Raw genomic sequence first — 144,179 nt, 5'->3', positions numbered from 1 at the left:
ATGGTTATCGTCCTTTAGTTGTTTTGATAATATCATTTATGTTGGTCAAGGAACTCATGCTTAATGTTACCACATATCCCTTTATTCTTTTAAATTTTTCCAGTTTTATCTTGATAATTTATTCAACCAATCGTGTACACACATGTATTGATGCAAATTTAACACCTACTCTTCAATATCATTTCGAAAAACAGGTCTTCTAAAAAGGTACTGTCAGCTTTGTATCGTTCACATCTATATGGGTAAGTTAATTGTATTCATTAAAGGAATATGTGGTTCCTTAATTCATTGCTTGGATAATGCATAGTGTTATTAACTCGAATCATGATAACTGATTTTCAAATAAAAAACTGATAATTTATTCGTTGTGTTGCAATTTTTAGGAGTCGTAATAGGAGATACAGAGGGGGAACCCGAAACTTGTTGAAATATATAATCAAGAATTTAGATAAGTTTTCTTTCATTAATATTTGTCTTTGATAAGTATTTGTAGTTTTAAATATAATAAAAGACCGTTCAACGTCCAAATTAGTAGATGAAGCAGATTTAAAGTTGGTATAATCTTCAGGAGTCTTGTTAGACCGACGCATCTCATCATCGCCACCACTGACATTACGTCCAACCTTTTGTACAAATGTAAGATAAGGATTTCGAAATTTGGCACAAAAGTATTTCTCATATGTAGCATGATTCAAAAGAGATTATTCAACATTTAATTTTGCACAAAATTTATTCACGCACCAATTGGTTGTTGTCGAATCTGGCTCCCTCACATATTCGATCATGTAATCATGACTCAGATTTCATCATATACATATTTTTAGAGAACTTAACGAAGGAGGAGTTTCATGTTTTGTTGTAAGTTGTAGATATAAATTTTTTTTGTATCATCGATCATTATTCTTATACCATAATATGCACTTCTATGATTTATAATTTACTTGTAGATATGTATCTCGTCAACTCAAAGTATTGAGTGTGAATACAAATGTAATCTAAAACAAATGATCGTACATTTCTATCAACAAATTATTCTTATCAACTCCTCATAAAACCCAGAAATTGTATTAAACGTAACCAAAATGGTCTCTATCAATAACACAATGATTAATTAATATATTTTGTATTAAAGACTATCCTTTATAAGTTTGCCCGGACGTCATACTTTCTCTTTCTATCTCGAAATCGGAGACAGCGACAGAGGAAAGTTGAAATCAAATTATCGCAACCTTCTAATAATAAGGAAATAACTTTGGTACGTTAAGCGAAGGAACGCGAAGTGAAGATAAGATTATTTGGACGGATCAAGAGAAGGATCTCGACTTTTTCGGTTTATTTGGATAATAATTAGCACTTCGAAGAATTATCAAATTAAATAGAAATTATCATTGTGTGAAAGAAGTTGTGAATTTGGATCTTATAGAGTATTCGAAGGAGTGTAAGGGGTGAGTTCTCTCGGAGGCCATCCGTTGACTGAGGAATGAGGCCGGAGGAGATCATATCTAACTATGTAAGACATTACGACTTTTTCTTATATCTACCATGAATCAGGACAGTAGAATTAATTTCAGGAATACTTTGCATGGGAGTCGTAGTTTGCAAATTCGTAGTAGCGTGTTTCTTCTTGTACATCAATAAACTCGGATAAGAGTTAATTCAAAGCCTAATTGAAGTATTTTTACCCTTGTTTATAGTCTATAATCATGATCCTTATTCAATGTTATTGATTTGATACCAAATAATAAGACTTAATATTATATCACATTAATTATCATTTGATTTTGTGAGGATTTTATCGATCATAGTTGTAGAAATAAGTATATAGGTAGGATTATACAATCATAGGAGCTTTTGCTGTATATTTCTATACCTAACAACTATTCAATGACAGCAAATAAGCAATAACTATAATATAAACACGTCTATTATTAATTAAGTAATTTAAATTAAGGTACTTTTTTAAAAGATAAGAACAAATCAAATTTTATTATATTGACGCTTAGTTTACAGTACATAATTATGTCCCCTGTTCAAACTAAATTATTTGTTTGTTATATTATGTCGTGTTATAATTTTATCGATCACAATTGTTTGAAAAAGTTTTTACTTTTTACCGGGAACAACTCATTTCTGAGGATTGGGCAGCCTATTGTAACCATGGGAAAGAGTTAGATATGGCACACTCTACTGTTGTGCATAACTATAACTTTGTGTGAATCCATTATCTGAAGCTCATATTCAGACGACTGAGTCTTTTTGGAGTCATTTCAAGGATATAGCCAGACGGTTAGGAGTAATGAATACCTATACATAATTTTTAGACAAATCTCAAGGAGTTTATGTGGAGGAAGCGTCTCAAGGATAATAGTTTGACGGCATATGAGTCAATATCCGATATCAGGTTCTTTCATATTTTTCATTTATCTTTTTAAAATTATCGACTAAAATAACCCGAAAAAGTCAAGATCCTTCTCTTCAACCGTCAAAACTTATTCACTTTGTGTTCCTTCGCTTGACGTACCCAAGATTAATAGAAATACAAGGTTGGTCCATCATGTAATCGGGCTTGCTATAATTTTCAATCTGATGTATTTTACCGACTGTAGGGCAAGACAGGCAGATTTTGACAAAACACACAACTTCTTATAGTCTATGACGTCACTATTGCTATAATTTTCAATTAAATCTATCGTACAAGCTGTTTGAAGTCAAACATCAGTCGTACCGAAGTAATTTCCTTATTATGAAAGGTTGCAATAATTTAATTTCAACATTCCTCTGTCCCTGTCTCCAATTTCGAGATTGAAAGAGAAAGTATGGCGTACGACAAACTTATACAGGATACCCCTATATTGTGGAAAATTTGAATACATAGTCTATAATTGACTCAAATATGTCTAAAACATTATGATGTATGAATAATGTATATATCAAGTAAAAAATAAGCTGGGATTGTCTCCTTATTTCTTATTAAAATTTTCTCCATTATATAATTATTATAGTTTTGACAGCAAATAATATAACTGAACGTTTTGAGTCTAATTTGGTAGGAAATACGCTTTGTTTTATAGAATGTACGATTTGATATATATATAAAATGTAAATAGAATAAAAATTATTTTTGTATATTAGGTAATGTTCCTGAAATTATTTCTTATTGTAAATATTTGTTGCAAATATGGAAGACAGGTCCACTGGTGCTGTATCGTTCCCAATATTTGCTTACAAATTCTGGGACAAATATACAGAGTGTTCAAAAAAAGTATTGGTATTACTAAAAATTAAGATTGCATACTTTTAAGTGGAATATTGAAGCCATAAGAATCGGGGTTATGTTCTAGTTGGCGGCGGTCAGAGAAACATCAATATCATGAACATGCTCTCAGTCAGCAGCCAAACAGTGTTTTAAATATGCCAGTATCCCGGTATCACTATAGTACCGGTTTGTCAAACAACACTTATACCTAAAAAAGAAAATTTGTCTGTTTGAATCCTCATTTTTGACAATTAGCACGTTATTTAAAAAAAAAGAGAAAAAGTTGGGCATGTATAAAATATAAAAAATAATGTAAGTGACTTTAGATGAGGCTTAGCAACGAGCGTGTGTAGTTCTAAAATTCAGACAGGAAGCGTTTTATATACTAAAGTACTCCCTGTCTCATCACGTCAAATTATAAAAAAGAGAGTATATTTATGTAGGGTTATAAATGTTGCGTACGAGTTTTTTTGTTGCTGCCATCCTGAACAATGTCCTTTTTTTCTGAAGCTGTAATTACTATTCTTTCACCATTAAGGAGAGAATATCTATGTCACTGGTTCTTAATCTTGTTGAAGGTACTGAACCCCAACAGTTTCACATGTTGTTTTTTTTTACCAAACCCTTCTTTATTGGTAATGTGGAGCGGGTCAAATCAAATCATGTGTGTTTTGACCTTCGCCGAACCCCTGCAACTGACTCATCGAACCCAAGTTAAGAACAACTAATCTAAGTATTAAGTTACCATGTGATAGTTTTCTCATGAAAAACGAAGAGTAATTTATTGACGAGTTATCCTCTTAATATAAGCAAATCTATATTATTGAAGCAAAGTGTGTATGCCAGCTTACACCTAATAGCTTCGAGCAATGACGGATACTGCCACTAGTATTTTTTAACAAAGGTCCAAAAAAGTGACTATCCAGGGAGCGGTTTTGATATTTGTTTATTATTGCACTCAGCATTGTAGATTATATAGTTAGCTTTTGGTTTGTGCATATCCCATAAATACCCCTTTGTCTTAAAGTATTTAATTTGCTTTAAAATATTGAAAACTGCTATTTTTTTTGAAAATATATTTCTAATTTTATTCTACTCATATTTTATAATCAAGTAAAAAACAATTTCAAAAAAATTTACTACTTTTTTAGACAAACTTTTTTTATTATTTATAAATCAGCATATATTAGGAAAATAAAAGAAGGGGTAGTACATACATCAAATAAAAAATATGCCTCTAAATAAAGTTGAACAATGGGCGTGTGTAGCTAAAGAGGAGCCAGTGAGCGCTCTTGGCTAAAATACTTTCTTGGCTCATAACATTTTGTTTAAAAAATATTTATCAGGCTCTTATAAGTATTCTTTCATTCTTCAGGACAGAATATTCAAATGTTGAGTAGCTACGTGTGAGTGTGCTTATAAATAACGGAGAATAACGATGAGGATTTGTTTGGAAATTATATTCTATATCATTAAGTCAATGTTGCCTGTTTAGCGGCCCATAATTACTCCGGGCAATGCTCTGTAATATCACTAGGTATATATAAGTACAGATAGTACACGGCATTGCCCAGAGTAATTATGGACCAAGAAACAGACGAACCTTGCCTCAATAATATGGAAGATAACTTCAAAACAAATCCTCAGTGTTACTTTACGTTTTTCATGAGCACACCCATGAATATTCATAATTAATACTAAAACCTTTTTCAACCAAATACAATTCTTTACCTAAGCATTAAGGCTAATTCGAACAACATCTAATTCAAATTAATGTATGGATAGATGAATTTTGTAGTAATGCAATGGTGATATTTAGACATTAATTCAAGGTTATACAACTAAGTAACAAAGCTATCAACATTTTTCGGTGCAATGACACAATCAAGTAATTACAAATAGATAAAGAGTTATGCAGAATTGGCAACAAGGTTGAGTAATACCTACAAAAATACAAATGTTTATAACTCTCAAAGAAATAGTTTATTCTATATTATCTATCAATCTTTGTGTTATATTATTAATATCATTAAGAAAATAATTATATGACTTTTATGGAACTAGGTAATTTCATTCCCAGTAAATTCAATCCCTTTCAAATTCATCAGCAGACATTTCATTCCCACTTTGAAGAGGGATAGTTAGTGGCGTCATTGGGATTATGTTTCTACAATAGTTAGTAGTTTTTGTGTAGGGTTGTAGAGGGAGGGCTGGCCAGAGGGCTGTCAGCACCGGAGACGAAAAAGAGAGGAGGAGTAATGACGTGATTTACTTTTATTTCCCAAGGTAAAATAATATCCAAGGATTGGGATTCCATCCCTACTCACCATTAAAGATTTATCATGACGTCATTTCTAATCCCTAAAAACAATAACTTATTCAGGTCTGACTCTCCTCCATCACTAATCATCATTCATCTCGAGTGCCAACTGATCACTATCCAGCCCTCCCTCAACAGCACTACCCAAAAACTACTGACTATAGTAGTAACATAAACGGTATGACGTCACTAACTATCCCCCTTTAAAGTGGGAATTAAATGTTTGGGGATGAATTTTACAAGGAATAAATTTACTGAGAATTAAATTACTAGGAATGAAAAGACAGGAAATAAAATTACCAGTCACGGCCTGTTATGTACGTTTCTATATGTAACGTCATTTTTAATTGTTTTACTAAGCAAATGAACAGGAATATTCGGCAAGAAGACTCTCATTAACATTTTTCACTTGAGCAATTTTGTACATAATTCCTATAGTGTGTTTTCACTGACACCATAAGTTGCATCATAACTGTAGAAGAAGCCATCTTTGGAGCTCAAAGTTGATATTCTTAAAACATAAAAGGGACAAATTTTATTATAAATCTTGATGAAAGTCCATCAAATGGCTTAAAGAGTAAAAAAAAGACTTAAAACCTGCGTTAAATACAATTTCATGTTTTTGTTAAACAGTTATATCGGGGAACGGGTTCAGTCGACATGGAAGTATTTTGGAAAAATCTAAACCTTAGTTGGCTAAAAAGATACAGGAAAAGCGAAGACGTTTGAGCAAAAAGAATCAAATACGCATTCGAAAGATTAACTGGAATTGAATTCTCGGACAGAATATTTTCTGGACCAAACGAAGTTTTTAAAATAATAAAGACCTTGGGTAATTATTGCTATAGAATTGTAGTGTATTAAGGAAGTTCAGTCGTTGGTACTATCATTGTCTTAGGTCCTGATGAACCACTCAACTTTAGCCCACGCCTTTGAACTATCGATCAGTACTATAAATATCATGCCTTAACTTCAACAGGCGAGCTGAAAAGATTTTCAGGAAATATTGCATACTGGATTCTTCACGCAGGGGTCACTTCCATGACTCATGCTGCTATCTTACCTACAACAAGGCCTGACAATCCCCTTTTTTATATGAATTGGTTCAGTGGAAAGGAAAAAAAAAATCATGACCGAGGCAGAAATAAAGTCACAACCAAGCATGTTGGTGGCAAAACGTTGTAATAAACTTATTGTAGAAGTAGAAGCAATCTATCCCAGAATAATACACTCAAACCCCTTTACAACATGGTCACAAAGTGGTTTCAGCGATATCTGAGCCAGACTGGCTCATTGCTCTTAAATTGAGAGGAGAGAATGATTTTAAAGTCAAGGCAATAGTTGCAAAGACACTCACAATTATTTATTATCGTAGAACAAAAATGACTCCTCTTCCTGCAGGTCTAAAAAACAATCGCAAAATATATTGAAACAATGGACATTTAAATCGGATAAATTTTATATTTTAGTTAATAAAAAGGGATTGTTACCCTATCCTTTGAATAACTTTGGAATCTTTCATGCTTTTTTAAAAAACTCTGGTTTGTATTGATTTGTTTTTATAATTGAAATTTTTGATATTTAGTGGAAATTTTGTACATGTGAAAGGATAATAATGATAAAAATTTTTTAAAAAAAAAAAAAGATAACATCAAAAAGCAAAACAAAAAACCCCAGTAATATTTGAAATTAATCAAAGTAATCTGCACTGTAAATACCTATGATATGTCTAAATTTGTACATTTTTTTCTTAAAATCATTATTACATCATTGTTTTTATGCTTTTGGCTTAAAGCATTTTTCCCTACGTCATAAATTGCATAATAATCTAAGCACACGCATTATTGGGGGCTCAAAGTTGATATTTTTACTACGTAAGATGATCAAATTTCAAATAAATCTTCATAAAACTCAACATATATCTTGAAGAATACAAAAAAGAATTAATATTTTCATTGAATACTACTCGTTGCAAATTAATATATTATTAATATAAGTATTATGTACTGAACATATCAAAACACGTATATCATTTGCACAATTATTTTTATTAGGGACGATAAAACAAAAATAATTAGAGAAAATATATCATTATTCCCATTGTAATTACTAATTTTTATCCACAATATGGAAATGAGATGGGGTAACTATACAACAATATAATTTTAGGAGATATTAAGGTCATATATATAATAATACTAGGCATTATATTACTTTATTTTTTTAAAGAGAGTAATGTTTAAGTCCTTTTATTTGTTAGCCCATTTTGATAAATGTGTTTGATACCATTTTATATTTTGAATTATTCAATTGAAAATATAACTAGATTTTTTAATTCATGAGAAATTTGATGCTAAAATAATTAAGTATGTATTCTATTTAAAATATTTATGTTAGGAAGAAGTCAATGAACGAACGACCCTGATTTTTGTGTTATATTTATAATTTTTATATACTTATAATAAACAAAGTCAAAGGCATGTAACATTTACCTAATTTAAAGGTGTGTGTGTGTGTAATACTTTTTGCTCATGGATGCAAAAAAATATTTTTTTTAAGTATTGTTGACATTTAATGTAATAAAATACAATGAACTCTTAGTATTCGCAGTTGATACAGACAAGGACCTGCTGTGAGTGATTGGACCACCCACTACAAGTTGTTTGAACCCCGTAAATCCTTTATTTATGATGTGTTTGTATACTATCTTCACAACAACCTACGAAGGACCATTGTTAGGGCTAATAGACAAGTTCTTTAGGGTTTCGCTATCTTTTTTCTTGATATATCGTACAGTGCTCTCATTTATTCAAAGAATTATGGGTTCTTTTGAAGTGTTATGATTAGAAATAGGCCTTTGTATAGTATAGTATAGTACAATGAGAAGGCGGGAGTGAGACTTGGTAAATTAAGACACTAGTTAACATCAGCTGCCTGTTATATGATTTTGGAATAATTAATGCAGGGAAAATATTTTAAAATTATATTTAAACGTAAATTTAAATTATGTGGGGAAAAAAACATGCATAAATACTCATTTTTTGAGGTTGTGTATCACTTAATATCTGTTGTGAAGTTTTATTTTTAACTATTTTCATTTTTTAAATAACTCTTTATTTTGAACACTGACTACAATGGATGCTGAATGCAAAAAGCTGGCCAAGATAAACATAGGTAATTATGAAGAAAAATTTCAAGAACATCATGGAAGGCCTCTAGGTCAGCTGGAAGACCATCTAGAGAGCAAAAAAAGCGTTCATTGAGAATGGCACTATTGCCAGACAGGCAGGTCAGGGGAAAAAAGAAGTATGAGTATCGAGTATATTATCCAGGCTGTGTCTAACAAGATATGGTGGAAATCTTGCGGCTCCATTAGGAAGATGGCCAAGGAGTACAATATTGGAATGAAGAAATTCTGGAAGATTTTCAGAGAGGACCTGGGACTCAAACTTTATCAGTTACAGTAACAACAGCTCATGTCTGATAGCACAAAAAAGAAAATACTAGATAGAATGCAGATACTGGTACGCAGGTAACCCAGGTGTCATTGTTATCTACAATGACGAGAAACTTTTTATGTCAGCAGGAAGTTTAACATCCAAAATGACAGGATACTCTCCAAGAGTGCCTTTGATAACAAACCAGCGACAGGGTGATTAATAGGATCCAGAAGTCAAGTTCAATTAGGATGTTGGCTGCTGTCGCTTCAAATGGTTCAAAATCTGGTTTTTTCTTATTCCTGATTCCGGTCAAGATCAACAGAAAAGTTAATATTTATTTTTCTAATGCTCAATTTAAGTCTTGCATCGAATCTGAGTTCCATAGAGCTCAAATCTGCTTCCAGCAGAATGGATCGTCAACTCATACCTCCAATGTGATTCAAGCCTAATAAATTTTTTACCACTTCTGGTAAAAAGAAATGTGACCTTCTTCTTTTCTTAACTCAATCTCCATGACTTTGCAGTGTAGGGTATGGGGAAAATGGAAGTCAATCCCTCTCCCAAGCTTAACAAGTACTATAAGTGGAAATCCTTTGGCAAGGTATAGATCAATTTTCCGGATGATAAGGAGAGAGCCAGATGTGAATAGTACCAGCGTTTGAAAGCTGTCATTCGTGCAAAGGTATGCCATATTGAATGAACATTTTATGGATAAATATTTATATCCTTGGACATCTGTTATGTAAATTTTATTTAAGTATCAAATAAATTTCAATGTGATACTAAATCATGGTTACCTTGTGCATCACTACTTTGTTGTACCTTTTTTAAATACATCAAAAGTAGGCAGGAATTCATCATTCAGAATAAGATGATAACATCACAACGAACTATTAAGGAATAAAAAAAAAGATAACACAAACCGTTTTTTCCTTTGCTAATCTGAAAAATGTTATTTTATCCAAATTTTGCCCATTCCTAATTATAATCTTAGATTATTTGATAGAAGTAGGATGAAAGAAAAATAATACCTCTTAACAGGTAATAATATTTTTTGGATTTGGACTATGCGGTTGCTAAAAAATATTGAGGCGCTGTTATCAAAAATGCTTCAACCTGTTTTTAAGCAATACAAATTAGTAAATTTCTCAACAAAATTATTTCAAAATAAAAATGAAATAGAAAATCAACATGGTAACCCTGACAATTTTAAAAAGGATTTGGATTAGAATGGCTGTTATGACGTTTCAATGCAGCATTGACAAGAAGTTATACGGAGCAAGGAAATAAAGAAGGACATAAGCAGGCATCACTTGATATGTCGATTCTCAATTCTACTTTGAGCCCAACAAAGTCTTACAATTAAAACTCAGCAACAAATCCTTTAGATTTAAACTCCGTCTTTTATGAGCACAAACGTTTTTCCTTTGCTAATCCTAAAACTGTTATTTTTATAAACATTTTGCTCATTTTCAAAAACTCTATGATAGTTTGTATGTTGTATGTAGTCGTGGTTCGTTTTTGTTTTTTGAATTGGTAATCAGAGTTATATGACCACATTGTGATTTCTTCGATGAATATGAAATATAATATGTTTGTTTTATATTACAGTGGCGGAGGGTTACTCAGTTGGAATTGCCGACGCTCATGGACAATGAACTCGGACGAAGTTATTTTCTTGAATTCAATGTGTGTCTGTTCGCACCCAGGTGATCCCAGAGAAAGAAATATACTTCATATATATGGATTTCACCAAAAGATTTCTAGGTTAGATGGAGTAAATGTAATACTATAATGTTTACTTATAATTAATGAGTGCAACTCCATCTAACCAAGTAAAGGAACATTAAAAAAAGAAAGGTTAGCCCGGCGTTGCTCGATCCAGGAAGTGAGTGGGGAATCTTAATGTTTAGACACCTTCGATGAAAGCGAGTAATATACGTATTATTACTTTTTTTTTTGTATTAACATACAAACATATGTATGAAAAAATTTGTTTAGATGAGAAGCCCATTTTTTATTTTTGTCAAAAAATTACTGAATCAAAATTACTGAAGAAAATTGCATATAAAAACTAATTGACAATAATTTTGCAAAAAGTAATTAACAGCATTTAGTGGCCTTGTAAAGAACAAACCTTCTTGCAAAAATAAAAATAAAGTTATGGAGAATAATGTCGTGGAAAAAATAACTGTCGATAACTGGTTCATTTTTGCTAATATTGCAAAAATTATCTATTAATATGTTCCGAAAATTGAAATTATTACATTTTAAATGTTAGAGTCTAAAATTTTATGTACAAAATGCATCGTTTTGTAAAATTTCTTCTTAAAAACAAAAAAAAACAATTGAAAATTATTCAGGCAATTTGATATTTTTTAGTTAAACATCAATTTTTATGTGTTATAGTTATATGCCAAAGAATTTGGAGGCAAATTTTTAGAAACTTTATATTATCTACAAATCCAATATTCCATTGAAAATTCATATTTGCGCCTGAAAAAAATAAATAATAATAATAATAATTTTTGTGTTATTTGTTTTGTTACTGACTCTTTCGATTTTAATTTTTAGCCTAACCAAGTTTCCAAAAAGGAACCCATTCAAATTTTTAGCCTCCTAGGTCCTACAGTGTGAGCACTCATTAAGGACAAACACACAAACTCTATTTTATAAATATACTGGTTATAATGAAAATATGAAAAAAAGACATGTGCAAAGCTCTTAATAAATTCCACATATATCGTATTTGGCTTAATAAACCATCCACATTTCTAGGAAATATTCCAAAGACCGACCGTTCCTCAGGAAATATGGGAACAGTCCAACGACAAAATAAATAAAGACCAATACAAAATTCAGGGTGGTCCACACGGAGTTGCTGTTGAGGCTGTAGATTCCCGCCCCCCGAGATTATGTTTTTTTTTCTTTTTACTTGAAAATGTATTATTAAAAAGAAAAATTCCAAAAATTTGATTTATTTTTTCAATTTTTTTTTCCAAAAATTTTAATTTTCTGTAAATAACTATAGATTTTGAAAATTTTATCCAAATATGTAATTCCTGAATTTTTTTTCAAAAAAAATAAATTTGTTTTAAACAGCTGTTGATTTTTTTTTTCAAAAAATGTAATATTTGAAATTTAATATCTGAAAAAATGGCTAAAAATGTAATTTTCTGTAAATAGCAATGGATTTTTGAACTTTTTTTTCAAAAAATTTATATTTAAAATTTTTTTCAAAAAAATTAATTTTTTCTAAACAACTTTAGATTTTATAATTTTTTTCTTCCAAATAATTAAATATTTGAAATTTTTTTGTGATCAGCTTTGGATTTTACAAGTTATTTCTTGCAAACAATTTAATATATGAAATTGTTTTTCAATTATTCAATTTTTTTTTAAACTAAGCCCCCCTTCCCCCTCACGATAAAATCCTGCAGGGGCCCCTGACATTATTAATTACCCTATTATGTCCGACGGTTCCAACGTATATGAACATTACATTGAAAAAGAAACATGAGATAAATATCAACCAATGATATCATGACGATCTTTCATGTTATGTCAATATTTACAATTCAATTTTGCTATTACGTTCTTTTCAAAAGTGTATAAGTTGTATAAGGTTTGAGCAATACCAAAAATGTATGTAAGTAAATGCATATCTATTTTTGTATTATTTAAAGTGGTAGGATTCTATATTTTAGCATGGAATTTTTTGAATCACTGGTTTTCTATAATGATTTGTCGTGTTAATTCTACACACGTTTAGGTGAATACATTTCTAAGAACTTTGCAACTTATAATAACTCTATCTTTCAAAATAATTAAGTTATGTTATTCAGACTATTTCTTGTTTTGGGGGAATATACCTAGAAACAAAGTAAATCAAAGACGCATTTTTTAATGAAAAAGTACACCCTATTTTGTGACTTAATAAGTACAGGTGGCACGAAAATAAATTTAAATATATTCAAAGAATGGTTTCAAAGCCTTTAGTATTTATTTTACTTTTAAGCTGAAAATGGGTAAATTAACAGTTCATTAACTACTATGTGAGGTATTTTATAAATTTCCCAATGGCAGCCAAAGGGAGAGCAAGATGAGGCGATCTCCTCCATACACGAGATCTCTCCTGCAAATAAGTCAATGCAATTGTGGTGGGTGCTGTTGAACTTGGAGTCCGAAGTCCAGAACTTTGGATTTAAGAAAGGCTTGGTTATTCTTCACTATGTGGCGGGGAGCTCCTGCTGCCACTAATAATACCCCTGAAGGTAATTGGCCTTCAACTAGAACAAAACGTTGCAACTAATACCTTGTAATAAGCCTCCATGTTTGAAAAAGATGGGGGATATCCTCTTCCCGTCACTGCAGATGACCCCAAAGACCATGATGAAGACAGAATTTTGTGTTAATCTTCATTTCCTTTTTAAAAGATCTAGACAATAACCAGGGATACCCAATAATAGATGCAATCTCTTCTGGGTCTTTTTATGCTTTATAGATTGTGTATTTCCTAATAGAGTGGTTTTGAAACAACTGACACCATTACTTAGTCATGCCGGGTACTTTTTGGGACCACTCTCGTAGCTAATTTAAAGAAAAGTCATAACAACTAAGATTCTCTTCAACAAAACATTCTTCAAGTTATCAGAGTTACCCTCTTGATTTTCTTCTTTTTTTTACTAGCCCAAAATACTAACGATTTTCATCACTAGGTATATACATGCACACTATACACTGTTTTGTAGAATATTTTAAATAGTATATACTTTTATAAATATAAATATGTACATATAATTTATTAGTATCAAAATGTTAATTAAGACATTGATACATGTTTTTGTATGACATGTAGTACATGGCTGAATTTAGAAACAAATGTATGTAGGCATATACAAGAAATAAAATTAAACATTTTTTAAAATAAATTAGGCGTAATGACAAGATTTAATGTGTTTTTTTTTTTTTTTTTTTCATATTACAATCTAACTTTTATACTTAAGATGATCTAATAATGTACTATATTTAGCATGACTAAATCATTCTCTATAGGTACTGTCTTCTTTTTTTTATCGTAAAAATAAATAAAGGTTTGTAAATTGTGTTCATTAAAGGAGCACGTCTATTGCTCATATAATGCATATGTTACGGACAATGAAGAAAATGTGCAAAATGCCCGTTAGAGTGGGCAATGTCAAAAATGCCTTGGCAATCTTGTAAAACAATTCGTTGCAAGATATTTGATCAATAAGGATTTGATTATGATACACTTTTATTATAAGCAATTTGATAATCGTGTGCATTTTTATTGAAATTTATCTTATATTCGGACAATCAAACTATTGTATGATTGACCAATTTTATGAGAGACCTCCTGAAATTTTGCGAACTATACCTCTGCCTTCAGGTTGTGCAGATAGACAGCTGGTCCCTAAGAGAAATAAAACCCATTGCTGTGGCTATCCTGAGTATCAAGACCCCTTCTAATATCTTATGATATACCCCAGCCTACGAGTTGTGCATATAAATTACTGGTCCAATAGTTGGATCAAAGCCTATCTCCGCCCCTTCCCTGATCATCAAGGACCACTTCTAATATCCTATAATACACACCGGTAAATTGATGGTGCAAGTGAGCAGCTGTTCAAAAAGGTGGGTCATTGCCCACCAACATTTCCCGGGCATTTCTTGTGCATTGCCCGTAACACATATACATAGAGTGAGGAACCAAAGATTACAGTAGTATTACTAAAATTACGAAAAACGTGATTTTTAAGGAATCAAGAAAAGAAAACTCCAAAATAATTTGATATATTTTTAAATCCTATATCTAGTTATATTTGTTATTAAATAAGTACACCTTCAAAAATGATATCAGCCTTGATACGCCGGAAAACAGATTGGCAGCTCTTAATGATGAAGGGCGTGTCCATGGCGTACCACACTGTCATTATGGCACATCCGAGTGAATCCAAATTTGAATTAGAGGTGGGGGAGAAATTTTTCTCGAAGAGACCCCAAACTGCAAAGTTCAGGGGATTGATGTCAGCTATGGAGTAGGGCCGCATGGAGGTAAGTCAAAAGTCAGGCATATTGTTGCTGCAGAAGTATCTTGTCTGTATGGGCCTGTAATGGACTTCGTGATGTTGTAAGCTGTCCCAATTGATTTACTCACAGTTTATTTTGGCTTTTCGGTACTGCCACCGGCGCAGAGGAGATTGCGTTTCCTTTTTTGTTGCTGCTCCGACATTTTGACACTTAAAGACATGGAATTTAAATAAAACTTGTTTATTTTTGTTTCGATTGTCTTTTACTTGCGTAATGAAACATTGTAATAAAAAGTAACAAGGGGGGGGGGAATCTTAATTTAATTCTACTGGAAGTTTTGGGTCCCACTTTGTATATACGGGGTCAACCGTTATTATTTGTTCATCATAATTATGGTCATTTTGAGAATGAAGAGTAATTTTTTTACAATGTTTCTAGGAGTAATGTTATAGAACACATAATTAGCTGTCGATTTCTAAGAAAAACATTTTCATAGTTGCCACCATGAGCACAGAGTATAAGAAGAAGATAGCGATAGCAGTGTTCATACGTTCAGAATTGGATTAAGGTCTGAAGACTGGCTAGCCACTTCATGACCTTAATTTACTTTCTTGAGCACTCCTTAGTTGCTTTGATCGTTTGTTTTGGGTAATTGTCTTACTGAAAGACTCATTACACAAGTCATTTTCAGTGCACTGTTCTAAGGGAATACGATGTTGTTCATGATTTCCAGGAACACAGACCGGTCCATCCGAGGTGATGAAATTGTTCTTTCACCTCAAAAATCAGTGATGCATACAGTATGTCCAGTTTATATGTAAAAATTCAAAAAACCGATAACAGATGTGGTAATCCTGACAATTGGAAGAATGTTTGAAAGAAGAGCAGCTTATCTGTCATGACGTTTTATTAGATCAGCTGTAAACACTTAAAGAGAAAGGAATTTAATACGAACCCTACTCTGTAACGGCAAAGACATATAGGCTGGAATTACTTCTATGGCTATCCACAATTCTAGTCCCAGTCCAACAATGACTTACACTTATAACTCTCAAACAAACTCTGATTGTTACTTTCCTTGCGGTCATGATAATTTGTACCAGTGATTACTTTATACTTAGATGTTCTGTCTTCAAGAATTAAATAATAATAATAACAGCTATTAAAAGTATAAAACTTGTTCTGATTACAAACTAGAAAAAGCAGTTATTCCATTCTAGGACATATTTTATACACCTTTCCCCCAAACATAATGTTTACACTCTCATGCTTGAATGTGGAGAGGTTGTTCTTGCGGTTATACTCAGAATTTTCTTACTCTATACACTACTTTTTGGTTGTTTATATAATGCAACTCATTCTTAAAATAACTTAACACTAAAATTATAACCCGTTCATTTCTTTTTTGTGAGCAAATGTACAAAAGCGGCAAGGGATCAAACACTGATTTTATCCACTGTATGTAGGTTTTATCAAACATTTAAAAACAAAATTGTAAATGTAACTAAATGAAATATCATGGGTAGCAATGAATGAACTTTTTACTTTAAAAACGCAACAGAATGATTACCCACATACAATATTAAAAACGAATTTCTAAGTTTCATTAATTTAGATCATAAATGTACTTTACTGTACCTATCAACACAAATTCCCGCAGATAAAGATGCAAACTTAAATGGGATAATAATAGTTGTATGTTTTAATTATTATTGTTTTTATATCAGGGATGACAGAAACAAATGATTTATGTGATCGCCCACATTCTCAAACCATTTTTTTTTTAGATATTATTTATGGCCTGTCTAAGAAACTCAATATAAGGAAAGTAGAGTTATATTCTCAATCAGGGGTGCTAAGATTTTTATCTTTTTTATTTGGGAGGGCGGGGGGGGAGAGAGGGAAATTAAATATTATTTACAAACTTTTTGACTGATATCCAAATATATTCTGACTGAAATCCCATTTTTTCTGATTGACATCTCATTTTTCCGACTCTAACATGAAATAACTTTTTCCAAATATTAAAAATATATGCCCTTTCAAAATAAAAAAATGGGTAATATTAAAATGCTCATTTTTAAGAGGGAAACTTCAATACAAATTTGGTTTATGATTTTTTTAAGACTTTTTCTTTCTGCATTTATAGCAAAAATTCAATACCCGAATCTAGCAAATTGATTTCCTGAATATGCTTAATTTAGAAGGAGCAATGGTCATCCGCCTTCTTTCCATCTTCTACGTCGATATCTTTGCTAATTATCATATTAAAGAGATTACTTACTAGAACTGAATTAAATGATTATAATATAAATTATAACTTAATTAATAGAAGGATTGTTGACCAGATTTAGAAATAGGAATTTCAGTTTCATATTTAACGTTCTTTATAAGTAGAGATGAAATTTTTGGAGAGGGCGAGGAGAAAGCGGGAGTGGGACTTAAGGCATAACCCTCGTTAACATCAGCTACATGTGATATGGCTTTAAGGAGAGATAATGAATTACTCTTATAAAGAAGAGAGCCTTCACATTTTAAATAGTATTAGTATATGGAAAATATTATAATAGAGGTATTTGAATACATAAATATTTATAGTTTGCACGAAAGAAAGACAAGAATTCTTCTTTTCGAACCGCTAAACTTTTTTTTTAATCTCTACAAAAATATGTTCTCTATCAGTACTAGTAGACACCGCCAGCTATGACCTTCAGGCAGATCCCTTCTGTTGTGAATGTACACTGGACCTGTTCAATTTTTTTTTTTTTCAAACCTTTTAATATTTGACTTTTTCCGTTGTCCAAGGTCTATAGAAACTAAATATACACTTTATTTGGATTTGGGACCACGGCTATGCCACATGGGCCTCGGAAATCTATTGTTGGTGGCTCTAAAAAAGCAAAATAACGTAATTGCTTGTATTCTTTTGACTATAGCTTCGCAATGGCTTGTCGTATAGCACTGATATGGGTATCAAATCTAAGCCAATAAACTGTGCTTCAACTTATATTAATATGTAATTAACCCTTTATTTCTGCTCATGAGTAAATTTTACCCCAGATATAAAAAAATACTTATTTTTATATTTTTTCCCCTGTCTATTTAGGTATTCTCTGATTAAATAATTATAGTATTATAATAACATTATTATTTTATAATATAACTTCTCTGTAAAACTATAGTCAAAAGTATACAAACAATTTTTTTTGTCTGTTTTTAGAGTCAACAAAAATAAATTTTCAAGACCCATGTGGCAGGCATAGCTGCGGTCCAAAATCCGAATTACTGGTATATTTAGTTTCTATATAACTTAGAAAACGGGGAAAAGTCAGATATTAAAAGATTTGATGAAAAAGTTATAATTTGAATAGGTCTAATGTATAAAGGATCTTCTTCTTTCCTTCCTTCCCCCCTTCCTGTTCTTATTGTTATTAGTTTCTAGTATGTACTGGTATTAAGTACTGTGTATTACATTAATAGCATAAATAGCCCGTCATCCTTTATTTATTTAGAGTAGTGTATCATGTATCTGGATATAATATACATGTGTTCTTTGTAAAATCTACCTTTGTCTTATTCCTCCATGTTATTTATCTTTCTCTCCGTCGTCGTGGATTCCTACTATTAAATAGTTTGTGTGCAACACGCCTCGTCAAGACATAACACTTTGCATTATAAAGCTACTTCTTGGGCGTTTCGTCCAAAATATGCGATAACTTATCCCCGAGAAAGGGCTTTACAAAGGTACTGGGCATATATGTTAACACTGATAGATAGCGTACATTACAATACTTAACAATAACGTAACAACAAACTATAACTATTTTGTTTGTACATATGTATTTCAATAAATTATGCTATATTTTTAGATTATTAATAAGAGGGGGAAGTGGCCCTTTGAGCACATGTCGACAAACACGGAGGTCCTTTCCTTTCTCTATACAAATCAACATATAAGATGTTCGAAAATCGTTCACATTAGATACTGACAGTGTTGTTTTTTTACTTCACTTGGTAATCTGCAAACACGATATCGTAGGGTTTTGTGATCTCTTCTGAAGTTGTCATTTATTTGGACATCAGTACTATTAGATATCTAAAATTTTACATGACTAATACTGACTATTTTACAAATAAGTGGGGAAAAAATTATTCAAAATGGTCTCCTTTTGCTTAAATTAAAGCCCTGAGCCTGAAAGCATCGTAAAAGACACTAACTATCTCCATTGGAATGATATTCCATTCTCAAATTGGATAGCCTTTCAGTGAATCCAAAATTGGTTAAGGTTTCTTCCAGGCCCTGTTTCAAATCCAGACTGGTTGTAGGCCAAAAGTCACGATTCCAAAAGCTCAGGAGACGAGTCTTGCAACACTTCTGCGTCCGTATGAAAAGGAGCTTCATCTTGTTGAATGGTCCAAGTCTGGCTTTTGCGTCCAATATATTCTTCGGGTGTGTCAGATATCTTGTTAAAGACAAAAATCGATTTTTTTTAGAGTTCCATTTAGTCTAAACAGAAAACAAATTCTCATAGATAATGTTGGGAGCCGTATCTAACTTCCACAGACTAAAAAGTTTCTTACTTCGATTGACTTTTTTTTTTTTTTTTTTTTTTTTTTTTTTTTTTGGGGGGTCACTGAGAGGACGTGTCACTTCAGAAGACGATAAGAGAATATATTCAGGTCCATCTTCACAAGTTTTTTATTGTTGTGTGGCCCATGCCTAGCTCTACGGCCATTTTACGAAGGTTCTTCTATGAATTTGGTTGAATCCTTTCTCGTATCTTTTTGATGTTCTTTGAAGTCCATGCTGTTCGTGGTCGACCATTTCGAGGACAATCACTATTTTTCTCTTTGTATTTGTCTACAATGCCTATTAAACAGATTCTGTTCATCTTCATGAGCTTTAACGGTTTAAAAATCTCTGGGTTGCTCTTTTACATGTAGTGAAGATTGATGAAAGCATCCCGTTTGCCTTCCATTCCATTCAAATGAAGGATCATAAAAAATAATTTTTGCATACATTGTTTACAATTGTTCATTTATTTATTTTACGTAAATTCGTACAATGATATCTCAAAACCTTTATGATTTGTATAAGTTTAAATATTTGTTACTGTATTTAGGGTCCCCCCTGTATTCAGAAAGTTCAAAAAGTCAATTATAATTTTCTCTTTTTCTTAATTTTTGTTTAAGATTGTTTTGATGCTGACGTTCCATAGGTATGGCTTTTTCAAAACTAATAAAAATTTAGAAATAGTAACCACAAATCTAAGTAAGAAATGGGTCAAATGATATATATCTCTATTGTTAGCAATACAAAATTTACCAAGACTTTTCACATCTAAAATTATATAACCTTTGAATTTACATACAAGGTATAGAACATATATTTTTCAAATATGAAGTTTAATTTATGTCTTTCAAATATTTGTATTATGTAGGCTTATAGAACACTACCAAATGTTTCCATCCATTTTATGGCATAAATAACGTTGTACACAAATACAAAGAAAAAAGTTATAGAACTCCAATATTATTTATGTGCAATTACTATTTAGTATGAAGAATATGTTACTCCTCTTAAAGTCATTTCAATTAATAAATTGAACTAAGATTATAAATATATTTGGCCTGTGAAGATCAAAGCAAGTTCGAAGGAATTTTCTCAAAATTTAATTACGAACTATATTGTTATTCTTCTAAATGTAATCGTGCATTTTTATCCACAAATTACTCTTATTAAACATTTGGGTGCGTTGCTAATCGTGACAATAAAATATGAGAAATAGATTGTTTTTATTTAAAACAGGGTCATATAGAGGGCAATATAAGTCTCTTTAATCAAATAAAGGTTCAAAATTATTGATAAAGTTTTGTGTGGGGTTGTGCATTACGATTGAGTCGTATCCCTCCCTCTCATTCCCCTTAGTATTTTAAGCCGTTTTATATGTAGATTATATAACTATAGAGTGTATTGTCTAATATTGTCGCCATTAAATATCCTGGCAGGTAGTATGACTATTTTAATAATTAGTTACATATGCATTGAAGGCTCCCCCACGCCTTTATGTCTCTTTTTCGCTCTGATTTGGTTTCCAATTATGTTGTATGACTCCATCTTGTCACATCTCAACATCTGGCGACGATGATGAGATCAGACCCATATAACTTCTCTGGTATGATTTTTATCAGTGCAGTTTTTATGGATGGAGTTCGTCTAGCTACCCCAAAAGGGAGAAATGTATTAATTAATGAACAAGAAATGGTTGTTGACCTTCGTGAAGGATGAAGCGTTTGGTGAGGTTGGTTCCCTGCCTTGGAATCGCTACCTATTTTTGGATCCAGCCATGTCTTCTACCTCCGACTGGTGGGAAAAGAAAAACATCTCCCATTGCTGATCTACTTGCTCTTGATCCACTAATAATTAAAAATATTCTGGGAACGCAAGGCGTTGCTCCAGTTCGCAATAGTATTTTTAGGTTCCATGTATGGATGAGAAGATTCTGGTAGAGTGAGGCGTGGTTCCTCATGTCCCAACAGGGCGATCCTCTAGATCGATAGGTTTCTTTTTTGTATATTCTTGTTTATATTTTTATTATTGTTTTTTAATCATCAATTTGGTGTGGCTTGGAGATTGAGAGGATGGTGTTGTATATTACGATTCCGTTATTCTCTCCCCCTCAATCTTTTTAGTAGTTTACTCCGTTTTATATGTGTATTATATATAGAGTGTATTCCGTAATATTATCACCTATAAATCTTAGTGTTGGGTTTCAGTCTAAAAATCCTAGACCGGTCTCAGACGGTTATATTTTTGTTGCACTAAATTAGTTCGGTTCAACTAAAAAAAGCTTGGTCTGGACAGGTCTCATATAAAAATTCGGTCTAAATTGGCCTAAAGGAAAAAAGTTTATCCTAGTTCGGTTCCAAAAAAATCAGTCTAGCACCAATTTTACAAATATATTCTTTTTTTTTTTTTTCAACATTCTTTATTAGGTTTATATATTATATAGAACAAACCGGAGCAATTGCGTAAAAAGTACATAAATAAACATTATAGTTCATACTTAATGCTCCAGTGTAGAATTTCAACTAATATTCTAAAAATCAATCTTAAAAAAAAAAAAGAGTAAACATCCAAATAAATAATTATGATAAATATTTCCTAAAATTTCTTAGCACCCTTTTTAAAATACTTTGATGATTCCGTGAAGTTGTTGGAAGGTACCAGATTTCTTCCCCTGCAAAATTCATGAATCACATCCTGATTTGGGAATTTTCATTCTGAGAGACATAGCGGGCTGAAGCTGCCAAGACGATAACTCTTAACTCATCCTCCCGAATAGGCTGATAGTTAGTTATTCGGCTGACGATTACGGCTTTATAATTAAGAATTTCAAAGTCCAGAGCCCTTGTTAGCTCAGAAGTTCAAATTGTTTATAACATGACATCATATGTTTTGTCAAGTATACAATGACGTTATACGAAGTTTAAACAGAGATAGCTCCGAGTAATTTTTGATCCCACTGTCTCTTATTTGTATAGAGTTCTTGTTCTAGAACTTATCGTGTACTTTTGAGATTTTTTTGAAAAACATGAATAACAGTTTATTTAGGAAAAAAATTGGCTTCTCATAAATCGGTCCATAAATTGAAACCGAAAAAAATTGGTCCATAAAGCGAGACCGAATCAAAATCAGTCTACAAAGTGAGACCGTGTTAGTGAGTTACTATCAATTAATATATAAAATATAAATGTATAGTATCATATGCATTGAAGTCCCCCCCCCATGCCTTCCCTTCTCTCTCTGGGTCTGATTTGATGCTGTTTCACTCAGCCTCGTCACGTCACAACAAAAGTTCTTGAGTGTTTAACTCTTTCCACAAATTGGAAAAATAAGCCTAGAATTCACTCAAATAATTCTATGACATATAGGGTTGTATGAAAACATGAAGTAAAATAATAAATTGGGATTTTCTCATTATTTATTTTTATGTACGCAATTAGACACTTGAGTGAATATGAAATTAAGTGGATAATAAATATATTTATGTTTATTTAAACTTGAAAAGGGCAGAAAGTGTAGTAATTTTTTGCATTCTTTTAATTATATATGTACGTAGGTACTTAATTTTCCAAAATGGAGATCATTAACTTCAAATAGCAGGAAAATACAATTATAGGAATTAAGTAAACATTTTCTTAATAATTGCGAGCTTGAATTAGAAATGGGTAGAATAATTTTCTTGACGTTATTGGATGACAGTAAGTCAGACACGGCAAAAATTGACGCAACATATATCTATTGTGTTAATATTTTTACAGATGATCAAAGTCAGTTGTTTTCCCACAAATTTTATCTAAATGCAACTCTTCAAATGTTGAAACTGATCCTCCATCCAGGAGTAGTTGAAATAGTTAAAAAATTGTGTTTCAGTAAGAATTTAAGAATAATAGACTAAATACTTCCAAAAATAAAGTACAACTCTACTTCATTAAACCCATTAAAAACACAGCTCACAACTTACTAGAGCATCAAAGCAATACAACAATTCATTTGTCATATCTTGGCCTTTATTTGGAATTCATATATTTTCAAATTTTTATTAAACAAAAAAGAGGGAAACTGAAACAAAAGAAATATGCAAATTCAATAATAAAGAGATACTTCATCCCCCTATGTAGTAATGACAACCATATGAAAAAATACTATTTTAAAACACTCGTGTACAGCTTTACATTATTTAAAACAATGTCTTTCTCTTTCGTTGACCTTAGGGCGTACAAAATATGCTGTGCTTTTGTAAGGACAGCATTAACTTTTTTGTCTATTCTTCTTATAAAAAAAAAAGGTTAAAAAGTTATTATTCTGGAGCTTGCACCTAAAAGAGTCATCTGAAACCGAAAGAATGTATCTCTATGTTATATTTAAAACAAAACATTCCCGCCAAAAATGATTAAACAGCAAAAAGGGCATTCTCCACGTTTTTTTATTAAATAAAACTTACTTCCAACTTCTGGGGTACCGGATAATTTATGATGAGTAAACCATTTTTCTGCAGAAGTTAGTAGGTTCCTACTAAAGGCTCCGATAACTTCGTGTATGTTTGTTTTGATTTTTTTAGTTTCAGATATTCAATAAAAGACTTTAGTGTAGGGGATTGAGTATACTTTCTCAACAATGATACTGAAATCGTAGCTAATCTCAATCTGAATTGCACAATTCGCCTTTGGACTTAAATTTCATTGTGAAATTTAAAATAATAGTGTCGTAAAGCTATTCTGTTTACAAAAGATGGTTATGTAGAAGCATCAGCAACAATGTACATACCATGGGTTCTAACTTCTATAGGATGTAAACATTCCTTCATCGGCATTTCCCATTCTAAAGATAGATCATAACCTTCGATAATTTCTTTCGAGTCTTTGCAGAATCCCTTCTAGTCTTGAAGAGTAAGGCGAGAGTGTTTTTAAAATTTCGGACACTCCAATTCAGGGGTTACTTTTAAAATGTAATCCCGCTTTCATAAGAAACTTCTTGATATGAATGCTCCATAAATGATCATTATTCCAAAGTTGACCAATCCAATACCTCCATTGAGCTAAAAAATCAATAACATATAGGTCACCAAATTTCAATAAGACAATAATCTAATCCAACAACAAAGCCAGGATATGATCTCAAATGAAGTTCATGAAGGTGCCTGATGATCCATTTCACTGTCGATCATGTGAATTCCGATTGGGACTTTTCTTTTTCGAAAATGATCCATGATGCAGTTGCTTGTTCCTTTCTCTATGAGAAATCATTTGTAGTTTTACTGTTTAATAATATACAATGGACAGCAGTCATACGGACCTCGGTTCTTCCCTAACTAACAGGCATGCTTGATGTGAAGTGCAAATAAGTTTATTACTCAATTACCATTTGACTATCAGAATACCGTCCCCAAAAATATAATGCTAATATATGTTCGTATATTTTGTTTAAACAGATCGTTGAGGCTATTTTATTATTTTGAAAAGCAAAACTGTAAATTATTTTGAACGAAGCTTGGAGCTTCCAGCATTTTACTTGCAAAAATAAAGTATTACATTGCATCATATTTTTTATAATAATATACAAACCAACAATTCCCTAAGACAATTTGATTTATCCAACATTTTGACAACTATACTACATAATTTTCCACCAATATGCAAAAGAAACAATTTTTTTAGATAATTTCATTTAAATCATAATGACTGATTGCATTTTAACTGCATGAAGTAATCATGTAAAAATTATATTTTAGATTAAATTATAAATAGTAACAATATTATATTTGATTACTATGTAATTTTACGATGAAATATTTGAATACATTTGAAAAATTGAAAACAATTTCATCTTCATTATTGTGAAATTGAAGGATCTTAGTTTATAGTAATAATAATAATTACTATATAGACCGTTTTGGGTATTTTTTAAAATTTATTAAAGTGACTCGTTAACAAAAAATCAGCTTGATAAATGTGGCTCAATGAAGGAGCTATTTTATACGTATGTATAAATTTTTATAAAACTTTTTTTTTAAAGTGTTAAAAAAATATATCGCAACATATTTAACAAGGATAAGAGTTATTAGGTGTCAACAAACAAACACACTATACTTTAATAGTATGCAGCGTAAACTTTGAGCGGGTATTTGTTCTACTACAGCAGATTCTAAAACCTAGTTTACATTAAAATTTTGTACAATAATATTTTTTATTTTTATAAATTTTAAAATACGAAAGTCTTCATTTTTCTCATTCATTGTTTGAGGTCTTTCGTAAGATAGGGCGGAGCATCTATTGATGATATGGTCTGCACTTTGCAGTTCTTCGATACAGACATAGCACGTTGAGCTTATGTCTTTCCACTAACTTAGATGGGCTAGAAAAGAGTCTTGTCCAATGTAAGCTTGTACATTGAGTCTCAATTGTTCTCTTCTGAACTTGGTATACTTTTACTTCGGCTTATTAAGCATAGTATGTGTATGTTAAATACTTCGATCTTTTTTATGTCGGTCAAACCAATATTGATAGAAGAAGTCATGAATTACCTGCTTTATGTAGCTTGGAGGCGTCCTAATAGTTAACTGGTTTTGGCTCTCAGTATCCCTCTTCGCAAGATGGTCTGCAAATTCATTTCCTGTAATGTCAGAATGTCCTTTGCACCATTCTAAATGTATATTTCTCTAACTCATTCCTTTGATGATGGTTTCTTTATATTTTAAAAACTTATTTACTAGTACTAAGTGGATTAAAGATTGCAGCAATTGTGAAGTTAATTATATTTAAGCTTAGTGTAGAAGGTGGCCACATTTTCTTCCTCTAAAAGTGAACATATTTGAAAAATTTAATTCCAATTTAGCTTTTTAAATTACAATTTATAAAAATCCGTTAATGTTTTATATTTCTAATGTAGATACAAAAAAAAATCACTTCCTTTTCATAATTTAAAATTTTTTCTTAAATGATTGGAATACAAATTTTTCACGAACGTACTAGAAAGCTAAATTTGCTATAATTTGGCGACATATAAAATTTTCAATTGGTGCGGTTTGTCCAAATCATGAACTTGGAACCAGGTCAATTCTGGATAACCTAACATTTTAAAGACCTTTGCAAAATAGCATATTATTAATTATGTAACAGACTAATTATACTCAACTATGTCAATAAAACATCTTGTTAATTAAATTGTCCATCTTTTTATATAAATGATTGTGTCTCTAAAACTCTGTGTCTTTTTAAATGTTCGGCTTATGAGTAATGGGGACGCCACTTATCTGATATGATTTTCAAAACTGTTTGAAAAAACTTTTAATGTGTGCGATCATTATGATTCAAAAGTAAAACTCTTTTAATTTATAGTACTGGTTTTATTGTCATTTGGATAAAAATTACTGCACCCTGTATATCTAGTCCATAAAGATGCTGCACTAAGAGATAAGCATATATTGGTAGAAATATATACAGTAGGATTTTATAAACTGATTTTTAGGATATATATCTATATATACTTTTGCAAAAATGCGAACATAAATTTTGATAATAGGTTAGATACTCATCATAGTTAATGCTATAAACTACTCTAAGCCATAATGGGCATTGAATGAATAAATATAAATATATTTCTAACACGTGATATGACTTAAATATGCTTTTGTTGTAAATACTGGTTAAGATCTTCACAGATCTTACGTAATATACTCATAAATGATCAGATATATTTTTGGTGGCTTTTGAGTTACATCATTTAATTTCTCAGAATAATAATGATATAGTATTATAATGATTAAGATCTGTTCTTTAAATTCCGTAGGGTTATAATGGGGTAGAGTAGACTAAAAGATATATATTATCAGTAAGGTATGTGCAATAAACCGGTTTGATTTTCTATTTTTTTCGAATTTCAATTACGGAAGGGCAGAAGCTCATTTTGATATAAAAGACAAATCACCATTGAAGGGGCCTTTCAAGAGTTCTTTCCAGGCAAGGAATAATCCCATTTTGAAACCCAGTGTTGTTCACAATTTCATCACAACCGATTGCCTGTAAGCCTTTGATATTGACATCTTCATTTTCTAGAGAACAAAGACTGAAAGAACAAATATTTGATGCAGATCCAGATACAGGAGGTAATATATCCTAGATGATCTGATTCAGGTTTTTTTACAATCATTATGTATTCCTTTGTCATATGTTTCAATATTTTGGTATTGTACACAAAAAAAAACAATCGGATTCAGATCTGATGAGTTTGGATACCAAAGTTCCGGTGAGATAAAATAGTTAAAATTGTCTTGGAGCCATTTTAGACTATTTTTTGGCGGGAGCCGAGTCCTGGAGTCACATGCAACAACAATGTCGATTCAGGGCTTCGTCTCGATCTCTAGCACGTTCTGTTTGTCGGTTCCAGTCGGTTCTAAGGAGGGCTCTGCGCATTTTCCAAATATTCGTTATTCCCTTTTTTCCAACTGGTACAGGTTTGAAACGGCTATCGAACAAAAAGTGCCTAAGTTTTACCCAGAGAGTGGCACCTAAGTGGGGGTATTTATAGCTTACACAACCTGTATTTGGTTTGGAGGTACAACATAAATAAAATAATAAGTGTATTCCTTATTCATTTATTTTAATTACGCTCCTTATACAAATTTGAATTCGAATTTACATATAGTAAAGTATAGGCTTTAGTAATGTGTATCTGGCGTTGTATGTGTGCAATCACTTTAAAATTGGCGGTGTTGGAAAGATAAGATTTTATATATTAAAAACTTTCCAGATAGTTTTGTGATTGTTAGACTCCGTATGGTTTGAGCGCGCGTCAAAGATAGACACCAGTAAAGACAAAATGTGCCATATTCTACAGTTTTTGTTCAAACAAGGCGAAAACACAAGCCAGGTGAACGATTTTGTGAATAGTACTCCTGTTTTTGATACTGCATAAGCCAATCAAACCTAGTTTTGGTTTTGTTGACTCCTTTCCGATAATTTTGATGCCAAAGAAGGCCAATTGTCGAAAAGGTGGATAAAGTAATAGAAATCCCAAAGTCCCATCGTAATGTAAGCACTGTTTTAATTATCGCGGAGATAAACAATTGTGAAAGAAAAATACAAATATAAAAAAAATAAAAAATGAATTAATTTATTTATACTTCACTTTATATATTGTATTATTTTGGCACTCTCGATCTTTTTGTAACAAACGAATATAAGTTAACAACGTTCATGTTGGTATATTTGGTAAAAATATGACTTTTTCTAGTTGCAATCTGAACAATGTTTTTTTTTCCCAAAGCCCATTATTGTTCTTTTATTCTTGAAGGGAGAATATCCAGGTCCAAAGGCATCATTAGTGCATGAAAGACAAAAAATAACACTAGGGATTTGTGGCCAAGTTTTGAGTGTATGTTTTGTTGAATTGGGAGTATAATTGAGGATTGACATTTTGTAACTCCTTCCTATATCCTTACCAGATCCGGAGTGAGATGTGTTTTTATTTTCTTTATTAGCTCGCAGCTAATCTAACGTAATGAAAAGTCATGACAGCTAAGCTGCTCTCCTTCCGAAAATTCTTCAAATTGTCAGAGTGACCACGTTAGTTGTTGGTATTATTTTACATACCTTCAGCCATTTTTTTATTTTTTTTTACTGCTTTATTCATGGCCTATTGGTCATGAATGAAGCATTCATTGACATTCATAAACAATACAATCAAATCCAAATAATACTTTTATTTTAACGAAAATATTGCATTATTACAAACTCTATTGTAAAAAAGTATATAGATATTTATATAAATAATTCATAATCATATTTTTAAAACTCTTGCAGAACCCCCAATAATTAATTATCTCATCACCCAATTACATACATTTATAAAATAAGACATTAAGACATATTGTTAATGTAATTTGCATCTTTTTGTCTAAAATAATTAGAATAAACAGACCTCGATCTTTAGAACTTGTCCCATTCGACTCCTTCAGTAACGGTTACAATAAAACAATATTTAATTATGTAGAAATAACTATATACATATATTAATTTTTTTTTTTGGTGGGGGAGCTTTGATTTTGAAACTTTTTTAAAAATCCAAAATTAAAATTTTTGTACAAAAATTTTAATTTTAATTTTTTGAATAAAAATTTGCATTATTATTTTATTTTTTAAATCCAGAGTTATTCACAAAAAAATTTCAAAAATCACCAGGTATTCCCGAAAAATAAAATAATTTAAATTATAATTTCTTATAATAATTTTTTTGAAACAAAAATTCAAAAATCTATAGGTTTTCCAAAAAAAAAATTCAAAAATTAAATATCCTAGTAAAAATTCCTTTATTTAGGGAGGTCAACATACCCTCCAGTCCAGCCCCTGGAGACGCCTCTGTACAATGAATAAAATTATTTATGTTTAAAAAGATTTGGAGGAAAATAAATTAGCTTATAAACTCATCACATAGTTGATAATATTGTAGAGAAAAACGCGTGCGAGGAGAGGGGGGAGAAAGACATATAGTGTCATTGTTTAAAATACTGATGTGATTCTCACTGATCATCACATCAGTATTTTTCAGTTGCCTGCTTTATTATGATTTTTGAGGGCATAACGAAAGTATTTATTAGCAAAATGTTTAATAAAGATATACTACGTATAATTGAATTAGACGGTTTTTATCCGTTACAGTAGGTTTGAAAACGTCACACTCCATGAAATTGTAATTCATTATGAACCATATTCTCAGAATAATAACTAATAAAACGACAAAGTAAGAGTATTTCAAAATATATTTTTCCAAGAAGTAAAAAATAAACCATCATACATTTAAAAATATACAAAATTAGACAATTAGAATCAAATAACTAATAATAACAATAAATTATAAATACAGAATATTGAAATAATAGATTGATTCAAATAATATTTTTTTGTTCTAACATCGGAATTCAGTTCAATATGTCATAACTTTAGGTTGCAAAACACAAGCCAGACATGGAGTTTAATCAAAAATATAATCACCCTTTTTTCCTCATGTGCAAGTTGCATGTACAATTGTGCACAGGATAGATATATCTCTACCGATGAGATCTTAATAATTATTAATAATAAAGTAAATGTCAAAATCATAAAATAATGTTAGATTTAAATCCATCTCTTCTTCCAATCTTAGTACGAACAGCTTTTAGAATCCCACTTTCATTTATTTCGTGTTTATCTGAAAAAAGAAAAGTTAAATTTTAAACCTTAATTACTTATCTTAGATATTAAAATAAGACTCCTTTATAACTGATAAGACAATTCAGGTAACCATTCTTGACTTAATATAGTTTTCTAACATGACATCGAATTAGAATGAAGGATACACACAATTGCTAATTATAATGCTACATCCAATGCAACTACCCCGTTGTTGTGACCATTGAAGCAGTTGTTTTTACCTTTTATGAGTTTTCTGAACACCATTTTCTTTGAGCTTATGAACCATAGCTAATCCTTGAGTGACAAAAAAGTAATATTTATTGACTATGTAATATTGGAAAACCTAATGATCATACCAAAGTCTTTAACTGAAGAAACTTATGTCAGACAAACTAGTTGCGAATCATCTAAAGCTACTATTCCCGTTGTTGTGACCATTTAAGCACTTGTTTTTGCCATTTAATGAGTTGTGTATCATAATTCTTGATAATTTTAACTAAAATAGAATAATATTTTATGATTAGATTTTTTAAAAATGAATACTTACTCTTAGATAGTACAAAATTCAGAGTTCCATTTCGTAATTTGGTGTGGATGACTCTAAACAGGCTGAAAATTATCTTAACTTCACAATTTACAATGGAGGTATTTCTATAAATGACATCATTACCAACATCCTCCATTAATTAATGATGGTTCCTCGGAAAGGGAAGAGCTTACCCGTGTATTTCTCCATATTTTTTTTGAACGTAGGATGATGAGCAATGGATAAGGTTATATTATATGCAATAAACATCTTTGTGAGATCAAAGTTAAAGTTTGACTTGATGTATTCATCGTTAACTTGATGTTATAGATGAATATCCATACTCTTGTTATGAGATGAGGATAATGATTGGCGTGTAATTCTAGACAGGGGACTAAAGGCACATTTATATCGATAAATCCGACAAGCCATTTGTTTCTCATCCGGTAAGTATTTTCCAAATTCCTGGGCCTCCATTTTCAGAAATCCAGACAGAAGGCGACGAAATTTAAGGCATTTTACTCCGTTCTCTATCAACTATCAGCATCTAATATTGTAGTAATATTGAATAATAAAGGCGGGAATGATAAAGTTCTTGATAGAAGATGTATATTATTTAATCAATGATGCCATAAGTATTTCTTCTCTTCTCCTCGCACGCTTTTGTATTCTTACCAAAATTATCACCCTTACAGTCATCAGTCATTCCAAAAGTTATATTGTTTTCTTCCCTCAAACTCTTATTATTCTAAATCATTTTTGAGGACAGAGCACATATGAATTAATATCAGTGGTCAATAGTTATGTTAGAGTGAACACATGACAACGGAGAGTAACACATATAATTTCTTGGAGAGTTATCTTATATTTTATTATAGCAAAACGTATATTTTACCCGACGCTTCATTACTCTGGTTAATGCGAGATAATACCACTAGTATTAATTCAGGGGTGTCTGCAAGGGTGAGATAGAAGGGTTCTAAACATCCCCTCCCCCACCCCCCTATCCAAATTTCCAAAAAAAAATTATTTATTTTTCCCCAAAAATTTATAGAATTTTGAAATTTTTTTTCAAAAAATTAATTTTTTTCCAAACAGCTGTAGATTTTTGAAATTATTTTCCCATAAAACTAATTTTTTGTTAATAAGAGTGAAATTTTTTTTCGAAAATTTTTATATTTGAAATTATTTCGCGAACAGCTATAGATGTTTAGAAATTGTTTCAAAAAGCAAAATGATGTTTGAAATTTAATTTTTGATTTTTTTTTTGAAAAAGTTTAATTTTTTGGATTTTTTTCAAAAATAATATAAAAACAAAGCCCTCTACAAAAAAATATATACATCTAGAATAAAAACTTAGGGAAAATGGCGCCCTACAGCCTACGTTGTGCAGAAACGCCATTAATGATTAATACAGATTTATTGAATGGCGGTCCTAGGTATAAAAAAGGTTGGAGTCTCCGTATTTAAAGAAAAATATAATAATATACAATTTTATTTTATTTTAATATTTCAAATATATTTTATAGCACGTGAATCAAGAAGTTTTTGATGCGATTCTAAGAAGAGACGCGGCATTAACATATTATATAATATGTATAAATAAAACAATGCTGTAATTTTTACACAGATATGTACGAGCATCTACTGTGATATCTATTTTTAGACTTATCTTCAAATGAATAGATCACAAAATACCTAAGTGGATGAATAAACAATTATTAATCACAATATGAGACAATTAATAGTACATACAGAGTGCAGTAGTATCACTAAATTACAAAGATCACTTTGTGACATGTTTAAATACTATATTTAGCCATATTTTTTATTTAATATGTCTTCTTTCACAAGCAATAACAGCCTGGACACCCCGGCAAACCGATTGGCAACTCTTGACCTGAATGAGTGCAGGTCGGAGCAAACCCAAATTTGGATGAGAATACCTATCATATTCTACTCCAAGACACCCCAAACTGCAAAGTTCAGTGTTTGGAGATAAGGGCTAGAGTAAGGCCACCTGAATGCACGTTGAAGTAAACCATATTGTTGCTACAGAAGTTATGGTTCTTCTTGGTTGTATATGAGCTTTTAGCATCATTCCCATCCTTAATAGACTTATTAATGATGTATGCAGTGGGGATGGAGATGGATTTTTTACACTTTGAGACACGGAATAAAAACAAAACTAGTTTATTTTTGTTTCAGCTGCCGTTTGGTTCTATTATGAAACCTTCTAATTAGAAATAACGGGGATAAAATCGTATATAAATGCTACTACAACTTTTGGACGCCCACTCTGTAGCAGTCATCACTCGTATGATTGATAATATTTATTGATTCGTGCAATAAAACGATTAACTATGGTTTTATCGACCCTTATTTTTAATGTGGGAATAAAAACGGACCTGTCACACATACTATCCCTATTGTCAGCCTTTGATAAACATTTTAAAATTTAAAGATTTGTCTACAAGACATTAGTTTTGTTTTTAGGAAAATTGCCTTTGGAAATTTCGATCGAGAACATTTCCCTGGAAGAGAATTGCTCGACATTTATTGAAAATTTATGGTTGGATAATACTTCAATGAATGAAAATTGATTTGTTGAATGCAAAAGGATTTAATATTTAAGTTTTCTCCCCAACCCTTTCATTCTTAATTATTGTTTTATTTTTTTGCATAATTTTGTTTGATCAAGAAAATATTTTTTCTTCCATTATTTTGTATCAAATCTTACCTCTAATTGACTTTTTTGCACATTTGAAACTTAAGAATATATATCAGTTCCATTGTATATTGATTGAAAAAGGCATCCAAAATGATTTAATGTAGAGACTTGACGTACTGGAGAATTCTGTACATTTTCCCCAATCAACAGACAATCAGCCAAGCTAGAGATCTCTGAATAATATTGCGATTATACAATGATAATAATTATAATAACTAGATTATTTTAAGGCTCTTGATCTGGCAACAGACCCATTCTCATTTTTCACGTCATGAAAGATAGAATTAGTAGTGTTGAGACTCGATCCGAGACCGTTTGTTTACGCTTACTTATTAAATGTTTTTTTCTAGACAGATTTGGTATATACCGCAATCTCAGACCGGATACCCAATTCCTGATATATAAGTCGCACAAATATGATTTATGTAAAACAATTAACTTCATATAACGTTGTTGTAGGTTAGTGTTCACAATTTTGAGACGCACATGACATCCTCAACAATTCATTTATAGAATCGATCTAGACCAAATTTTAATTGAGACCAATATAGATCGATTTATTCTTTGAAACTGGCTTGCACCAAACTTATCTAGAGGACCGAATTAGTTCGATTCACTAAAAAGCATAACGGTCTCAGACCAGGATAACATTTTCAGACCGTAGCCTAACACTAATATTGAGTATTGAGACTGGGTGAAAGCCCGACTTTTTGTTTCGTTTGGTCATATACGTTTTATTCTAAACCAATGTCTACTGATATTTTAATTCAGACTGCGATCTCAGACAGCAGACCGAAATTTAATCATTTTCAAATCTTAGAGTGGGTTCCTTTGGTATCAATATATGGTGTTGTTAGTGGGTTTTACTTCTAAACCGAGTTGGATCGATATTACGGTCTAACCGTAGACCGAAATTTATACATTTTCAAATCTTTGACAGATTTTTTCCCGATTCCTATTTATGAGAGGTAAAAATATGATATATGCAACAAATTTAACTCTACATAATTTTTGCAATATTTGCAAAAATGAACTAGTTATCGAGTGTTATTTTTTTATAACATTATTCTTCATAACTTTTTTGTTTTTACAAGTACGAAAAGAATATTGGTCGGTTTGTGTTTCTTTTACAATTCCAATAAATGCTATTAATTATTTTCTTGTAGAATTAATCCAAAGAAGTTTTTTTGCAATTTTCTTCGCGAATATTGATTTGCAAATTTTTAAATAAAATAAAATATGGACTTCTCATCTAGACAATTTTATAGATGCATATATGTTGGTATGTTATTTGAAGTTTATAACACATTATTTTTTTTATATTCATAATATTACTACTATCGTTAGAAGAGCCAATAATAAGAGTTGGGTTTTTTTTTGTTTTTTTTTGGGGGGGGGAGTTGCCATGATGAGATCTAGTAAATTAGGTATTGATTGGATAGGATTGATATAGCGTGAAAAATCCAAGAGAATTAAGAATTTTCAGGATATTTTTTGACAACAACGAAACATTCAAATTATAATTATTATTATATAAAGTTTATAGAAGTATTTTCTAAATAATTATTTTAAACTTTCTCAATTAATTTGACCATTTTCCAAGTCATTCCCATCTCCCTCCTTAGCCCAAACAACACCGGGTTAGCTAGTATTACATATAATAAGCATTTTATTGTTATGTTTCATATTTGCATCAAAAATCATTTAAATATTAATTTACCATTAAGATATTTTATTTCAATACGAAAGATTACTAAAAGAATTGAATTACTTCATTCCTTGATGCAAGCTGAGAAATACTCCCTTTGCTTCACATTAATGAAAGTATAAATAATATTTTAATGAGGTCCTAGCAATTAAAGTCTTTGTAATGTATATTAAAATTAAAAATAATATGAGTATCTTTTGCACATTTCAAGGCAATGGAAAATATGCAATCTAAAACGTAGAAAAGTTTAATGTTAAAAGTATCATAAGTTTAATCACGCCTTATTTAGTAAATTATGCATAATAAAATTTGCAGAATTTCAAAATGTTGAAAGAGTTACGTCCATAAATAGGTACATTAAATTTTCTATTGGATGTGATAAAATATGATTTGTCTCCTTCATTTTCATTTGTAATCATTTATATTAATAAAGTAAAGTTTGTCGTTAGAACAAACTAACTTTGTTTTAAAAACAAGTCCGGTCTGGATCGGTATCAAATATAAAATAAAACAATATCGGTTTTAAATAAAAAAGTAGTCTGGACCATTCTGATTCAATATTCTGTGTAGATCGATACAATCAATAAATTGTGAGAATCCAACAACGATAACGTCATCTGAAGTTGTATAAAGTTTGGCAACGACCGTGTGACCTAAAGCTAAGCACGTCATATTTGTTTGGTAACTACGGGTGAGCGGAATCATAATAAAAGGAGAAGAACTCTAAAGATTTGTTGGGAAGTTATCTTTTATACTAATTTAGCAAAGTTTGTATATTCTTCCACGCCTAATAATGCCGAGCAATGCCGGATACTACCCCTAGTTTAAAATAACTACCTTATTATTAATGTAAAACTAACTGTTTTATTTAAATAATATCAACATAATTGATTGTTGGGAAAAACTATTTTAAATTTTGTATTTTGCATATATATACATTAATCATTTGGGTCAAATTTAATCTTTCAATGTTACTAAGGAGAAACTTCATAAAAAATCCTTTTCAATATTTAAGTTTAATAGATTGCGTCCTGTCTTTAATGAAAAAATGAAAGACTAAAAAAATAATTATGCAACTCGGTAACATTTTACCTAATTTCACTGTTATAGACAATTTGACAAAGAAGACATGATATTGAATCATTTTTTTTCTTACATAATTATTGAATATATTTTTATTCAATGTATTAAATTGATATTTAGAAGTTCATTTAATAATATTGCCCATAAATATCTGATCACGCAATTTAACGTGTTTCATGATGTAATCGCCTTGAAAATTCTTTTTTTAGAATGACATAACTTTTTTTTTTGTAAATATAGCCTTTTATTTTGTTATGCTAATCAGGAGCATTATGGGTATGTTAAAAAAGAAGAAACCGAAAATCTACCTCGTAACCCAGACAATTTGAAGAATGTTTTGGAGGAGAGCAGCTTAGCTGTTATGATATTTCATTAGATTAGCTACAAGCAGCTGTCACGAGGGGGAGATGGAAATAAAAAAGGACATTGGCAAGAATTAATCTGATGTCGATTTCTGAGATCCACAAGGACTTACAATTACTCTCATTCTTATATGAGCACACATGAATATTCAATCAGGTTTTGGATATGATTGAATGTTTTAGGAAAGGATGTTCACTCCTCAAGAATTAAATAATAATGATAAAATTTTAGGAAAATAAAGTTCATTCTTCCGATTGCCAACTTAAAAAAATGACTGTTAAAAGCAGATTCATCTGTGAACCTATATACAGTGTGTACTGACGAATCGTGAATGAAACCTTTGGCAAGGTTTCATTGACTTACCTAATAATTTAACGATTTAGTAGAGCAATAATAACAAATAATTTTTGTATAACAAATTTCTTCATCAGACAAAGGACAACTGAGATGGAGGCCAACAAAATCGTGTGTCAACACTTCTTAATGTGGGCATGAGTTATAATGAGATATCCCACATCAATTCCTTCTCCAAAGGTAACATTATCAAGAGTATAAAGCTGTATAACGACAAAAGCCTTGAGAGGAAGGGAGTGATGGGAAAATCCTGAAAAGGATGGAAGACTAAGCAGCTCTCCTCCAAAAAATTCTTCAAATTGTTAGGGTTATCTTTTTTTTTATCGTTTTTTTAATCTGCACAAAATGTTCCCAAATAGCATCACTGATCATAACCCCAAATTAGGAAGGGTCACATTGGCGATATTAGCTGATACTCTTTCAGATGATAAGGTATCACAAATATTATTGGCTGTAATGGAAGTTTCTATATAAAGAGATATTCTCTAGAACTGTATCTCTTAATCCAAAGTGTTAATTTTTGCTAGCACCTAACTTAAAGATATTCAAACCAGCTACGAAGGTAAAATTGCAAATTCCTCCAGACGTCGAATTTTATACTGTCACTCTAGTAATGTTACTTTTTTATATAAGTGAATGATAGTTTAGCCTCTACAAATACATATTAGTACCAATTTTAATACAAAAAAAAACAACCATTTCCACTATCTCCAGAATGGGGGCCAAAACTTGGAGTAGCATGAATAAATTATGATAAACATGATTCTTATGGACAACTCAAAACCAATTTGTGATATATTTAAATACTATATATACTTAGCTATATTTTGCATTTAATATGTCCTCCATGATAAACAATAACACGACACGCCGGCGAACAAATTGGTAGTACCTGGGGATGCAGTTTGTATCCAAGGCGTACCACACTGTCATGATAGAAGCTCGAAACGAATCCAAATTTTGAGGAGAGGTGCGCCAGACATCCCAAACTACAAAGTCCAGGGGGTTGAGGTTAGAATATCCTTCTTGGCTGTATGGAGATGTCATTGACTTGTTGTTGTTGTAGAAAGTCCGGGTGGAGATGCCAACGGTCTCTGTAACCTTCTTGGCACTGCCAATGTACGTTGCACAGGTGGTGCATTTTTTCCTGTTGCTCCTTTATTTTTAACCCTTACATATATGGAATAAATCAAAGCTTGTAATATTTTTGTTTCAACTGTCGTTTGGTTGTGTAATGAAGCCTCGTAATTAAGAGTAACGATAATAAAATAATTATATGCTACTCTTTGTCTTGGGTCCCCACTCTGTAACTGAGAATAATGTTTGATACAAGATTTGATTATCAACCCTGTATTTGAGACAATCAAAAGGGATTTCATTTGATTGTCTCTAAGAACTAATAGTTTTTGTCTAATTTCAAAGTCTTTTTATTATTTTTTTGTCTTTTTAAAAGAAAAAACAACAGTTAAGACTTTTAGGAGTCCTTAAGTATTGATATTTTTTATTTTGTAAATTAATTATTATAATGCCTCTCCAAGAAAGTTACAAAAAAGGGAGATATTTCGTGATTTTTATAAAACCATTTATCCGTTCTATTTGATTAAAAATAATTACCTATATGTAACATAAAACAATAAAGTTTGTAATATTTGTTATAATGAGTAGAATTAACATTAAGTGGCACGCCAATTTTGTTTTAGTATTGACTTTACTTGAATTATTTCAACATATAACTTATTAGCAAAGTATTTTAATATGAAATTCCAGGACGACAAAGAGTTAATAACAAAAATATATCTTGGAAAGTTATGAAACAATTGGTCAAATAAATAAAAAATTTAATTAACATTGAAATTGTTTATGTATGTTGTTTATATGTAAATGAATTAAAATCTAACAAATTTATATAAATCCATTTTTTATTACAAATAATGTAAAGTCTTAATTGTTATAAAATGGAGTTTTTTAAAGTCATTTTACAATCATGATTTCTAGAAAATAATAAATAGAACTTAGACTTCCCTAGTCAGGGAACACTGAAGTGAATATGGAACGATATATTTGACTAAAGTGCTAAATAGTTTTCTCATACTAATAAAGTAAATTAAATAAATTGAAAATTTAACAACTTATATTATCCAAATTTTAATTGAATATAATTTTGAGAAAGTTAAAGCATTAAAAAGTTATAATTTCAATAACACAGAATATGGATTATAAATTTGTAATTCAACCGAGTTCTGATTTTCAATTTTTACAAAAAGTTAACCTTCTTTCTTTATGTGTTTAGTAACAATTATCTCAAAAAGCCTGAAATACAATGAATTTATTGATGAATTAACTGTTAGTGTTTATTACCACTAAACCCACTAAAGATAAAATTGAGCTAATTCACATTTCAATCAAACGTTTGTCAAAAATAATTGTAGTAGATGCTTTTCTTGAAACACGTTCCTTTTTTATTAATTTCAAAAAGTTGGCTGTTCGCTTCAGAAACCAAAATTTTAACTTAATATTGAAGAATTTTGATGCAATTAGATTGACAAAAGTGCTGAGTAGGTGGTTATTGCTACATGACGATTTTTTATGTGACCTCCTCCAGCTTCAATAACCTTTGTGATCCTTGACTTGAATTATGCTGCAGCCTTGATTACATAATAAGCTGGGAGCATACTGCAGTTGTTAGTCATGCCAGACTTTAAGGAGTTAACTCTGCTTTAGGAGGGTTTGTTAACCCGTTCATGTGGATCCTCAATATAGTAATCAAGAATGTTCAAATCTGGAAATATTGCTAGGCCAGATGTCAGTCTTCACGAAGAACGGGACCTCCTAAGGTAGGAATGACTGAGTTACCTTGGAGATGTGTCACGGGGTAGGATCCTTCCAAAATACAACATTGTTCAACCCAAACTTACCCTCTATCCACCGTGATGAGACGTCCTTCAGAATCTGTAGGTATTCAGCTGTTTTGATCTTAAGTCCAGCCTCGATGAAATGTAGTGGCATGATATAACCAATGCTGGCCAGAGCTTTAAAAAAATGACTCTGTACTTCAAAACTGGTATGATTTCAGTCAGATCATAGATGATGCACCTTGCATTTTGTCGATTAATTTTTGCGTACGCCACAAACTTTTTTCTCATGACGTGTACAATGACTTAAGAAACATCCTTGTGCTTCAAATAGTTCAAAAGCTTTGGACAGCAATCAGCTCTTATGGCATTGCCCTCTGTAAATAAAGTCTTACTTGAAAAAGACAATTCATTCAATCACAGTAAAACAATTTTGACCGTAAAATTCAATGTGTGAGGTAAGATATAGCAATTTGAAAAATTTCCTATTTATCGGAAAAGCCCAGTATTGTACATAATATATGTGTATTATTGTAAAAATTGGGTTAAATGAAAGAAATAAATTCAACATTCTGTCATTGAAATGATAATTGTTGACTAATTAAACTTTTTGTCAAAAAATTTTAATTTGAATTAAAAATGTGTAAGCTATAAACGGTTAAAGTTTCCGTTTACTGTATTTACTTTCTAAGAATTACAAAATTATTTTGCATTCCTGTCAAGCATAAAAATGAGAGCGATCCATATTTAATTGTGTGTTCCCTGTCTTATTCAAGTGGTTTATGTCAGAAACTTTCTTAAATTAGCAATGTATTTAAATCGGTTTAACCAAGACAGTTGTCAAAACTGTGGCCTTTGCTCCCTCCATAATTGGAAATTAATGAACAACTCCCTAAATGATAATATTATTTAATAAAAATAACACGTGTGTATGCTTCTCACATAGAGAGTCCTGTCAAAATTATTCTATTTCTTAAACAACAAGCTACAGACTGTCACACCACCATCTGGAGAATATATATTCTTTTAGTTTGCTCATGCCTAAAGTTGATAGCCCTTTAAAGAAAAACACGTGCAAGGATAAGTAAAATTTTTAACAAAGATATACTACGTATAATTGACTTAAACGTTTTTTATCCGCTACAGTAGATTTGAAAACGTCACACTCCATGAAATTGTAATTAATTATGAACCATATTCTCAGAATAATAACTAATGAAACGACAAAGTATAGTATTTCGAAATATATTTGAAGTTCCAAGTTTAAAAAAGAAGGCTCAAATTAAATATAATCTACATACTAAAAAATAAACCAGCATACACTTATGTTAAATATACAAAATTAAACAATTGGAATCATATAACTAATAATAACAATAAATTATAAATACCGAATGTTAAAATAATGGATTGATCCAAATAATATTTTCTTGTTCTGACATCGGAATTTACTTAAATATATCATAACTTAAGGTTGCAAAACACAAGCCTGACGTGGAGTTTAATCAAAATGATCATCACCCCTTTTTCCACTTGTGGAAGTTGCTTTATACAATTGTGCATAGGATATATATATATCTACGGATGAGATCTAAATAATTATTAATAATAAATTAAATGTCAAAATCATAAAATTAGAAAATAAATATACTAATAGAAAAATGTTAGAGTTAAATCCATCTCTTCTTCCTATTTTATTACGAACAGCTTTTAGAATCCTACTTTCATTTATTTCGTGTTTATCTAAAAAGAGTAAAGTTAATCCATGCAGTCAAATTTTAAACCTTAATTACTTATGGTAGAAATAAAAATAAGACTCCTTTATAACTGATAAGACAATTCAGTCAACCATTCTTGACTTAATGTAGTTTTCTAACATGACATTGTAAAGAGTTAGAGCGAAAGCTAATTATGTACAAATATCCAGCGATATTACTCCTTATTAAGAGCATCAAAAAGGTCCCCCCCGTTATTTATGCTTGTATAACAACATACTATTATCATAAAGGATACACACAATTGCTAACTATAATGCTACATCCAATGCAACTACCCCCGTTGTTGTGACCATTGAAGCAGTTGTTTTTACCTTCTAAACACCATTTCTTGGAGTTTATGAACCATAGCTAATCCTTAAGTGATAAAAAAGAAATATTTATTTATTATGTAATATTTGAAAACCTAATGATCATAAACAAGTCTTTAAGTGAGGAAACTAGTATCAGACAAACTAGTTGCGAACCATCCAAAGCTACTACCCCAGTTGTTGTGACCATTTAAGTAGTTGTTTTTGCCATTTAATGAGTTGTATATCCTAATTCTTGATATTTTTAGCTAAAATAGAATCATATTTTATGATCTGACTTTATAAAAAAATGATTACTTTTATTGTTAGATGGTATACAGTTAATATATATCCAATATATATTAATTAGTAAATATTTTAAACTTTTTACTGATAACTTTGATCGTAATCTGGTGTTGATGACTGTAAACATGCTGAAAATTCTCTCAACTTCACAATTTACAATGGGGGTATTGCTATAAATTGAATCTTCAACATATGCTAGGTCTCGCAATTCATTAAAGTTTTAATTGATGTATTCATCATTAACTTGATTTGTTAGATGAATATCCATGCTCTTGATATGAGATGAGGATAATGAGTGGCGTTTAATTCTAGACGGCGGACTAAAGGCACATTTATGTCGACAAATCTTACAAGCCATCTGTTTCTCGTCCGGTAAGTATTTCCAAATTCCTAACATTATTGATAGAGGAAGATGTTTATGATTTTAATCAATGATACCATAAGTATATCTTCCCTTCTTCTCGCACACTTTTGTATCCTTACCAAAATTATCAACCTTATGCATGCCCTATTAGCTTATTCTTCGTCTCGTTTGTTGGATTGGCAATGAGGCAATATGATTGAGATATTTATACTCCAAAGTGACAAGGTATCACGTTTTCCACCAACCTTATTATTAAAATAATCTTGGGACATTCATAATACAAATTTTGATATATTTTTTCCCAGAATGAACCTTCTTGGTCCCTTGGGTTCCAATCTGATTTATTTGTAAAAAGTTAGGAAGTTGATAGTCGACAATGTGTAGGGTAAAATTGTGGATTTTTTGATAATGAACAAATAGGGGAAACTTTTGCAAGAATGAGAAGGAGGATTTATCACAGACTTCTTCATTGACATATCTTCCAATTTTTGGAAATGATTTCCTTTGGATGCTACCATAGCCTCCAACCTGCACCTAAAGGCTCTACAGCACTTCTTGTGGAAGGTTTCGCACATGGCTGCCCGCTGTTGCTCGACGGGGGCCTTAAAGTCATCCAAATTTCGGTGAGGGTAGTATAGGCTTCCCAACTAAGCACTAAATGGCATAGTCGATTGGGGAACAGTCTGGTGGTGAAGGGTTGCCAAACCGATCAATTATGCTTTAACGAAGCCAACAACTTCTGGCCTCTCTTTATCCGGTTGGTCTTGGTTGCTGTTGAAGGCAGTTACCGATGTCATTGAGCATAAGAAGCTTTCCCCAAATCCTTTACATACCTCCCCACAGCCCAATAACTGACATCGAGAGTCTTGGCATGCTGCATCATCGACTTAGCCGGTGTTTCGGTTATTGCAGTGTCCATGTTCTCCATGATCCCGATTTTTCGTTGTGTACTGCTGCCAAAGGGCATTTCAAGGCTCTGAACTGAAGCCACAATGCTTTTAATCTTATAAACAAGACTCTGGGATCACCATACGACATTTATGATCTCCTCGACACCCACTTGGACGTGGATCAAATCAGACAAGCTTGATCTTTTCTCTTCCATGCTAACAACTGTTTATTTTTGTAAGTTTTTTATTATTTATCAACCTACGCTCATTGAGTACAAGAGAACAACTTCTCCCGAGCGTGTTGCTACCTCGTTCCATAACCTTTTTCCAATCTCACTTTTTGCCTATCTTTTTCGTCCTCGGGGAGCTTTATCTCGCTCTATATCTTTCCAACTTCTATCTCTGACATCTTGTTTTATAATAGAACACTTGTTGTCCTCCTCAATACGGTATTTCACTAATATTTCTTAAATTAGGACTAGTTACACGGTTATTATAAAAGTGACCTTACTTATGTATATAGTTGTATTAAATTTGTGAAAAATTTTAATGTAGTCACTTCTCCGACTTCAAAGTACAGTATTAATTCTTTATATTTTGTGTATTTCGGACTGTTAGTACTAGAACTGATTAAAAGAAGAAGAAATACAGTTGAGGGATTTCAAAAAGAACTGAACTTTATAAGTTTTAGGACTCGTATGGAAAACTAAACTTGACTGGACAGAGACGGAACTTAAGTCCTAAATAAGGACCAACACAACACTTACTATTTATATATAGGTTGTTCAAAAGTCAAAGCATGAGGGAAAATAGGTAAACCCGGCCAATAATTGTAGTGACGTCAATCCAGAGGTTGACTTCGATTTATAGACCCAGAGTTAGTCCCATATTAAGTATTCCCTTAATTAATAGACTTCAAGCTCAATTTCATATTCGGCCTGAGTATGAAGTATATCTCATTGTAGAAAGAGAAATAATTAGGTATTATATTTGTTCAATCGTGTTAAGGTAAAATTTTACATTCTTTAATATGTAGGTTTGTTAAAAATTTTTTATTATTTTAGATTTTAGCATTCTAAACATTATAGGAACCCTACTTGGCTATCGAGTTTTCTGCTTCTATTCTCATAATCAGTGTTCGGAACATTGATTAATTGAATTATAATTAGCTCTTTTTAGGCCTTCAACACTTTTCAACAATTATTGAATAATAATAATTCCATAGTTGTGAAGAATTTACACTCAATTTACTAATTGTGAACTGATTTTGAGGCTTTTTTTATGCATGAAAGGTTGAGGGATGTAAGAATATAAAAACGTGATCTAGAGTTCCGTGCTATATGACGGAATATGTACATCTTATTTTCAAAGTTGCCTTACGCGGCTTGTTCAATGAGTTCGATAGTATAAAAACTCATTGGCTTGCTTTTTGATATAAACAAAGATGTTTTGTATTTTCCTTTCATCTGTTTCCTTAATTTTCATAAGCTGACTCTAGCATGATCTAAAGTTGCTGAGTTTACATATTATGAACACAAAAAAAGTATAATATAGGATTTGGACTTTTTTTAATAATTATTATTAATTTAAAGTGTATAATTAACACATGAGCTAAAAGTTCCTGGGCTTATCAAGAAAACACGTTGTTGTTTTTTCATTCAATTTTTTAATTATTTTATTCACTTTATTGAAATGACTCCCTATAACTATTTTCAACCGATTGCTAAGCTTAAACAGTATTTTTTCCCATGTAGAATTAGTGTAAAATTAAAAAAAATTTTTGTTATGCATTGCTTAGGTAATAGCAGGGAAAAAAGTTATTGGTATAGAAAGAGAGAAAAAAAGGAAGAATAATTAGAAAGAGAAAGTGGTGATGGTAGATTTTGGTAAACGTACCCCTTTCTTTTTATCAAGGTTAAAAGAAATACAAGGTTAGACCATCATATAATCGGGCTTACTAGAATTTTCCATTTGATGTATCTCACCCACTCCTGTGCGAGACACACAGATTTTGACAAAACACGCAACCAATCATAGTCTACGGCGTGACTATTGCTAGAATTTTCAATTTGATGTATCGTAGTGACTGTTGGGCAAGTAAAACAGATTTTTACAAAACACGCAACCACTCATACACTATGACGTCAATATTAAAAAGTGTGGTGGAAGTCAAACATCAGTGGTACGCGCGTTATGGTATAACCTTGCTTTTTATCATATAATGCACATTATAACATTAATTAATCACATTTTTCAGGATATTCTGATGATTATTTTATTCTAATATAAAAAATAAGCATTTTCCATTATAACATATGTATGTACTATTTAACAAAATTTTTGACAGTAAAAAAAAAATATTTGCAAGACATTTTTTTATAAAAGCATTTATACATAACACTCATAAACACATATAAAAAATTCATGGTCAAACATTTGCCTTGGTATAAAATTTTGTATTGTATCTGACAATAGGAGCATAGTTCTTCAGTTGTTTTGCTGCTTCAGCAGCCCATTGGTTTAATTTTGAAGTACATTTGAGCTTATAGTAGGATCCTTCATTGTTATCCTCAAATCGAATTGTACTTTTAGATGCAATTTTGTCAGCACACCATAGACTCATACTTAATGTTGTACCAACGTCCAATTCATCACAGTCGATGCAAAAGCGCATGAAAACACAGTTAACATCATCTAAAGAAGGATGACGTCGAATATATGCTGAAGGAACTTTGAAAGATTTGGAAGTCTGAAATAAAGACAGAATTTAATTTAAAATCAAATAATAATACAAATAATTTTTCAAATCAATCATATTTTTGGTCAAAGGGACAAGTCGGAAAGGTTTGATAAATCCATGTACATAATTAAAAATCCTTGTCACATCCTTCAAGGTGATTTTAAAAGCTAAAATGACGGATCATTATTTGTGGAGTGGAGAAAATAAGTATTTTATCCCTTGGCGAATTTGTAAGTTTGTCCAATGATAAAGAAATGAACGGTCGATAATTTTAATGGTAGGTTTATTTTAACGGAGAAGTAAATTATACCCAAGTTAGAAGCCAAAATTGTGCTAACTAACAAATTTTGCTATTGCCTATATGTCATCCTAAAGTATAATTTAAAAAAAAAGAGTAACTCAGACTGTTGAAATGAATGTCTCAGATCTATTTTATTCTCAAAATAGGAACACCCCATTATCTAAAATCTTCAAGCTTAATTCTGTAAAGTAAATATTTTTGTTATGACAATTTGGCTATCACCCCAAGATATGGCCATAAAAAGTGGTTGGAGAGGGAAAAATGCTGAGTATAACCTTAAGAACACCATCTTCATCGTCTAGCATTATGTCTTAAGGTTATTTCTCTGCAAAGGAGAAAGGACAAATTCACCGTATTGAAAGGAGGATAGACTCCTCTCAAAAATCTATCGCAACAATCTCCTTCCCTCGGGCAGGCACAGAAAATATCCATAGTTATTTTCAAAAAATTATTTTTTTTTTGAAAAACTTTACAAAATCCATAGCTGTTCACAACAAAATTTTGTGATTAAATATTAAATTTTTTCAAAAAATCCCACATGTTCACAAAAAAAAAAAAAATAGTAAAAAAATTCAAAAAAAAAAATTGGGAATATTAATTTTCTTTCAGAAAACTGCTAAAATCCATAGCTAGAGACAAATAATTCAATTTTTTGATAAAATAAATTCAAAAATCCAAAGTTGTTTACAAAACAAAATAATTTTTTTTAATAAAAATTTCAAAAACTAAATTTTTTGGAGAAGAATTTCATTAATCCATAGCTATTAACAGAAAATTAACTTTTTTGAAAAAAAATTTAAAAAATAAATTAAATTTCAAATATTTTGATAAGAAAACTCAAATATTAAATTTTCTAGTAAAAAGTAAAAACTCCTTAATCTGGGGGTGGTACATCTCCTCCAGCCTGATGTCCCTGCTCAATACTCAATCTTATATAAAATTTATATCAGTGGCAAACTTACAAAATCGACAAGTGATCAAATAGATGAAAAATTAAAACATAATTGCAACTCGTATAAATAAACAAATAGACACAATAATATTTATATAAATAAATCCATCATATTGATAAAGATTATCTTCAGAACACATTCCAAAGTTTGCTAATATTTAATCAGAGTTGATATGTGGCCCTTCAACAGACAAACAACCTAGAATGATTTTCCTCAAAAATTGCGTGTGGAATATATTTGTACTCTTAGACGAATCACCGTCAATTTCTATCAACAAATCAGTCTTATTAACCCTGTGCGTGTGTTGCAAATTACACTCAAAGTTATCAAAATTGATTATCACAACAAAAGAATGAGAAATTGATAGATATTTGAAAGGGGCCATATCAAATAAGTGTTCTTAGCTATTGATAAAATTCTTGGGTATATTAACTCATACAACAAATTTGAACACAAAGCCTATAATTGACTCAAGTATGTCTATCAAATATTGGGCTGCATGTATAACATATATGAAGTAAAAAAAAAGGGATTTTCTGCTGATTTTAGAGTGTTTTTATGTTGACACACCACATATATGTGAAGTACCATGATATAATTAATTGGTGGTAAAAGTTGAAAGAAAATCAATACATTCAAATATTTTATAAATGTTACAGATATGACTAAATCCGATTTTTTTTTAAATAACATAAAAACATGTAAAAATAAAGATTGTACATTTTTTTCGGAAGTTATTTTTTTATGATCAAATTATGTATGTATGTAGTTTAAAAAAGGTTACCATTTTGGTTTTCCAGTCATCGAGAGAGTAAGCTACACCAACAATAACTTGTTGTCCATTTTTTCGCTGATCCTCGGTCTCCAAGGCTCTTAGCCTTGAAAGATTAACTCGAATAATACCAATAACAGATATTCCATCTTCATCCGTGCAACCATTTTGTTGAATATCCAAAGCCTCAAGAACCAGCACCTTTTTTCTTACATATGATGGAAAATCGGGTTTTTTATTAGGGAACACAAAGGTAGGAATGAGTTGCTTTCTACATTGATCCGGCTCCTTAATTTGATCCTCGTCAGACTCATCAAAGTTTTCAGATTCATCATCCTTTTCATTTTCCTGTTGTTAGGTAGGATATTTAGTGGATATATAACTAAGTACGCGTGTACGCATGTTGGTGATACATGAACAATACGCTCAAATCTTTACCTTACTACTTTTGATGGAAAACACCTTGACACTCTCTGTTTCACAAAAACTGACTGACTTTCTACGCTCAGAATGGTGAATGAAATTATTCAAGTAGGAGTTTGAGCTCGAAGGAGTACTTTTAAGAATACCACCTGGATGTTGTGTTGGAGACGTTCCAGCACTAAAATCCGCACTCATATGTCTTAACTGTTTTCTTCTTTTGAGGCGAACTTGAGCCATAAGAGAGTTCAACTGTTTTGCACCCGTGTTCTCAGCAATTCTCTCACGGAGGGCTTCCCACACGTTTTTGTCCTCTGGTGATTCATCAAATTTGTTAGAATTGTTTGCATCTTTGATGTGAGGCAGAAGGACAGACGGAAGAGGATTCTTTGAATCATCCGATGTGAGCGTTATACTAGGGAGTATTACAGGTGTAGAATGTCTTCTTGACTCCCTATGTCTCTTCATTGCCTTATGATTCAACACTGAAACTGAATGTAAATGGAAGGAAAAAAATCAATATATGTTTTAACACTTTTTTGAAAAACTGGATTTTCTACGATGATGTTATTTTCGTTTGTTTATAATAATTTTCACCGTCTTTTACAGTTTCAAATTATATCTACTCTCATATTGACTAAAATTTCAATCATATACATGGTATCTATGTAAATAAATGATAAAATAGTATAATTTAAAATACGCTATTTGTACAGTCTTGCTAAGAGTAAAAGGGCGTTTAATGAAGTTCAAGTATACGAGATAATAATCAAGTCAAATTTATTTTATGCGCAGTTAATAGTCTTCAATCCGCGGGGGCAACTTAGTTATAGCCAAAATAACAAATTTCTTAGCATAGATACATAAGCATAAAATACAATATGTGCATTAAGAGCTGTTGAAGGATACAAATGAAATGCATTTGTATGAATTTCTACTTTAGTTAATTCAACATAACCCATTTATCACCCAAATTTACAGGGAAGGAACCATGGATGTGTACATGAGCTCTACGCTCATGAACACATCCGTCGTCAAGTTTAAAAGTGTTTTTCTTATTTTTTTTAAAGATTTATGAATAGTTTTAAAGATTAAAATCAATACTTTATTATAGTTCATCTTATAACGATGGACTTTGGATAAATTAAGTTGTTGTTTTTTTCATGTAAGCAATATGTAATATTACACCAAATAATAATTTGCTTCCTTCAAACAAGCCTCATATTAATGATGAGTCATCCATGGTAACTCTAACCCGGTCCTCCTATACAAAAAGCCAGCACCCGAGTTGCAAAAACGTGTTTATGTAGTGTTTTTCAGTCCTTATTTATTAGGTTCAGTTCAATCTAGTGTTAGGACCTGTCTTCATGACCGTCAGTCCTTCGGACTGTCAGAACTACAACTGATTATTTTTAAAAAAATGTAATGACGTCATCAAGGACTGAACTTTATACGTTTTTAGGAGTGATATGTAGGACTGAACTGGATCGGACCGACACTAAACTGAAAGGGACTGTAGACTTTCGTCCCGAAAAAGGACTAAATACTAATTATGACAATAGCATGTAACAACTATGCAACTTTGTTCATTAATAAGTATCCTACTCAAAATATAAATTAATGATTTAGTTTCCCTGATTAGTTTCAAGACCATTGGTTTAAGGTGAAAAAAAAAAAAAAAACTTTACCTAATGGCAAGGATAAATCAGGGACGTCCAAAGGGCTGGTGGGAGCTCAAGAAATTTGTATCCTTTTTTTATTTTAAGCCCCCAAAAAAAAAAAATCATGTTGATGCCCCCGTAAGTTAATAGGGCTCTTTTCTTTTATTTCTTTTCAAAATTTGTTTTTCTTTTAAAATATTTTCACTATTTAAGGGGTTTTTCTTTTTTTAGAAGAACAAAAAATATTTTTAGAGGCAATATTAATGAAATAATATAGAATATAATATTTCTTTCTATTTTGAAAATGACATTTTCTTAAAAAAAGGATTTATTGCATGGACTTTTCTTTTCACAGGATTCTTGAGGCTCTAATTTACAATTACATCCCATTTCGCAAAAATTACGAACCACTTCTTGCTCTTCCTGATCCACACTCATTACTTTTTCCATTTATATGGTCTTCATAAAATTTAGAAATTAATATTGTTAGTGTATTAATAAATTATTTTTTTACAAAAGCCTATCCAGTGTGAACCCATGGTCAAAGTAGGACCTAGGACAAGTGCTCCACTAAAACTGATTCTGTTTGAATGCTTTGCCCTTGTTATCATGACTATAGAAAATAACATTGTGGCAATTCTTACTTATTCGCTCTAATCCAGTCTTAGGACCGGTCAAATCAGTCATTGAGACTGGTCCTTCGGATTTTCAGTACTAGAATTGATTTAAAAAGAAGAAATAAAGTTGAGTAACGATGTCATCAAGGACTGAACTTTATAATCTTTAAGACTGTTGTGTATGACCGAACTGAACAGGACCGACACTGAACTGGATCGTACTGAAGTCTTCAGTCCTAAATAAGCAGCTACACAACACTTCTAGGGACTACTACAAAGCAATTAGTAGATTAACATTTTCTGTTTCTAAAACAAATCCATTAATAGTACCTCTGGAATAAATACACTTTGCATAATTAGTAAAGTAGTTAGGCAAATATAATTTGCTAAGTTATAAGACAAAGGTAGCCATTAATAAACTTATCACTATTTATGTCATCAAGCATAGAAAATCAGGTAAAGCCATTTATTCTAGAAAACGATTAATAGATCATCATCATTGGACATTAATATTATTGAGGTCAACTGAGTATAAAAAATCTAAGTTCAAAGTGACAAAACATATCGATTCTTTGAATTGTGATAAAGTATAATTTATGAATGATGTCTCTTTACACATACAAATTAATAATTGATGTTCTACACGTTAAAATTGATAAAAACTTTTTCTATTATGCTTTAAAAAAATATTTTTTTTAGTGTCCATAATTTGATAGAGTGCCTCATTCGAATACTACAATCAAAAATACGTACAGAATATACTGAATTACTTAAACGATTCCTTTTTGTTTTAAATATGTAGGCCGTCAAAATAAAAGCAATTGAGAATCATCATTCTCAAAATTGAGACTGGATTGCATTTCTATTCCTCGACAAATTATCATCCATTTCTTTCAACAAATAATTCTTATTAACCCTTTTGATGTGCCACAAATTGCACTTCAAATAGGAAAAATATATCGTCACAGAATGATAAATTAATATATTTTATTCGAAAGAGGCTATATCGGGGCTAATATAGATCTTTTATATTAAATAAAGGTTCTAAACTAAAACAAAAGTTCCTGAATATATTGACCCATCCCACAAATTTGAATACAAAGCCTATAGTTGACTCAAATATGTCTATGAAATACTAGGCTGTATATATTTATGAAGTAAAAAAATTTAAATTAGTATTTTCTTTTTTTTTTTCTTGATTTTTCTTGAAGATATTTTTATGTTAACGCTTCACAAATAATGATTTGTAAATATGAAGATAAAATATTTAAACATTTCGAAACTTGTAAAAAAAATTGTCGAATTTACATATAAATTACATATGTAAAGTTACTCAATACCCAATGAATGTTTTTTCATCTGGAGGGAAATTGTCATAGATTCAATTTACAAATAGGATATCTAATGACAGAAGTTTGACATGATTGCATACGAGAAATCATCACACAAACATTATTTACATTAAGTTTTTTCTAATAAATAAACATTGCTGGAATATGCTTTTATAATAGTACTCAAATCACTTAGTCATTGACATTACTTCTAAAGAAGGTGATTTCATAAAGTAAAGCAATCAAATGATAATATATGTACAAGGGTTATCATAAACTTGTGACGTATATTATAAGTTACAGTAGAATTCCAATCAGGGATGGACCCAAGTACATTTAAATGTACTTAAATCAAATACAAGTACTTCATTGACATTTTAAGTACAAGTACATATATAAAGCTTATTTTCTTAGGTATTTAAGTAATTTACAAGTATTAAAAATTAGTGTTGTGTCATTCCGTATTTATTCGGTCCAGTCTAATCTTGGAATCGGTGATATTAGTTGTAAGAAGCGGTCCTTCTGATTGTTAGTTGTAAAACTGATTTAAAAAGTAATAAATAAAGTTGAGTGGCATCATCAAGGATCAAACTTTGTAAGTGTCAGGACTAAGCTGGACCGGAACAAGACTGGATTGGACAGGAATCCAGTCTTCAGTTCTAAATAAATAAATAAAAATACTTATAAATTTGAAAGTACTCAGATAAAAGTGTAAGTTTAAGGGGCTTCAAAATGTAGGACATTTAATAAAAATGAAAGACTATTATTTAATAAGCCTAATATAAGGCCAAAAATTGTTTGACAAAGCATATATATATGTAACTTAATCAAATACATAATAACAACATATTTTTTGTGTATTCTTTTATAAAGTTAAAATCTTAAATTTGAATCAGCACTAACTTTATTTTGTATAACTACTAGCGATACATCAAGCACAGGTTTTTGTAGTTAAACCTTTTTTGTATTTCAGCTCCAATTCTCTTAGCCTATTTTCTTAATGGATAACTTTCCATTTTGAAATTGACTGGAGAAAGGGCTCAAAAACTTTCGGGGAGGCTTGAGGCCCTCTAAAAAGGAATTAATGAGGCCCCTGAATTAAAGTATACTCATTTTCAAATTCACTATTTCCATTTTGAATTAGAAATGGTATAGATAATCAGGGACGTCCGATGGGAGGGGTCTGAAGGAGCTGAAGATCCCTCCCCAATCGAGATTTTTTTTTTTTTAAATAGCCCCCACCCCAAAAAAAATCAATTTAAGGATTTTTTTCTTCTAAAAAACAGTTATTAGATAAAAAAAATTATTTATTTAAAAAAAAAAGGTTATCGGGATTTTTTTTTTTTTGGGGGGGATTTCTTTTCTAAAAGCCCCCCCCCCCCTCAAAATAAAAATATATATGTATATATATACGCCCCTTATAATATATTCAGCTCTGTCAGACCCCCTATATCAACATTTAATGACTTACGAGTATTACAATTGAGGAAAATATTTATTGTTTTTAAATCGGTTTTAAATGAAATAAGTGAAATATTTTCATAATTTTATATCGAAAGTACTTAAGTATTCATACGTATCAGTACTCGCGTTATATTATAAGTATATGTATAAGTACTAAATTATAGGACTTAAGGACACTAAAGCACAAGTACCGATCTACTCGTCCCCCCCATCCCTGATTCCAATATTTAACAAAAACTAGAAATGTTATCCAGTCCCTTATTTTATACAAAAGTATGGATTTATTATCATTAATCAGAACTTTATGTGAAATTGATAGGTTATTACTCATCAAAACTATTCTACATTGAGATAAATTTGTCAAAATAGGACTAACAAATTAAAATAAAAGGAGATTGTGTAAAATTATATAACACCACAAAACGTCAATCAAATGCCTTTACATGCCTATTGATTGTATAATATATAATATGCCTTCATATATATTGTGTAACTTGTACAAGCAAAAATGAGATCAATGATTTTAAATGAAGCATTTACAGTCCTTGGGATGAGGATAATTCAATATTCCATGGATGATTGATTGATATAATTGGTGTAATATTTGTCTATTTTAATAAAAATTAAAAGAGTACTCGTATTAGTATTCTATTGCACATTATGAAGTTTTAATGCCTACAGTTATATTACTCATTAGTACATAACAACCATGTAATTTTAATACATCCAACTGAAATGTATGATTGGTAATAAGAATGACCAATTTTGTAATTAAAAGATGAACAAATGCTAACTTGTACAATTTGCTTATACAAGTTGCAACTTGAACACAACATTGTTAGATAACAAGCGAAGAAACATTTGCTGACTACATATGGCGACTAATTGAGCGTTCAATATGAAACGAAATTGATTTATAACTTGGCTATTGGCCAGGCCTATTTTTTTCTTAAGTATTTAAGTACAGTTTTTTCAAAAAATTTCAAAAAAAAAAAACATATTGTACATATTTTTGTTATTATTTTGCTTAAGTATCAACTAAATAGATCATTTCAATCCTTAGGTACCCAAGCCTTATCCATGAGTCCTTCATTAAGTTTAAAAAAATTTCCCATGAATAATACTTCTCTGAACTATTGTAACTAATTTTTATAACAAAGATTATAGAGATAAGTTAAGTTTAAATGATAAGTACAAAATTTAATCGATAGGATTTACAAAAAAAAAATTATAATATTAATCATCATATATTTGAATAACGTAATTGGATGATTGAGATAAGATGAAAGACTTAGAATTACGTGTGATTATGAGATTTTCTGAGATGATTAACTAAAATTTAAAAACATCACCTCTACACTTTATGTAATAGTGAATTATAAAAATGTACCATTTATTTTAAAAATTAAAGTAATTAAAGGAGAGTAATTCAATATATATTGTACTCATGGCAAATCTAGGATCTAATCAGTTTTATTAGGTTGGGCGGAATTTTTTTTTCATATTTATCGCCCCTTTTTTAAGGATATCTAATTCATTATTGGTCACATCGGATCATACGATAAGGTGTTGTAAAGGTATGAGAGTATAACACAAACGCTTTTGGACAGTATTGCGCTTGGGCGGTTCAGTTGTGAATTATAGTGCGTTGAGTAAGGAGGTCTTACAGAAAGAAATTCGTCAAATTTTCATTTTTACTACCTGGAAGAAAAAAACGCGTCGAAAGCGACCAAGAAAACTTGCGATGTATACGGGGTAGATACTCTTTCGGTCCCTGTTGCACTACAGTGGTTCGAGCAATTTTCCTCCACTCAATTCTGCCGTCTACTGTGAACTATTCGACCGTTTGAAGCTAACGATCGAACAAAAGCGGGCAGCATTGGTGAGTAGGAGATAAAACATAACTAAGACAACCCAAGACCGCATACATGTTTGATGACGCGCCAGAAGCTCGGATGGGAAGTTCTTATGCAACCCCCTATAATCTGAACCTGGTACTAAGTGACCAACACATGTTCCTGTCTATAGTCAACGCGCTTGTGGATACAAATTTGACCTCAATCGAGGCCTGTGAGAATTGGTTATCGGATTTTTTTTGTTCCCATTAGGAACAAGGTCTTCTACAAGAATGGCAGTATGAAGTTATCGAACAGAACGGACATACATGGATTAAATCGGATGATTATAATACTTTTTATAAAGCATTGATATAAAGGGGAAAATACGCAATTACTTTTACCCAATAGTAATAATAATATGTGATATTCAATGTAACGTATAGTTTAAAATATATAGTTCTAATAACTTATCCCTCATTTTTGGAAATACAACTAATAAATTACAAATGAAGAAGGATTAGCTACGATGCTATTCATTAGGAGTGTTCCATATCAGAAGTGAAGATACATCTCCTTACGTACCTATTTTTTTATTTTGTAAGCATAAAACATAATTAAATAATAATCCATTTACTAATTGGCTCATTAAGTAATATCATAAAAGCTTCCTATTCAAATATACATACATAGTGCTGTGTCAGTCCTTATTTAAGACTGAAGACTACTGTCCTTTCCAGTTCAGTCCTAAAAACGTATAAAGTTCAGTCCTTGATTACGTGATTCTATTTTATTTCTTCTTTTTTTTTTAATAAGTTGTAGTACTGGCAGTCTGAATGACCGACAGTCTGAAAAACTGTTTCTGAGGACTGACACAATACTATGTAACATACATATTTAAACGATTAAACTATGTTTTTGAAAAGAGCAATGAATTTTCAAGGAAAGAAATTTAAAAAATATTGCATCAGAAATCATATTAAGGCTAAACAAAAAATATTGCGCATAACTCCTTGTGAAATCATAAAAGGAATAAAATAATTGTAATATCAAACAGACAAAATAATGGTACAAGTGCATAATTGACGCGTGCCCATGACTTATAATTTGATATATGAATGAGTGCAATTTTGTATTATTATTAGGTAATATTGATTAATTATTTTATTTGAACTCAGATCTCCAGGACATACCTCTCCAAAACTTTTTCATTTTCTTACTCATAGGTTTTTTCTTTTTTTTCCTCCAAATATTCATATCCTTTATCTCAAGTATAAACGGGGATGTTGTTCATATTGTATTTGAAACAATCCGAGGGGAAGATATTTATTACACAGGGAAGTCCTTCTACCAGCTTCGTTATTGAAGGAAAAATACCGAATGAACTTAAAGTACGCATAACTATGAAAAAAAATATCTATCATAAAAGAAAGCCTGCAAAAAACACCAAAGCTTTTCCCTTCCTATTTGTACACGCCTTAAAAAGAGCTCCAGAGAATAGTAATATTAATTTTTCTCATATTTATAACAAATTTTAAGTAACCTAAGATATGACCATTCATTAATATGAACACTTAATTATGTACTTGCATAATTTGAGTAATCCAATTCCATTATACTCCTACCCTATTTTCGCTGAAATGCACTAAAGCAGCGTTCGTTTCCTCTCTCTTTCTCCTTGGTAGAGCTCTCACTTCAAACATAACTAAATGTATTGTAATTTTCCACAATCCGTGGAAAAAAACCGCTCACATTAGAGCACTTTTTCGGCTAGCACTATCTATATGATTTAACAGTAAGAAACATGGTGCAATCTACTTCCTAATGATTAAATCATTTACATTATCAGGTCCATATACTTATTAAATAAAGATAATTAAAACACGCATCATTTCAGGCATTTCATTTCAAGTGACTAACATAAATAGAAAAAATTTCTCGTTATATTATATGTTAAGAGTAGAGAATAAAATATATATTATCTTTCATCAGACATAAACATATGAGTTGATTTATCTGAAGTAAACATTTTTGAACAGCGGTCCGTTCCGGCTACAGCAGACACTCTATGGACATCATATTTATCGTATAACACGGTAACTGACATATGTCCATCACTTCCCCCACCTTTTCGATTTTGGAAAAGCATATGGTTAACAAGTTCAGGATAAAATTGAGGATTCTGTGGGAGTTGATAAAACACCAAATGACGCACTCCTTTAATCCGGAATCGTCTGTAAAAATGACATCGCTCCGTGTAAAGAATGAAGTGAAGCTCATTGTGGAAAAAGTTATCACGTGCAGCGGCAATGTTTTTATCCTTTGTATACTCGCAGATTTCTCCATAATCATGGCTAGATACGTTGAAATGATTTCTAAGGCGAACAAAGTCAAAATATGACGGAATAAAAATAAGAGTGTGAAACATCGAGTCTTTAGTATAATCAGGAAGAATCTTGGAGACGAAGTAGTTAAATCTACATTCCGGTGAGCGGGTCAGTTCTGATGATACAAAGCGTCTGAATGTCATAGGAACGTTTATTCCTCCCAAAACTCGACAAATTGTTCCTAATTTAATAGGATTATTTATTTTTATTTTACCCATATAGTTGATACATTCCTTATTAAATAACGCGTTAATTTCGGGCATTCTAATATTTGAAAGAAAAATGGTTTGCCGATAAAATTTGTTTAAGCCATTGAGAGACCAAAGACGAACACGTCCAAAATCGACTCCATGAGATTTTATAGGTTTTTTGTGGAGCTGAGACATGATTTCTAGAACATGATCCCAGTTCTGCATTGAAAACACATCCATTTGATCCATAATAAGCATTTCAATAGAGTTAAGGAAGTCGAAATCTCTATCTTTTTCACCTTCAACTCCGATAATTAATCGCAATCCCAAGGGAGATGCAATGATCAAATCACTTGAATAAAATTCGGAATACAATTTAATTCCTTTATTGCCGAAGGAAATTCCAATCTTAAATGAATCATCAATATTTCCAGCGAACAAATTGTAAAAGTCATCAGGCTTATTCCTTTTCTCAGGGAGTTCTTCATCAATACCTCCAAAATCCTCCATAAAGCGTGGATTATTCGCGACGTTTTTAGAAATTTCAGCAGGAGTGGAAAACACACAATCCTTCAATGAATTTATTATTTTCCTAGCAGACTCCCTAAAAGGAACTACAATGAGAACTTTGGGTCTGATGAGACCCTGATCTCTGACTTCTTTACCAGCTTTACTTTTGATATTATTACTCACTATTTTAGCCTTGGATTTTAAAATATGATTGACTGCATGAAGCACATATGCAGATCTCAATTTTCCCGAGTTATTGTCGTCTCTTTGTGGATAGTAAATATCCTTGTAAGAGTTGAGAATAGAAAAAAACTCCTTTTCCATGGGACCCCAATTTTCCTCAGGATTCTTATTTAAAATACGTTTCATTACGTTCATTTGAGAGAGTGAAGAAAAGTTTTTAGGTGGCTTCTTAATAGCATCCAATTGAAAGGAACGGATTTTTTTACACTCCTTTCCTGTATCGTCTTCTTCAGTGGGTTCCTCTTCAAGCAATTTAGATTTAGAATGGTCTTCTAACAATTGAACGTTATCTAAATTTAAGAGTCTTTGTTCTGCACGTCCTAATACTTTAAATTGTAAAGTTTCAATAGGTTTATAAGGATTTGAAGATTCCAAGTTTTGAATGATAGATGGCTGTAGTTCTAATTCATATCTAAATACAAAAGGATCAGAGGGGCCACAAGTGTCATTTTCGTCATCCATCTCTGGAAATTCATCCTCATTTTCATCTAATATATCACTTCCGATATCAGTATCCACAATCTCTTCTTCTTCTTCTCCACTTTCGAGATCGATAGTTTCATTTTCCTCTTCTCCACTTTCGAGATCGATAGTTTCATTTTCATCTTCTCCACTTTCGAGATCGATAGTTTCATTTTCTTCTTCATTCGACAATAAATCTTCTTCATCTATCCCATCTACTCCATTCAATGATACATCTTCCTCATCCAAACCGTTTTCTTCCTCATCCATATCGTTTTCTTCCTCCTCCATTTCTCCTTCGCATATCTCTTCCTCTTCAGCTTCATCAACATCTTAAAATGTAGAAAATGTTTACGGATATTCCGTGAAAAACAATAAATATAAATGAAGGTGCCCGGTAATTTAGCCTCAGGATATTTTTCCTCAAACCATTTAACCTCGAGGATATTACGCATTAATTTATAATTAAATGATATATATACGTCGTTATTGTGGTCTTCCAATAGAAAACAATCATTTAATGGGTTTTATAGTAATAAACATAACATATTTTGTTTAAAAAATTCCAAGGAAACAAATTATGTTAGAATTATATTTTTAAATTTTTCTCGCATATATGAAGTATATTATGTATCACTAACCCATATTTAGCACAAAAATAAAATATTTTGATATAAACGTGTATTTAATTGACATGTCCAAAATTTGGTACATAAGGCATACTTTTACTGTTTAATTATATCGTCAAATATGTCACATTGGGCATACAAATGCAATATGTCATAATATGTATTTATAAGTCGATAATATTTAAAATAATGATTACTTGAGCACATAGCTCATAGGATTCATAGTAGAAAATTGTTGGAGCGGAGGAGCAATCAAAACACGTGCATACCTATTGATTTTTGGATGTAACTGAGATCCCAAGCGTGTTTTTGCGCAAAACATAGTGTCAGTGTTGTTCCAAACGTGTACTTAACCTCTATGATAAGTTTCTTAAAGTTATTCACAGTTATTTGTTTTATAAATAATTTTCCAAATTTGCCACATTTGGTCATAAAGGGTTAAGGCGAAATATCCCTGAGGTAAAATGGTTTTAAAGCAAAATTTCCTTAGGTGAAATAGTTTAAGTCAAAATTACCTAGCGCTTAAATGCATTTGAATTGTCCCTTAACGACATTTTATTGTATATTTTTGGACGAAAAAATATCGAATGCAGTTATTTTTTAAGGAATATAATATTCATTATTGACGATCACGATATTTTTTGTCACGTTTAAAATCGTAAATATTAATTTTTGTCTTTCCCAAAAGCAATAAATAATACTGGATAAAAAATAAAATGTTCGGTAAAATAATTGGTTGAAAAATTGTGGGGTAGGGTGTACAATTTGGCTCGCACATCATATTTTCTCTTTCTATATCAAAATTGGAGACAGCGTAAGCGAAAAATTGAATCATCGCAAGCACTTACTACTAAGGAAAGAACTTCGCGATGCGAATTATATATTATTGCCTATTGGAGTAGGAGGAGAGAGATGCTGACTCTTTCGAGTTATTCGGACAATTAGCACTTAATAAGATATTGAAAGAAGGTGGAAATTTTCAATATGTGGACGGGATTGTGAGATTATCTCTTATGGTGATATTCAGGGATATTTTGATCATTTTTCTGTTTGGATATCGATGGACTCACATGTGAGTCCCTGGAATGGAATTATCTATTTCCCATAGGATTGAGCCTTGAATTTGATGAACATTTACAAATAAAAAGACATAAACCCTACTGTTTATCAAAAATCTATCCCTCGATGGCCAAATGTTGTTTTATTAATAACCTTAAAGTGTATTAAAAATATGTTATTACATCGTTATACGATCTAAATTCCATAATTGTAGATAAAAATCAACTATTACAATAGAAAGAATATTTTTCTCTAATTATCCTACTTTTTTCGTCTCCCTAATCGATCAAAAAAAAAAAAAAAAAAAAGAGGATAAATCTTACGATATTTAAGGATTTTTTTAGTAGATACTACTTTGATTTAATTCAAATATCAGTATTTCTCATTTGCATCAAGTAGTATTCAAAGCAAATAAAGTCTTTTTTATACTTTAAGCCATTTGATGAAGTATCATCATGATTTATCGGAAATTTGTTCATTATATGTAGTAATATATCAATTTTTATCCCCCAAGATGACATCCCCTTCAATTGTAAAGCAATTTATTACGTCAATGAAAATGCTCTATCCTTGAAGGCTGAAAAAAATGATGCAATCATGATTATGAGGCGTGATATCCTCCGGTCTCATCCCTAAGTCCACGAATCGACTCAAAGTCGCTCCATTGATACTACATAAGATACTTTAATCTACTTTCAAGATCCTTAGAAAGTATTAATTTTTTGAATAACTCGAAGGAGTCGAGATCTCTTTTCTTCCACTTCAATAATATTAGAAATATATATATTCGTTAGCAAAGTACTTTTCTTATTATTAAGAGGTTGGGAGGATTGAATTTCAACTTTCCGCTTTCGCTGTCTCTAATTTTTAGATAGAAAGGGAAAATAGGACGAAAAATATTAATCAATAAATCATAGGCACTTTATTTACCGGACTCTTCATCACTACGAACATCACATGTTTGAGCTCCATACACCTTTAACAAGGCATCATATTCAGTTATTTCTTCCTCTTCTACTTCTTCATCCGAACCGGAGGCGGAATCTTTGTCCTCCACTTGGAAATTGATGGTGGGTCGTTGTTGCCAAAACTGTTTAGATCTCTTGGGTTTGATTCCTCCTTTTCCAGTAGGATTCAAAAGAGCCCTCTTATTTGCTTTCTTAAATCCCATAATTAACTTATGATTAGCATGGATTGCTAATTTAAATTAAAATTATAATCTAAAAAATGTAAGTTCAGTTGTAAGTAAACTCTACAGACAACGTGTGTTTGTTTATATTGAGACGTGACGTATATTTAGTAGTATAATATGACGTCATTTTTTGTTCTTTTATTAATATTTCTAGCTTTCTTCTCTATGCTTGGCTCTTTTTCCTTCCTAGCTAGCTACCGAAGAAGGTAGAATTGTATCTAGGAATTGCTACAATTACACCATCTTCGCTTTAACTCCCAATAGGGAAGACTGGCGATCCTTTGTGTATGAACTAAACAATCGTGAGATGCTTGGACTCAATTCATTTTATATTTTCATTTTATAAGAGAGGCTTCTCTCCATTTTTTAACAACTCATAAATCCATTATTAATATTGCATGATATTTGTAATAACATGAGAAAACTCCCTTCTTTTCTAACTTAATTTTGGGTATTTTTAAACAATTGTATATTTCTATGCATTCATCTGATTTAATTATGTGAATGGAATAAAAAAAGGTTGTCCACACTTATATTTAGAAGGGCTATGAAAAGAGGTGTAAAAATATGCCTTACAATGCGGGAGCGGCTTCTTCTTAGTGGCAATTTGAATAAGCTTTTTTTTTTATTTTCCAAAGCTGTTATCATTATTATTAAATTCTTAAAAAGGGAATGTTTAAGCATAAAGTATTAAGTATTCCGTTTGTTCATGAAATAACTATGAGGGTTTGGTCTGAATTTATAAGTGTAAGTATTTGTTGGACTTGGAATAAAATTGAAGATTGACTTCGAAGTCATTCCAGTCTATATGTCCTTGTTATTTTACGGCTGCTTGCAGCAGATCTAATAGAACGTCATGACAGCTAAACTCCTCTACTTTCAAACAATTTTTAAATTACTATTATTATCACGTTCATTTTCTGTTTCTTTTATTTTTACATACCGGCAGGACATATTTTATGCATCACTGACTATGAACATAGATTCAAGTAATATGAAATGCCAGTTTTATATATATAAAAAAAAAAAAAAATTAACATGCTCACCCTGACAATTTGAAGAATATTTAGAAGGAGATGAGCCTGGCTGTCATGACGTTTTATTAGATTGGCTGCAATCAGCTGTAAGAGGAATATTTATATGTACAAACCCCACTCCGTATCTAGCAAATACAGGAATTACAACGATGTCAATCCTCAATTCTACTCAATGTCCAACAGGGACTTAAACAAATAACTCCACAACAAATACTCAATGCAACTTTTTGTCTTTCACATATGAGTGATTACCTTATACTTATTCATTGGGTTCTTTTACTATGTCTATTGTATAAGAACTCATTGACTTATTGTTTTCTCTTCAAAAATTAAAGAATATTAATGACAGCCTGGTATATAAAAAATTTCCTCTTCCAATTGAAATTACAGAAAGAACGCGATTATTATTATTATTTTTTTTTTTAATAACTATAAATTTGAATTATGATATATCAATTATCATTTAGTTTATATTCGACCTAAGATTTAACTATGGCCCTCTCTGAATACACGTAAATTTTTTCTGAGCTATAGTAATTTTTGAAAATGAGCTGTTGATATTTCAACAAAAAAGCATTGCTTTTTCTAAAGATTATCCTGACACTATCTTTGAATTTCAAAAGCTCACAACTGTTCACCAAAAATTAAATTTTTTGGAAACAAATTTCAAAAAATATATTTTAAATACAAAACTTTTTGAAGAAAAAATTCGAATAATCTATAGCTATAGACAGAAAATTAAATTTTTAGTTTAAAAAAAATTTATTAAATACAAAACTTTTTGGAGAAAAATTTCGAAAATCTATAGCTATTCACAGAAAACTAATTTTTTTGGGAAAAATTAAATTAAATTTCAAATAATAAATTTTCTAATAAAAAGGAAACATTCCATAATTTGGAGGGGAGAGCTACAGCTTCTCCAGCCCACCCCCCGCAGGTGCCCCTGCGAAGTGATAATTTCTTCTCCAACACTTAAATGTCTTCATCATCTTCGATTTCTTCGTCGTCGGATTCATCCCCCTCTTCTTCTCCATCGTTTTCAAATGACACATCCTCTTCTTCGTACGCTTCCCCATTTTCATCGTCCTCTTTTTTATCATTGTCAGCTTCTTCATCTTTGTTCTCTGGTTCGTCATCATCTTTTGTAGTCAAACTGAGTATTTCATTCATATCCAGAGCAGTCATTTCTCCTTCTTCTTCGATCTCTTCTCCAGCATCTCTTATAACAGGACATCCATCTAACCTTTTCAGATATATCAATCTCTTTATTACCTATTCAAAAACTATTTGTTAAAGTGGTATCCAATCTATAACAGCATATAATCAGAACTCGACAGACACAATAACCCGTGGCTAGTAAAAAAAAAAAAGTTGGGCCATTGTAGGGTGGCCTGTATCTATCCCATTTGGCTACGTTTTGTCGTACTTTATATGCTGCATATGCTCAGGCAATTTTGGGTTTAAATCAATCATAAGTATTACCTTGTGTGAATGTTTCATATGTCGAATAGACATTGAAAACAAATATCACGGGTGATTTTTAAGTGAAATTTATTTCTAAAAGACAAATTAAGCAATATTTTTTTTTGTGTAGTTTGAAAATGTTTTTAAACAAAACCGACATTTCCAAGCGCAGAACACATTGTAAATTTCAGATCCCAGAACCAACCGATCTATTAAATATATTCCGTTAAGCGCTTTGTGTCCTTGTTTCTAATTGGACAAAACGGTATTGTAATTGTATAGGGGTTGTTTCCCTTCGAATCTAAGCTAATCAAATATCTCTGTATTTTTACCCAGTACGTAATTTATACTTAGTGGTATTCTGGTCAAGTAAATTTTCACAGGGCATGTAAACAAAATAATTGGCTAGGCCTTTTGGGTAGTTTTTACAACTGTGGAGCCCTACATATAATCATCATACCTCAGCATTATATTTTCCGTTCGATGTGGCTTCTTCTTCTAAAGGATTCCCTATGAAAACTAAGTCTTCTAGGCATGTTAATTCTGTTAAATATTCAAATTCTCTCCACTCACGTACCACATTGTGAGACATATATAATACTTGCAGTTTTGAGAGATTACGAATTGGTTTCAATTTTTCTATTTGATTATACGAAATCCATAGTTGCTCAAGCGTTTCTGCTGCTCCTTCAATCCCTTGGAGATTTTTGATGTTATTCCTTCCAAGTGATAATATTTTTAGATTCTTGAATGCATTTAAGTTTGCGATGGATGTAATCGTATTTGTGGATAGTGAGAGCTTTTCACAATTTATTAAAAGATGAAAAGGCCCCTCCAATTTTTCAATGGGTGGATACACTCCAATTAATTTAATTTCAATTGCTTCTCCAGCTTTTTGACCGCTAGCCTCTTCCCATTTTTTTATCGCAGCTGAATAAGATTACACATTTTCAATGTATCTATGTATTTTTGTTGACATATAGTGCAAAATTTACCTTTGATGGTGGTTGGCATGATGACATTTACTTCACAATTTGTAATATAAGGATTTACAGCTTGTTTGGTATATTGATTAAACTTAAGTTAGCATTTTACGGTTGATGGTTACAAAGAAGGAATAACGACTACATTTTCAGATATCCCTCTGTCATGTTTCTTTATTTTCATCATAGTTCAAAACCTTAAAAAGTGCACATTAATAAGGGATGAGACCATATAAATTTAAATCTAATAAAGTTAAGTTCAAGTACTTCATTGAAATACATAGTAGTAGGCATTTAAAAAAAATGTATTTAAGTAATATTCAACTACCTGGAAAGTATTCTAGTACAAGTAGTATGAATAATATAATATTTACAGATTACTTATTGTTTTCTATTAATTCCATTTTATGAGTTAATATACTTTTATAGAAAGTAAATTAGCTTAGGAATTCCTTGCAAAGAAGACAATTTAGGGTCCGAAATAGAGAGTACAGATCTTATCATCTTTTTACATTTGATGGAAATATTTATTTGCTTTTAAACATTTTTAAATGAATTAAGAGTAATATTTTTAAACCAAGTATCATTACTCATGTTTGAACAATATTTAAGTCTAAGTATAAGTAATATATATTATAAGACTTAATGGTACTTAAATACAAGAACCATTTTTAATATAATATAAACATATATTCATAGGTCATATACTTGTGAGGGTTCATTAGCTGTAGAAAGAACGTCAAGATATAATATATCATTAGTTGTATTCCATCATTTCCTTGAGTGTTTTAGATGAAAAGATTGTTTTTAGTATATTATTTTAGGTGAATGATTTAATGATTGAAAAACAAAGAGTGGCAAGCACTATATAGGCATGCCAATCATAGTTCATAATATCTAAATGTAATTTTTTGAAGAAATACGTATGCCAGGTATAAAGGTTTCCCTTATAAAGGTATTTAACAGCCACCTACGTATTTCTAATGAGTTGGGCAAGGCCATTCATATAATTAAAGACATCTGGATAAAAGTCATGTCGTTTGTATTATTTTTTGGATTTTTTTTATTTTTTGTGTCAGAGGAGACGATTTGAATCGTCAATCCATCGTTTTCTACGAGGAAACCCCTGAAGTATTTTATTGTCCTCAAGAAAAAGCAATTTCTCTCGGTGGAATGATCGTAAAGGCAAAACCATTGGATAAACTATGCGAGCACGGTGGAAAAGGACTTCCAGAGGATTATCGATCTGATTGTTGGAATGATGTAGATGAAACTGAATATGCTTGCCAAGAAAAAGAAAGAATTCTTCTAAAGTTGAAACCTCCAGGATATGAAAACGCCATAATCGATAACTATATACCCATCTTTAAAAGAGGCGAGTATAAAGTTCTTCATTTGGATAGTCATGGAAGACCAAGAACGCCTAAACAAATCAAATTTGACGATTAATGACTTCAATATCAATAGCTCCTCCGTTGAATAGGTCCTAAATGTCATAAACAATACTGATATCTATTAAAAATAGTGTATTGTATTTGTATGATTGTTAGCTGCATAACTGTGATTTAATGTATACCTTACATGCTTCAAGATTTATAAATTATTTTGTATATTATTAAATATTTTTGCTATATTTTTGTTTATACAATTTCACTAGAAATTGTCTGAATTTTTCGAGTCTAAATTTCTAACATGAATCGTTTACCAAATAAAATATATAAACCACATTAACTATACACCAAATATTGATATGCTATTTATTCATTGGCATAATTTTCATAGAACGACACTGAATTACGATCGTATTCTTAAAACAAATCTTAAATTCAGTTTGAAAAAGGAGGAGACCACACTTTGTTTTAATAGCCTATATTCATAAGGAATACAAGTCAACAAGATCTACAATTTAATACGATAACCGAAAAAATGTGTTAATAATTTAATATTTGTATGTGTTATACAGTCAACAAACAAATGTGCTGGAGAAACGAATTTGAAATTCAATCTATATTAACACGCCTTAAATTACTCTCTTTTATAACTTGTTTTCATTCTTAACTTACTATTCCATTTGGTGTCTGTGTTTCCATAGCTATTAATTACTATGTCTCATAGTCATAATCCTGGCATTCCCCTCGATCTGGGATGGATTGATTCTGTTCGAGTTAATTTATCATTAGTTAATAGGCGTGCTAAAGTGTTACCCACATCTCGAATCATCAATGGAAAAGACAAAATACCCTGGTTAGTAAGGGCTATCAACTGTATTGATTTAACAACTTTAGCAGGGGATGATACTCCTTCCAATGTTCATAGATTGGTGCACAAAGCTCTCAGACCTCTGCATCAGGATATCTTGGATGAGTTAGATGTTGATGTCATCACAGTTGCTGCTGTGTGTGTCTATCCTGCGAGGTAAGTTTTACATATGAGCATAATTCTTGAGTAATAAATTCTTATATAACTTAATAGAGTAGAAGATGCTGCAAAAAGTTTTACGAAGTTCAAAAGGCAGATACCGATTGCGGCTGTGGCCACAGGGTTTCCTTCTGGACAATATTCATTGAAAAGTAGAATTGACGAAATTAAATATGCCATTGCATCCGGAGCAACAGAAATCGACATTGTTATTAACAGAACGTTAGCTCTCAAAAATGATTGGGATGAACTATACAAGGAAGTCAAATCCATGAAAGAAGCTTGCGGGCCTAAGATTCATATGAAGTCAATTCTAGCAGTTGGGGAATTAGGAACTTTATCCAACGTTTATAAATGTTCTTTGATATGTATGATGGCTGGTTCGGATTTCATCAAGACCTCCACGGGTAAAGAGGGTGTCAATGCTATTCTCCCCGTTGGGATTGTTATGACCAGGTGAACAATGTTTGTCATCATAATATCTGTACTTATTTAATTGTTATTCTATTTAAAACAGAGCTATTCGAGATTACCATGAACGGACAGGATTTATTGTCGGATTTAAACCTGCTGGAGGGATAAGAACTTCAGAAGATGCAATAAATTGGCTTATTTTGATGAAGGAAGAGCTTGGAGATATGTGGTTATGTAATAATCTCTTCAGAATTGGTGCTTCAGGACTCCTTACAGATATAGAAACGAATCTTTATAAGCTAGTAAAAGGATGTCATCCAAATCCAAAAGAGCTTTGTTTTTAATGAGAGTATCGAGTTATAAATTTTATCATTATTAGACTGTTAGATCATTTTTGTCAGTTTAATGAAGTTGTTTTAGTCATTTATAGCTTGAATGAATTTTAAGTTACATTATAAATATAGTATTTCTTAAAATTCAAATATAGAGTAGCATAAATTCATTGTAAAGTCCAGTTTTCCTTAGAAACATCTTTATAGATATTTTATCAATCTTTATTTTTATTCTGGAAATTGAAGTACATTAAAGATGGGAGTACCTAAAAATTATGAAGATTCTGATATTGACTAAATAAATAATCTGTAAACATTTCGAATCACAAGTATTTTAATAATTAAATTATTTAACTTTTGTTCAAGTAACAAAAAATACAATATACAAATACTAAAACTATGATCACAAATTACCATTTAATATTTTGATTAATAGCTTATCACAATCCTATCATAAAGGCCTTTTAAACAATTAATGTCACCTCTATAGAACAATAAAGTAACTCAAATACCATTTCAAAAGGCGTGTGTCTTGTAATGGTTGTAGAATATTATTTATGGAGTTTTTAATCAACTGATTTGAGTGAAATATCCTAGCATGAAATTAGAAACTCATTTGATATGTTATATAAATATACAATGATAGGCTAAATTTATGGAGTGATCAACTAATTATTATCTGTTTGACACAAGCAGCACTAACGTAATAAATTAGTTTACTATGTTATAGCTAAAGCATGAATTATCTTTAGTAATTCATAAATCCTCTTAGGAATGAATAATTTATATAAACTAAATTGAATTAGGCCATAGGCCCCTTAATTAAGTAAAACTCCTCCTAAAATGATTTATCTCATTAATGGTATTTCTACGTGGGCTAATGCAGGGATCTATACCACAAACTAAAGGGAGGTATAATTGAAGCGAAGAAATTTGAAGTTTTTACTACTAAAGCTTATATCATTATTCATTAGGTATATCAGGAAAAAATTTAGAGGGGAGGACAGAGCTTTACGGATTATTTCATATTTGTTAATCACGCAACCATACTCTTGCTCCATATTAATTTTTCTAAGAAACATACGATGAGTTCTATAAGAACTCATTGTCTAATCATACAATTAAAGATAGAAGTACTTTCTAATAATAGAGATAAACCATTTGATGATGTGAAGAAGTTATCAATGAGTTCCAAAAATATATTCGAGAGGAACAGGATTCAATCACTTAACATCTTGTTGGCGGAAGTGTTTTTTAATTGAAAATCTAATGACAATACCTACTTGTCTTTGTACAATAAAACTCCCTTTTTATTTTATCGGCATCAAGAGAAAAGATTAGAAGTCACGTGATACAATTAATAGATCTTCCACAAGGACAAGATTTTTGAACTGAAATAAAAGTTTTTTTTTATTTTTATTAAAAAAAAACATGCTTTGAGTGAGCAACCTGGGAGTTCTACATATATTATCTTCAACATTTTTCTTTAAGTTACAAAAAATAAAGTTTAGATTGAACATAAAAAATTCAATGTTCTAGGTAACATAACTCAAAAGTAATTTCAGGGAGTCAAACCTTCTGGGCTATGGGGTGACATTTCCGTGACTGGCACAGGGACTATTAGCTTAGTTTTTACATTATTATTTTGTAATAACAAGGGAGTAATATTGTACAAAGTCAATCAGGTTTTGCATCTTTGCTGTTCTTCTCCAAATTTAAAATCCCAATTCTTCCTAAGTAATTCCCTCAACGAATCCCTTTTTGACATGATGTGTGGAATGAATGTTGCCAATTGATTTATCCTCCCGAAATAGGACCTTACTCCATTTGCTTTTCCCTGCAGTTTTTCTCTTTTGAGATCTTCAATCCTTCCAGAATCAGGAAATACACCTTCAATGGATATAGACAATCCAAAAACCTTCTCTCCTTTACCATTAACACACTTTTCTTTATTTAGCTTAACATTATTTTGTATCATATGATTAATGACCTTCCTCAAACACTCGTCATGTCCTTGTTCTGTCTGGACATGTTATAAAGATGTCTTCTATATGTACGTGTACAATTGATATCCTTGATGGAATCTAACATCTATGTTAACCGACTTGGATTAACTCTGGACCACTGAAGATACAAAAGGAAGACATTTATGATGTGGTAAAGGTTGCCATTTTTCTGCTTTTATGATCTAATTTTATACGATGGAAGGCCATGACAGCGTCTAACCTGGAAAATATTTATACAGGCTATTGTACTCTGACAGGATGATATAGGAAATTTGAGAACTCGGGTGTTTTTTTTAAATTTTTGATAGTCCAATTTGATATTTACAATTTAAAAAAAAAAAAAAAATTCAAAATATTATTGATGAATTTAAGAGATTATTCTGACTAAAATTTATAGCGGAAATACAATGTTTTCGATTTTTTGGTCAACTATGTATGTTTTTTCTTTCGTCTCCTGTCGTGACATCAACGAATTTCCCTAGCTACTGCTCAGTATCATTACCAGTGATAAAATCGTTTGTATAATGAGCATGTTTAAAAAAAAGAAACCGAAAATCAACGTGGTAACCCTGACAATTTGAAGAAGGTTTTGGAGGAGAGAAAGAACTCATGACGTTTAATTAGATCAGCTACAATCAGCTGTGACAAGGGGGGGGGAAGGAGAGAAGGGAATAAACAAGGACATGATCGATAATTACTCGTATGTCGATCTTCAATTCTACTCTGAATCCAACAAGGACTTAGAATGATAACTCTCTAAAAAAATCCTCAAGTTTACTCTTCGTCTTTTATGAGCACACATGAAAGTTCAATCAGGTTTTGAATATAATAGAAAAAAAGTTCACTAATCAAGAATTAAATAGTAATCACAACTGTTAAGGAAAAATAAAATTTATTCTTCAGATTATCAATTCCAAAAAAACGGTCCAGCAAAAAAATTCATAGGATTTACAGCACTAATCATCACTTAATATATTTATTTCTGTAGATCTATATGGCCAAATTGTAATAGAACTCATTGTATGCTCCTCCAGCTGTAGGAGCACAAAGTCCAATCAGGCGACCTATTGTGATGAAAAACATCATTTTTGATGAGAAATTCCTGTTGTTAAACTTATATGAACTTTGTACAATCATAAACCTACCTATAATATTGATCTTAGTTGTAATTTTATATTTTTATATCATCATCACGGTGTATTTTAAGTAATTATTTCATTTTGGGATAATATTTGACATCTCAAAAATGGTTCTTGAGGAAAAAATGATTTTTTTAAGGAAAATTTTGACATTTGACATTTTTAGACTAGACAATAATGTTAAATGATAATAACTATAAAAATTTAGTAAAACAGGGTTTCCTGTTCCACTGTAATGTATATATTTTGACTACAGAGAAATGTTATAATACTTTTTATCGAATAATCCTAAGAGGCGCATCATGGATAACAAGATTCGCCGGGATTTCTACCACATTGTCCACATTTACTACAATCAACACAGTTGCCTCTACAGTTACTTTCACTTTCTTCACAATTAGGTATTTTACAACGTTTTCCAGGAGCAGGGCTTTGCATAACACTCATTGACCATTGAAAGCCGTCCTCATCAATGCACCATTCCTCGCCAATACCTTCTTGAAGTTCCTTGTATCCACCAAAATGATTAGCACATTGTTGATTTGTATGTCCGTAATATTCGTCAAGAGCACAACGACAATCCATTTGGCCAGCGCTTATGCTCGCAAAATATGATTTTATTTGTTTACCATAAGGATCAGTACATCTACAAATTTTTTCGGATTCTACCGAGCATCTGATTGGACCAAAGCTTCCGTTATATTCACAATCAGTTATGTAAGGCTGTCTCCAGTAATGTCCATGTTTTTGAAGGATTGCCTCAGTTTTAACTTTGTTAATTATTCTACTTTCACATCGACGAAGGTACATTGTGCCAACCTCAAAACTTTGATAGCAAGGTAACGTTTTCATAAACACCTCTGGTACCACAGTTGAAGAAGAACTAGTAGGATTTAAAGGATTCATACACCAGCATAATTTTTGATCACATTGAAGTTTTTCATACGAACCGTCGGTAGAGCAGTGAAGGCTTGAATCCAGGTTTGTCTTTCCAATCTTTATTAAAAATGTAAAAATTGTTTTAAAACTATAAAATATCTAAGAGGTTTGTAAATAACACCTTCATCATTTCATCTTTTTTCCGACTGCAGAGACATCCTGTAGATGACTTTCCATCTGGACTTATATGATCATATGCCCCAGATATTTTCCTACCTTTCACATCCGAACAATACATTCTTGTCTTTCGATATGGATTTGATTTGGATTGGATATGATGAAAGTAACCAACGTCGTTACAATGGGGTTTCCATTCGTAAGAACTGCAATCTTCGGTGGACACCCAGGTCTTGTATTGGTTTAATTGCTTTAAGCAATCCGTTTCTTCTTGTGGCTCACATTTTCCTTTTTTACATACAGAATCTGGACTACATTCAATTACATGAAATCCTACCACAAGCATATCGTTCGAATCTAAATCATAAAATAAATGGATTTAATTACGCAACATTTTACTTTTTCAAACATCTTTTAAATTCCATATTCAATCCTAGTTGTACTTGAGCCAGAAAAAAATCAGTGATCCACATAAAAATAATACTATTCTTTGCAATATATAATGTTCATTTCAAATATGAGCTTATATTTCATGCAAATCCCAGAAAATGGAATGGTTATAAAACAACCATATTTTAAGGGGTTTATTTAAAAAAGAATAATATCCCCTCTGTTTTTGAAACGTTTTTACGTCAAAGGAAGTTATTTGAACCATGAATATGTAGTTAGGGTTTCATTTACAAAAACTATTTTGGTTTTAAGACGTCTAGCTCATTATTAATATCGATTGGAGTTTTTATTTTTTTTGTAGCAGAAATTTATTAAGGTTGAGTGTTGAAATTTATAAATCCTGTGAAAATGAATTGTATTGTAGAAAAAAAGGAAATAATTAATTTATATAGAGATAAAATACCATAGAGAGAGAACAATTCAAGTATACGTAGGTCACAATGAAATCTTCTTATACTATTGACTCTTTCCACAATAATATACAAAATAAATCAATATTGTTGCTGTACTACAATAGCCTCTTGTGAATGATACCCTAATTATTTATGCTTCAAATAAATCCCTTTAGTGTCAAAGTATTGGACACTAGAATGGGCAATCGGTAGAACACAGAACTTACACCTAATATCATTTTGAGTAATATATCTCAATTTATTCTAAGTTAGGGTCGATTATGGGTTTTTTATTTTTTGTATTACCTTGACCATGACTTCTTAGTGTGACCATATACATATAATCTTCGTACCAAGTTTGATCAAAATATATTTGTAACTTTTGCAGTAATCCTGGTGACTAACAAACAGAGACAAAAACTTCATGGCGGAAGTAAACACACTTAGAAATTAGATTGTGCACTCGGTAGAGTGCAAAACTATCCCCTAAAATCAAATTGAGTTATGTATCTCAATTTGACCTTCGACCTTTACCTCGCCAAATTTAATGGGCTCTTAATTTCCCATATATAATCTTTATAACAAGTTTGATCAAAATCGATTTGTAACTTTTGTAGTAATCCTTGTGACTAAAAAATATACAAGAAGATGCAAAAACATAATTCAACGGAGGTAATTAGCTTACCATTTTGAAAAGAATAAATTTTAATATGGGTTACTGATATTTTTTTTGCTCAAACATTGTCAAAAATTCAAATCACTTTAAAAACCTGATTCTATATGGACAAAGTCATTACAGATTCATCTACAATTAGAATTGAGTAATTTACATATTAATTAAGAAATTCAAATGCAACTAAAGTTTTATGTTGCGAAAATACAAATACACTCAAACTAGGATGGAAAAACTTTGGTAAAGGGGTGTCCAAAGCTCCAAAATGTGGTCCAAACTTTGCTGATTTCAGGCCCAAGGACACGTGGGCCCAGTCATCCCCAACTCTAACCCCCTTTATTACTTTTGGTTGGACACTATCGAGGGAATCATAAATGCAACCCCATATCGATATGTGGATGACCTGAAATCCACCACATCCAAGGTCTGGGACAACTACCCTGAGGACAAAATTGTCAAAGTCTGTACTAGCTTCAGGCACCATACTGAGGCTGAGGTTGCTTCTAATGGAGGCCATATCAAATAAAATGCAGCCTCTGTCATTTGTCAACATTTTTGTTATTTTTTTATTTCAAATCATTCAATACAATTTTGATTTTTTGACCTGAAAATTTGCTTCCCCACCCTGTATGTGCATGCGCACCTGTTTTATTTATTCACTCTAGTAGGGAGGGTCTATATCTGACAGGTTTTAGATTAAAAGTCTATAGACGGTGATTCCGTCGCTGGTTTGGTTCAACAGTCTATATAAGTTCAAAAAGAAACTGGACAAAGAATTCTCTTAAACTCAATGTACGTAGGTGTAATACAATAAGTTTAACTTCTAATTAATCAGTGCAACTCCATCAGACCAATTAGAGCTACATTAAAAAAAGTGACCATTAAAAGTAGAGTTGGATTAAAATTAAAATTCTCAAGTTCGGTCGAATTTTAGATTTCAATGATTGAAGTAGAGTTGAGTTCGAGTAAGGGGGGTCAACTCGAATTTTACTTCGAGATTCTATTCGTCTTTAATTATGTTGAGTATTTCTTTAACTCAAGTAATACAAATCGAATCCAACTCTAGTAAAAATCATTTATTAACTTATATAATAATTTGTGTGATCACTAGCCAAGGCTGCAGGTACACGCTTAATAGCGTTTTTTTATGTTGTTAAATTCTTCCCTGTGAAATACAGATAGAAAAAATCATCATTTTCTTGGAAATGGCTCGGTTCAGATCTTTAAACGTAAATATTTGGATAAATTTTGGTTACCCAAACATTCAAATCAAATCCAGGAACATCAATTTTAACCAAAAACATCAAAAATGACCTATAAATCTAATTTATTTATATATTAAGGCGAAATAATCTTGAGTCAAAATGGCTTTAAGGCAAAATAGTTCAAGACAAATTCTGAGATATATAAAATCCCAGTTCATTAATGAAGGGATTTTATTGGTTATTTATTCTTGTTCTACGACTAAAATAACAAGATGAGTTTCAAACGAGAGGCAACCTAAGGCCTGATTATTTTTACATATTGATACAATTAGAAGTTCTTAAATAAATGTTTGTTGTTTAGTAATATCTTTGATTAATAATGAACTAAATTAAATAAAGATAAATATTTTAAAATTCAAACTAGACATTATATTACATTTGGATTCGAGAAACTCCTTTTTTAACACTCTTTCTTCGCTTTTGCTGCATTCAAGCTCAGTTGTCTCAGAGAGTAACTTCTGCTTTGGCCAATTCTTCTCCAATTCACAGTCATCACCAATATCCAAATATTTTACGCAAGCTGGACAACACCCAAAATAAATATTTTTCCTATAATAGTAACCGTCAGGACAATCCGTTGGTTGTAACTCAGGAACACAATCCACGATGGAACAATCAAGACAATAGTCTATATTTGAGTTTTTATTCTTTGGTGTAGTTGATGAAGTTATTTCCTGAATATAATAAAAAGTCCAAAGCACCAAAAAAGTAAACAAATTCATGCCTGACAAGAGTTACAAGCAAAGAGTTGATATTAAATTAATCATCATTTCTTATCATAGAGATTTGTTGACTCATTATAATACAGGGATCCCTTGTAATTATAAATTTACAACAAAAATCCTGAAATCGATAACTCTCTATCATTATTTTATGCTTGTAGTTGATATTTTATTAGGCATTAAAGAGTATAAAACTTCAATGGAAAAATAACTTATGGAGATATCGTAGTGATATGCTGTGAGCTAAGTTTTTTTGCTCCAGAATTTCGAGTTTATAGAAAACTAACACTTGATGAACAAAAAGCTATAATTAGTGATAAAAATCCGGTGTACTTTTTTGCTAGTCCATTCTTTGGGATATGTAATATGAAGAATGGGTTTTTTATCTTGAGCTGATGTCATTAGTGCCTTGTACTTTCGCATTAAACTATTTTGCCTTAAAGCCATTTTTCCTCAAGGACATTTCGTCTTAAAATATAAATAATATGTAAATAGTTAAATGTTTATTTTTAATTAAAATTGATGTTCCATTTGAAATTTTTAATCAAAATATGTAAATAAATGTATAAACAAAAAACGCGTTGAATGGTTGTTTTCCCTTGGAATAATTATGAAATTCTGATCTTTCCTCATATAATGCATGTTGGTCAATCCATCAGTATTTTCTAGTAAGGATAATCCATCATGTCTAATAACAATTAATAACGGAGTAGTGATTAGCATTTTTTCCATTCGAATCGTTGTCCTGTTTGTTTATTTTTCTTATTATATTAACTATTTTGTCTCTGGTTCGAACTCATTTAATAATAATATGTATTAAAATAGTGGTGTGTAATTATATCATTATTTATTTATATTATATTGCGAAATATCCTTGAGGGAAAATGATTTTAAAGGGAAATGTCCTGAGGCAAAGTAGTATAAGGCGAAAGTACTTTGTGCCATTGTTTATTATTATTTAACGCACGAGTTGTAAACTTCCTTTCCTACTACATTCAATTATATTCATAAATTGATTGAACATTGTGTGTGCTCTTAAAAGACAGAGAGTAATCTGTAGGATTTGTAGTGGAAAGATTAATTGTAGATACTTGTTAGATTCAAGGTATAATAAATTATAATTGAATGTAGTAGGAAAATAAGTTCACTACTCAGAAGTGAAATAATAATGAGAACTGCTGGGGAAAAGAAAAATTACTAATAACCGGGGCATTTAAAAAATTGACATGATTTAGATCGCTAATTAAGATACTTCCCCAAAGTGTTCCTTGTGGGAGAAAAACAATTCTAAATTTCACAGCAAAACGAAGTCAGTCTAGAAAGAATTACATGCCATAATGTGGTCGAAAAAGAAAAAGTGGGAGCCCCAAATTCGGACAAGCTACGAGTAAATACTTGCGTCTTAGACTCGAACTGAGTTTTTGTTGCTGTATTTGTTTACTTCGTAAAACTCGTGTTTCAATTGACAAGCTTTGCTCGCCGTACATCACTAATATTTGTGAAGTCATTTTTATTTCTCTGAACAAAACAAAAGCTGAATGATTAAAATAATCCCTTCACAACTGATAACATGCTGTGTTGATATGATAAAAAAATTAATTCGTATTTAAAAAAAAAGAAATTCTACATTGCGAATGATCAACATAAAAAAAAGTGTTGAATTCGATTATAACTCGAATTTGAAAAACAAACCAAAAAAAAAAAAATTTAAATTTCACTACAGTATTCACTCATCCTAATTATTATTCTAAATAATCTACTAGATTTGAACTCGAATAATTAAAGCTCGAAATATTCGAGTATAATTTTTTCTCTTTGAAAAGATAAAATGAACTTTTTGAAATGGATTCGAACTTGAACATTGTATCTGATGACTAGGAACGTGTTTCCTGTAGGATAAACGCGTCTTTCCGGATACCCCCAAAAAAAATTACTAAGTGGATAGGTTGAGCGATTTTGGTCCTTAGGAGAAACTAGGACTGACCTTTCGAAACACGTCGGTATAGTAGGTATTTTTATAGGTGCACCCCCATCAAGGAATCTGTCTTTACTCTCCGTTTTTCTTTAGCAAACTCTCACGTAATTACTCAATTATCTAATTCAATATAGCTTCTGTTGGTATCAATAACGCTCTTGATTCGGTCGTGAACCATGCACAGTTCCTTGAAACTAGAGTACAATCTAAAATATTGCATTCCAGAACAATGGAGCTGATCAGGGACTCCTTGGTCCTATAAGAATCTCTGTTAATCTTTGACTCAAGGTAGCCATAGACATAATGAATCCATCAGATTCAGGTCGGGGAACAAGGGGGTCAAATATCCCTGGTGCTCAAGTACCTACTTCCTTGTGATCACTCCCCTGCGGTTCTTAGTCTCCATTGGGACATTCATGTCGATCCCTGCCATCTTTGAGACTTCATTATTGCTAATATCTAGATAGTTGTTCACCTAAATCATGCACCTGAGTTCTGCTTCTGAAAAAGTAATAGCCTTAAAATCTTCTATCATTGACTCCATGACAGTGTTTTGGCTACAAAGTGAAACGTTGATATGTATATTTCACAAAAAAAAAAAAATATCTGGAAATCGGAAGCTCCAGATTTCGTTGTTATACCCTGTACATAATGAATTGTCCTTGTTAGCACCAGGAGTTAATCCAAATGAAGTCATAGTTATTAATTGTCCATAATATAAACTTTTTATTTGTTTGTTTATTTGAAGTGGAGCTGTTAAGAAAACTTTTGCTCTGTATTTAGGATTATCAAAACTACGTTTTATGATACTTACTTTATTTTTTTTTTTGATCAATGGTAGTAATAACACAATCTACATATATATTTGGCATAAAATGTGAAGTTAAAAATACCATCGAATCCCAATTTTGGAGACACTAAAATAAAGAAACTGAAAATCCACATAGTAACCCTTAGAATTTAAATAATGTTTAGTTGGAGTTCCACGACTAGCTTTTTATCCTCTCTCAACTGGAGATAGGACGTGTCTTGGACCCGGATATGAAGTGCCCTGGTACAGTACAAATAAACTTGTATTATCCAAAAAGATCCAAGAACCGAGCTGGCTTCGGGTACTCGAAATTTTACGGATCATAGAAAATAACCTACTGATTTCCGGAATCTTAAATAGCTTATACAAATATTGCTTAATACCTAATCCTAGTTATAAATACTCTCTATTTATCTTAATTAGTGATGGGAGCGACCTATACATAAACAGTTGCATTGTGTGGTTATTCCATACGATGTTACATATGTTACATGTCGTTACTTTTATTGTATGAAACAACTTTTCCCCAAAAAAAAGAAATAGAAAAAAGGGTTAAAAGCAGTTGTTAGCCATTTTTCAACTATGGAAATATTGTTAAATTATTGTTTAGAATGTTTCACAGTTTAAAAGGAGCAAATTACAATTCAACCAATCAACGTTCAGAACACTGATTAGGAAAATAAAAGCCAATACATCAACAGCTAACAACCAAATACACCTTGTATTTTCGTGTTAGTGAGGTAACGCTATGCACACAAACACTAAAATGTACATTGTATTTGGTTGTTAGCTGTTCAAGTTTATTCATCTTTCTTCTAATCAGTGTTCTAAACACTGGTTGGTTGTTGAATAGGAATTAGTTCTTATGAAGCAGTGAACACTTATTAACCATTATTCAATAGTAATTTCATAGTCAGAAGAATTGTTCAACTAACAACTGATTTTGGGTCTTTTTCTGTTTCTTTTCTGAAGAGAGGTTGCGAGAGACAATAAAGGTTATAGCATGTCCAATATTATTATAAAAAGAAATCCAGTAGTTACAAAAAATTTTATTCTAATAAAATAGGATTCAGTTATTCATAGTTTTATTTTCGGATCTCGATCCGAATGTTCGGGTAACCTAAATTTACCCGAGTATATAGGACTAAAGTTGCGAACCGACCTGGATATGAGCCATTGCGGATCCCTCCTTTATTAACTCTCAAAATTACTTTTCTTGTTGCCAACTGTTAATTATTATTTAAATAATAGTTACTAATTATTTTATACATTGAACTAATAATTTGTATTAAGATAAGTATCAATGACAAAGTATAAAATGATAAATTTTAAGCGAAGGACCTTGATTGATATAAATTAACGTAAAATCCAAAGATAATGACAGCAACTTAAGAAAAGAAAGTTCACTCTTTAGTTTGCCCAGTCCAAAAAAATGGACGAGTCAAAAAAATTAAACCGTTTTTCATCTCTAATGTTATATGTATTAGTTTGTGACGAAAAAATGACAATTTTCTCAGAATTTTTTTAAGCAATGTTTTTGAAATTATTTTGAAAGATTGAAAAGAACAAAATATCCTCACCAATGAATTATTTCAAATTCAGACATAAAATTATTTAGAACATACTTTCATTTTTGATAAAAAATGCTGCTTGATCTACAAATATGACAAAACAAGGGCCGGGGGTGTAGCACCCCTACCCCTTGTAGTCATTGACCACTACAAAACATATATTTATTCACTCAAGACAAATATCAATGATCAAATGCCGAAGTAGAAATGAATATTTTCGAAACTTTTATCTACATCTATCCAATTCATCTTTGATTTGATTTTTTGCAAATGAAAAAATAAATTTTTCCAATGCACATTATACCTATGGGTCTAATTGAAAGGATTATATTTTCTAGAGTTGTAATATATTTATGGCTTTCACAACAACAGAGACGTATCTGATTGTAAAACAATATACATACAGGAAACGACATGTCAAGTTTTTTAAATGTATTTTCAGTCTTTGCTAGCCTTTGATCATATGATGTAAAAATGTTGTATATTAAGACGGAAAAAGATCTTCGGATAGTTCCCGATTGCTACAAAACTCTTAATTTGGAGAATATGTCTATTTCAAGGTAAATTGTATTTTAAATATAATATTTAAATAGAGTTATATTCAAGAATTATACTAAATAACTGATACAGTTATTGATATATTCCAATGTGCGTCCGCTGGGGGGGGGGCGTGTAGCGACAAATGTTTTATAATTTTTCTTGGAAGAGCTTAAATTTGAATAAACTTTTATTGATAATTTCGTTTTAAAGATTTTGATATTTAAATCTTTTTAGATAAGACTATCATTTTTATATAATGATAACGATTAAAGTTTTTTTTTCTTGGGTGGGGGAGAGGGTACTACATCCCTTCCCCTCCCTGCGGACAACCAGCCCAAGTCGTTACTGGGTTAGCATGCATAGGGTTGTAAATCATAAGGATTTTTGGTTTGCATAAAAGACGAAGAGTAATTCTAAGGATTTTTTTATCGAGTTATAATTGTAAAATCCTTGTTGGACACGTAGTAGAACAGACATTAGAGTAATTCTTGACTATGTCCTTGCAAGAAAAGGTGTGGTTTGTTTCCTTAAACTCATAGCTACTCTCAGCAAATTTATAAAACGCCATGACAGCTTTTCTGCTCTTCTCCCAAACATTCTTAAAATTGTCAGAGTGATCATCGGTTTCTTTTTTTTAACACACTGGCATTTAAAATTATTTGAATCCCTGGTTACAATAGCTAAGCTTTCATACATTCTTCAAATTGTCAAGGTTACCATGTTACTTTTTGATTTCTTCTTTTTTACAAACCAAAAATCCTTGCGACTTACATCCTTATGTTATATTATTCGACATGGGATATTATTTTAATGCTACTGATTTATTTTTAGGCTTCCAATATCTGTAAAAAAGTTAGCACCTTATTTATCCTTTCTTCATTTATCTGATAATATGCTAAGATCCCTGCCAGACAATCTTTTTAAACTTCTTCCTCATCTAAAGTGGCTAGACGTAAGATTCAATACACTTACTAAATTACCCAAGAGTCTACAAAATCACCAGAGTATTCAAACCCTATTGCTTCAAAATAACTTATTGGAGGTATGTTGATTGTTGAAGTCTATCGTTTACTTCAAATTAATTGCATTCTAAAGAACTAAAATTATAACTCACAAAAGTTTCATATATGGTATTCTTGAACCATTTTAATTTCATGGGCGTTCGCAAGATTATATTAATATATATGTTAATTAACATTAAAAAATTCACGGCTGTTGACAAAAAATTTCAAAAATTAAGTTTTTCGGAAAAAAATTTCTAATATTATACTTTTTGGAAAAAAGTTTCAAAACCCATAACTGTTAAAAAAAATTAATTTCCTTGAAACAAGCAAATTCAAAAAGGAAATTAGAAATATTGTACTTTTGGAAAAAAATTTCAAAAATCCCTAGGTATTCCCAAAAAAATAAATATTTTGAAAAAAAAAATTAGTGATCCATAACTATTCTAAAAAAATTTATTTTTTGGGAAAGAAAGTATCAATATTAAAAAGCAAACAAAAGGCCTTAATTTTAGGGAAGGGGCTACAGCTGCTTCAGCCAACCCTCTGCAGACGTCCTTGAATATATAAGGCACATCAGCTGAATTAAAATCTTGAGAAGAATAAATTATTTATTAACAGTGGCTAAATCTTTCATCTATATATTTATCAATTAATTTTCAGATGCTCAATTATTGTTTAGTCAATATTTTTCAAATAAAAATGTTAGACACTTTCTTTATATTTCTACACATCCTCATATTTTTAATTGTCTTTAAATCATTAGTATTTTATTTGTGACCCGTCAACAAATAAGCAATTTAAAAATAGTTTTCTCAAAATTGAGTGTGGCCTACATTTTTTTTCTTATATGAATTGTCGTCAATTTATATTAACGCATTATTCGTATTAAAACCTTTGGGGTTGGCCAAAATTGTACTTAAAGTAGCCAAAATTGATCTTAAAAAAAAATAATAGCTTGATATTTTTTTTTAAAAAGAGGCCTTATCGGGGCCAATATATATCTTTTTAATGAAATTAAGATCGTAAACGGTAGCTAAAATTCTTGGGTATGTTAATTCATTCATCATGAATATAATGCTAATATTGGACTCAAAAATGTCTATGAAATAATAGACTGTATGTAAAGTTGTGTCTAACCTTCTTTAAGACCGAGGACAGCGGTTCAGTCCAGTTGTCGGTCCTTAAAGAAGGTAAAACCAATTTCTCGCGACGTCATTGAGGTTTTTTTTTTGGTTAAAAACCTACATTTATTTACGTAATATACATTCTTCAATAATGTAATAGGGCTAAGGTTCATTTTGCATATTTATAATGGCCCTTTAATGGTGGTGATTGACTTTCTCATGTGATGCAGCCCCACTTTCCTTTTTCGACCCGCAGGTCAGGATTTTATTTTGAATATTTAGAATGGTTCATTAGCAAGTACATTGGGTGGTAGCTATCTGTATATCTCTATCATGCTATGTGGTTCAGCCATTACCTTTTAGAATCAGTTAACCTGTAATTCGTATAGGGTATTTATATTGGACCTTTAACAGGTCTGTATATCTATGTCATGTTTTTTGGCCAGCCGATGCCCTTTAGAACCCATTTGCCTGGGGTTACTTAAGGATATTTATAAAGTCACCTAAACGGGGATATATATAGACGGTTCTCCTTTTCATCCCTTTCAACCCTGCCGTTCCCATTTACAGCCTGCAGGCTTAGGTTTTATTTATAATGTTCTGTCAACATACTAGCATTGGGCGGTGGTTTCATATATAGTTCCAGTACCACCTTCAGCAAGTCTGAAACGGCGGAGAGGAAGAAAGGCTCTGTCAAAAAGGCCAAACTTGAACTGAAGGAGTTAAAGAAAACAGTCCAGGCCAATCCCTATAAGGCCATGAGGACAAGGGGTTTCAAACCAGACGGTCCAGAAAACTATGAACAAAGTGGGTGGAAAGAGCACTGTGAGGGTCAAGAGGCCCCTTTTGACACCCGCAATGAAAGAAAACCATCTATTCCCTTGGGAGACTCTTTCAAATAAATTTAAATGAGTCTTTTAAGTTTATTTGAACAATTTTATGACAGTTTCAATTGTCAGTATCTGTGATATAAATAATCGCCCTCAAAGTTATTGTCATCCAGCACTAGGACACCATGACAGAAGAATGCATCCACAGCGGATGCCAGACCTTCCACCGCCTTGAACAATCATTGCCGCTAAGGGTGGCTACATTAATGACTAAGAGAGCTCAGACACACCTTTTCTTATGGTGTTAGTTTTGTTGAAATTTTATTGTTAAATAATAAATTATATTTTGTTGAAGTTTAAATTCAATGTGTTTAGATTTTTAATGAAACACTCAGTATATATGAGGTAAAAAAATAAATTGATCTTTTCTCATTTTCTGTATTTTTGTTCAATATTGTCTTCATATTGACGGACCACATATGTAGTCTTCGAATAAATTTCGATTTCTGTCCCTGTTTTGTTTGTTTTTTGTTTCTGTTCCATTAATAAATCTGTAAAATCAACATGGTTTTCAATGTTTTAGAAAAAAAAGTACATTACTAACAATCAAAATTTGACTACAGAGACTGCCTTCATCCATTGTTACTTGCAATAATCTAGTTAATTGTCAATTAACTGGAAACCCTTTAAAGGAGCCACCACAATCGTATATAGAAGAAGGAATGTATGGAATCATGAAGTACTTTATGGAAATAGGAGAATTTAACCAACCCGTGGAATATCAAGGTATGTTATCAATAATTTGTGTAGTATCCAGGGCTGTGCGTCAGCCTTAGATAAAATAAAGGAACATATGATTCTGCAGCCTTCTGTTTAAAAACAATTCTAATACTAAAAAAAAGAAAAATTGTATCCAGGGGCCTTGCAAAATGGGGGTAGCAATAGCCTCCCCACTTTTGATAATTTAAAATGATCATATAACAAAAAAAAGTGATTTGTAAATTGAGCACATTTTTGAGTGATCGAGTTCTATTCTAGTTGGCAAACTGTACCTTCAAAAACGGAATCATCCAGTATTTAGGAAAAAGGACCTGTTCCGTATTGAGCTGAAACGCAACACACTTTGTTCTGTAATACTGTGATCAGTAAAATGCCATTGGAAAATAATAACAATGTACTTTAGATGAAATTTTACGGTAAAATCGTCAGGCCATGCCCTGCTCTGGGACCAGGAAGCAGACTGCATATTCGCACACGTTTACAATGTTTCATCCAATTGGTCGAGGAGGTACTATTGCACGTGCATAAGATATTGAAAAAATAAACAAACCAAAGCAGGATGGGTGAAAGTGACTCAGACGCCGACACTGCTCTACACGGGGGTCTAGGTTCAAACAACCATTCAAATCTCACTTCTCCGAAAAAAAATGACCCTGCCAATGAGGTGTCCCTTATTTATTTTCCAGAGGGTTGGCAACCCTAATCACAAGTGTGTATGCTCATGTATGGCGGAGAGTAACGCTGAAGATTAGTGGAGAAGTTATAAATTGGTATAAAAATCGTTAGCATTTTGGTCATGTTAAAAAAAAAGAAACCGAAAACAAAAATGGTAACATTTGAAGAGGATGTGTTGAAGGAGAGCAGACATTTTATTAGATCGGCTTCAAGCAGCTGTGACAAGGGAGGAGGGGATGTACACAAGCACATAGGCAAGAATGACTCCTATGTCGATCCTCAATCATACTCTGAGTCAAACAAAGACTAACAATTATAACTCCGTAACAAATCCTCAAGGTTGTTCTACATCTTTTATGAGCACACACAAATGTTCAATCCGGTTTGGTATTTACTTGTATGTAGTAGAAAAGGAAGTTGACTCCTCAAAAATAAAATAATAATGATAAAAGTTAGGAAAAGAAAAGACACTGTCCAGTTTTCCAAATAAAAAAAACAAAAAGGGGCAGGCTAATAAATATTAATGATTAGCACCATTGGTTATAAAAAGTGAAGAAAATCTGGTATATTTTTTAGCTGACACGATTTTATTTTTGAATTGGTAATCTGAAGAATGAATTTTCTTTTCTTCCGTAATTGTCATTATTTTTCATTCCTGAGTAGTGAACATCCGTTTCTAAATAGATTCAATTATATTCTAACCCAGATAGAACATTCGTATCTTCTCATAAAAGACAGAGTGTAACCCGGAGGATTTGTTGCATAGTTATATTTGTAAGTCCTTGTTGGACTCAGAGTCTATTGAGGATCAACGTCGGAATAATTCTAGCAAATATTCTTGTTTATATCCTTTTCTCCTTCCTCCCTTGTCACAACTGATTGTAGCGGATCTAATGAAACGTCATGAACATTATTCTTTCTCTGCTCTAAAACATTCTTCAAATTGTCAGGATTACCATATTGATTTTTGGTTTCTTTTTTTTTTAACATGCCCGTTCTACACTGGATTTTTATCACTGGTTATAAATGTATGTATCCCCCCGTTTGACTCAGAGTACAACTGAGAATCAAAAACAGAGTTCCAGGTTATGTAATTGGTCGATAAGGAGTGGGATTTGTGTTTAGTTCCTTCTTCTCAGAGCTGCTTGTAGCTAATCTAATAAGTGAAACGTTATGGCAGTTAGCTACTCTCCTCTAAAATTTATTCAACTCTATAGGTTACCATGTTAATTTTTGTTTTATTTTTTGACATACCGAAAATCCCTGACGATTTCAAAAATGATATTGAGTTCTTCTAGACGGAAACTCGGACTTTTATTTTTACTTGGCAAATGAAAAATGGTATACTTTATTCCCCGGTATAATTTTTTGTTCCATTTTATTTTGACAAACAAGTAGCGTTAGTGTTCACAGAACCTCTTATTTTTGAAAAGATTTAAAGAAAATAAATTGAATAGTTCTGACGTAAACCATAAATGAGATAAATCATTATAAATGAAGGATTTACAGTACTTGGGGTAAGAATAATACAGTAAGGGAATATTTTATGGATGTTTGAAATATTAATATTGTAATTTTTGACTATTTTATTATAAATAAGAAAATATAATTCTTCTGTAGCACGTTATGAAGCTCAAATGCCCACAGTTAAATTACTCATAAAAAGTGTTGGACGTAACGCGTTACATAAGCAATGCATTACGGTCATATATTACGCTTAGGCAGTAACAGAGTAATATAACGCTAACTAACTATATTACGGTAATATTATTACAGCTATTGAGTCCGGTAACGCGTTACAATCTAAGCTGTCTCACAGACAAAGTTTTCGAAAAAGCTATACAGGTGCAACAGTCGTAAGTAAATAGGAGAAGAAGACTAATAAATGAGGCATATAAAAACAGTTTGTGTCATTTCGTGTTAAGGTTTTGGTTGTTTAATTATTCTATATCATAAAATTATTTTAATTTAGCTATTCATGGTACACAATAAATGCAGATGAAATATAGACCTCATTAGGCTTTAATGCCCCCCCCCCTTCGCCTTGTCCTGAATGACAGAAGGTAATATTGTAAAGAAACATATTACTTTCAAATGCAAGTAACTAGTAACATGAAATATATTACATTTTAGAAGTAACTTGCCCAACACTGCTCATAAATACATAATAGTCATGTAATTTTAATAGAACAAAATGAAATATAGTTTCAGTTAATAGTTGGTGATTAGAATGACCAACTTTATAATTCAATAATGCTTTTTAAAATGAGGAAAATTGCAACTTGTACAGACATTGCAACTAATAAACAACATTTACATTGTATTTTTTTTATCGTAATCAGTATTCGGATTATTGATTGGTTGAAAGGAAATAAACTCTTGATAAGTAGTGAATAATTCTAAACAGTTATTGAATATTAGATACCATTGTTGGGAATAATTTGGTAACTACCAACTGATATTGGTACTTTGTTTCCCCACGTTTCTCTTCGTTTCAATGGTTGCGTGATAATATCAAGGTAACGACTTGCGTACTGACGATTGTGTGTATAGATGAACATTTTATTATCCCCCGGTATTAAAAACAATACATATAAAGCAAGAAAATTAGATGCAGAAAATGCCAAAGTTATTCTAGGATGACATGTTCTAAATGTAGGGAACATTTATGTTTAGTAATTGATCGTAATTGTTTGCGAAAAGCGAAGCATAGCTGTCATGACGTTTCATTAAATTAACTAGGAGCAGCAAATAAATAATAGAAATCAAAACAAACCCACAAACATAATTACTCCATGTCGATCCTACATTCTACCCTGTGTACAACAAGGACATACACTTATAACTTCGCAACAAATTCTACGTGTTACTTTATGTCTTTCAAGCAGTAGTGATTACTTTATACATATCAGTTATAAGTAGATATGGTATTTGTCTAAGAGAGCAAGAAGAAGGCGGGAGCGAGAGATATGGTATTAATAAAGTAAGACCATTGTTAATATCAGCTGCCTTTTCTATGATTTTGAGAGGAGAAAATGAATTACTGCTATAAAAAGAAGAACTTTCCTCATTTACAATAGGATTAGTGTTGGAAAAACACAATAATTGTATTAGTATTCATAAAACTTTATTTTATTATTCATTTTTAAATCATTTTATACCCAAGAATAGGCGAGGCTTCTTTTTTTAAAGAATCTTCTTAATACACCCACAATTGATTAAATACCTGAACAAAATTAAAAAAGCACACTTATTCCGTTATAATATTATTTCTATCTATATTTGTGTGACAATCATCAGAAATCGCAACTTAATTCTAAATTGTAATTCACAAATTTAAATGAAAGGAGAACTTTTTTCAACAACTCTATAATAACTACAGTAGTAAGTTTAGTGATTCACAAAAATAAATTGTTCCGTTTTATTACAAAATATGTAACATTTAATTTTTTAATATTTGATCATTTACCAATTTTTATTCAAATATTTCATAATAATATAAAAACTTAAGAAAAATGCTTTCATATGATACTATATTTTGCCATAAGCGTTAAAAAAACTTTCGAATCATCTTTCAAAGTATTATACATAGAATAATCCACTGAACCTTCCGTTAAATAAGTTTTTAAGGTTTAGTATTCAATTTGAATAATAATAATCATTTTTTGGATGATATTTGATGTTAAATTCAAATCTTTTTGTTATGAAAAAGATAAAAATATCAATTAAATTTTTAAACGATAAAATACTTTTATCTTAGATTAAAAAAAAAAAAAAAATCCTAATATAGTGTACCTATGTCATAGATCAATCTAGTATGTATCAAGCAGAATGGAACCGATTGAACCAAATCTATATTATTGACCATTTTTTGAAAAAGTTTAAAGTCAGCATTGATGAAGATGAAGATTCAAGTGACGAAGAGTTTGATCGTATTCGAAAAACTGCTTTTATGGAAAGACGGATTATGAGGAAGGAAAGGATTATGAAGCTACGGAAAAGAGAATTGGCGAGAGATAAACTTGTAGTTCAGATAAGTCGTCATTGGAGGCACTGCGTATTTTTGTCAAGAGTGTCTCTTAAGGTATATAACTTTGATCAGGGGTGTCTACAGGATTATATTTTTTGGGGGCTTTGTTTTTGAAAAAAATTTGAAAAAGAAAATTTTATCTAAAAATTTCAAAAATTAAACTGAAAATATTAAATCTTTTTGGAAAAATACTTCAAAACTCAGAGTTGTTGAATAAAAATTTGAATTTTTGGTATAAATTGTTAATAATTAAACTTTTAATATAACATTTCTTGAAAAAATAATTAAAATATTGAATTTTTTGGAGAAAAATTTCAAAAGCTTATAGTTATTATGAGAAAATTAATTTTTTTGGAAAAAAAATAGAAAAATTAAATTTCATATCAAATTTTCTAGTAAAAAACAAACATTCCTTAATTTGGGGAGAAGGGTCTACAGCCTCTCCAGCCCACCCCCTGCAGATGCCCTTGTTAATCTTGAATCATGTTTAATTGATGTTATAATTTCCATTTTGTTTAGGTGAAGGAAAAAAAACTGGATAAGAGGTTTTTTGATAAAATTTCCAATCATGAAAGCCGATTAGATGATTTATCCAATAAAATGAAAGATATTGGCTTTTCAGAAAAAGAGAATTCAGTAAAAACTAAGAAAAATGGGAAAATATTTTTCAATTGAAAATGTACTACTAATCTATTTTAAACTTACATTCTGTCAAGAAATTACCGGAAATTAATAAATAAAACCCAAATTTCACATTTAATCATTAAAGTTTATTTTGTCCTCCTCAAAGTAATCTCCATTGGATGCAATACACATATGCCAACGTTTTTCCAGTACTCGAAATATTTTTTATAGGCACTTTTTGGCACTACCTTTAGCTCCTTCTACGAACTTTGTTTTATGGATTCAATAGACTAAAAATGGGTTCCATGGAGTGGGAATTTAAGTTTGGGGAACAAAAAAAAAGCCACAAGGAGCTAAATCTGGTGAATATGGTAATTGATCGATTGTATTTATTGCGTTCTGGCTTTGAATTTGCTCACAATCGTGACTCTGTGCAATGGTGCGTTATCGTTGTGTAAAATCCACGAGTTGGTCTTCCATAATTATGACCGTTTTTGGCAGATTTTGTCATGGAAGTGCCTTATTACCCAAATAGTATTCATTATTGACCATCAATGTTCAGTTCGGCAGTAGATAACTAAAGGTCGTCCAGAATGCAGCATGTCTGGAACGGCATTCCTTGAACACTTTGCACAAACTGATCCACCAAAAGCTTTTTCTAACATTTTGTACGCGTCAGCACATGAAATTTCGTTCGGTCGGTACACAAAAATTAAGGCAAAATATTTGTTCAATAATTTCGTTCATTGTAAAAAATTATGGAGTACAAGTGAGGTAGACTGACTTATCCAGCTGTTGCAAACAAACTAGTCTACAGATCGCGCTCAAACTTGGAATTATAATGAAAGACAGTGCTGCTGACCTAGGAAAAAAAAAGTTTTTAAATCCCTTCAGTGCGGGAAATTTAAATTAACAATTCCATGTAGTTTTTGACAGAATATATCAATATTAATAAAAAAAAATTATACATGATTTTTGCTTAGTATTGGGTTGTATTGTTATAGTAACTGGGATCGTAAGAAACAACTGTATTTAAAAAAAAAAAAGCCTTGATAGTGATGAAAATTGGGTATATTTGTTAGGGCGCTTGGTAATTTTGCCTTAAACAATATCACCTTCGGAAAATTTGCCTTAATATATAAATAAATGAGATTTATACGTTGAAATTTTTTTTTGGTTAGAATTGATCTTCTCTTGGAATTTTTTAATCAATACATTTAATGTGTATTAAAATAAAACATTGCTTTCCCTTGATAAAATGATGGAATCGTCCCCCAATCCATGCAACAACAAAAACTTTTGAAGTTATCCCAAACTTAATATAAATATGGACATTAAACGGTCTTTTAATAATACTTTTATGACCAATACTGACCGAAGGCAAAAATTAACGGAAGGAAATCCTTCTAAAATCCGGATTTGTCATTATAATATAGCAAAATTTTTGAACTAATTATAATGAATATAAAAAAATACTAATTACTTTAAATTATCCTTATGAAATTTCATTTTTTTAAAAATTCCAAATTTCATTTGGGTAAAAAAATAGCTCAAAAATCCAAGGTCTAGTTATGAATTATCATTCAACAAGATGGATTATTCATACTAGAAAAGACTAATAGATTATCGATCCATTAGTCAAATATGAGTCAAAAAAATAATTTCAACAAAAAAAAAAACATTTTATGCATTTTTTAGAAATAAATAATGCATATTTTTATTTAAATAATTCAAAGGTAACGTCCATTTCAACCAAAAATAAACAATAACGACTTATAAACTTCCTTTATTTATATATTAAGGAGAAATATCCATTATGCAAAATGGCGTTAAGGTAAAATATCCAAGGGCAAAATGGTTGAAGGCGAAAATTTCCTGAGGCAAAATAGTTTAAGGCAAAAATATCGTACACCATTTTTTTAGATCGCCCGTTTTTGAGATTTGTGAAACTGAAAAGAAAATTTACTTTTCCTAAGCTGTTGTCATTATTATTTCATTCCTGAGGATTAGTGTTGGATCGGTCCTAGGACGGATTTCCTTATTAGTCAGAACACTAGATCTGAAGGACTTACTTATAGATTCTTAGGACCGTTGAATGGTCAAAAAGATCAGGCAATAAAAAAAAGACTGAAGGGTTGGGGAGGGGGGGATAAGTCCAAGGACCAATCCAATGCTACACACACGTATAAATACCATATTGAACATTTGTGTGTGCTCATATAAGACGGAGAGTAACCTTGAGGATTTGTTACGGAGTTATAATTGTAACTCATTTGAGGACTTGAAGGAGTAGAACTGAAAATCGACTTCGGAGTATTTATTACCTATGTCCTTGTTTATTTTCTTCTCCTTCTCCCCCCCTCACCACAGCTGCTTGTAGCTGAACCAATAAAACATCAGGACAGATGACCTGCTCTCCTCCAAATACATTCTTCAATGCAACCATGTTTGATTTTCGGTTTTAACAAACCCAATATTCTCCTGATTAGCATCACTGCGTATGGGAGGAAAGTAAGTTTTTACATAATTTATACGGTCTTATGTACTTTTTTTTTTTTTATTCCATTTTCTCGAATCAAATATGAAAAGATTCTTTTTTTTCTTCTAGAAAACTGTGATAAGAATGTATTGCTTGTTATTGTTGTTTTTGAATCAGAGCAACGAGTGTTTATAGTCTTAATTAGTGGTTAAGCTATCCCACCCATGAAAAGCATGAAGGTTATAGACGTCGTAATGAGATTCAACGGTTCATGTACATAACGATCTGGACTTGTCAGGTGGAACTAGCCCAGGGATTACTGGAACTGGATAGGAGGGTGCTCAGTGTATCTACCTAATTAAGTGAGGAAGATAATAAAACGGAAGGGAAAATTGTACAAGCGTTGAGGAAGGCATTTTCGATGAGTCCGTTTACGGCTTATGAGATCCCAAATGCAAATAAATGGAGAACAAGGGAGACTGTTGATGTTGGTTCGGCCGAAATCAAAACCATCATTAGTCTGATGAAAGTCTCGGATTCATCCGGCATTATTCCTCTCGCATTTATATCAACAATGCCCGAAGATGTCAGCTCTTGAATGAGGACAACGCTGGGAATAGATAACATGAGTGAAAAAGACTCTGCATCAATGGCACAGGCCCTGACAAGTGAAATGAAAGCTTTCACTCTAGATGAATGGTCACTGGAAATAGGCTTAGCTGCCAAGTCTAGAAAATGACCTGCTATGGTTGTGGTGGACCTCATGTCAAACCAGAATTCACAGAAAGGAGAAGGTGTTATTTTTGTGGGGAGGTAGGGCAACTGGTAAAGAATTGTAGGAGGAATAATGGAAATGTCAGGGGGGTTCTTCCAGCGCTAGTAACACCCCAGGGAAACAAACCTTACATTATTTTATGCCCCCCTTTGGCACTGGCCCTGGAAAATACCAACCAATTTTTGGACTCCAATTATGAAATTACCTTCTTTTAGGGAGTACATTTTAGTTTTTCGGCAGACATTACATTAATGGTATAATTTTTCCGACTCTAATAATCCATAGATGACAAAATATTTGGTCATCCTTGATATATCCTTCATTAAGAATAATGAAATTTTTATTTATTTATAATAGTTTTCCTTATGGTTCAAATACTGACATAAGAAATAATATTAAAACTTTATCCAAATTTTTAAAGTTTTTAGTTTGAAATAAATGGAATGATATTATGTAAAAAGTAACTCTTACTAAAAAAAATTCAATTTTTTCTATTTTTTAAGTGCTTTTTCGTAAATTATTTTCCAAACTTAAAGAAATGGTGCTAACATATGTTTTAAAGAACAAATAATTAAATTAACGAAACAAAAGTTTCTTCATTTTCTTTATATATTAAACATAATATTATTTGTAATTGAAAAATTCACAATGAGGTAACGCTTTATTTTCTAATCAGCATTGCTTCCATTCTAAAAGTTAAATTAAAATAAGATATATCATGTACTTTTCAAGTCTACAATAAAAATGTAATTCTCATGAGAAAAGACGGTAATCCTGGAAAATGAAGATTAGGAGAAATGTATACGATTTTTCGAGGCCAAACTTCTTAAAAAAAGCTAATCTGGCAACCCTGTTAGAGTTTCAGAAAATACGAGATACTGTCAAATATTTTTCAATGTTTCTACATTATTTGAGCGTTCTACTCGTTTTGATGATAGTACGACAATATTGCTAAGAAATACAACTTGAAGTGAAAATGAGTAGTGGGTCGTATCTAAACATTAGGTAGGCTGCAAATCAGCCTGCAATTAACAGATTGGACATCCTTGCACTAGATTATCAAATGGCTTGTAATTAATTTGTATCTTAATCAAATCCTTAATGATCAAATTGCTTGCTATTAATTGTTTAATAATCAAATTACCCACAATCATGGCGATGTAAGTTAACGTAAAATGACCACTCTATGGGGAATTTTATAGATTGCCAGGCATTTTGAAAATAGTTGTCTGATAGTTAGCCAAGTAAGTCAACCAACACACTGTTTTTTATTTTGTAAATTTACTTAGACTATTATTAGATATTACTATTTATAAAAATTAATTACATATAAATATATTTCATAATATTTAAATCCTATATAATATTTTATTAAAAACTGCATTCTGTTTTATAATATTGCTTGGTAATATTTTATAAAAAGCGTAGCTGTACATTTGTATTTCTATATAATAGCCAAAATTTATCTATAGAAATAATGAAATTTGTGTCCTTGCAGTATACAAAGTGGGATTTGGGGGTTTTTCTTCCGGTCACGCCTACGCAGCTGATATAATAAAAAGTCATAAAAGCTAAGCTACTCTCGTCTCCAACATTCTTCAAATTTTCAGCTGCATAATATGAATTTGGGGAGAGAAAATTTGTTACTACTACAACAAGAAGAATAGTATTAGCGCAATGAAAATGTTATTACCATATTTAAATTCATATATACTTATTTTAGAATACATTTTTAAAACCATTAAAACCAAAGATAAGCAAGAATGCTTACTTCAGACAGAGAAATTATCCCTACAACAAACTATAAAATAATGCATAAAAAGAAAGAAAAGGAGATGCAACGATTTTTTTTCTTTTCTAGTCATTAAAAGTAGTTTTTTCTTTACACGGCTCCCTTCTTTAATATTGCATCACTAGCTACAATGTTTAAGTAGAGTTGACATTTTTATACGGAAAAAAACTAAGCTTATATAAATTAGAAAAGATAAAAGGTTGTTGTATGCACTCCTTCCTAATGTTTGTTAATTAATATATAGGTCGTAATACTGATGTTAACTTCTTCCTCCAAAGTAAGCATTCTCACCTATTTTTGGTATAAATTGTTTTAAGAAAGCATAATAAAATAAATATATATTAATTAAAATATAACTAGAGTGGGAACTCAGTAAAGCACAAAAACTCCGTCTAAAATCTTATTGAGTTATGTATCTCAATTTGTCCCAAAGTTATGACCGATTATGTATTTTTTATGTTTTGTGTTACCTTGACCTTTGACCTCTCAAAATTTAATGCCCTCTTACTATGATTATATATAACTTTCGAAGCAAGTTAGATCAAAACCTAACTGTAACTTTTGGAATAATCCTGGTGAATAACAATCGAACTAATAAACAAATAGAACCAAAAACATAAAATGTAATATTTTTCCTACACAAGTGTTATTTTATATGTAAAAAGTTCTCCTTTTTATATTAATAATTCGTTTTCTCCCACCGAAATCATGGAACACATAGCTAATATTAACTAAGGTTTTAATTGAGTTTTACCTTATGTCTCACCCTTCATTTTCTTGCTCCGATTCTTTCCTTACCAAAATGTTAACTCAAGTTATAGATATCATGGAGAAGAACTTTTATGCCATCAAATTCATTAATTCTTGGGCAGAAAAAAGAAGATCAATGATTATGTAATCCTACATGGTTGACTTATTTTAGCAATCGTGATGGATAACATCATAACAAAACTGTGTGCTATTTTGATAATATATTATATAATACAATTCCCTTCTGAATGCCGAAATACTTCGACTTCAGTACAAGGTATTTGTGAAAATAATTATATTTTAATGATTCACCGCAGATACAAGAAAAAGTTATAGTGTCTTACATAATGAGAGTTGATCTCCTTCAGTCCACATATCGACTCCCAGTGTCTCGTCCCCCCTGAATACTTTATAAGTAGAGTTGACATTTTTGTAAGGGTAAAAAGAGCACAAGAAGAAGGCGAGAGTGAAACGTATGGTACTGATGAATTGAGACCTTTGAGTAGTTGAATTATTTTTTTATATTTATTTTTATTTTTTTAGTTTTGCTTTCAACATTTTGTTCGTCGGTTACATCAGTAGCTATTTGAAATAAGCATTTAATTTTTTGTGGGATATTTTACACTCTACAGACATAATGATACAAGTCATCATTATAATTTTTGATGTTCTAAGGACCATCCAAGGCCCAAAATATTTTTTACGTACCAAGTGTAATAAACACAGACGTAGGAGATAGGGGCACCTTATGAATTCGGAGTGGAAGGGATCTAAAAAAATGTATTGTATAATGTTTTTCTTACTAAAAGGTCATAGAACTGCAAGTTACTCCCACAATTCTCAATTTCGTATATCAATAACATGTAAAACTAGAATGACGCTTGGTAGAGCGCAAAACCTCCAACCATAATCAAATTGAGTTATGTTTCTGAATTTGTTCCAAAGCTATAGTGGATTATACACTCTTTATTTTGTTTTTCTGTTTTTTAGTCACCAGAATAACACCAAAAATTATGGATCAATTATGATCAAACTTAGTACAAAGATAATATATGGCCGCAGTAAGAGACTGTCAAATTTTGAGACGTGAAGGTCAAGGGTGAAGATAACACAAAAGTAAAAATGCTTTATCGACCAAAACTTTGGATCAAATTTAGATACATAACTCAATTTGACTTGAGGGGGGAGGTTATACGCTCTTTCGAGTGCCCATTGTATTTTACGTTTAGTGTAATCTGAACTTTAATCTTGACACCTCAAAACTCAATAGCCTCTTAGTGTGACTATATATAACCTTCTTAAAAAGTTTCATCTAAATCAATCTGTAACTCTTCCTGTAATCTTGGTGACTAAGAAAGAAAGAAACAAACAAAGGCAAAAATATAAGATTAACATTGCTGCTGGGGGTAAAGATTCTAGATATACTCGTATTATTAAAAAAATGCCGATTTGCTCCACAAAAAAAAAAAATATGTTGCACAATGCCTATAAAAAATATGACAAAATACAAAATCTAAACCATAAAAAATGTTATAAAATTTTACCTTTTTTCGACTTTTTAAGAGATTTGAGGCGCAGTGTGCTGTTTATAAGATCTTACTTTTGAAGTTGATATTTTTTATAGAAGAATAATCATTCTTACTATTTCCTAGAGATCTAAATGTCCACTTACAAGTGTTGTGTCGATACTTATTCAGGAACTGAAGACTGCAGTCCCGTTCACATCAGTCTCAGTCTGGCATATCAGTTCTAAAACTTATAAAGCACGGCCCTTAATAACATCAATCAATTTTTTTAATGAGTTCTAGTATATAAAGTCCAAAGGACCAACAGACTGATAGAAACGGGTTTAAAACTGTGCTGAACCGAATAAATAAGGTCTCACACAACACTAACGCTTTTTATAGTAAATTTAAATTATTATAAATTTATTAATTTGGGGAAAAAATAGTTCGTATTTTTCACTTTATTTCAACGTTTTATAAGAAGCGTTACAATCAACGGATTTAAGCCAAAAATGTCCTGTTCTGTTCCATAATTTGTTGCCAAAGAGCATCCTACTTCATAATATCTTTTTCGTACAAACTCTGGTCCTTATCGAAAAAACAACAACTCGAACAACCAATTTTTACAAGCATCTATTGAGGCCAAATGTGTACCCTCAAGCGTGTTGAGCATACACAGGAGCAGATAGTAACAACTTGATGCCAGGGCTGGTCCGTAGGGTGGATAAATAAGAGCTTCACAACCGACCTCCCAGAGCTTCTGGCGTGTGACCTGGCGTTGTCTTGATGATATTTCGTTGTCACCTATTCACAAATGCTGGCTACTTCTGTTCGATCAGCAGGTTCAAACAGTCGAGTTGTTCTCTATAGAGGGTAGAGGTGAGCAAAAAAAAAAATATTGTTATAAAACACAAACCGAAAGTGTATCGGACCTTCATACATCGCAAATTTATTCGGTAGCTTTTTTCGTCCAGGTAGTAAACATATGAAATATGTTGATTTTTCTTCCTTTGAGACTTGACACATAATAATTCACGACAAAACTGGCGAAGCGAAGTACTATCCAAAAAAAGTTTGAAGTATATAATAACACCTTTACAATGCTTTATAGTATGATCCAATGTGACCAATAATGAACAAGATTTAATGAGTTTAAAAAAGTGTGTGCCTTTATATTATTAATATGGCTTATCTTTGCTTGGTTTTTTTTGTTAAGGTAATATTTTTAATTTAATGGTTCAAATAAAAAATATAAAAATGAAATATATATATTTTTGAATACACCAAATTACATAATTTTGAGCTCATCTATTAAAATGTTAACACATTACACTTTAATTTCACGCTATAACGGCTTATTTCATTAATTAAAAAAAGAAAAATCGTTATTTATGATGATAAAGGAACAAAGTCATTTGGTTACCAGTTACCACCCATAATCTTTTGGATAAAATTTTTTCTTTATTTTTACTTAAAAAAACTATCTCAAGAGCAATATTTTGATGACGAGTCTGTATATATTTTTTTTGATTAAGATCTATTCTTTTGTATAATTTTTTTCAATCATATGCGCTAGCCATGGGACTAGAGATAGAACAGGCCTTGGACACGGATCCGATGTACCTGAGTACGAGATAAGTAAACTTGCATTATCCAAAAAGATCTGAGATCCAAACTGGCTTCGGGTACCCAAACTTTTAAGTGTTATTAAAAAGATTTGAGGGATTTTCTGGATCTTAAAAAGCTTAGTATTGCTTAGTAATTAATCCTAGTTGTATAAATATTTTTTAATGTATATCTAGACGCCGTTATCTCACACGTCGTTACCCTTATTGTATAACTCACGTAACTTTCCCCAAAAAAGAAACATAAATAATAGGTAGTTAAAAGTCATTTGGTAGTTAGTTCATTCTTACCAAATATAGAACTATTGCTCAAAGATTGTTGAGAATTGTTCTCGGTTTACTAACTGGTCGATTAAAATCTGAACGCTACTCAATAATACTTTGCATATTAATATTTAATAATAGGTTAGGGAATAACAAATTTTATATTTCTCGCTTTTCTTTTTTTAAATTAATTATATCATGTTCATAATTGGTCATATCGGATCATACCATAAAGAGTTGTAAAGGTGTATGTTTATACTATAATAACTTTTAGAAACTGTATTTTGCTTAAATTATTTTGTATAGAGTATGGAGGTATCAAAGTAAGAAATTTTCCATATTTAAATTATTACTACTTGAAAGGGAAATTGCATCGAAAGCAACCAAGAAACTTTAAGATGTATTCAGTGCGGATACTGTTCGGGTTCGTGTTGCACAACAGTGATACGAGTGATATCGTTCTGGTATACTGGAGGTGAATGATACAACACGCATTGGCAGGCCTGGTGTGGAAAATGTCGATAAAAATATGGAAAATATCGAGATAGACCATAATGTTAGCATTTGTAGGATCGTTCAGGAGCTGAATATCAATTATAAAACCGTTTTGAACCATTTTCAGGAGGTTTCATACAGTAAGAATGGGCGAATAGGAGAGGAATCGTGTTTTCTCAATACAATGCCTGGCTTCACACATCTTTGAGACGCACCAGAAGCTCCAGGAGCTCAGATGGAAGTTCTTATACATTCACTCTAGTGTCCGGACCTGTCACTGAGTGACTACTACCTGTTCTTTTCTATGACTAACGCGCTTGGGGGTACAAATTTGGGCTCAATAGAGGCCTGTTGTCCTAGTTTTTCCCTATTATGGAGAAGGGACTTTACAAGAAGGGGATTATGAAGTTGGATTCAAATTGGCAACAAGTTTTCGAATAGAACCGAACATATTTGGCTTAAATCGGATAATTCTAACACTTTTTATAAAGCATTGAAATGAAGCGAAAAATACGAAAATACTTTTTCCCCAACCTATTATAAGTCTATAGAAGTTAAGAAGTCAATTATATTTTTTTAAATCACATGCTCACTTAACAGTTCTTAAAAGCTATTGATGTATATAACAGCAGAATAGAGTCTGTTTTACAGTCGAAAATATCAAGAACAGAGAAGTTGGTTATCTGTAGGAGTCTAAATGGTTTTTCCAATAGCTTTCCAAGGTCAATTGATACTTACAAGTAGTATATAAATTGGGAGTGAGGCGTGAAATGTTCAGGCTGTATACTTTTCAATAAATGCAAATTATAAGTTTCCAAAGTGGTTTATATTCACAAATAGCAGTTTTTATTTCGTTCAAAAATAGGGCATTAATGACCTCGGAGGCCTAAATGAAATTCATAAGAACATGTTTGGTTATTTTATACGTCTACTTGCAAAATTTCAGACAGATCCGTTCTACTATTTTGGACTCCATGTATCATAACAAGAAAGAAAGACTTATAAATATATATGTATAAGAAGTTATATAATTTATAAAAGGACTTCAAAACTTTTCGGGGACTCCCCCCTCCCACATACACATAAATGGGCTAGAATAGCCATTGCTATCATGTATGGTCAAACCATATGATGAAATTGAAAAAAAATCTCATATAACATGAATAACCGAATGGAATACGTCAAACTTAAGGTGAAGTTCAGAAAGGGACATCAGTAGTATTGGTTTAAAAAAAAAATCTCTGTCGCTTATCTTAATTTTAGGCTATTTAAAAAAGTTATTAATAGATTTCCATCTTTTTACTTCGTGAAAGGGGGCTTAGCGTGATTGCCAAAAAAATAAAATCGATTTCAAATCATTGAACGTTGAGACATGAGATTAAATTTGATTAATTAACGCCAAATGTTAACAAATTATTATGAGAGTATCAAATTCAACCTTTCTACTAATGATTAAATCATTATTTTCTTGTAATTACATATATTTAGGTGATAATCCTCTTAATTTTTGATTTGATTCGCTCCAATCTTAATATGTATTTTGATTTTGTGTTTTTTCAATGGAATATTTTTTTTGTACAATTGTCCAACTTCAAAAGAATCTTATCAAAGTGAAAATTACTGTGTTAACTGTTGAACACGTTTAAATGAATAAGTTTAAAGAGGGAGCCAATGCCAAACAAAAAATTGATAAGTGGTCCATAGGCTCAAAAAGTTTTGGAAAACTCAAAACATAATACAACCCAAATTCATCATTACAAATAAAATTGATTATTTGAGTGTGACATAGACAATATAGAAGTAATTTGTTCGTTATAGACATCAAGGACACTGAAGAACTCTTATCAAATAAATATATTTTTTTTAAGTAGGAGAGGAAGCGGAGTTAACTTTAGGAGGAATGAACTCAAGAGTTTTTTTTGTATGGAGGATGATACATTTCTTTGTTCCTCACTATATTTCCCATTCGATTTTCCTCTATGGAACGCTTGATTTATATCTAGAGGTATGTAAAGGATGATTCCATACAAAATATGGATTCATTTATACAGCTGTAAAGAATATATCTTTAGATACTCGCAGTTTTTATTTTATAAAGTTGATAGGATTGTTTTTTAATTCTTCAGGAGGGAACATTGAAGTTCAAGACTTGTTGGGAGGTTATAAATAGTAGTCCTTGTTGGACTCAGAGTAGAATTGAGGATTGACCAATATTTGATTTCTGCCTCTGAGCTTGCTAGACACGGATTGGGATTTATGAATATTTCCTTTTTCTAACAGGTGATTGCAGCTAATTTAATACATTCTAATGAAAGCTAAGCTGCTCTCTCTCAAATATTCTTCAAATTGTCAGGGTGAACACGTTCATTTTCGTTTTCTTTGTTTAACATACCGGCAAGTAATATTATTTTACAATTATAGTATTAGCATAGAGGCAATGATCCAAAAAGTTAGAAGTAATTGACACAATTTTGATATTAAAGATTATCTTCTCAATGAATATATGAGTTATAATTTCCCGGCCTCAATCTATGGCCCCATTTTCTCCCATACTCTGAGTTGCATTAATATAATTTATGCAACAAATCTTATTAAAGCAATGTTGAAAATTTTGAAACAACATGACGTTATTTACAATGGATATAGACCGATTTTATGGATGAGAACAATCCACAACGATTTCTTCTTAATACTAATTTAGACCGAATTTTTTTTGAGACCGGTACAGACTAAATTTCTTTAAAGGACCGAACCATTTCAACCCACTTAATATCATAATGGTCTCAAACCGCTCTAGTGTTTTCAGATCAAAACTAATATTAATCTACAAAAGAGAAAATATTCTTACAATATCAAAAAATGTCAAACTTACTAATGATGATGTTTTCTATCAGCATAAGTTATAAATTAGGTGCTGAACGTCTTAATTTGAACTAATTTTTGGAGCTGAAAGAAGTATTTAACTACCCTTTTCTCTGTATTGGGATTTACGACATTTTCATGCCAGTTCTTGCAGCTTCCAAAAAACTTCCTTTGCATTTAATTAGCTGTATCCATCTATGCTTTTTTAATTTGTATGCCCATAAAGAATAAAAAAATACGTAGTATTTTCTACATTCCAAAAATAAGATAAAAATTCCCAAACGGTTAGAATTGCAAATAAAATATATATCTTTATATGTATGTATGTATATTGTATATAAATATATGACCGACAATAATCATTAGGTGGAAGTGTGTCGATGTGTCATTGGTTATGTTGATCCCTCACTCTTTATTTCCATACTCTATCTTTTTAAACAACACAAAGTTAACTGTAACGTTAGAAAATTTATTCACTATTTTAGGCAATTATTTTTAAAAATAGTGAGCTTTTTGAGGTGTCCCAAAAATCATGGACAAAATATAATTACATCATCTAAAAAATGACTATAGGCTTTTCAATACAATCAATACTGGAATGGGCACTCGGTAGAGTGCAAACCTCCGCCTTTGAACATTTTTCCTAAATTGATATTTTTTGATATAAGAAGCATCTCTATTCAGCCTTAAACAAAGGACCTATTTCCCCTTTGTACCTCAATTTGTTCCAAAGTATTGTTCGATTGTACATTTTTAACTTTTTGTTCTATGTCGGTCCAATAATTAGATCATATAAGATCATCTTGGTACCAAGTTAGATCAAACTCGATTTGTAACTTTTCCTTTAATCCTGGTGACCAACAGACGAACATAAAAATAAACAGGGGCAAAAGTTTAATTACAATTGGCATAGATAAAAAGTAAAAAGATTTTTTTTTTCAAAAAATTTGGTCTTTTATAATAAAAACGAGATGAACTAAAAACGAGGATCACTTAGGTCTTAATTCTAATAAAAATTTAGAATATCCCTGATAGGTTTAACTTTTCCCGGGTGTTGGAAAAAAAATGTATACCTAAAATTTGTTTTTGAAAGTTTTAGTGATGTAAGAGTTTAAACGGAAATATTTTACCTTTATCAGTCAGGAAAAGTTTTAAAGAAATATTTTCTATGAGTATAAGAATACCAATAAGAGAGACGTGTTTTCGACTTTGCCTGGCGTGAAGCATCTCCAATATTACAAATTGGTTAAATGTTGAACGTTGGATCGTTTATCGAGTCAAAAAGCTTATTCAAGATGGAGAAGACATCCACTGAAAGGAGCCAGATTGGGTCAGAAGTAAAAAATGGAGACCAGAAGGTTAATTGGGGCTATTAAAGCGTGTACCACTGTGAACAAGACCTATTTCCGACGTTACCAAGGACTATTGAAGAACCTCAAGTAATTATGGGAACGATTAGTTATCTTATCTGATGATAAGACTTGTACAGCTGACCCAGTCAGGAACAAAAGAAGTTATATGTACTTTAATTTGACAAGGGATATTGATGCCCAGTTTGGACCTTCAACAACGTCAAAACCATTTCTATAATCTGGTTCTCCAAGGTGATTGCCTTCAAAAGTTTAGATTAAAATTCCAGCCATGGGTTATTAGATTTTCATATCCTGTAGATGACGTTACAAGAATATAAGCGCCATAAAGAAAGGTATTAACTGTCAACGGTGGGCCATGAACACAAAGTACATCAATGTACAGACGCCGATAAAAACTTGTCATTGAGGCCAAGGGAGGATATGTTAGATATAAATGCTAGGTGGCTTTGTCTAAGCTATCATTTAGAAAAATATATTCAGCATTTGTCAATAATTCGAATAGTTTTAAGTAGTTAAAAAATTAAGTTGTACACAAGGTTCATTAAAAACTACAAAGACAAGTGATATTCAAACTATACACGATATAACATAAGTGTCAATTGTAGCGAAAGGTAAATCTTAGGTAAGTAAAAGCTAAGGGCAATAGAAAAATAAAATAAATTAACAACCTTATCTAGAAAAAGAGAAGAAATACAGAGAGCAATAAGTGTTTACATTTTTTACTATCTCTTTAAAACACTGATATGAAAATACAACGAATATCATCATAAAGTAAGATAAAATACTTAAAATAACGGTATTTGTAAAGTGCAAGATCATTTTTAAGGATTAAATTAATTAGTTCTTATCTTTACTATATATACAATTAGGGGGACCATTTTTTGTTTTCCAAAAAGAAAATCACTGGGCCATAAAACTATAGATATCTCCACTTCCTAATTTATTAAATCATTTAAGTGCAAAAGTTATAAAAAAACACACACATAACTGGCATACAATTATGTTATAGGTAGAGATTGGATGTGTGTTAGAGGACCAGGAGAAGTTGGTAGTGAAAGATATGTTACTACTTAATTAAGATTCTTTTTATTATCAGCTCCCCGTTATATGATTTTGATAGAGAAAATAAGTCACTGCTATAAAGAGGAGAACCTTCTACATTTAAAACAGCATAAGAGAAGGGAAAATATTATAAATATATTTAAATTCATATATACTTATTTTATTATGGATATTTAAATTAATTTACACCAAAGATATGCGATAATTCTTACTTCAGTGGGAGAAGTTAAGAACCTATTAAATAATGAACAAAAAGAAGAATGAGTATATTCAACAACAGTTTTTCCTTTTTTAGACACTAAACTTATTTTTTTCTTTAGATAGATCCCTTCATTAGTTTTAGGTAGAGTTGATTAGTTTGTAATGAGGAGAAGACGAGAGCGAGACATAAGGTACACCTGAATTAAGACTTTTGTTATATCAGCTGTTTGGTATATGATTTGGGGAGAGAAAATGAATGACTCCTATAAAAAGGAGAATCGTTTACATTTAAAATAGCATTTATGCTTCGAAAATATTGTAAGTATATTTAAATTCATATATATATTTTTTTATGCATTTTTAAAGTAATTTAGACCAGAGATGGGAAATAATTCTTACCGAAGAGAGAGTTTCTATCACCACGACGACTTCTAAAATAATGCAGAGAAAAGAAGAAAGATCACACTCACAACCGTTTTTCTTTTTCTAATGTTAATTTTTTTTAAATCAGTAAACTTAACCAAACATAATATCACTAATTAAGGTGTATGTTTATTCAATTATTTTGCAATTTATTTATAGGTTATTTTAGGAGTTTTCTCCATTGAATTTTATTAAATAAAATAATAAGAAGAAATATCCCAACAGCATCTAACGGAGGAAAAGGGAGCTTCTCTTTTCTTTTGTCTCTCTGTTACATTAGTTCCCCCAATCACGAGGAAGGAGGATCCACTGAAAGGGGCTAGGTGATAGAAATCACCCTCGTTGAGGGACGGGATGACCGGTGTGTGAAATTTAGATGCTTTAGAGGCTGAATGGGGAGATAGCCGATGGAGGATGTCAGCGAGGAAGTTATCTTCACCTTTGATGTGGCAAATATCCGTCGTAAATTCCGGTAGAGAATTCTGCTGACTTGTAAATACGTTGACTTGTTTTTGAGGAACGTAGCAGGGAGGGGCTTATGGTGAGAAAGAACGTGGATATGATTTGACATGAGATCGACGTGAGAAAATATACAGCTGTCTTAGAGTTGTGATCATAACTCATGGATGCTGGGAATTTGGTACCAATCCATAACTGTCAGAGCATTTAATTATATTATCAAAGCTCCACGTTCACCACTTGAATGAACTCCTTCATTTTTTTTTGGACCGACGTGTGGAGCAGAGAACCAGCAACTGGAACTGAAAGGGATGAGGTCTTGCAGGGAGCCAGACCGCAAGGCATGAATGCAGAGCCAGTTTTGTTGGGCTAGTGAGTGACTGAATGCATCAGCAGAATCGTCGTTGAGTAAGGCTGAGTAATAGAAGGGAATTCTGTAATTATCACAGAGGAACGGTTAGCAGGTGCTATTAATGTGATTTCCGTAGTAGGCCCAGGGGTAGACAGGAGGGTGGCTGAGGTGGACGACCAGGCCATTATGAGATGATAAATCTGCTCCAATTATAATTGCACTTTTGGGTTTGGGGCGTTCTAAACGCAGAGAAAATGTCCATTTCGTCCAAAATTGGGGAGAAAGAGAAGGTGTTGAAGTAAATTTTCCGTAAGATTGTATAATAAATAAAATGATATATTTTTAAGAAATACCCCAGCGACATCTAACGGACGAAAAGGGGGTTTCTCTTTTCTTTTCTTCCCTCTCTCTGCTACACACTTAATCCTTACTAGGTTAAACCACGGAATACTAAAAACATGGAATAATCAATTATGCAGCTTAGCTTGTTTACCTTTCTTTCCCCTCTTGAAGGAGCAGACTAAAAAATGACATCGCTCTTTTTTCCCCTTTTTTCAACCAATCACACCTTTTTTATTCCCCTCATGTGGGATTAAATTATGTGGCATTATTCCAGGTCTCTAGAATTCTTTGGTCAAACAAAGCATCTTGTACAGTATTTATAGAGCAAGCTGTTTTTGAAAATTATGTACTGTCTATCTATAAAATCATCCAGACTTGTTGTGCTCAGTGTTGTACCAAATGGTTTGTTCTGCCAAATGTGTCATATAATAGTTTGGATTCTGTTTTTAAATGGGATTGAGTCTTTGAAGACATAACCAATAGCCAGTCTTCATTATAATTTTCCATCCCATAATCATCTATTATTTGTTGCTTTTTATATAGATGTTTCATATTACTAGAGTTGTAAATAATTTGATAACCCAGTATAGTAAAAAAGAAAAAAAAAAAAGAAAAAAAAAAAAAAAAAAAAATTCGCCTAGTTCCCCTGACATTTTTAATAATGTTTGGGAGTATAGAAGCATAGCGATCATGACGTTTCATTAAATTGACTGCGAGCAGCTATCAAATAGATCAATTAATACAAACCCCGCTCCTTATATAACAATTACGTATGGACTGGAATGAATCGGATGTTAATCCTCAATTCTACTCCGAGTCTAACAAAAACATACTTTTAACTCTGCAATAATACCTTTAGTGCTACTTTTCGTCTTTCACGCACTTGATATTACTTTATACCTCAAAATACTGACCTCATGACCTTAGGGGTAAAAAGTCATTTTTTTAGCTTATACAATAAAATACAACAAAATAATAAAACATTTATCCATTCAATGTTTTTTGGAGGAGATATATACTTTCAAAAACAATCAAACTACATCGATTGAAAAAAAAAATGAAGATGTTGCTGTTTTTGAGTGATTGATTTGGATTGCTTATATTCAAAAATTTGTATATAGCATCGCATACATTTTTATCTGTAGTATTTAAGTGGAATCAAACTCATCCCCAACAACTTGTTGTTTATGTTTATGATATATTAAAAATTAATATATAAAATTTGAGTGGAATTGAAAATGGACATGTTTAATTTTTTTGAAATTAAAATATTGATCTCGTGACCTTAGGGGTAAAAAGTCATTTTTTTGGGTTATAAAATAAAATATAACAAAAGTATAAACCAATTTCTATTAAATGGTTTTTTAAGTAGATTGATATAATAATAAAAAACTCAAAATACAGCAATTTCAAAATAAGGTTGGTTAAGTCGAGACCAAAACTACAAAGGCCTCTAAATCCTGAATTGGAGGACAAAAAAAGGCTGAAATTTGGAATTTTGAGTTTTTAACTTACATTAAACTATGGGTCAAATTAAAAAAAAAAAAAAAAATGCTTATCATTTCTCATAATAAGATAATCCTTCAATTAAATAAAATATTCTTTTTTTTTTACCAAAAAAAAAAGTCTATATGAAAAAAGAAAAGAAAGAAAAAGGGGTTTGCATTTTTTTTTGCAGAGAGTAAACAATTTATTAAAAAAGTTCAAAATAAAATTTTAATTAGTATAAGAAAAAAAGACCTCGTATATCCATATTTGCTCGAGGGTTGTGGCATCGGAAACTTTGGTCGCCACTTTAGGGGTTTATACTAGTTATTGCAATTTGAAAAAAATCGTTTTGACCAAAAAGATTTAAAGATTATAATTTATGAATTAAGGTTATTCACTCAAAATTTGTCTCTTCCCATAAATTTTATTCCTAAAATATATAAAAAAAGTTTTTTCTCCTCTGATAAAAGCGTTATTTGTCAAATTTGCCTTAACGAAAATCTTTCCAAAATTTTTAAATACCCCCTTTTCAATGAAAAATCGGTAGGTGGACAAAACGTGGCCCATCAAAATGTCGACCGACAAAGCATCGAATGGACAAAACGTCAAATGGACAAAATGTGGAATAGACAAAACGTCGACAAGACGAAATTTCGAACATCAAAACGTCGACCAACAGAAAGTCGACGGACGAAACGTCGAATGGAAAAACGTAAACCGACTAAACGTCGACCGTAGAATATAAAATATGGCGTTCCTCCAAATAGAGTTGCAATATATCCCATTCCAACATTTCCCCCTAAAACATACCCACCACCACCACTCCTATATAAACTACCAGTAAGGTTCCCTCCCAACTCCCTTATAAAACCCGAATGATGGGCTGTTTTGGAGTATTGCTGGGCCCCCAAATGGGATGAAACCACCCACTACTACTTACATCCCCCTATTTATACTACGAAGGACACCCGAAATTAGAGATTGTTTCGTGTTTCATCCCTGTTTCGGACCTGTTGATTCATGAAAATATCCCCACTTTTGGATTGAGGTTTGAAGACCAAGGGTCCATTACGGTTGTTTATATAGGAAAGATGTCTCTATCAGTAAATATCTGCAGAGTAAATATTGCAACACCTGAAAGAAGAATATCATAAAATATATTGAGCCATCCAGGAAAGATGAAAAGGTTTTTAATATCTTTAATAGATATGAAAATATGAATACTTTATGTTGTAATAGTCAGAATTTATAATTTTACATGTCTTATTCTATATGTATATAAAAATAATAGAATAAGTAAGAATATTTAATATGTATTAACGTTATAACTATTCATTTTCGGAAAATAAATTGGTGGGTTTCATCTCATTTCAGGGCCTAGTAGTTTCCAAAATAGTCAAAAAGGTTGGGGTATAATTGGGGTTTGTGAGGGTTTCTTATTATTAGTTTATATAGGTATGGTGGGGAAAATATCTCGGGCGAGAAATGTCTAAAGGGAAATGTCGTAGAAACTGTTTTCCATATTTTGAAATGTAATAATTTCGAGTCGACCATTTGTACGGCAGACATTTTGTGCATCCAACGTTTTTTCCATTCGATATTTTGTCGTTCGAAGTTCTGTAGATTGACTTTTTTGACCTACTTCCGAAAAATCCTATTCATGATCCTGTCCCTCTTCAAAATATCCTGCAGAAGTTCCTGATGACGTATTTATAATTTAGATTGCCTCCTCACTTGAAAATACAATCCAGTCCTGGTACACCAGATCCTGTTCACGCTAGACCAGACCCTGTTAAAGCTCTTCTTCTGATCTACATAGTGACGTTACTTGGGCGCTTTTTTTGGCTGGCACACTTTTTTCTTTTAGAATTGGTAATCTGAAGAATGAATTTTCTTTTCCTTAGCAGTAGTAATTATTATTGAATTCCTGAGTAGTGAACTTATTTTTAACCTATTGAATTATATTCAAAACCCGATCGAATATTTGCGTGTGCTAATACTTGTGGATTTGCTGCAGAGTTATATTTGTAAGTCCTTGTTGGAGTAAGAGTAGAATTGGGGATCGATATCAGAGTAATTCTTGGCAATATCCTTGTTCATTTACGTCTACACTTCTTCCCTTGTCACAGCTGTTAGTAGCTGATCTCCTCCAAAATGTTCTTCAAATTGTCTGGGTTACCATATTGATTTTGATTTTTAGCATGCCCAAAGTAAACACAATTTGATCACTATGTATACTATTTCAAATATATTTTTGGTAGAAAATTTCACTTTGGCGTCCATCTTTAAATATGAGGATATGGTAATTCTATTTTCATATTTCGTAGAATATTTTATTAATAAAAGTAGTAATTATTAGATTCATTCTGAAGAATAAATTTACATAACTTTAGATCCTATTATGTCATATTAATATACACATATTCATGTTACATTCTGCTTAAGGAAGTTCCAGATCATAAAATGTCATCCCTATCCTTTTTTCTATACAAAGGCAACAACTTTGGTTATATCTTTTGTAAAACTTATTCAAATTGAGTGTATTCTTATCTTCTCAAAATACTTTTTTAATAGTTACATTTCATACAGAATATAAATATATAATTATTCTATGTACATTTATATATACTAGTGATATCAAGTTCGAACCGGTTCAAAGCGAGTTTTCTGAAAATGGGTTTCAAAATAAGTAACACGGCGTTACCATCGCTAACACAAAAATATTCAGTGTATTTTTTTATAGCTGTTGACGTTTCTTCTTCTTTTCTTTTAATCTGTGTTCTAAACATTGATTGACTGAGTTTAAATTAGCTCTTCTTAAGCTGTGAAGCATTCCCGTGTAAGATCTTCAGAGTTTTTCCTCACGTCATATTTTTTTCATTCCAAATTGGAAACAGCTACAGCAGAGAGTTGAAGTTCAATTACTGCAACCTTTTAATAATAAGTAAGTAACTTTTCTAAGGGAATTATATATTATTTATTGGCATTGTAGTAGGATGAAAAGGAGTTCGACACATTAAAGTTATTCGGACCATTACCTCTTTGAAGAATCTTGTAAGAAGATGGAAGGACTCATTTTGTAAAGGAGCTGTATGTTTGTCTCTTATCAGTATACTGGATACTCAATTGAAAACTAGACAATTTGAATCTGGAATTTTAACAAGTTTAATTATAGAAACTAGGGGATCTTCATTAAATAATCTGTATATAGATGTTGGAAAAATCAATGCCCTTTCTAATATCCAATGTAGACTTAATATACTTTGAGCAGAGTGGTGACATTGTTTTTGGGCCATAATTGAATGTGGTTCTCCAAAAAAGATTGTGAACACATTACTGTGTCCGTCGATACATCATTTTGTCGAAGCTCGTCTCGATATCAATACCATCATTAATGGCCTTCTTGACGGTGTGTGGACAAAAGGTCGACTATCAAAACATCGACACACAGAACATCCACCAAAAAAACGTCAAATGGACAAAACGTCGAATAGACAAAATGTCAATCAGACAAAACATAGACCGACAGAATGTCGAACAACAGAACGTGGACTATAGAACATATAATAAGGGGCTCCTCCAAATGGTGTTGCAATATATATAATTTAGACATTTCCACCACAAACGACGTTCCCCCCCACCACCATTACCACCACTCATAAATATACTATCAATGCACACAGTTTGTCAGCCGATGAGAGGAATGCTCAATTCCATGCATGTGCTTTCTTATTCCTCTCTTTTATAAGTGTCCAAAATTATCCCGTAGAGCCAAGAAGAACTAAAAATTCTGCAGCAATATTATGGTTGACTTCTGGACTTCCTCCATGAGTCCCTTCCCTAGCTTTGATCTCAAACTCCTGGATTAAGTAGTTTGGGGTGTTTGGAAAATAATGTCTGCTGTACCACTCTTCCAAATTTAGATTTGTTCCGAGCTGCCATCATTACTCCATGGGCACAACCTTCATTGCCAGAGCTGCGAATCTGTTCACCAGCATGTTGAGGCTACTATTGTTTGTAAAATGAGAAATAATAAAAACAAAGTATAGCTCAATATTGTAATTAAACATATCACAATGTTTTTTTCCTGAATCACGCTTTTTGCTATTTATTCCTGCTACTGCAAGTTTAGGGTCCCTACTCTATATATTTATTTATTTTTCTTCCATAGAAGTTTTAGATTAAAAGTATATAAACTTAATTCGACAGATGCCTATGGCAATAAAAAATTTGATCTTAATAATGACCGCTGAGTAAAAATAAATTAAATAAATGATTATATTGTAAAAAATATTTGAGAAGTGAATACTATTATATATTTAGACGTTTTCTTTTATGTAAAGAGTATTATTTTACTAAACACATTAATGGCTTTAATCAGTATACGTTGTGAGTCAATATATAAACAATTATGAACAAAAATCCAGTAAAGAAGGAAATCTCAATTTCTTTTTTGCTTAATATATATGTACAAACATCCAGTCTAATATTTCACTGACACATTTGAGTCAATTATAGGTATTGTACTCAAATTTATGGTATGACTTAAGATAGCCAAGAATTTTAGATATACATGAAAAAACTTTATTTTATTTAAGATATTTATATTGGTCCCAATATCCCCTAAAATAAAATCTATCAATTTATTTTTGTCATATTTTGACAATCTATTTAAGGTGCTTGAAATGCAATTTGTGGCGTCTCCGGCGGGTTATAACGAATATTTTTTTCATAATAATTTACCATAATTCGCCGAGGAATATAAATATAAAAAGTTATAAATGATAGATAGAAAGTATAATAATACCTTCTAGCCACACACCTCCTACTTTAAACTTTATGGACCTTGTCTCTTTGAAAGAGGTTATGACTAAATTTCAACAACTCAAATTATGTAGTTAGTAAATACGTCATTTTAGCTATTGTAGTTACCATAAAAACCCATAAGGATCGATCCTAGGACGGACAAATTTTATTAGGACAGGACTGATAGTACCACACTCTTTTTAGTTTTTTTTTTAACCGATCCAATTCTACCATAAAGAGAAAAATGCGTTGGGATGGAAATATTTTAGAATGATTGAGCTGACAAAAGAGATATAATATGACTTCATATTTTTTGATTATTAGTCTCTAGACTAAAGTACTGCTGTGATCATAACGTCATTTAAAAAAAATGCTGTTATTATTATTATTTTATTCCAAGGAGAGGACGAGTTATGTGTCGGTAATTATCTTTCAATCCAGTCCTGTCTTATGACTGATCCTTAACTGCCAGTCCTTGGAATTTTTCATAAAATGTCGATGATTTATCAGACCAAATAAATTTGATATTAAGAATATGGCAAATTTCTTGCAAAAATATTTGCATAGGCTTGCCAGTCGTTGCTCGGGATACAAAGAAATTAAAATTAATTATGAACTCTTCTACTTCATATTAATTTCAAAGAACTATTTTTGCTACATGTTGCCATGTATCTTTACATACTTTTTCTTAAAGGAGATTATAAGATTTAGAGAATAAAAAATATTTAAGCACCAACTGTTGAACTGTCGTTTGCTCAGATTTATATTATTGTAAAAAATCCTTTGACCTCTCTCTTTTTCTTTTCCTCTAAACCTTAAAATCTCCTTTAAAAAAAGTATGGAAAGATGTATACAACATGCAGAAGAATAATTCTGTGAATTTTAGGGTTTTTATTTTGTATGAAGTAGATGTTTGTAAGTCAAAAAGTTCGTTTACTTCAAGGGGATCAAAATATAGTCTGGACAAAAAAGAACCAAACTGGAAGGAAATCCTCGGCCTTAAATAAGGACCAACACTAGAGAGAAAATCTAAATATAGAATAACTACGTGGGATTATACTCATGAAGAATATAATTAACATCGATGGTTTCTTAGTGAGTTATCTTATGTATTAATAAAACAAAGTCTGCTTGTTCGTAGACGTCTAATAACTTCGATTTTTTCCTGGTAATACCGCCTGTATTAATTCACTCTCTAAATTTGGCGTAATTTTTGTTCTAAGTTTTCTTCATGAAAACAGTATCTATGGTATAACGTGCCTCTAAGTATCATGGAATTCATAAGGGGAACTCTGCTAAAGAAAAAAAAAACATAAATGTCAAGAGGAATAACGATAAAAGTAAAGTCATCTGCAGTATCTCAACAGCAACATCTTGTGGGGAGGGAGGGGATGATGTTTTCATATTGGCAAGAAAATGTCATCTTGCGAAGAAGCTAAATGAAATAAATGATTCATAAGAAACAATTACCATACCTTTACCATAACTAAATATTTTATATTTGGTTTTTCTATATCTGCGCATGAATTTATATTTCAAATTAAATATTGCTAAGATACGTTTTTAAAACATTGGAAAGGAGAGTTCAATGTTTATTTTTCACTTACTATTTAACAGCTTAAGTATTATGTTTTTTTAAATAAAAACTCATTTTCCTCAGAAGTCACCCATCAGATAATGGCACAATCTTTTGAATAGTTGAAATTGAAAAAGATAACATTAAAACTTTAATGATCTTTTAATAATATTATAGACAAATGAACAATATAACAATGATAATTATTTTTTTAATTTAGCATGATTTTGACCCTTTATTATTTGGTACCTACTCTGCCCTTTGAGACAAAAATTAAATTTTAAACAAGCCTATATTTGGACTTGGCTTGCTTTATGAAAGTTTTGTTAATTTTTTTTTTAAAGTTTGAGCTTATCATGACCAAAAAGTTCCAAACCTTTGGCTTAGGATTCCAAATATACAGCAAGATGATTAAGTTCATTAAGATATGTTTTAATTTATAAATTTATGCATTTGTAAAAACTTTAGTGAAAAGAATCAACTTGTAATGTTAATTTTTTTTTGTTCGAAGTAGGCTCCCATTCCCCGAATTATATAGTATAGACAAAGATGCACGTAAGTAGATGCAGCAAGGACAGTTTCTTCAGAGATAATAGTCCATTATTGGATGAGGGCACACTCTAGAGTATCTTTGGTGGGGTATTGCTTGGTACAAACTCTGGCATGAAGGCCACATATCCTTTCCCCAAAAAGCCTTTAAAATTTGTTTTGCACTATACTTGAACACTTTTTTATGTGTTAGAGGGTGCTTTTTCTTGGCTGAATATGTAAGGGGCATCAACATATGTCTCCTGATTCATGTTTTTATCCAATAAATAACAATGTAGTAATATTAATAAAACCGTGTGCGTGAAGCATTGAATATTTAGAACTGTTTCTATTTATATCAGAATTCCTATGCATTTCCATTATATCCTAAGATTTGAATAAAATATAAACACTGTTATGTAAGAATGAATTAACTATCTCAGGTGTTTTATATTTAGCATACTAGGATCGCTTGGTTTGTTTGTTTGTGTTAGTGAGCGCCCTATAGATTAAAGTACTCATCAGTTAAGTATTGTATCGGTCCTTATTTAGGACCGAGGACTGTGGGCGAGTCCAGTCTGGTCCCATCCATTCCCACTGGTTAGTCCTTAAAGAATGTAAAATTGATCACTCATGACATCATCAAAAGTGTTTTCATTCATTAATTATGAATTTATATAATAGAATACATTATTATACATTATAATGAAAACACGATATTTTTTGAAAAATAGGGGCAATGGTCTTAATAAATATCTTACTTGACTGAATAAAACATCGAAATTTTTAGACAAAATTATTAGGACTGGTCCTCAGACTGGACTGGGCCAAATAAGTAAACACACAACTCAACAGTCATCCAATCAGGTTATTTTTTTTTTTCTAAAACTCTTATTATTATTATTAAATTCGTGTGAACAGAACACGTCGTATGAATTGATATGAAGTTATGGGTTTGTGTGTTCATGAAAAACGGAGTATAACTCTCAAGATTTCTTAGGGAGTTATCCTCTATACTATTAAAGCGTAATTTATCTTTAAACCGTTGCCTAATTACTCTGGGCTATTTCAATACTACAACTAGTAAAAAAATACATGGAAAATAATCAAATGAACTCCTGATTGAGCAGGAGTGGGAGCGTGTTTATTGTCTTGGATCCTTATAAAAGCCAGCCAAAGTAGGAGTGCTCTAACAAAATGCAGTAATTATTGCTGTGCGTTCGTGATTCATTGAACGATACTACTACATTGTAAAATAGTATTGAATTCAAAAATGTCTACTTAAGCAGCACCACTGATTAGATGTTATTTTTTTAATACAGAAAATGCTATAGAGTTAGTATTTGAATTTTCAGGAACTTAGACAATATTCCAGTAACTTTATGTAGAAAGTAACCACAAAGTTTGTAACTAAGATTTACGGAATTGCATTTAAAAAACTATAGAAAAACTACTTACAAACATTTATTTCTGTGCACGGACACTTTGCTGAAGACTTTTTTGTCGAAAGCCTCTCTGCAAAATGACATGACGGAAAAAAATAATGATGACGATTTCTGCAGCAATACTATGTAATTATTGCAATGATTAAGTGTTCACTAATAAGTTAGTATTTGATCTATAATTATAAAAAAATATGTTTACTACACAATGAGCAAAAGTCCATATAAAAAGCGATACGAAAATATAGTTACCCTCAAAATCCTAACATATAAATTTGACACATTATATTTTTGTTTTGGTAAGGCAACGTCGTTTTTATTGGCAATTGTCCTGATTTTTATAAAACTATTCTAATAGCTGCTAGAGTCCACTGTTGAAATATCTTTATAATGAAATTAATCGATTATTAATTAATGAACACGGAATCATTGCGTTTCGTGGCGAAGAACTAAACATTTTTTAATTAAATTAAGAGTAATATGCATGGGAATCATGATCACGTTGTATCACAAAATGAACTATCTATCAAATACAGTTATTATTTGTTCATTTGGCTATGTATCCATTCGGCAATGTCAGCTTAGTCAATGTTTGACAAAGTGGTTAAGAGAAAAGGGTAAGGTGGTTATTCGGTAAATTGTCTGTATGGCAATGTGGCCATTCAGATAAGTGAATTTTGGGTAAAATGATGATTCGGTAAAGTGTCAGTTCAGTGAATTGATCAATCAATAAAGAGTATGTTCAGTGTTGTGGCAATTCGGTAAAGTGTCTATGCAGAAAAGTAGTCATTCGCTAAAGTGTCTGATCGTCAAAGTCTTTAATCGGCAATGTGGTAATTCAGTAAAGTGTCTGTTCCGTAAAGAGATCATTCGGCAAGTTGTTTGTCTGCCAAATTGATCATTCGGTAAAGTGTCTGTTCCGTGAAGTGATTATTTGGCAAACCGTTTTTTTTTTTTGAAAAATGGTTATTTGCTTAAGTTTGAATTTGGGAAAGTGGTTCATAGGCAAGGCCACCATTCAGTTATGTGTCTGTTTGGCGAAATCATCATTCTGGAATGTGTAAATTCTACAAACTGTTCCTTCAACAAGGTAGTCATTCGGCAAAGTGTGAATTCCGAAGGATACTTCCGTGAAAGTGTCCTAAAACCAATGAAATCATAGTGGGCGGTACATATTTCTTTTTGAATAACTTTAGTAAACTTAAATCATAACATACTTAATTGAAGTAAAATATGATATATATTTGCTCAAACACACGGTGCAATTAAAACTCTCCCGCAGTGCATACCATATTCATTAAAAGTTAGATGCTATAAATAATATAATTTGCTGTGACATTAAAGCATATTTATTAATGCTTGTATTTCCTAATTAACACAATGTAATAAATATACCTGCAACAAAGTTTGTCGTAAAAAACTTTTTTACTACTAATACTCAAAATGAAACAAAAATGTATTGAGAAATTGACAACTTTCCTTTTCATTGTTTGTGTTATTTTTGTATTCTTAACAATATACATCATTATATCATATTTCTATGTCTTTAAATAGTCAGAATTCACTCAAATGATTTTTGGAGGAAAATATATCGTTAAAAGACGGTTTAAGGAATTTCGAAGAAAATAAATATATTAATTTAAAAAAGATGGGTGATCATTATTTACTGCTAAATTCTAATTAGTGATGTTCAATATACTGGTACTAACAGGTCGGCCAAAAAGTTTGTACATAGTGGAATACAATACAACGATTATAGTGCCCATTAAATTTGCCATTTCATTATTATAGTACGATTTCTCTTTAGTATTTAAATAGTCCTCAGTTTTGGTTATTACCTACTTATTGCTTCTGAATTTAGAAGTCTGTAAACAGAAAACAGTCACTTGGAGTCAGATCTAGAGAATACGGTGGATAGGGAAGAAACTTGCAGAATAGTTCATACAATTTGGGCATCGTTTTTAATAATTTGCAACACGGTGAATTATTTTGATGTAAAAAAACTTTTTTTCCCTTCAAATGGTACCTTTTTTTAGTGATTTCTTCGTTCAAACTCAACAACAATGCTATGTAATAATTGCTATTGGTTGTTTGGCCCTTTCTAAGTGATCAATGAATATATAAACCATGTGCATTCTAGAATAATGACATTACAACCTTGCCAGTAGACTGTTGCATCATTCCGCACATTGGATTTGGTTCATCGTTTACAGTTTACTCGGCTGACTGTCGATTGGACTCTGGAATGTAGTGATGGAGCCACATTTTATCCATATTTATAAATCGTCTTAAAAAGTCTTATTTATTACGGTTGATTATCTCCAAAATTTGCCCAAAAATATGAAGACGTTGTTACTTTTGATTCATTGTGAGCTCGTGCGGTTTCCACTTTATACACAGCTTTTGCATGTCAAAATATTCTTGCACGATATGTCCAATACGTTCCTTACATATCTTTAGCGACTCAACTATGTTGATCAACTTCACATCACGATCATTCATAATTATTTTAGGAACTTTGTGGATGTTTCAGTCGGTAACTGCTTTTTTCGGACCTCCACTGGGTCCATAATCTTTGACGCTCATTTTGCCTAATTTAAATTAAGCAAACCATTTTTTATCGTTTTGGTACGAATACTCGTTCAAAAATATTACTTTTGCGACAGCTTAACAATTTTACACTTATTTAGGGAACATCTTTTTTATGAAATGGTTAGGGAACAGGGTAAAAAAATAAAACCCAGAAATAAAACGTATTTCAATATATGATAAATAGTTTTACAATAATAATAATTATGTCATTTAAATATTATTTATATATATATTTTTGCTATTCTATACATTTTACACTCGTAAGTATCAATTTAAATGTTTTTAGTATCAAGAATAGTGATATATGTACACAAGCAACATCCCAATTTTTTTTTTTTTTTTTATTAAGGTCTTAATTTTACAATATATAATATTAAAAAAATAAAAATAATATACATCATAATAAATTGGGAAATTACATTTAGTAAAAATATAAATAAACATTGTAGTTTAAAATTAGTTCCCAAAAACAAAGACCACTTTAGTTACACTAAAAATCTATTCAATAAATAAGATTAACAAAAAATCCCAACAACAAATAAAAACACAATATAACCAAAAAAAGTCATAAATTTAAAACTAAGTATCTAGGATTTGCCTATTTTTATGTCTATTAAATATCTTGATAATGTGATTTAAAATTTTTATGTATTTAATTGAGTTCTCCGGAAAATACCGAATAATATCCAGCGCTAAATCGAACGTCAATGTATCGTCCTTGGGTATTTTCAATTCAAAAGCCAAGTATCGTGACGCAGCCGCAATAAGTATGCCTCTTAACTCCCTTCCATCTGTTGGTTCCTTCAATGTCAACTTTTTTGCAATATAAGCCTTGGAGTTAAGTAAGCCAAACCCGATTGCTTTAGCCTTCTTCGAAGGAATTAACTTATTTTTTGGAAGCCCAAAAAGAATTATGGCCGAGATATGGTTTGGTGCGGTGTTTATATGACCTTCCAAGTTCCATTCAACAAACTTCCTCAATAACAGCAAAAAAGGACACTCAGCAAAAGCATGAATAACAGAATTAAACATCTTGCCACAGTCTTTACAATAATCGATAAAAATTATACAGCCCGTAGCCACTTGAAATTGGGCAGTGAATTTCCTGCCATCGGCAATTCCTTTAGTCGAATTCATTATATGACTTGTCCAATCGTCCTTCAAACTAAGAATACGGAGATATTTTCCACAAACCGTGATGGCTTCAGTTGATACTTTTTAAACGAACCCATTTTCATAGGCCAAGGAGTCAGCATACAGTGTGTTTCTGCTGTCCTTTGCAAAGGAAAAAAAACCTTCCCTTTCGAGAAAATATTATCACATTTTACATCATGAATTGATATTACGTTATTATCCAACGCTTCCCTTTCCATGCTTATTGGATTTTCATGGTTTTTAAAGAAATACCTCTTTCCCCTGTTCTTATGTATTACGTCTATTGTCGAGTTCGAGTCAAAAACCACATCGTTTAACCACAAAATTCTATGAGCTGCCCCAATAAAAGAAGAGAATTGGACCACTTGCGAATTTATCATTTTCGTTCCAAACAAAATCCACTTCCAAATCCTACTCGAGGAAATACAAGACTTCCAACCAACATCTGGGTTCACAATTAAATTAAGAAAAATCTTCTTGTAAATTTTAGGCAAGATAGTAGAAATCGTGGCAAGTCCACCTCCAATTTGTTCTTTGCTTCTTTTTAATGACGGAATGTATGTTTTATAAAATAACTTTTCAAGCCAACTTTTTTCCTCCTTAATCGAATGCTCTCCGATTATCGGAGACGAAGTAGCTTTATACAAGATCCATGGAATTACTTGTGTGTTATATAAGTCAATCCTTGTTTGTAAGTTAAAATTTCTCCATTCCGCTAATTTTTTATAGATCAAACTGTTAAGGGAAGTCCAGTTTCTTAACGTTACTCCGTGTCTGTCCCACTTAATCCCAAGAATTTCTAAAGTATCTCTTATTGCGTAACCTCGAACTTCGGTGTAAGATATCGAAGTCCACTTACCAATTGGTAGTATTGCCGTTTTATACTTATTGACTGCAAGGCCAGACTTTATCTCAAACTTCTCTAAGTAACCCAAGAGAATCTCGATCCTTCTAATCAGTTGCCTCTCCCATTTAGCCTCTACCATAAGAGTCACATCATCTGCATACATATCAATTATTTTCCTGCTCGATCCTAGTTGAATACCAAATCCGCCATATTTCCTTTTGATAATATTATTGAGTTCTTCAATTGCCGCAACAAAAAGTAAAGGAGAAACCGGGCATCCCTGTCGGCAACTTCTTTTCAATTCAATTGGTTTACTCTCCAACCCACCTATAGATATTGTTGAAGCTCCATTCAAAAGTAGAGCCCTAATCGGATTATAAAATTTCTTAGGCAAGATTTTCTTAACAGTCTTCATAATAAAAACGTGTTTGATAGAGTCAAAAGCTTTTAAAAAATCAATAGCTATAACCGCCCCATAAATTTTACGTCCATTTACCGATTCTAGTGCCGCCTGAATGTTCCAAGAAACATCAGTGATTCTCCTCCCACGAAGAAAACCTTTTTTCTCTGGACCGCACTTCATGTTTAAAATTGGCTCAATTTGTTTGCCTAAAACTCCAACAATAATTCTATATGCTTCATTAAGCACAGTTATGGGCCTCCAATGACTAAAGTCCGTTCCGTTACCTTTTTTGGAATAAGAGCAATTCTTCCCTTAGTCAACACTTTTGGAAGACGGCCGTGTTTCTCCATAGATTTAGCAATACACGTTAAATAAGGCACAATTTCCTTCTTTGCCACGACATAAACTTTTCCAATTATTCCATCAGGTCCACAGGCCTTATCGGATTTAAATTTATTTTCTATGAAATTTCCAATAATGTCTTCTGAGAAGATTGTTCCCTTGTGTCTCCTTGCACGGGGGAAGTTTTTCTATCCCCTCCTACAATATTCTGAAAGCACTCATGAAACTAGTTCAAGATATCCTCTTTTTTTACCAGTCTTTTTCCATCCACCATTATAAGCTTAACCCCTGTGGTTGGATGACCAAATTTTCTTCCTAGTTTTTTAAGTCGAAGACTGAAATTACATTCCCGTTCAATTTTCCTATTCTTCTCTTCATCAACTATATCATGAATTCTAAAAGTATTGATTGTATCTGCCGCATATGCCCTGACAAAAGGAGAACCTTGTGTCAGAATAGCATCCAAGTTGTCATTGAATTTTCTGCTTGCTTCTTTTCTTCGTTTGATACATTTTTTGGTAGTCACTTGAATAGTATTACTAAGTCGCAAAGCTATCCTAGAAGCAGATAATACGCGATCAAAATTTACTGTCAGCCTACGTTGAAGACTTTGTTGAAAATCTTCATCCTCCAAGATCCAGCGAGGCATTTTGAATTGTTTCATTTTATATTCATGCTTGAAATCCCATTGTATGATGTTGTGGTCAGATGAGGGCTCTGGGAGGTATTTTGCGTTCGTTGTTTTATTAATAAAACTAGATGAAGCCAAAACTAAATCTATTCTTGAAGTCTTGTTTCCTGTTCTCCATGAAATCTTTTCATTCGGTGAAATTTTCCTTAATAGATCAACCATATTCATCTCCAACATTAACTTTTTTAAAATTTTCAAGTTTAGACTACTAATCTTATTTAAATCCACATTTATATCACCAACAATAGCAAGGGGGCAAGGATTTCCCTTATGGCAATTAATAATAGCTTGAAAAAAAGTCGACTCTCTCTCACTAGGACCATACGCGTTGATTAAGAAAAATTCTGATGATGCCGAAGTAATTAAGATCTTATGCCATTCACTTTTTCCGTAAAATTCTTGAACACAAATTGGAACATTTAACAATCTTGAAACAAGAGTAAGGACTCCACGTTTTACACCAGAGTCAGTGTAGAAATAGCTAAAACAACTAGGGAGGCAAGAAGTACACTTTTTTCCACATGAAGAGGAAACTAGGGCTCTTAATGTCTTGCAGACAGATAATATCCGGATTTAAGGTCATTAGTCTTTTCATTAGAGCGTGTCTGACTTTACGCGATTTTCCTCCACGGATATTGAGAGAAATTAAGCGATTGATTCCTAAATTTTCTTTGAATTCAACAAGTCTGGGAGGTGTATTTTTTTTTTCAAAGTTACAATGCATAGTTGATAAAAATATGAATATTTGCAATTACAAAGTCGTCGGTACACAGAAAAGCATGTATCTCCATTGTTGACTGCATTTTATTTTTCAGGAGTGTTATTTTCTCTTGATTTTTTTCTAAAGAATTCTCCCGAGGAGATGAGAAGGATCTCTTCGCGTGCTTCTTTGTTATTAGAGGTTTCTTGGTTGGGACTTCTGGTTTCTTCCGTAGTACCATTTTCCAGTCGTCCCTGAGTGGAGTATTATTTGCTGTGTCCGTTTCAATCTTTTGGTCGGCATTAGGTGAGAAAGGTAAAGTAGAACTTTCAGTCCCTCTATGTGTGGCCTGTTGTTCAGTCGAGTAATCATTTTCTTTTTCTCCTTTTTAATTTTCATTCAGTGACAATCCTCCACCAGATAGTGGATGCACTTCTTCTTCTTTTTGGGCCTCGTCACTTTCGACCAGACGGGCGGCGTTCGTTTCCTCTCTTGTTTCGTCAATGTGATCATCTTCTCTTTGGGCTTCATCATTTTCGACCAGACGGGCAGCGTTCGATTCCTCTCCTGTTATGTTAATGTCTTCTTCTTCCTCTAAAATATCACAATCCATTACACTTTCAATTCTTATCGGGAGACCAATATCCCGTCTAAATTCGGTTTCATATTCTTTGAATGTTGTTTTATTAAGGGCAGAGCATTTACTTCTTATGTGACCATACTTTAGGCATTTGTAGCATTGTATTTGTTGGAATTTAGCGCGCAACTCTACTTTTTTCCCCCTACAGGTACAATTGATGGTAGCGTCCTTGAGGGTTTTATTTTAAACTTCAGTCTCCCTGAAAGAAATTTGTTGAATTTTGTAGTTAGCTCCTCTTCTTCTTTGCATTTGGGTACCAGACAATGTGGGACGGGTTCGATTTTTCCAACTAGAGTTCCAAATTTTTCCATAATTTCTTTCAAAATACTTAGGTTGGTTACTGATCCGTTTTTGATTACTACTTCGATTGGATCTTGAATTGCACGTAGTTTATTAAGGCCTCTTATAATAAAGAATATATCTTCTTCAATTTTAGTAGGTTCTTTAATGTGTTCGAATCTAGATATGACGTTTATCGTCTCTTTCAGTGTGATGATAATGAACCCTGCGCCACTCTTACAGTCGTTGATTCTTAATATTTCCTCTTCTTTTAAACGTAGTCCTACTAATATTTTCATGTATTGTCGAACATCTGGGGTAAACCCCATCCCAATTATGTTCTAGTTTCATTTTGGTGGAAATGTTCATTCTCAAAAACTATTTTTGTTCCAAAATCTTAGAAAGATTTAAACGTTCGGACCACAGGAAATCTCTCGGAGTCACTTATTCCATCTTCTAATGATGCTGAGTGGGAAGAATGAAAGACAATGATTGGATGCACCACAAATGATATCGAATCTTCCTTGTTATGATAAATACTATTTAAATCACTATTTCTTGCTCATTAGTAACATCGGAACCAAGATATTTAGAGGGGGGAGGGGCATGTTGAAATTCAATTCAATTTTAGCCCTACTTTTTGGGTGCAAGATCAAAATTGAAGCACTCTACAAAATATAATTTTAAATTTGCAGCCAAAACTCTCCTCCTGTACCCCAAAAATAAATTTTTCTTATAAATGGCAATTTAATCAAATTTTACTCAAGTTATTTTTTTTTCAGTTTTTCTCAATATATTTGTCAAGTATTTATGCTGTCTATTGTTAATTTTATATATTTGATGAATCAAGATATAATTTATACATTAGGGTCTACGCCACCGCTAGAGCCATTTACATAGTGACGACAATATGTTTGAAATAGCTAATAGTTAAATATAATTTCTTTTTTGGCTTAGACATAGGCTGAAAAAAAATAAATATATGTTTCGTGTTCCTGATGACTGCAATGAGTCAACACTAGCAGACAAAAACAGATTAACTATTGTATTACCAATATTTTAGTCTGTGATTTGAACTATAAATCATTGAATAAATTCTTATGAATGTCTTCACACAAAATACTATAAAGATTGGGATAAAATTGAATTTGCTCATTTTAATAAATGAACTCTCTTATATAGACAGAGTTGTTCACTTTGTAAAGAAGAAAAAGGAACGAATAAAAATTACAACTTAAGGATCCTCGGAGTCCGTACCATCCTAGGAAAAAAGAAGAAAAAAAGGAAGAAGATAATACTGGATGGATGTGAGCTTACTAGACCAGATGATCAGTACCTTGTGTCAACATACAACTCATTTTAAAATATACTTTTAATTACAAGTGTCTTAAACATAGAGTACGCTGTTATATGATAGACGGAGTGAAGGAAGAAAAAAAATGGCTTTCACTATTGTTAAAACTAGTCGATATCATTATATGTTAAGATAAAAACCCCACTATTATTTAACTGCATAACAAATTGTATTACTTTGGAGTAGTCGATAAATAATACTGAGGATACAGTACTTTTCTAAGAGGCTACTAACTCTTTACTCCTCTGGTTATTTTTCGGAGTCATCAAGCCTGTCAACAAGTCTAAACGTCCGCAACTATTTGCTACCTTGGATGAAGAATAGGAGAAGACAACAAAGCCAGAGGTAATGTAACATTATGTCATGACGTTATTTGTTGTTTGCAGAAGGATGATTGATAACGCTGTTAACTCTTAGTTCGGGGAACTGTGTAAATCGTAATTATATTCAGTAGGTGCTACAATGGTAAGTTTTTTATTTTTGATATTGGTATCAGGTTTGCTCATATTTTCCAAGCAATGTTTTCCTTACCTTCAGTTGTTTGTGATGACCCACCACATAATGCCAGTTTTGACCCTAGATCAACGCCGCACTTAATGTAATAACAATAAAAATGATGTTATTACTATTCACAATAAAATTTGGATATCATAAATAAGCACATTGTATATTAAATGTCATAATCTAAATTATGTGTATAACTCTGGTTTTCCATCTATATTATTTATTTTGCGTAATTCTTGAAGTCAAAGTTTTTTTTGGTAACATTCTTCTCTTTTCAGTTACATTGCGTAAATTGCTCGATTTTTCCTCTGCAAATCTTACTATCACCTCTACCTCTGCAGCACAAACCAATAGGGATGTAACGGCATCAAAAACTTCTCTGTCACTCCCAGCTCAGCAGCATAATCAAGCAACGATGCAGCAGATTCAATTGCTCCTTCCCATACTCCAATAAACACTGCTCATTTGCAATCTTCTCTAACTGATAATATAAGAACAGAGTTGGCTCACAGAGGTCGATTTCAAATTGAAAATGGATTCACGTTCCCGAAACAGAAGGAGGGGACCACAGAAACATGGAGACTAGCAGACAAAATACATTTTTGGAAAGAGGTAGAACTTATAACCAAATTTTACCCAATGATGAAGCAGCATGTTGGTAGAGTTAAAAATTGAATGGGTAGTCACATAAACCATCTTGGCAAAAAAATAAAAAGTGAACTGATAGCCTCCATCAATTCTAAAATAATAGAGCACATTATGAAAGAGATCAATGTATCAACATATTTCTCCATTATTTTTAGATTGTACCCCTGATCTCAGTAGTTATAAGGTAAAATTCATTGTCTTGGTTAGGATAGTGGCACAAGAAGACATACATCAAGGAAAAGAGTATTTCTTGGGCTTTTGTGTTCCAGAGTAGTCAACAAAAAATATTTGTAATCTCCTGACCTAAAAAGGCTAGAGAAAACTGATTATCTCGTTTGAGAGCTGCAAAAGCCAGATCAAAGAAAACACATGAAGTAAACAAAAGGTGTTCAAAGCAAAGTTTCTTCAGCTGAACTCAATATATATTCTTTTTGGCCCCCTATTGTACCCATACTTTGAATCTGGTAGTAGTTGATGCTGCAACAATCTCCTTAGATGCCCTTAGCTATTTTGGACAATTAACAAATTTATTCAAATTCTTCCCAGCTGCATCCATAGATGGGATATCCTCCTGAAATGTCAAAAGTCCCGTCGAAATCATGGGCTGAAACTATTTGGGAGAGCAGGATAAACAGCATGGAGGCTGTAAGGTAAATCAGAGAGGCTCTTCTAGAAGTGAGTGAATAAACTGTAGATAATTTTTGTGAAATTTGAAGCTCTGTCCTTGACTTTGAGGAGGTTGTATCCTTTCGCTTTTATAATTTGTACAGCCGTTACGTGTGACATTCTCAGAAAGATAAAATATGTTAGTAAAATGATGCATTCATGGAATTTGATGTGGCTGTCGGATATTTTCTTCCCCAATTAGATAAACCCTGAATTTACTGATGCACAGATAACTCCAAAGAACATACGTGAAGAGATGACCTTGTGGAAATAAAACCCAGGAGAATGAAGCTGTAGCAGGAGATGGTGGTGTGGTTTTTTAGTAACTTAAGTTAAGACAGTACCATGAAACATCAGTAGAGGTCTTTGTAATGTTCCCTTTTTGTTACCACTTTTATCTACAACTTTATAATTTTTGTGCTGGTTTCTTTAATATTCTTGTGTGTAGTGCCTTATTTCTATGGCATTTATTTAAATTATGTCATTTGTTTACTTATTTTATTTTTTGGAAGAATTTAAGTATAAAAGACCACTTTATGCTAAATGTTTTAAATTTGTATTTGCTTTATTTATTTAATTCTTTCTTAGAAGTATTTTAAATGTTCAACAAAGTGCTTCACAAAATTGTTCAGTTTTTTTTGTGAGTATATTTAGACTAAGAGAGGAATTGACTCTAATAAAAGGAATGGATAAAATCTCATCTACGGACGGCCTGTTTTGTATGTCGCAAGCTCAAGTTTTTTTTCTTATTTGACAAGACAAGTCCAAGCTTTTGTTAATGATTAGAAGCCCTTTCTAAAGCAAGCCGGCCTTACATACAGTTTTGTACAACTCAAAAAACTACATATCCTCAAGTAATTACATAGTAAAAATAGTCTGATTTGTGTTTAAACGAGGACGGTGGTGCCACTCTCGATTGTTTTGTAGACAAACTAATAAAAACAACAAAAACAAACGCTTCTTCCCCATTGAGCATTATGACTACTCGATTTGGCGGATTAATTTTCTAAATATACCTAATTTTGCCCGTCTCAGCAACGGAAAACTTTCCATACGATATTATGATTGGTCATATCAGAAACTCAGTTGTCCCAGTGAAAAAGAAGAACCATCCTAATTATGAGACATTCTAAATACTATTAAATAAAAAATAAATGAGCAAAAATAAATAAATCTTTTTGGAACATAGATAATTATACTTTCTGTTACGTAAAATTAAGAGGGTCCAAATGTATAATAAAACTTCATTTTATTCATTTAGTTATGTGAATTAGCGTCGTTCCAACTTATATTGCTGAGGTAATTACCATTGAAAGTAATGTTGTATTTTTTTACTGAACTTTTAATGAATACTCAGTACTTTTTTCCCGAATAAAGTACAAATATCGGTTGAACAAGCTATAATTAAACGAGTTAGTGTCACATAGCTTATAAATATTCCTGCAAATCTGATCAAAATATTTTATCTACTCCATACGTCATATTTAAGTTTACACTGAGATTATTTTTCAAACTTTGTTAAAAACTAGTTCATGAAAACCATGCTTTCTCGCCCTCAATAACGTCCTCCACCTTAATTCTGAAGGCTACATATACCTTTAGGCTGTAGTCTTCTGAGAAGTTAGCCCATGCAGCCTTGGTGACAGACTCCAAAGATCTCAAAGACCCATGAGGCTTGTTGCATGCTGATTCCTCGACCTTTGCCTTGATGGAATAATCCAAAGGATTCAGATATAGGAAGTTGGGAGGCCACATGTTCGTGGCCATATTAAAAAGAAGCTTTTCTCAAGACAAACTCTTTTTCTATGTGGGCGTGATAATGAGATGTATCTTCCTCCTTGGTCTTGAGTTTGCTCCCAAGACATCTCTAATTATCTTTCAGACCGAAAAGTCGCTCACATTCATCTTCTTGGCCATACCGCGAACTAACCTCAATGTATTTCTATCAAAGCAGTTTTTGACGCACATTATCGTGGCCTATGTTCTTACTGTTCGTTTCCCACCTTACCAAGACTTTCTGACGACTATTTCTTGGTTTTTTAATTCGGTTTTAGTGTCATACCCGTTCATCTGGCTGATCCTGAGGTGATTGACAATATCGGTTTTGGTCTTCTGGTACGTGAGCATTACCAGCATAAGAATTTTTTTGGCTTCCATACTGTCCTCTTTGAAGATATATTCTATATATACAAAAAAAAAAAAATTACAAATGGTTATTAGAAATATATCACAGCTTCACTTTTGTAAGAAAATCCTATCACTACCTATGACATATCGGACTGTTAATAAATCTAAAGCTATGTATATTTCTGCTATTAAAAAAATTATAGTGAGGTCCCGTTTGACTGTGATCGGGGTCTGGGCCATAGATACATTTGCAGTTTATTTTCGTATGAAAGGTTGCATGAACTAATACAAGGAACAAGGTGCACAGAGTTAAATTGAAATTCTAAGATTTCTTCAAAGATAAATAAACAGTATCAAAATAACAGTTCTAATCAAGTGGGTAAGGCCTTGATTACATATTAACTTTTTTTCATTAGACTAAGAACTCATAATTTAACTTTTAGGAAAGAAAACAACACAATATTATATATATGTATATCAAATATAAATGAACAAATTTTAACTTTAGTTTTAAGAAATTTAATATTATTTTTCTTCACGTTTGGTATATGATAACTTTGTGAAAATACATATTTTAAAACATGTCAAAATAAATTGTTAACCATTTATAAATGCATATATACATATTAGGGGGGTCTTTTTGTCAACTTTTTTTCGAATTTCGATTACGACTAATGTGGAAAAGTGTTCATCTGGTAAGAAAATAATTTATGCAAAATTTCATTGACCTACGATGTCATCTTTAAGTCCTACATATCGACCAAAGTATGAAATTATTAACTTAGTCACTAAAGTTTTGTAAAAAGGTATTAGGAATATATACTATATCAGCTTTCCCGAATGTTATACTTTTTCTCTCTATATGAATATCGGAGACAGCGATAAGGGTAGGAGAAATTCAATTTTTGCAACTTTCTTTAATTATGGAAATAATTTTGCAAAACCAAAAATATATTATTTGAGTAGGAGGAAAGAGATCTTAACTTTTCGAGATATTCAGACTGTTAGCACTTTGGAGAATCTTGAAAGTATAGAAGGTCTCAATATGTGGAGAAGATTGTGAGTGAGTTTGTCTCTTATGAAGGAGGAGGGGGGAGAGGTAGTTATTTGGAGTCGATCCGTAGACTAAGGAATGAGGCTAATGTAGATCTCATATCATTAAGTAAAGCACTACGATCAATACTACGTGGAATATTTTTTGAGCGCTGATAATCAATTGAGTCGAGATCCATCACTTCCTAATTCAATAATATATTCTTCACATTACAATGCTATTTCCTTATTATTCAAACATTGCAATATTTGTATTTCAACTATTTGCAGTGGTTGTTTCTAATTTCGAAACAGAAAAACAAAATATGCCTTGCGGGCAGGCTTATAAAATGTACCAAAGTCATTATTAAGTATTTTACATTCTACTCAATTTTGATAGACATTTTTAACCTATTAAAAATATTTGAAAATATATTTCTTAAAGTCATTCTATGGAGTAATACATGAAACTTTTGATGATGTTTTTTTTTTACAATTTCAGAAAATAAAAATAAAACGTCATTCTTCCTTTTTTTCTCAATAAGGTGACTTAAAAACAAGGTTTATATTTTTTTAGATTCGATAATAACCTATCAAGACTGTTTCATGCAAGTACCAAATAATGTTTTTTTTCGAAATCTTTATTGACTAAATAAAAAAAGTTTTCTTTTTTTTCAAACACTGATCGAGATATGCGACATCCTAAGTCAGAATCTTCTCTGCTCAGATTTTTTTTCTTTTGTGTACAATATGTTTTGGGTCTTTTGTGCTCAACATCCAAAAATGAGCCTCAGAGAAAAAATCTCAACTGATTCCTCCATCCGGAGGAAAGCAGGAGATATTTTCTTGCTGCGAACGTAACTATGATTATGAAGAAAAAAAAAGAAAAAAACGTGACCAGTATTTAGTTCAACAATTCGGAATTGTATACTTACTATTTTACACATTATTTGTATCCTTCATATAATATTGAAGATAAAATAGATAATCACGATGATTAATGAATGACTTGGTATTAGATAATATTGCACCTAATATTAAGAAAATCAAAAGCAATTACAAGATACACATGCTCGTTTATAGCGTTGAAGTCCTGAAATAAAAGATGTCTTTGGTTACACATAAATAGAGTTGAGGAGTTTGTCAGAAAACAAAGAACGCTAGGAGAAGACAGAAGTAAGACATATAGTACTACTAAATTTAGACACTTGTTAATATTAGCTGCCTGTTATAAGATGATGATGTTTTTTTTTTTGGGGGGGGCGGGAGAAAATGAAATATTGCTATAAAGATGAGCCATCAATCATTTTTAAAGGTAGTTTTTCCAAGACAATAACTTCAGAGATAAGCAAGCTAAAGTGATATTCAGATATTGAAATAATATCAACCTTAGGAATGTAAAAAAATAACTAGTAATTACTTTATACTTAGATATTTAATGATGTTAATCGGTGGATTCTTATAGCTAGCCCGTTTGCTCTGTATAAGTCTCCTGAAACTGCAATACTTAGTATTTCATTCATTTTCTACTACATTCAATGCCAAAAAGAATTTAAAAATTTATAAAGCTTACTTGTAAGTAAATAAATGTTTTTTCAAAAATTATCACGTGTTTTGACTATTTTTTTAAGTTTTTAAGTAGCTTTAACCATTTCTGGACATACTCTATAATCAAAAACCGGATTGAACATTTGCGGTTGCTCATAAAAGATAAAGAGTAAGTCTGACGATTTGTTGCAGAGTTATTTTAAGTAGTGGTCGTTGGACTCGGAGTAGAGTTAAAGATTGACATCGAAGTACTTCTTGCCAATGCCCTTGTTTCTTTCTTCTCCCCTTTTCCTTTCGTTACAATTGAATGTTGTTGATCTAATAACACGTCATACCAGCTAAGCTCCTCTCCTCCGAAACATTCTTCAAATTGTCAGCGTGACCATATTCATTTCGTTTTACTATAATATGTTCAAAATGATACCGATTAGCATCACTGTAGATAGTTGTTCTCTCCTCACGAATAAATACTTCCCTATAATCTTTTCACAATGACTCGATATATTCCAGTAAAGAACAAAAACATATATCCATTATAATTGTTTAATGCAAAATACTAAAGAATGCTTTTTTGGAAATCTTTATTGACTATATATATATTAATTCTCCTTTTTTTCAAACTTTGGTTGAGATGTGAAACTCAAAAGAAAACATTGCATGTCATCGAATTTCGTATATAGTTTTTTCTTTCCAAATGACAGCTTTTCAGCACTAACTGTAATCGAAATTCGAAAGAAATTAAAAAACAAACCCTCCTAATACATACAAAGAATGAAAAAATTTACATATTACAAGTGCTTACCCCTTCTCCTTCATTTCTTTTTCTCGAATATAAGATTCATATGCTCACCCATCATCTAAATGATAACAATCAAATTGATAAATGGGTTATTTTATACATGCAAATGTGTGAAAGTATAGCATCATCAAAGTAAGGAGCAAACAAATAAAAAACAAACGATAATGGTTTTCCCTCCTCCCCATCTTCAATGTTATTTGAATGTACCAAATTACATTTTAAAATTCATTGACTTAAATATTCAATGTGCAGTTTAGATAAAAGTCTTTTTTTTTGAAAAATTTCCGACCTAGCAAAGATACAATACATTTACTGAATTTTTATTTTATTTTCTACATAGTCTCCTTGTGTCTCTACACACTTCTCCCATCGATGCTCCCATCTCTGTAACCTGTCCAAATAATAATTGGCGCTTTTTTCGACAAGATAATTGTTCATTAGACGGATTTTTTTTTGGCTTAATTAATCCGAGCCTTTATATGTCTACTACTCTTTGCATCTAATCTTTCAGACCCCCCTCGTACATATATCTTACATAGAGAGCACTTAGTAAATTAATATGATTGACTATCATATTTGTCTAAACTCAACTTCAAAAGAATATGCAATGAAGGAAATTTTGAATTTGATCCCCTGAAAATTTTTTAGAAATTGCCCTCTGATAATTACTTTCTATGAGAATCTTGGTATGGAGACTGGCTAGACCAATCCATGATATTAATGTTCATTTTCTTAAGCCACTACTTTCTTGCTATGACCAAATGTTTTGTGTAAATATCGTGCTGGATGGTCCATTTTACGGGCCAGTTCAGTTTGATGTCATGAGGGAAAGAGGTTATCGTCCAAGATTTTTTGGTATATCCACCCTGTGTATACCCCAAAACATAATGTTTCCTCCCATGCTTGACGTTGAGGGTGGGTGTTTTTAGGGTCATACATAACATTACCGTGTATTTAAAAGTCACAAAGAGCTTGTCCTCGTGCAGATCCGGATTGTACAGGCAATGGACTTCTTCAGGGCCTTCACAGACAAATGATTCTTGGCACATGCCACATGCTTGACCCTCCCCGGCCCTATACATCGAAGGAGTTCTTGTCTGGTCCAAAAATCCGGGTGTCATAGGTTAGGAAATTTTTTGGACAAGACATACTGCACATTTTTGGCCTTGTTGGGCGGTGGACTGTCTTTTTAGAAGCTGTAATTTCTTCCTTCGAATACTTCATCCATCCAGGAAATTTAAATTAAAAGTGTTAAGTCAGAACATGCACAATGACAAATATGAATCTGTACAAGGTCTCTCGGGCTGACTAGGCTTCTAGCCCCGCATGACCGAAGTTTAAAAAAGATGAGGATCTCATTACATTATGAATATTTGAATTTCATTAAAAGTACCTGTAAAAAAAACTATGGTTTTAGCCAATCTACTTTGTTCGTTATGACCCTTTATATAGATTTTCTCAAATTATATGGACCACTTGGGACATAAATATAAATATCCTACGTTCAAAATAGATATAAATTAAAGATATCAATATGAGAGAACTACCCAATTTCCTACATTTCATATGATATAGCTAAATCTAAGATTTTTATCCCGTTAATGATGTTATTAATATTATGTGTACATAGTACATAGATATATCAATGCAATTTGTTTAGCATATATATGAATTTGATAATGCCATATTTTATTTTTTTAAGTAAAAAAATGTCTCTTCTATTTGATTTTGATCAAAGTGATCTATAGAATGCATGTGTTTATTAAAAAACCATGTACAAAAGTTGACGAAGGGGTGTCCTCAGCCAACGGGTCGGGAAGACCGTTTGAATATGTGCAATAAATTCTAACTTTTTTTGCCTTTACATCAGGGATGGATAACTGACGGCCCAGTGGTCGTACACAGCCGTCAGTCTCACTCAGTGCGGCCGGCAAATGAAGTAAATAAAATCCAAAGTGAGAAACACCGATTATACTCTGCCTCATTTGATGCTCATTGGGACCCGCAAAAATTGACATTGATGTCCAATCCATTGTGAGCCAGTAGGCCAAACCGCAGGCTTTTCATTAGTTTAATTAATCTTCCCATTATTGAATGTGAGCTATTTTGATTAAGTTTTTATATGAAGAAGTTAAAATTCTTTATGCACTATTTTTAAAACAAATGTTTTGTCTTCCTTGCTTATTAAGAACATGTAAAAATGCATTTATATGCAGAAAATAGTTGTATGCTAGTACAATGAACATACAGATATCAATACATATAATATGTGTTCTTATTGAGAATATTTGGTAACGCCTCTAATATCAAGTTATTTGAAGTCCGTGGTCATGTGGCCCTCTGCTAAAAAAATTGGCCCTCTTTATCATGTATGTTACCCATCTCTGCTTTAGATTTAACAAGAACATCTAAAAGAAGGCCAGTGTAGTTTGTACTTTTTTCTTTTCATTTCTACGAACTCAAGCCTAAAATTCTTTATTGTTTATTACTATTTTGTTTCTTTATTTATTATAATGTTTGACTGAGTGTGTTGAGAAGTGCATGGCATTCATTATTTAATAATATGTTTTGCAAAATTGGGAAATAACCTCACTTGTAAATATCAAGGCAGAATTGTAATCTATTATATTTCACTGATTTCTAAGGTTCACATCGGGATTGAACTTACTTCATTACTCAAGATATTTCATTCCTTACCATATGGACGATGAACCTTTTTCAATGTCTATTTTGAAAGAAGGATTGAATACATTAAATTGTATTGCTTTCCTTATGCACAATCCGGTGTCAGACATTCCATCGCCGAAGGGCATAGCATAGCACTCCCAGTTATGATATATAAGAAATTTCGAAAAAATCCTGAGCCAGAACCCTTGATTCATGATTACACTCCCACGTAACTTTGAAATACTTATATCAATTCATATTTGCTCAGATCTCAAGAATGAATGAATAATAATAAGAGTTGTAGAAAAAATATATATTGGAATGACTCATAGTACTTTAGTATCTCGAAAGCTGACTCACAGAAACAAATAAAATTCATTTAAACACACCAGCGTTTATATTTAATTAAAATCTTACCCTTTACTGAAAATTGTTATACATGCACACGCCTGAAATATTTCATTATTACGAAAACATTATTTTTTCTTATATCAAAATATTTATGAGATTTACTGCAGGGAGCATTACAGGGTGGGGACTCAAGAAATAGAATCCTCTACAATGTCTTCTAGCACCAATTCTAAAAGTATGCCAATTTTGTACTTGGCGCCATTTGAAAGAACTAACAAAAAATCTACAATTTCATGTTTTGTTTTTTTGGTTTTGGGGGATCAAAATGTCTGAGCAACAAGCAGAGAGTGTGCAATCTTCTCCGTGCACAAGTCGAACCCAAGCAGCTGTTCTGAATGGGATAAATGATTGCTTCTTGGCTGAATCAAGAGCTCAGAAGAGGGAACCTTCAGGACCAAACTCAGGTCATTGTCCTCTGCGTTGTGAGATCCGACGGCAGTAAGATGCCTCCTTCTTCTTCAAGATAAACGAGAAAGTCAACACAGACGTCTACTACAATGTCCTCATGTACTATGCCTTGCCATGGTTAAGCAGCACGTTCCCCAGTAACAACTAGGTGTTTACCCATGATGGCGCCCTACACATACATCCAAGAAGCTGCAGCATTTATGCAGGAAGAACATGGCTGACTTTTGTGCCGGCAGACTTCTAGCCTTTGTCCTCACCTGACATGAACCCCTTCTACTTTGTTGTATGATGTGTATTGAAGGTCAAGTATTTTGCATATGATGGGGATTACTTTGAAGGTGACAACATAAATAGTGATGAATAAATAAATATTTTCCCTAAAATACCTTATTTTTTAAACACACCCTTTGTAAGTATATAGTGTTCCCTGATGTATAGCTAAAACATATTTGTATTCTAAGAAATAATAATGTAGTCGTATTAATGAAATATCACGGGCGTTCAGTATGTCGCATTGAGCGTCTATAAAAACGCACTATGGTGATCCCTATTGTGTATCATATACCTATATAATATATGTTAAGAGTTGTATAAAATATCAATAGTCAAATATTGTAGGCGCTTTGAATGAAGCATCGAGCGTGAACTAGGGTGCATTGTATATAGTGCTCCCTGTTGTATGTTGTATTCAGATTTTGGATCTAACAATAACAGTTTTGTCATGTTAATGAAATATAACAGGCGTATGTATATTTCAGTGTGCATGGATACAGGGATAACTGTTTTTCTTAGTGACTGCTCTAGAAGCTAAGGTACCCTTGGTTCATCATATCATTTTTTTTGAATTATACTTTCATTCTTAAGGAGAGAAAACATATGAATTGTTATAAGAATATAGTAGTTTCGTGTTCGTGAGCTCATTAAAAACGAGAGTAACCCTGCAGATTTTTTGTGAGTTATCTTCATATTATTAAAGCAAAATTTGTCTTTTCGCCTAACCCAATTACTCTGAGTAATTCCAGGAACTATTTTTACTAATTCTATACGTGTATAATCAATTCTTTCGAAATTTTATTGATTTGAATCTACAATATTTTAATATTCTATAAATAATGAAAATATTTACTTAATTTCAATACATAAAAAATTGGAAAGTTCATTTATGCAAATTTCAGGTATAAAGGGATTTTTTTTTTCCAATTTTCAACTTCAGAACTTGTAAGTAGTCAAAAAGAATGAAAATCTAAGCCATTGAATTTAAATTTAATTTAATAAAGGAGCCGGAAATTGATCTGACTTTGTAGGGAGAAAAAAATCAAGAATTTAAATAAATGTATAAATAGGAAATAAAATATTCAAGGTTATATTGTTATATTTTTAAGTGAAAAAAACTTTAATAAAAGTTTTTTAACCTTATATACTAACAGACAGACCATAAAAAAATAATGAAATCCTTACTTTTATTCTAAATATTTTTGTTCGTCAAGAATTCTAAATATTTTTAACTTCAAGGAATAAATTGTTAGACTCTATAAAAACATACTTACGTTTATAGTTAACTGTTAACTTTCTATTTTTCATTATGAATATATTCTTATAAATACAGGACCCTAGGGAATTCATAGGGAACATTTTTGGTATTTTAGCCCGAAAAGTAATGAACTGGTACTGAAGCTAATTGGGAGCATTTTGAGAATTTGAAAAAAAAAAAAAAAACCGAAAATTAACATGGTAGGCTTGACAATTTGAAGAATTTTTTGGAAGAGAGGAGATAAGCTGTCTTGGCGTTCCATTAGATCAGTTAGAAGCAGATGTGATAACGGGAAGGGAGATAAGGAAATAAACGAGGACATTGGAAAGATTTAGTGTCATATCTATTTTCAATTCTACTATGAGTACAACAAGGATTTATAACTCCATAACAAATCCACAGCGTTACTCTCCGTCCTTTATGAGGTCATGCAAATGTTCCATCCGTGTTTGTATACATCAATGATATGTTGCATGTAGTAGAAAAGGCAGGTAATTTAATAATAATGACAACAGGACAGGAAAAAAGAAATTATACGCGTTTGTGTCTCACTCTTAAAAAACGATGGAGCTAAGAACTCACCCAATTTTCATTAGAATGAATTGGTCTATTTCTTGTTCTTAATGTGACAATACAAAAGGTATAAGAATTATTCTATGTAAATAATTTTTTTGTACCTTTTATTACCTAAGAACAAGAGGAAGAAAATGAATTAATCTGGCAAAATCAGAAAAAGCCAGCTGTGGTTGAGGGAACAGACTTATCATATTCAGACTTTCATTTTGACTCACGGTCTTATCTTTTCTGGTCAATGTTTTGTGTACAATATCTAATTTATCCTTTGTGATCAACATCCAAAATTGAACGTATTTCTCATGACAAAAAAATATCAACTGATTGCTTCATAGGACGGAAGAGCAAGATAATATTGAGGAAGTGTGTCCTTGGCCACATATTTTACAAGAGTTGTAAAAAATATGAGCCCGTAAACACCCTGACAATATAAATAATGATTCGTTTCAGATGCTTCACTGCTATGACGTTTAAATAAATAAGCAACGAGTGTCTATGAAATACAAGAAAAAAAATCCACTCTATATCTAGCAAGGGCAGAGACAAGAATGCCTCCGAAAAGAAATGTCGAATAATTTTTTAATTACTTTTAGTAGTAACAATAACTTATTGATCTGTCATTTCGTGCCTAGTATACTAAAATATATCCATATTGCATATTTAAAAAAAAGAAGTAAATTAGGAAGTAAATTTTTGTCTTTGTATTCAAAAGTAATGTACAATATTTCCGAATACAAGTCCAATTCAAGCCACGAATCTGAACCCTGTTGAGTTCATGTCGAAATCTATCACATTGAAACCTAGTTCAATGATAAATTTATTTTTTTGTAGTCCAAGTCGAGTGTTCTTGGAATCTGAAGTCCCATTTTCCAAAGAGTTAAGTGTAATTCGAGTCTGAGTCCACAATTATGATATGTGAGCTGTAATTATAATTAATAGATGACCTAATAGACTGTATGATATTGTCTTAACTTGAAAGTAACTTTAAAAAAAAAAAAACAGCACATACTTTTATGAGGTAGTGTGAGTTATTCAATCTCTGCAGTATACATACGTATTTGAAACGTAACACACAGAATGACAGTGCTGTCTCCCATTATCTTCAGCCAGCTATGATATCCGTGTATTTTTAGGTAGCACATTTTAGTGCCCTAGTAAAAAAACTTAACCCCGTCACGTCTGACTAGTGATTTTGTGAGCACTTACATATTCCATTATAATTTAATAACTAATTAATAGAGACTAATAAAATATATCCTAGAAAGTGGAAGCGACTTTTTGTTATAGCCACCTGAATATTTTCTATATGATCATCAGATTTTTGTACAATTTATTATCGTAGTTTTCTTGTATAGTAGTAATGGCTTTTACTATTAGATTACTTTTACAAAAGATTACTATTACATTAGATCCTATCATGTACGTGTAAAAATATTTAGTTTCAAACACACAGTCCTTTCGAGAACTATACATGGCTCAGCCCGTAGTTTGAATTAAATACGTCTTCTGTTTTCTATAGTTTTTGAATGCAATTTGATTCTATTCGAATACATTCTATTCAGTTCTGTTTAATTCTTACTCAATCCCCGTTGATGTGAGTTGTGGACAGACGAATAATTTAACAAGGAGGAGATTCATTTACGAAAATTCATCAATGCAGTCACAGAATTACATTTAAGAAACGGTAGATTAAAGCAGAACCATATTTCAACACCATGTTCACATGACACAATCCCTAAACGTTCAAAGAGGATCGACCAGTCCTTAAAACCTCAATATATTCTTGCAGATACTACATTACCAGAGTGTAGATCTGGAGAGCAATAATTAAGTGAATCTGTAATGATTATAAATTAATTCTCCAGATAGAAATATCTAAGTATAAAGTTATAATCAGCACGTGAAACTCTCATGATAGATGAAGTGTAGTAATGAGGGTATGCTCAAGAGTTATAACAGTAAGTCTTTATTGGATTCAGAATATAATTGAGGAATAATTTCATACCATATGCTCTTGCTATATACGAAGTGGGGTTTGTGTTTATTTCCTAAATCTGACGGCTGTTTGCATCTGATGCAATAAAACGTAACATTAATTTTGGTTTATTTCGTTTTTACATTCTCAGTCAAAAAGGCTTTCGAGCTAAAGTACTCCATGGCTCATGAGATCGAATAAAAAAAACTCAACAGCAGTTATTCTTCTTCTTGAGAAAAAAACATATAAGTATTTAGTAGCTACGCGTGAGTGTGCTTCTGAAAAACTGAGAGTAACACATAGGACTTCTCAGAGGGTTATTCTCTTCAGAGTGGGAATTTTAAGTCCTAAAAATATTAGAATATTGTAAATGGCAATTTATTTCCCCAAATTAATTAAGTAATTCACAAATCTTTTACTCTTACATGTAATGTTTCATAGTGTAATAAATCACTCAAACCAACCACTTCTAGCTGAAGCCACAGCCCTGAACCTGGCAAATACACTATTGTGGAACTCTTTGTCCATGTAGGTACTAACCTCGTGAATGGAAGCCTGCAAGGAGTCAACAATGTTTTGTACACGTATATTTGAATCTCTCTCCAAGACCCAAAGTAGTTGAAGAGGTTCAAGGCTAGGAGGCCACATTTATTTTGCCAATGCCATTCAAGAAGTATAGAATGCTTTTTGTGCTCTCAAAACGATCATCAGTCTTTCATGCAGGTGTTCTTGACCCATCAGAGAATTTGGAAGCCTTGGAAACTGTTGATTTGGACAGCTTCATTACTATAGTAATTATAGTCTTCTTGGGCGTGTACCCGTCAGGGATGCACACAATTATAATTACACGGTGTTTCTATTCGGAAGATATATCAATTATTTTGTTAACCTTTCAGAACCCTGTTTTGTTAATAGAATCTGATGAGGAAACTTTTTTAAACATAATTCTCTGGGTTGTAAATATATTGAGGTTTAAAGTTGTTCTGGATGAAATCCTGAACCAAGTATATATATAAAGCAAAGTTTGTCTGCCTGTTATGCGCTAATAACTCGAGGAATGCAAGGCAACAGTTGATACAAATATTAATATTATTATTAATTACCGTGCTTAGTCATGTGGTTATAATAGTTGTCACCTTTTGAGTATCTGAATAGACATTTTGCCAGTTTATAAGTAGTAGTTAGGTTTGTATATTTTTATGTAATCATATAATGTGTTGGCTTTTACCTTTTTTTATATATCTAACGGTATAAGCCGTGTATTTTGTATTTAAATCGGTCATGTTCTAAAGAATAAATAACTTACTTTCACTACTTTTACTGATATAACGCTAGATTGAGTTTATTTTACATTTAAAATTACTTTAACTTACAACTTTACTACATCAAAGCAAGCATAAACAGGATGTTAACATGGGAAATCTTTGGGGAACACCTTCATCGCTCATGGCAGAGTACTGAAAATGGGTATTGTAATAGCTCTTCTAGAACGGAAATGACGCAAAAAATACAGCCAAAGCTACAAAAGTGTGACTTAAAAGAAGCATATTAATATCATGGAATTTTTTACCCAGGCTCTGGACCTCTTTCCCCTAGAAAATCTTTACTAGAGTGCAAACGTTTAAAATTGGCAAACTAACAAATGCATATTATCTCCACTATCTCTCTTGTCCAAAAAAATATGCCCTTTAATTAAAGTAATGACTATTTTTCCAGAGACTTATGTTTTACTAATACGATTTTATTTGAACTCATCTCATGGATCATGTAACATAAAAATGACAAAGTATATTTGACAACATATAATTATAACTTTGCGACTCTTGTCATAGACAAATTGCCAACATATATAATCGTTGATCAAAATGTACAGATGAAATGAATAAAAAAGAAAACCTAATAATTTTTGTTTGATCATTATTTTTATATATTTAACATGGAATACAATTTTTTGGACAGTAATGCATCGTTTTTTCTCATTCTATTTTAGCTATCATTTACAATTATATTTTTTTATGTTTATTTCTATAATGAAATGCAGATTTAGAGCATAATTCTTATTAGGAATAATATTTATGTGCTTAAATATAAATGTACTGAGGGTGTCACTTTTTAAATCTTAAATAATGGCTTTATAAGAGGTTGAGAGGTTATGTATCATTAATACAAATTACTCAGACATATTCTAATTAAAATTTATTGAAAACAAAGTCTTCTTAAATAATTTACACTTCAGCCAAAATTTTGATTGTGGATCTACAGGAAAAAATGTTTATGAATTTATTAGCTGGAGATCAACCAAAAAACATTTTCTAGATGATTTTGTGTCTCTTAGGATATTGTTTATAACATAAAGAATATGTATAATGCGTAGTCTTAGGTAAGTCCATATATATTGGATCCAGCCTAATCTTAGGACCGATTCTATCAGTCCTTGGGACAGGTCCTTAAGATTGTCGGTCCTTCGGACTATCAGTGCTAGAATTTATTAAAGAAATAAAGTTGAGTGACAACCTGTTGGACTGAACTTTATAAATTTTTATACTGATATGCAGGACTGAACCG

The 144,179-nt window shown here is 31.5% G+C and overlaps 5 protein-coding genes and 1 long non-coding RNA gene across 11 annotated transcripts; 2 read left to right on the top strand and 4 right to left on the bottom strand.

Moving 5' to 3' along the window:
* Nucleotides 1-46,290: 46,290 nt before the first annotated feature.
* On the bottom strand, nucleotides 46,291-59,196 carry LOC121132496 (uncharacterized). Of its 2 annotated transcripts, none has more exons than XM_040727911.2 (4): nucleotides 57,329-59,196; nucleotides 49,246-49,718; nucleotides 48,820-49,155; nucleotides 46,291-46,790 (listed from the first exon to the last, which is right to left on the bottom strand). In XM_040727911.2, the coding sequence occupies exons 1-4, from the start codon at nucleotides 57,390-57,392 to the stop codon at nucleotides 46,470-46,472; spliced, it is 1,194 nt and encodes a 397-aa protein (XP_040583845.1). In that variant the 5' UTR covers nucleotides 57,393-59,196; the 3' UTR covers nucleotides 46,291-46,469. The 2 variants fall into 2 exon arrangements, with proteins under 2 accessions (XP_040583845.1, XP_040583846.1); XM_040727912.2 differs by having other exon boundaries at nucleotides 57,356-59,196.
* Nucleotides 55,743-56,615, top strand: LOC121132497 (uncharacterized). Its single transcript, XR_005869351.2, has 2 exons — nucleotides 55,743-56,182; nucleotides 56,409-56,615. It is a non-coding gene; the product is annotated as an uncharacterized lncRNA (long non-coding RNA).
* Nucleotides 58,024-62,917, bottom strand: LOC121132495 (U3 small nucleolar RNA-associated protein 25 homolog). Of its 2 annotated transcripts, none has more exons than XM_040727909.2 (2): nucleotides 62,547-62,917; nucleotides 58,024-60,260 (listed from the first exon to the last, which is right to left on the bottom strand). In XM_040727909.2, exons 1-2 carry the CDS (start codon nucleotides 62,785-62,787, stop codon nucleotides 58,114-58,116), a joined length of 2,388 nt encoding a protein of 795 aa, XP_040583843.1. In that variant the 5' UTR covers nucleotides 62,788-62,917; the 3' UTR covers nucleotides 58,024-58,113. The 2 variants fall into 2 exon arrangements, with proteins under 2 accessions (XP_040583843.1, XP_040583844.1); XM_040727910.2 differs by lacking the exon at nucleotides 62,547-62,917 and adding an exon at nucleotides 61,073-62,494.
* A 1,900-nt stretch (nucleotides 62,918-64,817) lies between these two features.
* LOC121132498 (dynein axonemal light chain 1) lies at nucleotides 64,818-66,419 on the bottom strand. Its single transcript, XM_040727913.2, has 3 exons — nucleotides 66,305-66,419; nucleotides 65,770-66,239; nucleotides 64,818-65,117 (listed from the first exon to the last, which is right to left on the bottom strand). The coding sequence occupies exons 1-3, from the start codon at nucleotides 66,321-66,323 to the stop codon at nucleotides 64,818-64,820; spliced, it is 789 nt and encodes a 262-aa protein (XP_040583847.1). The 5' UTR covers nucleotides 66,324-66,419.
* Nucleotides 66,420-66,529: 110 nt separating this feature from the next.
* Nucleotides 66,530-69,779, top strand: Dera (deoxyribose-phosphate aldolase). Its single transcript, XM_040727914.2, has 3 exons — nucleotides 66,530-68,707; nucleotides 68,765-69,166; nucleotides 69,228-69,779. Exons 1-3 carry the CDS (start codon nucleotides 68,397-68,399, stop codon nucleotides 69,466-69,468), a joined length of 954 nt encoding a protein of 317 aa, XP_040583848.1. The 5' UTR covers nucleotides 66,530-68,396; the 3' UTR covers nucleotides 69,469-69,779.
* A 2,558-nt stretch (nucleotides 69,780-72,337) lies between these two features.
* Nucleotides 72,338-78,147, bottom strand: LOC121132500 (uncharacterized). 4 transcript variants are annotated; one of them, XM_071894193.1, is made up of 4 exons: nucleotides 76,814-77,195; nucleotides 73,662-74,014; nucleotides 72,874-73,597; nucleotides 72,338-72,714 (listed from the first exon to the last, which is right to left on the bottom strand). In XM_071894193.1, exons 1-3 carry the CDS (start codon nucleotides 77,157-77,159, stop codon nucleotides 72,902-72,904), a joined length of 1,395 nt encoding a protein of 464 aa, XP_071750294.1. In that variant the 5' UTR covers nucleotides 77,160-77,195; the 3' UTR covers nucleotides 72,338-72,714; nucleotides 72,874-72,901. The 4 variants fall into 4 exon arrangements, with proteins under 4 accessions (XP_071750294.1, XP_040583850.1, XP_040583851.1 ...); XM_040727916.2 differs by having other exon boundaries at nucleotides 72,338-72,607; XM_040727917.2 differs by having other exon boundaries at nucleotides 72,338-72,526.
* Nucleotides 78,148-144,179: the final 66,032 nt, after the last annotated feature.

The sequence above is a fragment of the Lepeophtheirus salmonis genome, chromosome 2 (assembly GCF_016086655.4).
Source record: "Lepeophtheirus salmonis chromosome 2, UVic_Lsal_1.4, whole genome shotgun sequence".
NCBI classification, from domain to species: Eukaryota; Metazoa; Arthropoda; class Copepoda; order Siphonostomatoida; family Caligidae; genus Lepeophtheirus; species Lepeophtheirus salmonis.
The sequence above is the reverse complement of the archived record's forward strand: the minus strand, read 5'-3'. Positions and strand labels throughout refer to the sequence as shown.

Excerpts from the sequence above, each read along its gene's own strand:
- LOC121132500 (XM_040727915.2), bottom strand. The coding sequence starts at position 77,159 with ATGAATTTGTTTACTTTTTTGGTGCTTTGGACTTTTTATTATATTCAG. Across the intron at positions 74,015-76,813 it reads GGAGTTTCTCGAATCCAAAT|ATTCGAACGATATGCTTGTG; the intron begins GTAATATAATGT and ends TTTATGATTTAG. Across the intron at positions 73,598-73,661 it reads AAAAAGATGAAATGATGAAG|ATTGGAAAGACAAACCTGGA; the intron begins GTGTTATTTACA and ends TTTTTAATAAAG.
- LOC121132496 (XM_040727911.2), bottom strand. The coding sequence starts at position 57,392 with ATGAATATTTGGAGGAAAAAAAAGAAAAAACCTATGAGTAAGAAAATG. Across the intron at positions 49,719-57,328 it reads AATGAAAAAGTTTTGGAGAG|TTTCAGTGTTGAATCATAAG; the intron begins GTATGTCCTGGA and ends ATTTACATTCAG. Across the intron at positions 49,156-49,245 it reads TTTCCATCAAAAGTAGTAAG|GAAAATGAAAAGGATGATGA; the intron begins GTAAAGATTTGA and ends ACCTAACAACAG.
- LOC121132498 (XM_040727913.2), bottom strand. Across the intron at positions 65,118-65,769 it reads ACGGAAAATATAATGCTGAG|GTAATAAAGAGATTGATATA; the intron begins GTATGATGATTA and ends GTTTTTGAATAG.
- LOC121132495 (XM_040727909.2), bottom strand. The coding sequence starts at position 62,787 with ATGGGATTTAAGAAAGCAAATAAGAGGGCTCTTTTGAATCCTACTGGA. Across the intron at positions 60,261-62,546 it reads TCGTAGTGATGAAGAGTCCG|ATGTTGATGAAGCTGAAGAG; the intron begins GTAAATAAAGTG and ends CTACATTTTAAG.
- Dera (XM_040727914.2), top strand. The coding sequence starts at position 68,397 with ATGTCTCATAGTCATAATCCTGGCATTCCCCTCGATCTGGGATGGATT. Across the intron at positions 68,708-68,764 it reads GTGTGTGTCTATCCTGCGAG|AGTAGAAGATGCTGCAAAAA; the intron begins GTAAGTTTTACA and ends ATAACTTAATAG. Across the intron at positions 69,167-69,227 it reads GTTGGGATTGTTATGACCAG|AGCTATTCGAGATTACCATG; the intron begins GTGAACAATGTT and ends TATTTAAAACAG.